We start from the raw sequence: 121,896 nt of genomic DNA on the forward strand, positions 1-121,896 counted from the left end.
TGTATCTTAACTGTACAATGTCAATATCCAGGTTGTAATATTGTATTACAATTTTGCAAGATGTTACCATTGGAAGAAACTGGGTAAAGAGTACATAGGATCTCTTTGCATCATTTCTTAAAACTGTATGTGAATCTATCACTATCTCAAAGCAAAAAGTTGCATCGAAACAAAACAAAACAAAAAGTAAATTTATGCTGAACATTTTTTCTCTTCACCATTTTCAAACTCTTCAGTTTATTCAGAGATCTTTTTAGAGTCACATCAAATAGCAATAGTAAATAAACAATGAGAGGTCTCTGAACACTTTGGACTTCATTGGAAAATATTAAAAAAAAAAAACTATTGACCTACTCTTCATTTCTTGATCATGATTTATCATGACTTATTTACCTTCGCAAGTTAATGTTACCACTTTTTGACTGATTTTTATAAGCCAATTTGCTGTGCTAAGCACTTTTTAATTTATATCAATCAAACTTAGAACAGCCCTCTGAGATAGATAATTACGCTTAATTTGCAAAGAAGAAATGATTCTTTCAGAGGAAAGTAATTGTCAACCCAAACCCAAGAAGTGATGGGCCAGAATGTGAACTCATGCTTTTCTCATTGCAATACGCTTTCCTCATAGCCACTACATCATGATGTTCCCTTTACCTGAAATGCTCCAGTTGTGCTCCTCTTGGAAAACTCCTATGCATTTTTTTGCCATCTAACACAATATAATTTCTTCTGGGTCTTTCTTGACAGTCAGGCAGAATTCATTACTCTCAGTTACTGTCCTGGATATTTTGTATATACATCTTTCAAAATACTTTTTGCACTCCTACAATTGCCTATCTGTCTCCTCTTGGAGACTCTGAGATTCTGTAGGACAGGTACCTGGTCTCTTTCATTTTATTGTATTCCTAATATCCAGAATAAATCAGATAGTGATTTTATAATATATAATATATAATATTTATAATTCAAATAAATCCAGAATACACTCAATAAAATCACGGTAAATATTTGTTATTTAAAAAAGTAGGGGTCAGCCTCATGGCTGAGTGGTTAAGTTCGCAAGCTCCACTTCGGAGGCCCAGGGTTTCGCTGGTTCGGATCCTGGGTGCAGACAAGGTACTGCTCATCAAGCCATGCTGAGGCGGCATCCCACATGCCGCAACTAGAAGGACCCACAACTAAAAATATACAACTATGTACCCGGGGCTTTGGGGAGAAAAAGGAAAAATAAAAATCTTTAAATAAATAAATAAATAAAAATTAAAAAATAAAAATAAAAAGTAAATGGTGAAAACTATTTTACAAATTAGATAGGACTGTATATGCATGAGGTATAAAATCAGAAGCATATGCATAAAGTATAAAATCAGAGAGAACACAGAATGAGTGTTAATTGGGCTGCATTGTTCAAGCAGAGTTCACCTCTCTAATGAAGCTGAAGAGTAATTTCCAGCTATGTTTCCAGCATTTAGAATGAAATGCAATTAAATATCTACTTGCCAACTCTATGTATTCTTGTGGGTGATGTTCCCAAAAATATTTGTTGGACACTCAACTTGGGTGTATTTAGTATGATGGTTTTGAGTGTTATATATATATATACATATATTAACATAAACCAAATTACCGATTAGTAGATAGAATCATATTATATCTGTATTCAAACATCATTTATAACCAAGACCATGAAGAAAGGGGACAAGTTGTACTCTTTAGTCTCACCTCCTTTGATGAGTCTAATGCAGCAAAAGTTTACCAGCCTAGGTGGCTGACATAGTAATGACTAGGGCACAGCTCTTCATTTCAAGGGTAGTGGGTGATAGAAACTCTTAGGAAAAAAGTTTGAGAGCAATGCTGAAGTGCTCACGTCCACATAAACAAAGGAGAACAGATGACTTGGAAAGGCTGCAGTATGATCACAAATAATATCATAGCTGGTCATTCCAAGGTCATGCCTGTCACATGCAGACCTCTCTGGAATTCAACAACCATTTACAAGGTTATTCTTTCAGCAAAAGTAAGCATATAAATAAATAAATAAGAAAATACAAGCATCACATGACTTTATATGGTGCTCGCATGTGGTAAGCACTCCCAAAAGGGTTGCTGTTGAATTAAAATATCCTCATTTCACCACTCTCTGACTGGTAGATGTGTGGAAAACTAGAAGGGTAGTGGCAGCATCAAGAGATGGCTTAATCACTGCTACCTCAAAGAAACATACTCTCTTGATAAAAAAGAATGCTTCCCAGCCACCTTCCATCAGGATCAGCATCCCTAATTTTATTTTATTTTATTTTTGGTAGAAATTTGGAGCCATGAATAACGCTAAGTGGCTTCTTAAGAGTGAACCTTGAAACATTTATTTTTGGCAGAATGTCAGACTGGATATTCTGAGGGACCCTTTCACTAGTAAACAAACACCTACATCCTGCATAAAACATCTTTCAGAGCCATAAATTTTACTCATATAAAACCAAAATTTCTCTTAGGACCAGATGCCAGTACAGCAGTCCAGAGCCAGCAGAGCTCACAGAAAGGTGAGTGGGACCCCCAGGACTACAATTCACCACAAAAGAGCTGAAGTGGTTTTAGGCCAGAAGTGCTCCCTGGCTCCAAGCAGAACAAAATGCATTTCCACTCTAAAGAAAAACATTTGAACCACTCAGGCTCTTCAACTGTTAAATTAAACCAGATACTTTTCCCATTAAAATGGTTGAATCTATAATCAAAGTTCTTTGCACACAGAGATGCTCAGAAATGCATCTAGTGAGAGATATCTAAAAATAATATGGAGAAAACTAAAAAACTGTATTGAAAGACAAGAAACAACACAACGGAAATGAAGGCATACTATGTTCATGGATAGGAAAACTCAATATCTTAAGCTCCAAGCAGTACACTCAACAGTATTCACTCTCCAAACTAATCTGGATTCAATCCAATCCAACCCAAATCCTACAGGTTCTATTTTTTCTTTTTTTGAGACACTTGACAATATGATTCTAAAATTAACATGGAGAAGCAAAATGAAAATAGACAAGACGCTGATGAAGGAGAATTAGAGAATCGTTACCAGAGATGAAGATGTATTGTAAAGCAATGGTTAATTAAGACAGTGTGGTACTGGCACTAGAATCAACAAACTGAGAAGAGGAACTGACTAAAGAGCCAGAAATAGACTAAGACATATACCAAAAATTGAAATAAGAAAGTGATGATGCCATTGCAGATCACTGAGAAAAGAATCAAGTTTTCAAAAGATAATGCTGGGACAATTCACTATCCATGTAGGGAAAAATTTTAACGCTTTTATCTACCTTAAGCCAAAATAACAGCCTGATGGATGAAAGACTTAAATGTGAAACAAACAACAGGTTTTTTTGGAAGAAAAATTAGGAAAATCATTTTATAAACAATAGAGAAGGAGGGTTTTTAATATGACCTAAAAATACTAATCATAAAAGAAGAGATTGCTAACTATAATTATATCAAATTATTTACTTAAGTACATCAAAAGAACATTATAAAGAACATGAAAAGACAACACGTTAGCTGAGAGAAGATCCATACAATACATATAACCAACAGAAGACTGATATTCAAAACGGCTACCTATCAAAAAAGAAGAAAGAAAGATAAGGAAGAAAAAACCCAATCAAATAGAATAGTGGGCAAAAGACATGCAGTTATTTCAAAGAGAAGGAAGCCAAATTACAAATAACCACAAAAGATTTACCCTTATTTGATTTCAAGGAAATACGTCCTGAGATCTCAATGAAGTACCATTTTATAAACATTAGGTTGGAAAAAATAAAGGTCTGATCATTCAAATTATTATAATAACTTTGGAAACCAACATGGCAATATCTCATGAATTTGAATACTTGCCTAGGAGACAAGCCTAAGAATGCCATGGCATCATCGTTCACAACAGAAAAAAAGTTGTCTACAACAAGAATATCACCGATAGAAAAATCATAAATACATTGAGGTATTTTGCATAGTAGAATATGTTTTAGCAGAAAACGAATTAACTCCTGTTACATGAAATAATTTGAAAGAATCTTGGAAATATAATATTGAATGAAAAGAGCAATTTTCTGAAGACAGCATACAGCCTAGAAAAAAATTTTATGTAACTTAAAACAAAACCAAATGTAATGTTAGAGAAACTCATAATTTTGTGACAAATTTTTTTTTAAGTTTCTATAAGAGATAATGGTAAGCATTAAAAAAGAGAAAGTAACGGGGCTGGCCCTGTGGCTGAGTGGTTAAGTTCGCGCGCTCCGCTGCAGGCGGCCCAGTGCTTCGTTGGTTCGAATCCTGGGCGCGGACATGGCACTGCTCATCAAACCACGCTGAGGCAGCATCCCACATGCCACAACTAGAAGGACCCACAACGAAGAATACACAACTGTGTACCGGGGGGCTTTGGGGAGAAAAAGGAAAAATAAAATCTTTAAAAAAAAAAAAGAGAAAGTAACACAATGAAAAAAACTCACACAGGTGGATTCAAAGTATTTTGGGGGATATAGTTGACAGGTGTTCATTTTATTATTATACTTCATAATAGGTAACATATAGCTTCTATGTTCTTTTGTCTGTATCAAATATTACACATCTTTAAAGAGGGAGTATTAAGACATTATTTCTTTAGATAAACAAATACTTTGAAGCAAGTGTTTTTAATAAGCATTTACTGTAACACATTGTTCCCGATACCGAACCTGAAGTGAGTTTGCTCACCCGTTGCGCAGCAAGCCAATCTCTGATACCGGGAGTGGTGGAAGAAAGTAGGAATTTTATTTTTGCACAGTGCTAAGCAAGGAGAGAGGGCAGCTAACACTGAAATCCAAACTCCCCAAAAAGCTAAAAGGAAGGATTTTTATTTGGCGTTTTAGGTAGGGGAGGGGGAGCATATGGCCTTGCTGGTCGGGGCTTTTGCACCAGCCTGTCTTTGGCCTTGCAGAGAGGAGAGAGCCCATGACCTTGCTGATCAGCAGCTTCCCCACCAGCCTGTATCTCTTTGTGGGGAGGAGATAATCCAGGTGCTTGTCCTTGGCGGTGTCTGTCTTCATGGAGGATAGTGGATTCTGGAACCAGGAAGCCAGAGAGTAAGCAGGGAATGAGTGTTTTGGTTTTAACCCCATATATGCTGGGTTTAATGTGGGGAAACTGATATCAGGGTCAGTATCATTCCCAAGTAATAACAGCAGGTAGAAAAATGCCGAGATTAGGAGTCAGGAGGTATGTGTTAAAATCCATTTCATCCACAGACTAGCTCTGTGAATTTGAATGAGTCATAAAATTTCTCTGGGTCCCTGTTTCCTATCTATCTAAAGATTAAAATCCTGTCCTGCCAATTTCATAAACCTATTAAGAAAAGGTAATATAATAGTGACTTGAAAATTGTTTAGTGTGAGGGAGCTATTATGATGTTAGTAAGTAAATGTCATTGCCCACATATTAGAGTAAAATTTTGATTTACAGTATTGTAAACATAGAGGGAACAGCAAATGGGAGCGACTCCTGCACAGAGGAGCAGCTGGAAATGCTCACCCATAAAAAGATGAGGATTATGGATCTTTGAGGAGACACTTCAAAAAGAAACAAATAATGTGTATAATTTCACGATTCATCAATGACCTCTGTTGATTTCATTAGAGTCAACCTATAATTTCATTTTTATTAAAATGGATCTGAAATAGATATACATATATAGGCATCTATTTTACTAGAATATTTATGAGGTAGTAAAATTTTACCTCTATCACTATGACAATAGTTGTTGAATGACAGCCCACTCAAACTCAGCACAGGAATTCAACAGATAACATTAAACTTCTATCCTTACCAATAAATCCCTTAATAAGACATAATTGGTATTATAGCTCAAAACCCCGCTGCCTCAAAATGAGGTTAAAAAAATAAGCTAAATATCACCAGTTTTGTTGCAGTGAATAAGCTCAAATAACACTTTCCTCTTTCCCATTTTCAGTATTGAAGAAAAGTAAGTAAGAATTACTTCTAAAGTGCCCAGAAACACTTGAGCTTCAGCCCAAGTGCTCAATAACCAGAGGTGACAGAATCCATTTCCAGACTCTTCACTGTGGTAGGCGCAGCATGAAAACCTGACTCCTTCACATTAGATGAAATGAGAAGTGAAAAGAACACCTTGAAAAATGATAGTGGTGCTTACTTTTCAACTTCTAGACTGAAAGCAATGACACCAGCCTTTCCAAATAAATCTGAAGTATTTTTAAAAACAATCTAAGATAAATTGTCATCGTGGGTGATAAGAGAGAACATGCAATTAGTAGTGTGGTTTGTCACTTAAAGGCCATCAGCCAGGATAGGCTAGGTGACGCCACATTAACAATCAACCCTCACATCTCCATGGCTTACAACTAAGAGTGAGTACAACATCCCCAGTGAGTCTGGGCAACACTGCAGCCCACTGTCTCCCATGTAATTTCCAGTGTGATTACCAACCCAAGCTTCCATATTTAAACTATCCCAAGTACCCCTCAATGTCCTTTATGACTCATTTTAATCTTCATAGGAACTGAAGCAATTATTATCATCACCATTTCCATTTCACGGAAACTGAGTCACAAAGTGGTTTGGTACCTTGACCAAAATAATGCGGTTAGTAAGTGGTAGAGCTGGGATCTGAATTCAGCCAGGCTCTCGAACCCTCACACTTTATATCCTCTCACACTGATTCTCCAGCAAAATGACTGGCAGTAAGGATTCGAGGAGTGCTTCATGCACTGTGTTTCTTTATTCCAACATAATAATGCCACCTGTGCTTTCCTTCCTTGGCAAATGTCTTCCCAACACTCACCACCTACCCCAGGTTCTCAGAGGGTGCTCCCTCACCCAGCAGCACCAGCAGCACCTGGGAAGCTGTCAGAAATGCAAATTCTTCAACCCCACCCCGGACCTGCCCAGTCAGAAACTCCAGGCACAGGCCCAGTAATCTGGGTTTAACAAACCTTCCAGGAGAGTCTGACCACCGCTGGCATATCCAAGGACAACTCACTTGATCTGTCTGAGACTTGGTGTCTGTGTTAGCAGCGCATGTTAAATTAGATATCTCTAAATTCTTTCCACTGCTAACCATTGATTCTATGGCTGGAGTCTATTATTATACGTCTGACAAACAACAGGAATGTATGATGTTGACTATGGTAGATACTGTGTTGCAGGGCCCACACCCTCCTTCAAAACTGAGGCAGTAATGTCCCCCAGCCACTGTGATGACTGATGATGGCTCAGAGCTCAGTTTCTCTTTGGGAATTGTCCTCAGCAGAGGGATCAGGCCAAGTTGATGCCTCCTTCTTTGGACAGGAGTGGGCAATAGTCTAGATCTGTTGTTTTAATCTGGGACAACTCCGCTGTCCCCAGAGCGCATGACGGGACTGGCTGAGTCTCTGTTGCAAATGCATTCATTGCAGCCTGACTTCTCATTCACGAGTGTTGATCCCCAAATCTCCCACATGCCAATCTCTATATTAGAATGTTGTACCTCGGGAAACTAGCCCCGTGTCTAAAATTAAATATTATTTTTGTGTAGAACTGATACACTGGGAACTGGGGTGAGATGGGGAACTGGAGCCCATGAAACATAAGCTTTGTCAAGTCAATCTTCTTCTATAACTATGATAAATAGGATTTGTTTATGAATGGTTTCAATATTTTAGCTTCAGATAGATGCACAGTTTCGGATAGTTGCACAGAACATAGCTGAATTATGTACCAAAGTTTTTCTTCCTAGTCTCATCTCTCCTCTTTGTCTGTCCCCCGCTCCCAGCCCCGACAGGCTCACACTGTTGAAGCATGATGCTCTGATCCCTGACTCACTTTACCCAGACTTGAAGCTGTGGTTTACGTTGGACAGTGGCCCCGCAGAAAACTTTTCTTTCCTTCCTCCCAACATCCTAAACTGACTTCTCTGGGGTGCGTTCCTCAGGGTCCTGCTGGGGACTCTCCAGGTTGATCTCAGGGCTGGACCACTGCAATGCTAGAGCCTTGGGTACAGTGGGACGACCGCCACTAGCTGACTCTGAGACCTTCCTAGGTTTGTGTTATTATAAGTATCGAACATTCTTGGTTTGAAACGTATTTCCTAAGTGCCCCAGGGGGTACTCAGAGGGCCTCTGTTCCAAAGAACATGCACGGGCTGGAGCTTCCCTCCCTGCCTAACGGTTCCATCTTCATCTCATTTTGATGGCGGGCTTCCATGTGGAATTTTTCTAAAAGAGAGTTTTTGCTGACAAAAAAAATAAATTTGAGAGACTAGCTATGGTTCCAAGAGTTCTGTGATTCTGAGAGATGATAAATGGACGTCTATGCTATCCTCTCTAGAAATAACTTACATCTTAATCAGAAGTTTTGCATCCTCTAACTCCACCTCACCCCACGGAGGTTTTAGATGGGAGTCTTTCCCTATTTCTCCAATCTCACCCCTCAGCTCTTTCAGTGTCAGCTTAGCTAGCAGGCCCAAGATCTTTGAGCACTAGCAAAGCAGGGACATTTTTCTTTTTAAAGAATTTTGTATTTGATGATTTTAAAATGCATTGAAATAGTGACCGTGGGAAAAAACTAGAAAATTATAGGACTTTGTTACACTCATAGGATGCTGTTAAACTTACTTTATGTTTGTCAGTGTATTACTATGGAATGAATTGTGTCCCCCTAAAATTCATATGCTGAAGCCCTAATGAGGTGGCATTTGGTGATGGGGCCTTTGGGAGATAATTAGGTTTAGATGAGGTCATGAGAGCGGGGTCCCCGTGATGGGACTAGCATCCTTATAAGGAGAGAAAGAGAGACCAGAGCTTGCTCTCTCTCTGCCACGTGAGGATGCAGCAAGAATGTGGCTGCCTGCAAACCTGGAAGGGAGCGCTCGTCAGAAACCAACCATATTGGCACCTTGATCTTGGCATTCCCAACCTCCAGAACTCCAAGAAATAAATTTCTGTTGTTTTAGCCACTCAGTCTATGGTATTTGGTTATGGTGGCCTGAGCTGACATACACACATATGCGTGTGTGTGTGTGCATCTCAAAATTACATACCTATAATTTAATTATATACATTTAATATATAATTATATACATATAACATATATTATAGCCCTGGCTACCATGAATGCACTTAATCACATGCTTTCTCTAGGTCAAAAATAGCTTTACTTTGCAAGGCCCAGTTCATTACATTGCAAACATCTGCAGTCAAGGAAGACTAGTGCACATAGATAGGATGGCATAACATTCATTAAGTCTCTAGAGCTGTGCTGTTCAGTACGGTACCCACTGGACACATGGGGTTTTTTCAACTTAAATTTTAGTTAAACTTTATTAAACTTCAGTTCCTCACTTGCATTAGTCACATTTCATGTGCTCAATAGCCACATGAGGCCAACAACTGCTGCATCAGACAGCACAGCTAAACACTGTGCTAGAAATATGTCCATCACTGCTGAAAGTTCTATTGACAATGCCACTCTATGATAATTAAAGCGATATTGTCTGAGATAAGAATGGGAGGATAGTCCTGAGAAAGCTTTGGAGGGCATCATGGAGGAGGGGTTAGGTGAGCCAGGCATAAAATATAAGCAGGTGGATATGGCTGTAAGAAGGATTAGAGGCGGGAGGAATGGCAAATGCTGTCACAGAGATTGAAGCAGTGTGACACTTAAGGAACAAAAGGTTTGAGTTCACTGGGGCATAAGAAACAACTGGATAAGAGTGGTGAGAGTGGGCACCCTTGTCTGATTCCTGTTCTCAGAGGGATGGCTTTCAGTTTTTCCCTGTTGAGTATGATGTTGGCTGTGGGTTGTCATATGTGGTCTTTATTATGTTGAGGTACTGTATTTCTTTACCCATTGTATTGAGAGTTTTTTTTAATCGTAAATAGATGTTGTAGATGTTGGAGTTTATCAAATGCTTTCTCTACATCTATTGAGATAATCATGTGATTTTTATTCCTCATTTCGTGAATGTGGTGTATCATGTCAATTGACCTGTGGATATTGAACCATCCCTGCATCCTTGGAATAAACCCCACTCAATCATGGTGTATGATCTTTTTAATGTACTGTTGTATTTAATTTGCTAATATTTTGTTGAGGATTTTTGCATCTAAGATCATCAGCAATATTGGCCTGTGGTTTTCCTTTTTTGTGTTGTCCTTGTCTAGTTTTGGTATCAGGATAATGTTGGCCTCATAGAATGAGTTAGGAAGCGTCCCATCTTCTTCCATATTTTGGAATAGTTTAAGAAGGATAAGTGCTACATCTTCTTTTAATGTTTGGTAGAATTCACCAGAGAAGCCTCTGGTCATGGACTTTTATTTTTTTGGAGGTTTTTGATTACAGTTTCAATGTCTTATTTGAGTCTTCTCTCTTTTTTCCTAGTGAGTCTGACTAAGGGCTTGTCAATTTTGTTTATATTGCCAAAGAATCAGCTCTTAGTTTCATCGAACCTTTCTACTGTTTTTTTAGTCTCTATTTCATTTATTCCTCCTCTGATTTTTATGATTTCCCTCCCTCTACTAACTTCAAGCTTTGTTTGTTCTTACTTTTCTAGTTCTTTTAGGTGTAGTTTAAGATTACTTATTTGAGATTTTTCTTGTTTGTTGAGGTGGGTCTGTATTGCTATAAATTTCCTTCTTAGTACCACTTTTGCTGCATCCCCTAAGAGTTGGTATGTTGTGTTTTCATTTTCATTTGTCTCCAGGTATTTTTTTATTTCTCCCTAGATTTCTTCATTGATCCAATGGTTGTTCAGTAGCGTGTGATTTAGCTCCACATATTTGTGACTTTCACAGTTTTTTTTCTTGTAGTTGATTTCTAGTTTCATAGCATTGTGGTCAGAAAAGTTGCTTGATATGATTTCAATCTTCTTAAATTTATTGAGACTTGCCTTGTTTCCCAACATATGGTGTATCTTTGAGAATATTCCATGTGCACTTGAGAAGAATGTGTATTCTGCTGTTTTAGGATGGAATGTTCTATTTATATCTATTAAGTTCATCACGAGACTGGAGGTTTTGACCAGAACAATTAGGCAAGAAAAAGAAATAAAAGGTATCCAAACTGGAAAGTAAGAGGTAAAACTCTCACTGTTTGTGGATGACATGATTCTATATATGGAAAACCTTAGAGAATCCACCAGAAAACTATTAGAAATAATCAACAACTACAGCAAAATTTCAGGGTACAAAAATCAACATACAAAAGTCAGTTGCATTTCTATACTCTAATATGGAACTGGCAGACAGAGAAGTCAAGAATACAATCCCACTTACAATTGCAACAAAAGGAATAAAATAGGAGTAAATTTAACCAAGGAAGTGAAAGACTTATACACTGAAAACTATAAGATATTATTGAAAGAAATCAAAGAAGACATAAAAAAATGGAAAGATAGCCCATGCTCATGGATTGGAAAAATAAGCATAGTTAAAATGTCCATATTACCTAAAGCAACCTACAGATTCAATGCAAACCCAATCAGAATCCCAATGACATTCTTCACAGAAATAGAACAAGGAATCTTATAATTTATATGGAAAAACAAAAGACTTTGAATAGCCAAAGCAATCTTGACGGAAAAAAAACAAAGCTAGAGATATCACAATCCCCGTTTTCAAAATATACTACAAAGCTATAGTAATCAAAACAGGATGGTACTGGCAAAAAACAGACATACACATCAATGAAACAGAAGTAAAAGCCCAGAAATAAAACCACACATCTATGGGGAGCTAATCTTCAACAAAGGTGCCAAAAACATACAATAGAGAAAGGAAAGCCTCTTCAATAAATGGTGTTGGGAAAACTGGACAGCCGCATGAAAAAGAATGAAAGCAGACCATCATCTTACACCATACACAAAAATTAACTCAAAATAGATTAAAGACTTGAATGTGAGACCCGAAACCACAAAAATTCTAGAAGAAAATAGAGGCAGCACACTCTTTGACATTGATATTAGCAGCATCTTTTCGAATACCATGTCTACTCAGGCCAGGGAAACAAAAGAAAAAATAAACAAATGGCAGTACATCAGACAAAAGAGCTTCTGCAAGGCAAAGGAAACCATGAACAAGATGAAAAGACAACCCACCAACTGGGAAAAAATATTTGCAAATCATATATCTGACACGGGGTTAATTTCCAAAATATATAAAGAATTCATACAACTCAACAACAACAAAAAAACAACCTGATCAAAAAATGAGCAGAAGATACGAACAGACATTTTTCCAAAGATATACAGATGGCCAACAAGTACATTGAAATATCTTCAACATCGCTAATTATTAGGGAAATACAAATGAAAACTACAGTGAAAGGTCACCTTACACCCATTAGAATGGCAAAAATAACCAAAACAAAAAGTAGCAAATGTTGGAGAGGTTGAGGAGAAAAAGGAACACTCATCCACTGCTGGTGGGAATGCCAAGTGGTGCAGCCACTATGGAAAACAGTATGGAGATTTCTCAAAAAATTAAAAATAGAAATACCAGGGGCTGGTCTTGTAGCTGAGTGATTCAAGTTCTGCATGCTCTGCTTCAGTAGCCCAGGTTTGCAGGCTCAGATCACAGGCACAGACATACTCCAATCATCAGCCATACTGTGGAGACATCCCACATACAAAGTGGAGGAAGACCGGCACAGATGTTAGCTCAGGGCTAATCTTCCTCAAGCCAAAAACAAACAAACAAACAAAAAAAGGAGGAGGATTAGCAATCGATGTTAGCCCAGGGCAAATCTTCCTCACCAAAAAAAAAAAAGAAAAAAGAAAAGAAATACCATATCATCTAGCTATCCCACTACTGGGTATTTATCTAAAAGACATGAAATCAACAATTCAGAAATTTATGCACCCCTTATGTTCATCACAGCATTATTCATAACAGCCAAGACACGAAAGCAGCCCAAGTACTCATCAACTGATGAGTGGATAAAGAAGATATGGTATATATATGCAATGAAATACTACTCAGGTGTAAAAAAGACAAAATTGTGCCGTTTGTGACAACATGGATGGACATTGAGGGCATTAGCTAAGTGAAATAAGCCAGACAGAGAAAGACAAACATGATATGATTTTACTCATATGTGGAAGATAAACAAACGCATGGATAAAGAGAACAGATTAGCGGTTACCAGAGCGGGGGGACGGTGAGGGCAAAAGGGATAAAGGGGCACATATGTATGGTGATGGATAAAAAACAGGCTATTGGTGGTAAAGACAATACAGTCTATATAGAAACTGATATATAGTAACATACACCTGAAATTTACACAATGTTATAAGCCAATATGACTTCAATAAAATAATTTTTAAAAAAGAAAATTCTAAATCTGTAGTTCAAGATCAATGCATAAAGTTGCTTTTCTGATTTAAGGGGAAAAAAGATGTTACTGGAGGCGATAGTGGGAGCAGGGGCTAAAGAGATGAGCAGGGAAGGAACTGTGAACACCTTATACATCATGCCAAGATACTTGGAAATGATCCTGAAGACCCATGGAGAATTATAATAAGAGGAAAAGTAAATCTGCATTTTGATGACCAAGGCAAAATGTGAAAAATGTGATAGAGACATGGTATTAGAAACCCAGAAACCGGTTGTGAGGCTGTTGCAATTTTCTAGGAGGGAGATAACAGTCCTTGTGTGATGGCTGGAGCAGTATTTAAGAAGATGGGGAAATGATTTGAAGAGATTTAGGGACACAGAAGTAATAAAAATTTACAAAGAATAAGATGTAAGGTTGAGGGAGAGAGAGGAGTTTTACTGACTGAGAACATATTTTCTCATTTCTCATTATGCTAATGGTGCTCAAAAGGCCTGATTATTTTCTGGACGCCATAAACAGACTGTAAAAGATCTTTGCATTTAATACTAAGGAGTTTGGAAATTATCCTGAAAGTCCATGAGGGTTTGCATTTTAAGTGATTTCTTTTTTTTTTTAAGATTTTAATTTTTCTTTTTGAAAGATTGGCCCTGAGCTAACATCTATTGCCAATCTTCCTCCTTTTTTTTTTCGTCCCCAAAGCCCTGCAGTACCTAGTTGTATATTCTAGTTGTAGGTCCTTCTAGTTGTACTCTGTGGGATGCCGCCTCAGCCTGGTCTGATGAGCAGAGTGTAGCTCCATGCCCAGGACCCAAACTGGGGAAACCCTGGCCCACCGAAGTGGAACGCATGAACTTAACCACTTGGCCATGGGGCTGGCCCCTATTAAATGATTTCCACAGAAAATCTAAAATATCTGTTGACACAGCTTCCTAGTTGATGTTATAAACTCATCTAAAGAAAACAGGCAAGGAACTCATAAAACAGAAACTAGAATGGGGGTCCCCAGGAACTGGGGTGTGGGGGATTTGGGGAGATGTTGGTCAAAGGGTACAAACCTGTAGTTAGAAGATGAATAAGTTCTGGGGATCTAATGCACAGCATTGTGATTATAGTCAGCAATACTGTATTATAAACTTCAAAGTTGCTAAGAAACTAGATCTTAAATGTTCTCAGCACAAACAAGAAGTGATAATTGTGGTACATGATGGAGGTGTTAGCTAGTGCTTTGGTAATAAGCACGTCACAATATATATCAAATCAACTTGTTGTACACCTTAAACTTACACAATGATATATGTCAATTATATCTCGATAAAAAGAAAAAGAAAAAAATAAAGGAGGCAAGTATTTACTGAAAAGTACACCAATGTTTACAACAGTTAGTATAAAATATGCACTGATGTAGTCCAGGTACCTAGAACAGCCACACTAGAGGGGATCAATAAATATTTGTTGAATGAGTGATGAGAGAATGAATGGCGCACCTATATTCTAGTATCATCCTACAACCAAGCTAGATGCCCCTGGAAACACCAGGTAAACTTTCAGTGGATGTGGAGGGAAGCAATGTGATTCCACTTTGTCTTATAATTATCTGTGATTTTTTTTCATTCTCTTAGCCACTTTCTTACTAAATAATAATCTTTCTTAGGAATGGGAGTTGTACTTTCCTTCATTATCGTTTTCCTCCCAGAACTCAGCATTATGCTTTGCACATAATAGGTATCATATACGAGGAAAAATACATTGAAAATGAAAGAACAGACTAACAAATAGGGTAATTAAATATTGAAATACTTTATTTTTACTTCTGCATTGGACCAGTTATGGAGAAGAGGATGTGACTGATGACCCCCAAGGACTCCAGGCCATCTGGAGAGAGACCTGTGTGATTGCAGCCCCTGCCGGACCCACCAGCATCACTGGAGCATGAAAGGCACTGCCCCATACAGGGCAGGGCAGGGTGGGACGGGAGTGGCTAAATGGGAGAGCCTGGAGAATACTCCACAAAGGAAATCAAATGGAAAGGTATTACCCGTGCAAAGAAAGTTCCTCCTGTGCTCCTCCTACAGACCTCATCTGAGCTGGACAACCATTTTTTCCAATAGAAAAGAAGCTGGTTTTATTCCATCATAAACAATATTGATAATGTTCTGTTTTGATGAATCAAAAATGAGGGAGTGGGAAGAGGATCTTTGCCTCCACAGATCAGCTCCTCTGCACCAGCAGGTGAGCTCGGGGGTGGGGGGTGGGGGGAGATCCGCGAGGGCTGGCAGTTTCCTGGGGTGGCCAGGTGGAGGCTGGAAGCAAGGAGAGTATAAGCAGCTGAGATCACCAGGCTCTTGCCAGCCCAGAGTGAATGTCCCACACATTCCCTCCAGCTCTGAATAAAAGTTTGAATTATTTAGCTCAATATCATGTTGTATTTTGCAGCAAAATCTAGTCAACACTGGCTTTAAATTGGATTTTCTCACTCCTTTGTTGGGATGGGAATTCACAGCACAATCTCATCCTGATCGGGTCACTGGCACTGCCAAAAACCAGAGTCCCCATCTCTGGGAATTGGCCTCTCCTTTCATCTCCTCGAGGTGTGGGTCATTATATCATCCTGTGCAAGCAAAGGAATACAGCCTCTTTTCTATGATAAACATCCATTTCTGCTACAGACATTTATCGTAAGTTAGAGTGATGGAAAAGAGGTGAATGGTACTCAAATGAGGCCCAAAATGAGAAAGGAAAGCAGACTAATGGGTATGACCTAATCTCTAAAATCAAAGTAAAGAAATAATTGAGGATACAATTAATTAGTGGTAGACTGCTAAGAAAAAGAACTTATTTTTAGTTTATGATGTCACTCTGCAAAATAATAATACTTGTAACCATTTATTTTAATCATTTAGGTTATTTACTTTTCATGGTAGCCACAAGGTGAGTATTATTAGGAGGAGAGTCAGTATAGTATAGTGTAGGGATCAGCAAACTTTTCCAGTGAAGCTCTAGATCTAAATATTTTAGGCCTTGTGAGCCATAGCGCTCATAGGTCAACTCTGCCATTGTAGTGAAAGCAGCCATAGGCAATATGTAAATGAACGGTATGGTTGTATTCCAATAAAACTTTATTTACAAAACAGGAAGCAGGTGAGAACTGGCCCAGAAGACATCACATGATGACTCCTTGTGTAGTGGGAAAAAAAGCACAGATTCATGGGGCAGAGACTATAGATTTGATTTTTCTAGTCTACCTTTTACTAACTCTTCTCATTCTTAACCTCTATTTGCCTCAGTTTTCTCATTTATAAAATTAATATAATAATAGTACTTACCTCATACAGTAAGTGCCTAGTATATTGTTAGTACCATATCAGTACTTGATATTCTATTTTCAATTAGAAATGGACATACTGAGATTCAGAGAAGTTAATACAAATCTAATGAAATCTCTTTGTAATGTTGCTCCAGAATCTTAATTATCATATAGAACAGAATTTCCCCCAAAGATAATAAGTATATTGAAAGGAAAATAAACACACCATTTTTAAAACACTAGATGGTAACGTGTTGGAAATCCTTCTTCATATGCCATTGGAATTGGTAGCTGGGTAGTCAAAAGGTCTATTAAAATGGAAACCAACTGAAATGTTCCTTGCACATCACAAACATTTTAGAGAACAAACTAAACAAAAGAAGCAACTTTATTATTATTACTAAAAATTATTAAATAAAAACTAGAGCAGAAATAAATGAAAGAGAGAATACAGAAACAAAAATAATCAATGGAAACATACATCATTTCTTTGAAAATATTAATAAAATCAACAAAACTTTAGTGAGACTCAGAAGAAAAAAAAGAAAAAGAGGACTCAAATTACTAAAGTCACATGAAAGAGGGGCCATCACTACTGACTTAAAGACAAAGAAAAGATTGTAATGGAACACTATGAACAATTGTACACCAACAGACCGAGTAACTTAGAAGAAAAGGACGAACTCCTGGAAAGATTTAAAGTACTGAAATTGACTCGAGAAATGGATAATCTAAATAGACCTATCACAAATTAAGAAATTGAATTAGTAGTTTTAAAACTTTGACAAAACCCAAAGCAATCTACATATTTAACGCAATCCTTTTCAAAATCCCAATGGCACTTTTCACAGAAATAGAATAAACAAACAAAATTCATTTGGAACCACAGAAGACCGCGAATAGACAAAGCAACCTTGAGAAAGAAGAACAAAGCTGGAGGCGTCACACTTCCTAATTCAAACTACGTTACAAAGCTATAATCAAAACAGTATGGTATTGGCATAAAAACAGACACATAGATCAGTGGAACAGAATAGAGAGCCCAGAAATAAACTCACATATATGGTTAATTAATTTTTGACAAAGGAGTCAAGAATATACAATGGAGATAGGACACAGTCTTCAATAAATGATGTTGGGAAAACTGGACAACCACATGCAAAAGAATGAAACTGGACACCTATCTTACACCATACAAAAAAAAACTCAACATGGGTTAAAGACTTAAACATGAAACCTAAACCCATAAAACAGGGGCGATAAGCTCTTTGACAACAATCTTGGCAATGATCTTTTGGATTTGACATCAAAAGCAAAGGCAACAAAAGCAAAAATAAACAAATGGAACCATGTCAAACTAAAAATCTCGGCACAGCAAAGGAAACCATCAACAAAATGAAAAGACAATCTACTGAATGGAAGAAAATATTTTCAAATCGTATACCTGATAAAGGGGGGGTTAATATCCAAAACATATAAAGAACTCATACAACTCAATAGAAAAAAAACAAGTAATCCAATTAGAAAATGGACAAAGGATCGGAATAGACATTTTTCCACAGAAAACATACAAATGGCCAACAGGTATAAGAAAAGCTGCTCAATATCACTAATAATCAGGGAAACACAAATGAAAACCATAATGAGATATCACCTCACACCTGTTAGAATGGCTATTATCAAAAAGACAAGAAAGAACAAGTTGGTGAGGATGTGGAGAAAAGGGAACACTTATGCATTGTTGGCAGGAATGTAAATTGGTGCAGCCATTATGGCAAACATTATGGTGGTTCCTCAAGAAATTAAAAATAGGACTACTTTATAATCCAGCAATTCCACTTATGGATATTTATCCACAGGAATGAAGACACTAATTGAAAAAGATACCTGCACCCACATATTAATTGCAGCATTATTTACGGTAGCCAAGACATGGAAACAACCTAAATGTTCATTGATAGATGAATAGATAAAGAAAATGTGGAATTTTATTCAGCCATAAAAAAAGAAGATAATCCTGCCATTTGTGACAACATGGATTGACTTCAAGGGCATTACACTAAATAAAATATCAGACAGAGAAAGATAAATATTATATGATCTCACTTATATGTGGATTCTAGAAAAAGACCAAAAACACCCAAGAAAACCCCACTAAACTCATATAGAGAACAGACTGGTGGTTGCCAGAGGCAGGGGTGGGAGCATGGGTCAAATGGGTGAAGGTGATCAAAAGGTACACACTTCCAGTTATAAAATAAATAGATCGTAGGGGTGTAATGTACAGCATGGAGACCGTAGTTCATAACACTGTATTGTATATTTGAAAGTTGCTAAGAGAATAGATCTTAAAAATTCTCATTACAAGAAAAAACTTGTAACTATAAGTAGTGATGGATGTTAACTAGACCCATTGTGGTGATCATTTCACAATACATACATTTATCGAATCACTATGTTGTACACCTGAAACTAATATAATATTATATGTCAATTTTGTCTCAATTAAAAACTACCAGTTTGACAGTTCCTCAAAATTTCAAACATACTGTTACCATATGACCCATCAATTTCACTACCAGCTATATACCCAAGAGAAAGAAAAACATATGTCCACACAAAAACTTGTACATGAATATTCATAGCAGCATTTTTCATAATAGCCAGAAAGTGGAAATAATCCAAAAGTCCACCTACTGATGAATGGATAAATCAAATGTATATCTATGTATTGAAATACTATTTAGCCATAAAAAAAGAATGAAGTGCTGATACGTACCACAACACGGATAAAACTTGAAAACATTATGCTAAGTGCATGAAGCCAGACACAAAAGATTACATATTGCACGATTCTATTTATATGAAATGTACAGAATAAACAAATCTCTAGGCATTGAAAGCAGGTTAGTGATTTAGCAATAGACGAGGAGGAGGGCAGAGGCGGGATGGTAGATGGTTGCTAATAGGTATGAGCTTTCTTTTTGGGAATGACGAAAATGTTCTAAAATTAGATTGACGGTTGCACTACTCTGTGAATATACAAAAACCACTGAACTGTACATTTTGATTGAGTGTATTTTGGAGCATGTGAATTATATCTCAATAAGTGTGTTCTTTTTTTTAAAGGAGTGCATACTAGCACCGATGATTTATCAACATGTCTGTCCACTGATGTTAACTTGCATCACCTTGCTGGTTCTGACACTGTACAATTACCTTTCCATGAGAGGACGAATATCTCCATAAGTTACCTGGAATTCCTCTGTAAGGGAGATTTTTGTATTCACGCAATAATTTATCAGTCTGAACTCATGGATATTCGTATTTTTTACTTTAGGATGTAATCCAATACTACATTATTCATTTTGTTGCTCAAATTGTTCCAGCTTTAGTCATGAGAATTCTTTCAGATTGAGGCACACATAATTGTGAGTAAATTACTTCTTTATAATAACAGGTGAAACTGACCTGAAGATGGAAAAAAACAGAGCCTATTTCAGAAGCTTCCATTCAACTGAAGAGGACAGAACCTCATGTGTGCACTAGAAAGTGGCCTTTAAGCCATGAGCATTTTGTGGGTGGCGGAATCAGCCAGCGTGTTTTTGTAGTAGCTGTAGATTTCACCAGTCATGGACCTTAACCCACTTCTCTTGTCCTGCCTAAACTCTAACCTTTGTGTTTGACCTAATTCTCTTGTTTTCTCGAAAGGTGCAGGTGTTCCTTTGTCTAACACCTTGGGGCCTTCAGCTTACATGGTTTTCAGCTATGTTCCAGGAATAAGCTCTAAGCAACAACTGCCTTGGACCCAGTAGCTCTGACATGGACCGGACCGGTCCAGATCACAACCACAAGACACGCTTGCACAGGTAGGCAGAGAGCTATACTAAAGTAACCTGCCCTCATAAACATCATAAATCCCCCTTCTCTGGGAGGGGAGAGGCAGCCATTTTTAGGTCATGTGATGTATGTAGAAGCATGATTTCAAACCACACAAGTGCAAGCTTATGCTCACCTCTACATGCAATGATGGAACTTCCCCTTTGAACATTCATCCCCTACCCCAAATAAAGATACCCACCTCCCTGTGCTCGGGGGGCCATAGCTTTGTGAAATTGTTCTCTATGGTCTCCATTTTTCTATGCTGCATGCTGCAAATAAAAATTCTACTTTGTGAAACAACTACTTCTGGTGCAGTTTGATTTAACTCCCAAGAAGGGACCCACATTTGCTCTGGTAACATGGGGAGTGTGGGCAGTGAATCTGAACTTCAGTTAAGAGCTTCAACTCAAATGTTAGCTCATACAGCTAAGTCTACCATGCATATGACAGGTGTGAATGCCCCCAAATGCAATTGTCTGATTTTTCCAGAGTCATTTTGTTAACACCCAGGCACAGAATCTTATGTTTTCAGACACCTACCCGCCTCCCTTTTTTTCTCTCTCTACTCTACAGGAGATGACTCAGCACTAAAATAATCTAAAAAATCTAATGAGGGATCCAAACTGGGTCAAACCTCTTTCTAGAGCTATAGAGACTGTTGCAGATGATGAGCACAGCCTGGGCTGCTCGGAGGGCATTGTTCCATTCTACTTTGTTTCAAAGTACATTTCAGACCCACCCCAAGCTTTACAGCAACTTTTTAAAGAACTAACTAAATGTCAACCTTTGGTTGACCTTTAATAGAATCTCTTTTGGAGACTAGAAGAATCTGTTCAGCTGTTTGTTTACCATATTAACAGCAGTGCTTTCATTTATGACAGATGTCTGTTCCCAGGGAGATGTTTCAGGGCAATTATCTTCTATTGCGGAAAATTACACAGAAACTTGAATTTTCAGTAACAAGCATGGGAAAACAGAAAAACATTGTGAATTAAAACGTTATGTTGCTCTGGTTTTATAAATAGATGTTTATGATAAATCAATAAGAAGCAATGGGCTTTCTGCTGATTCATTTACCCATTCATGTTTGCATTCATTCAACAAATAGATATTGAAAATCAGCTATATTTTAGAAGCACGAGAATATGATAGAGATGGCTGACGGCAGGGTTTAACTTAGTGAGGATGGACGAGAAAGGCCTCTCAATAGACACAGCATTTGAGCTGAGACTTATGAAAACGAGAAAGATCTATTCAGTGAAGAGCTGAGAATGGCACCATCTAGGCAGAGAAAAAAGTGCAAAATGCCTAAGAAACTTGCATTGGTGGAGAATGTTGAATGAGTGTGATTAGTAATGAGGTTAGTGAGAGACACGGGAGCAGATAACTTACGGCGTGAAGAGTCTTAGGGTTAAGAGTCTGAATTTAGATAAAAATCAGAGACCTAGAAGGGTTTAATCTAGAAGTCTATAATCTACTTTCCGTATTGAAAAGTTTGGCTTACTTGCAGAGAATGAATTGTAAGAAAGCAAAAAGAGACAGCAAGGACATCTTCGAGGAGACGCTCACGTTAGTTCAGTCAGGATGGAGGTGATGGCGGCTTGGCATTACTTGGCAGCAGCAAGGACGAGAAGTGGGCATATGTAATGTGTATTGAGTTGGAAGCAAAGACCTTGCTGATCGATTAGATGTGGAAAGAATTTCAGGGCTCCTGATTTCAGGGAATTGCTATGCACCTTGTAAGATTATAATTTATTTACCCAAGAATACAGAAAATGCCAGAAGTGGAGTGGCCACACAGACTGTAGGTGATGTAGGATATCTTAGCCCATACTTCCTAGGTCCCCAGGAGGTAAATCGGCAGTTAGGGCCTCATTTTGCCCCCAAAGTATGTGGCACTTAAGTAACTGCCCAGCAGGCACCTCTTACCAGAAGGGCATCATCTGGCCTCACTTTCTCAAGGCACCTATTTTTTTTATTCCATAGAAGGTGATTCTAGCTTAACGGTGTACTGGCTGAACTGGAAAGGCATTTCAAGCCCATTCCCACAATGTTCAGGCAGAGCAGAGGTCTCTAAGCAGGCTTTATGGGAGCCAGACAAAGACGGATAGTATCTGCAGATTTTCGGGGGCTCTGCACAGCTTGATCTCCCACAACACCTGTATCTCTCTGGTTAGCAGGGTTGAATTATAATTTTGTTGTGGGGTGCTCAAACTAAGACTGGACTCCAGTAACTTCTGAAAACTTGAGGAGTATACCTTGAAAACAGGCTACGGGGAGGCTGAGAAGGGAATGACATTTCAAGACGTCAAGAATTTCTCTTCTCTAGAGTTAGTCTTCAGTTCACAGAATAACTGCGCCCTCTGATGGGCGCATGTGGGAGCCATGACGATTCATACTGAGCCCTTTCAAGAGTGGCACCTAGACCTCTCTTCCCAAGACTTTCTTTCCACCAGTTTTACTTAGTTTTTTTCAAGTCCCTAGCCAGCTGGCCAATTTATTAGACACTATCCACAGGTCAAGGCAGATTTGTACCTCAGGGCTTTCTTCTGTCCACAAGAAGTGGACAAACCAAATACTGATGGAAGTTCTGCCCCTAAGAGGCTTTCTATGTCATAGTCACAAAATAGCATAAGCTTCAGGCCCCCAAAATGTGGTTGCCCCTGTGGTTGGAAAATGCTTCAGCTGGTACCTGCACACTAGGGGCCAGGGAAACACACAGCCAGCAGGGAAATTTCTACGGAGGATCTTGATCCATGGAGTCTCGGAGTGTTTGTATCTATATTCACCTGCCTCTGTGTGTGAGTGTGTGTGTGTGTGTGTGTGTTTTGGGGAAGGTGTATTTTTCTTTTCTTTTTTTTTCCTGTTATCCCCAAGCCTTCAGAATTCAAAGGTTTTTGCTTGTTTGCTTGTTTTAAATATTGCAACATGATCTTAAGAATATTCTGAGTAATCCGAGAAGGGATTCTGTTCACGTGTCCAGCAAAGCAGGTGTGGAGGAGGGGCAGAGAGTGACTGGAAGGTTGGGGGGTGTCAAAAAGTGCAGAAGGGTGGGCAGTGACAGTTTAAAGGAAACAACAAAGACATGGCCAGAAGTAGTCCTGCGCCATGTGACTCAGCAAGATGGCAAGTGACAATAGGGATGCTTTGGGAACGCAGGGAAGCACTCCCTCTGCAGCCCCAGAGGTGTCTGGGAGTGCACCGTGGTACACACTGGCACACTGCGCACACTGTTGGGGGCTCGCAGTGGTTAGTCACTAAAGGCAAGTGAAGATTGCAAAGCTGGGGGACTCTGGAGCATACGGTTTAAAGGAGAAACTACTATCCAGGAACTAGATATTTACAACAATTATATTTGAAAAAGTAAACGAATCTGAATTAAAGCCATTGATCTGGTTGGATGTTTCCAGATATTATATATACATAGAATTTGTTTAAACACATTACAAATTAAGCGCATTCTGTGCAGATGCTATGGTTTAAGATGTAGCAAAAAGAGGTTTCATGGTGCCATCTAGTGGAAAAATGGAGAATTGTTGAAAATATTTACAAGCTGATTCCTTCCTTGTTTTTCCTGTAAAAACAATAACATTATACTGTTAAAATGGGAATAAAACTACCTTATCCTACCTGGTGGTAATGAGGAGTTTGAGGTGTGACAAGGAATAAAGCTAATGGAGCACACAGCACGCACTCCGTAACATGTAGATATGGCCATGGTCTTACTTGTATTCTTTTTCTAATTCTTGTTAATCAAAATGATATTGCTATTATTATGAACAATACTAATCGCTGAGTGTTGGCCTGCTTTAGTTTTACGTCTGTGATATCCACTCAACAAGCTGTTCACTTAACTCCAGAGTGTCCACTTTAAGTCTTTTTGGGTAGAAGTAAATTATAATGACATGAATGGCATCCTTAGGGTCATGCCCTCTGTGGAGTTATTTCAAAGGCTGCTCAAGAAGCCCCTCATTCATTTCGACATCTGCTCTTCCCCAACATTGTACTGGAAGCTGCTGGAGTTGAGAGGAAATAAGGAGGAGAACATATGGATCCTGACTCTAAGAACTGTGGTTTACCTTCAATGTCAATGCCATGCATGTGGACCGACTAACAACTGGATGGGAAATGCCTTTAAGTAATAAGTGTGGTGTCTTGGAAACTTGTTTCTTTCCAATACGGGTCTGGACTTCATTTCTGTGGATATGATCCCTAAAGTCTCTTTCTCCTCTAAGAGTGTGTGGGCCCCCAATAGTGCATGTGCCAAATATCACCTTTCACGGGTCTCATCAAGGTGCAATAGCACTTTGGTCAAGGCCAAAAGTCAAAAGGAGTAGGCTGGCTAGAACCAGAGCAACTTTGAACTTGCCATTCTGATGCTCCAGAGTAACAGAGATTGCTCTCTTTACATGCGTTTTAATGCGCTGAGTAGCAGGAGGGAAAAGCCTGGAACCATAGATATAAATGTATAAGGCCTGCAGTTCAGCTAAATTACAAGGATGAGCGGATTCAGCACCTGAGCCTCTAATTTAGCTGTACGCTACTTTTTTTTTAAAAGATTGGTACCCGAGCTAACTGTTGCCAATCTTTTTTCTTTCCTTCTTTCTGCTTTTTCGCCCCAAATCCCCCCAGTACATAGTTGTGTATTTTAGTTGTGGGCCCTTCTAGTTGTGGGACATGGGAGGCCACCTCAGCATGGCCTGATGAGCGATGCCATGTCCGCGCCCAGGATCCGAACCTGCGAATCCCTGGGCCACTGGAGCGGAGCACGGGAACTTAACCACTCGGCCACAGGCCAGCCCCAGCTACACACTATTTTTTTTTTTTTTAAAGATTTTATTTCTTTCCTTTTTCTCCCCAAAGCCCCCCTGTACATAGTTGTATATTCTTCGTTGTGGGTCCTTCTAGTTGTGGCATGTGGGATGCTGCCTCAGCGTGGTTTGATGAGCAGTGCCATGTCCGCGCCCAGGATTCGAACCAACGAAACACTGGGCCGCCTGCAGCGGAGCGCGCGAACTTAACCACTCGGCCACGGGGCCAGCCCCCAGCTGCGCACTATTTTCATAGATTCCAGCACAGCCGTCCATATGCTGCTAAACCCATATATTGACTGTCGGGTGGACTGTTAAAGGCCACCCGTCATATCTCAGATTTCTCATTTCATTTCTCCTTTACAAATTAGAATCTGAATAAGGAAAAATTAACTTTCAGGTCTGAAAAATAGTCCCATCTTGAGGGCTGCCGTTTCACAAACACTTTGAAATAGATAGGATGCAGAAAAATCATTGTAAAATATCTTTATTAATCCTTCCCTCGACCCAGTGAAGTAATGATTTGAGGAATACATCCAGATCCACCGCTAGCCAGATATCGATTGTTCAATTATATAGATACTTCTGAGCAAGGAATTTTTGTCTTGATTTCTCTCGCGTGCTTCCCCATTCTCACAATGAGGATAATTGTTTTAAGCGGTGGCAGCAGAGACTTAACTGAAAAACCCTACCCTTCCGGTTGATCCTGTTCTCCATGTAATGACAATGGCTTGGTATTCTGCACACTTTGTTACGGTGTCTCCCAGCCAAGGCCATGAGTGTCGCCCCGAGTGTTCCTTTGACAATGTCCCAGCATTGGTATCATCCATAAATCCTCACAGGACATGGAAATTCCTGCCTCTGCACAGCACAGGGTCCTTTGAAAGCTTCTTGTGCTTACAAAGCATGCACACGTTCCTGGGGGTGTCAGGTGCAGTGGGACAAAAGATAAATGTTGGCCCCTCTTTAGGTAGAGCAAGTAAAACAAACGCAGACACACACGACTGTAATCTTCATCTGGGAATCCCACCGGGTACTGTTACATTTGTAATAAAATTACCTGATGCCGAGGACAAAAAGGAAGGAGCTCACTTATTGAAATTTATTTGGTGCCAGTCACTGTACGAGGCATTTTGAATAAAGTCCCTTCTCTACAATTTTGAATTCAATGGATAATGACAGTAAATGATATACTACATGAAGTATACACTTTACACAGTAGGTTGGCTCTTAACCCAGTATGACTGGCGCCCTTGTAAGAAGAGGGGACGAGACACAGGGGAGGGGGCGTGTGCAGATGGAGGCAGCGGTCAGAGTGAGGCTGCCACAAGCCAGGGACGCCTGAGGCCACCGGAAGCTGGCAGGGGCAGGGAAGGAGCCTCCAGTAGAAGCCTGCGAGAGACTGTGGCCCTTCTGACACCTTGATTTTAGGCTTCTAGCCTTCAGAACGGTGAGGGAATACATTTCTGTTGTTTCAAAACGCTCAGTTTGGGGTAATTTGCTATGGAAGCTCCAGAAAACCAAAACTGAATCTAAAGATGAGGAAGGATTGAAACCAGAGAGGCAGTGAAGTTGAAGAGAGTCATCAGTGTTTCAGCTATCAGAAATATTCATTTTGGGGGCCGGCCGGTGGCGGAGTGATTAAGTTCATGTGCTCCACTTCAATGGCCCAAGGTTTCACTGGTTGGGATCCCTGGCAAGGACCTAAGCACTGCTCATCAAGCCATGCTGTGGCAGGCATCCTACATACAAAATAGAAGAAGATGGGCACAGATGTTAGCTCAGGGCCAATCTTCCTCACGAAAAAAAAAAATATATATATATGTATATTCATTTTCATTCTCTCTTTCTCTCTCTCTCTCACACACACACACCCGTAGACAGAGGCACATTTCTAATTAAAAAATTGCTCTGAAGAGTTATCTTTAGTTTGTGAATGGCCTTGGAAATGGCAGAGATTTTCTCCCAAGAAGGAAGAAGAGAAGCTTGCACCACTCTGATTAATGAGTACTGTACACACAATGCGAGGGAAATGAGTGGGGTGTCGGGATAGAGCCCATGGACCGTGGCCAGGAAGCAGGCCCTGTGGCCCCCACCTCTTCCTGGCACCCAGAGAAACCCTCCCCTAACAGGTGGCTTCATCGACATCTTGTGAAAAGGCAAGCAGATAGAGGAAACTACTGAAACAATATACGACCGCCATTAACTGCTGCTGGAGCATCAGTGCCGTCGGCAAATTCTCTAAAAGTGACCTTTGGGACTTTAACCAGAATGTTGCAAATTTTCTCACACCAGGATAGGGAAAGGCCCATTCAGTCCCACACTGGTGTGGGATGAGGAAAAGTACATACCACAGAATATTAGAAGACAGTGTAGAAGCCAGAGGATGAAGGGAGAAGAGGGTCTGAACAGGACCAGATGGGGACACGCCTCTTCATCAAAATGGATCAGTTTCCCTGACTCTTTAATGGGGTAAGACAATAGCTAAGGCCATAAGTGGATCAAATACAATATAAAATGTATTATTTGTAAAGTCTTTCTTAAATAAATGCCTTAGTCATATATGACTCTCATTCCAAAGTTTGGGTTCACTCTTTAAAGTCTATGTTTATGGCAACCTACTGGTGCCCAAGGTGCCAGCCGTGAAAACCGCATTATGTGTGACCTCATTGTCGGCTGTTCAGAAAGAGACAGCTCTGTGGTGACTCATAAACAACCTTTCCTTGAATATTTAAAATCAAAATTATTCAAGAAAATACAGCTTTTCAAATTAGAATAAAAAAATAAGCTATGTTCCATAGAACAGTACAGTAGTAGGTGCCCAATAAAGGCAGGTTAAATTTAATTGAATCAGGGTATTAACAATACTTTGGGTCACTAAGTCCCAGTGCATCCCGAAGTTTCCATGGCAAGCAATAGAAGACCCAATTCGAACTGGTTTAAACACAAAAGGAGATTTATTGCTGTGAAACAGAGTTTGTTCAGGCCTCAGGTACTCTGTCTCCATGTCTCTGGGGGCCCTGGGCTGGCTTCTCAAGATTGCTGCCACCGCAACCAAGGTCAGTGCTTCCCGCCCCCAGTGGAGGGGAAAGAGAAAGCTATTCTCTTGACAATCAATCCAAAGTCTTAAACATGGTTCAGATTGACAGCTGAGCCAATCGCTGTGGCTGGGGCATGCCATGTGCCAGCTGCCTATACCTGCTCACCCATGATCTCATTCCCAGGGAAAGGAAGATAAGATTATGTCATTGGATGCACACAAATCAGGACCCACCCCTGGAACTGGAGATGAGGTCACTTCCGCCCCAAATTTACGTCTATAACACACAGGGAGAAAGGTAGGCACCCAGTAAGTTCAGCACACTGAGCTGCTATCCAGTTTGCACAATGTAAGTTCTAGAACTTTTTTTCACAAGAATTCTTACTATATTTTTAAGACTGCAAGGATCATACTCTATTTTTGTCTACATGGTAACTGCCAAATTACTATTTAATTAAAAATTAAGCAGTTAATAATTTGGTGACCTTACACATATGACGTTTAATGTCACTTATATTAAGAGAACTGCAAAATAAAACTACATTGAGATACCCTTTTCCACCTATTGGGCTGTCAAAAAATTCCTAAGTTTGATGTCATAATGTTACCCAAAGTGTGACCCTCTCTTACATTGCTAATGGGAGAGAATTGCTACAAATTTTTGAAGAGGAGTTTGACAATATTTATCAAAATTATGAAAGCATTGATCCTTGTTTTGTTTTCAGCAATTCTCCTTCTGGAATATATCCTACAAGTTTACCTGCATACATAAGAAAGAGTGAAAAACTGGAAACAACCTAAGTGTCCATCAGTAGGGGACTGGTTAAATACAACGTGGAATCTCTGTGATGGAATACCATCCTTCTGTAAAAACAGATCAAGGAAGCCCTCTCAATACCAATCAGAAATACTTTCAAGACAGAGCACTAAGTGAAAAAGAGAAAAATGCTGAAGGGTGTGTAGAGTGTGCCATCTTTTGGCATGGAGAATGGAATCTTATTGTATATTTTGTATCTTCTTATGGTGTTTTCATTTTTGAACCATGGGCATATATTAGCTATTCAAAAATTAAACATTATACAAAGCTAAATATTACAAAACTAAAATATGTGTTTTTCTCAAAAATTTCTTGGGAAAGACTTTATAGAAAGATTTTTTTAAAAAGGAATAACAAACGCTTATTCAGAAATAGATTAGTAACACATAGCCTCCTCTATCCCTTAATGCCTCTTCCTCTCCTTTTGAACAAAAGAGACACAGATGAGGAATGTAGAGGAAAGATCTTTTCTTATCAGGAATTACATCCTAATCTTTTTTTACGTGAAGTGTTGCATCCAGACTACTACGGTAATGAACAGACAATAAGACAAGAAAAATTATCATTGTTTGGTAATCTTAGTGGCACTCTACTTTTCAATTCCAGTGTTGTGTGAATCTACAAGCATTTTGGATCTGGCCCTTTTATGCCATTCCAGTCTTTTTTATTTTGGGAGTTTTTTGTTTGCTTTTGTTTTTGTTTTGTCCTCCTCAGAACAAATTCCTTTTGTCCCAATCTTTGAACCTGCCCCAAATGCTATTCTTCCTCTCCCTTTTCATAGAACCCTGTGCATCCCTCTCTTTTCCATTTTAAATGATATACTTTATACTTGTGTAATTATTTGATTTTTGCTGTTCATGCTGACTAGACTGGAAGCTTCATGAAGGAAGGGACATATCTATTTGCTCACATTGAAGCTGCACAGCTCAGTGTGCTCAAAAAATATTTTTCATCTTGGGTAAATTATATAGGTGTTGACACAAATTGAAAACTGGTGGAGACGATGCAAATTCTAAGTTATTACACTACACCAGAAACAACAACCAGGTAAATATTTGCACTGTAGGGAAAAGGAAAACTCCAGGACTTCAGAAACAGGGAGCTGCCTTGAAGATGCTTAAGACTCTCCTATAATCATCCATTTGTTCCCAAATTGTTTTCCTCTGTAGCATGGATGTACTTTATGTTGATTTCTGTCCAATACATTTATCTATAAATGTAGATTTTCAAACCCACACTGGCAGTGGCAGACTGTCCTAGAAAGGCTTTAGCTTGCTCTTTTCATCTCCATCAGCCTCCTCTACCCCAAAACCATGCCAAATAAACATACAATCTTTGCACAAATAGTTTTCTAGGCAAGTACATCTTTGAGATTCTAGTTCCCTGAAGGACCACGTCCAGATGAGTTGCTGCCTTTAATCTTCTCCCGTATAGAAATTCCGGAGTCCACATTCACACTCAGAGCTTGTATCTACTCAAACTAATCTGAAAAAAAATATTCAAAGTCGAAATGACAAGAATTCCTGATTATTCTGAAAACCTGTCATTGAATGCAGTCCCGTTCTTCTTTTCCTAGGAGATGTGTTCATACAGGCAGAGAGCAGATTCTCGCAAATTGGTGGTGACCGTCCTTGTCTCCGTTTTCTCCAGCTCCCATTTTTCATTTAGCAAATCTTTTTACGGTGGTTTCTTTCAGCAGTTCAACCTGATCCTTTGGTGCCACTGCTCGATTCTTCTCTGATGTATTTGGCTATATTTTAATCTTCAGAAGCATCACCTTATAGTGTTTCTTTGGCTCAGTAAAGGTGTGATCAAAAAGCAAGAGACTGGATGCTGAAAAGCAAACTATAAGGATCATGGAACAGCAGTTTTGAAAACAGTGGCTTGTTTTCTTTTGGCGTCTTGTTGCAAATGCCAAGCGCCTTCAACTTGGGTCTGTCTCAGTATTGTAACCTGTAGAGGAAAATGATGGCACAGTTGTCTTCTTCAGTGAAATCAAAACCCTCTCCCAGAGTAATCTGGTTGGTCCTTCAGGGAGACAGCTGACATCCGGGAACTCTTTCACGGTGCTTGGGTTTTCTCCAAAATCCAGTCCACATACTTGACCACGTTGGTGTAGACACCTGGCCGTTCCCTGTGAGCGCAGCCTTCACCCCAACTCGTGATGCCCACCAAGTGCCAGACCTCGTTGTGTTTACAGGACAGGGGGCCCCCTGAATCTCCCTAAGACGAGAGGAGAAAAGAAAAGGCACACAGATCAGTTCAGACGCTTCTCATCTTAAATACATTTTCCTCTGAGTGGTTTCGCTAAAATTCCGTCTTGGCCCTTTCATAAACTTCAGTTTGAAAACTAACACACTGTGTTCCTGCTCTTTGGCAGAAGACTGCTTTTTCAAATGCATTAAACATTCTAATTTAAATATATTCCGTTGGTTGAGAACACTCATACCTTACAAGCATCCTTCCCTCCTTCTTTATAGCCTGCACAGATCATCTTATCAGTAATTTTATGACTTCTGTATCTTCTCTGGCATTCTTCATTTGTCACCAAGGGTATCTCGGCTTTCTGGAGAGTATTTTGTATCTTGTCTGAAAAATTTTTTAGTTTGTTAATGGAATAACCATATATATAATAGAAATAGAAATAGATATTTAAATAGGAATATATGTATTTAAAATTAAAATCACACCTATATAAAAATCCAGGAAGAAAAAGTATTAGGTTTACCTCAGACCTTTTATAATTACAGAGTATAAAGAAGACATTATGCCCATTATTGTGAATACCATTTTGTTAATGTTATTTAAGTTCAAAATTAATTATAGCTCTAACTGGAATGGCTTCCTAGAGAAAATAATTGAATAACAGGCTAGGGCATTGACTGAAAAGTTCTAGGTTTCACATTAAACTTCATTAAAAATAATTAATCTTTAAAGAGATCGTCACATTTAAAATTTCCAATCAAACAGACACAATATTATCCTCATCTGGGTAATTTTTTCTTTCCATCTTTATCAATACACTTTCTGCAATTGAATAATGTTATTATTTTACTTACATTTTAGATGTATGACTTGACATAGCAAAAAAGGTTATGGTTAAACTGTGTTCTTTAGGATGAAGCATATAAAGAAACATCATCTTTTACCTCTTAATTTCCTGTACCCCCATCCAGTCACCCAGCAATCACTATATATTACGTTTGTATCTCCTTTGGAAGGTAGGCATATGGGTCGTTGAGAATCTAAATTGTAAAAACCATAATTTAGTTATCAGAAACGAAACATGTCTTCTTTCCTAGGAGACTCTCTTCTTTCACTTTGCATTATTTACTGTATTCTCTATTTATATTCGGTTTTGCCTCATTGTCAAACATTTTCATCCCTGATGTTCAGCATTATATGTTCAACAGATATACGTTCAACACATTCCCGGATGAGGGCACAAGAGCGAGACCAGCCGCAGCCTTTCCCACTAACTCCATCTCTCTAGCCAGGTCTGGGACCGTGTAAGAGTTGCTTAATTGCTGTGACCTGCAATCCTTTTGTCCCTAAAAGGGAGGTATAAATCCTCTTTAATATTCCAATGTGTTACAAAAATTATGTCATTCTGTTCATCTGATGAAGCCTGGAGAAAACTTGTCATTTCATCCAGAGCCCAAAATAGGGTTCAATAATCAGCAAAGAAAGTCAGTCTTAGATTGAAAGACTAGCTTTGCAAACCCTCCCCTTCCATGATATCAACCATGGAGCAATGGCCAGGGTCAGGCCGTGAATCTGGCAGTGTTAAACATTACGTCTAGGTCATCACTGTAGAAAACTTTCCATTTAAAATTCTACATACCCGTGTAATTCATTGTTGTTCCCAGTTTCAACAAGGCGATATCATACCCACTTTCTGCTATTTCATATTGATCGTGAATTATTATTTCTTGAACCGCAAAGAAAGATGTATCCTCTTTTATTTCTGATTGATTTAAAATGCCACTATAGACACGCAAAATTTTAGGTGACTCTACCCTAAGGAGTAAACAATAGAAGAAAAGAAATTTCCTTTACCAAATAATTCCTAAACATTAGAGCTAGACTGTTATTGAACTGGCTATACTAGCTAATATTTTCTGCCAGTGATGGACTTTTAGGTGGAAGAAGGTGATTTCATGCCAAGATTTTTCAGTCATATATTTCTCCTATATAGAAGAGCCTGGGCTAGCGTTTACCTTATAGTTAAACACAAAAATGAATAAATGCTCTATCCACTCTCCAACACATACACACACACTCACACACACACACACGAAGAGTTCTGGGTTTTAGTCTCAACTCTGCCATTGATTGGCCGTGACCCTGAGAAATTCACCTAGACTTTCTGGTACTCCATTTTCCCATATGTAAAAGGCAAAGGAGACTATTGACTTCAAATGTATCTTCGAGTTATAATGTGAGTATGCTGCATACTGATAAAAAATGTATATACACACAACAAAACTGTATCTGGAAACAACTCAGAGGATACTGAAGTGCAAAGAGGAAGTTTGGCCAACTAAAATTCCCTAGGGTACATATACTCTCCCCATGGAGCTTTGATGTTTGGCCAATATTAAAGTTGACCTAAGTAGGGAATACAATTTGAGGATGCGTAATGAACTCTTCCTTCTGTGTGTGGAAACGGTGAAAGAGAGAGAGAGAAAGGGAGAGACAGAATGGGAAATTAGATTCAGGGAATGAAAAATTCTCTTTGAGTTTAGTTCTGGACCCAATGCCCAGGACAATGCACAGAAGACGGTGTTCTCTCATAGGAAGTAACAAGAACTCCCCTGGGGATCTATATACATTTAAATGAGAAAGTGGAATTGTATGCAGTCAGCCATGTTCCTGCACCCGTTCGGATGCTAGTAGACCACGAGCGGCTCTTCCCTTTTTGTTTTTTTTCATTAAAGATAGAAAATTAATTTAGCCAATAGAATAATGTACATTTAAAAAATGTTACCAAAATACTAGTGATAGATTTAATCTATATGTGAGCATGGTGAACGAGCAAAAACAGTACTAGTACTGACTCGTCGAAACAATGAGCAGCTGTTAATATCCACTGGTTTCCAATGATGGAGCCTCCACACAGGTGTTTCTGGGTGGGTGAGATGATGTGCAAAGTTATCTGCCATGGCCACTCACCAGGAACAGACGCCCTTCCTCCAACAACTCTGGGCTTGATTTTGGTTGTACAAGCTGCAACAAAAGGATTGCAATGAGTAGCTTCCTAAATCTTCTTTTGCAATCAGTAGTTGTGTTCCTTCAGGCACAACGGGAAGAAAACCTTCCCTTGACTCAATCATTTCCCATGACCTTGACTGGAAGAAACTTTATAATCAAGTTGACAAAGCAAAACATGTACATGAAAATTGAATGAGTAAGTCACCTTGAAATCACATGCCCCCAAATAATGCCTCATCTGGTCCTAGGAGGCAGTCTTATCCCCCCTGGAACAATAACCCTGATGGTCCTTTTAAAGCAGGGGTTGTCAAGTGTGGCCCTCAGACCAACAGCAACAAGTGGAAATTGGTTAGAAATACAAACTGTTGAGCCCTTCCTCAGACCCAGTGAATGGGAACCTCTGGCTGTAGAGTCTAGCGATTTCAGTTGTAATCAGCCCTGCTAAAGGTTGAGAACCACTGTTATAAAGAAAAGTTGAGCGTCTTCCACTCAGTTTGTAGCCGTTGTCCAATTCTCCCCTATCCCCTCCCACTCAGACCAACCTTTGGTCCCAGTCCCTCCTGCTCCACCAGCATCCAAACCTGGCCTGCTCTTCTGTTTGTGAACTGCTTTTGCCCTTTGGTCTTGTTGACAGTGTGGGGTTCTTTGGCTCAAAGCTTGATGCTTTCCAAGGACTTTGATGCAGACTTACCCCTTTGTTTCTTTCTGTCTTGGCTGACCTGATGGGATAGTCCATTCTATCTCTACTTCCTGGAATGGCAAACACAAGAACCCACCCTCCTGGTTGGAAGCCTTGGCCAAATTTGCCCAAGTAGCCTAGCTAGAATGGGAGTGAGGTGTTCATAGACAACAGTATTCCAGAGAAGTGCTTCTCATATTTTAATGTGCATATGGATCACCTGGTTATTTTTTAAAATGCAGATTTTGATTCAGTCTGGGGCAGGGCCTGAAATTCTTTCTAGCAAACTCAGTGTAAGTGACCAAAAGTGAGGCCATCTTGTTACACTAAACGGCCGCAGTCCCTCCTCTGTGTGACTACCCGCTGCTCTGCAAGTACTCTAAAAAATTCACATGCTCTCCTGATTTATGGCCTCTGCTTATGTATGTACTCCCTGATAGCTTGATAAATTAAAACTTTGTTCTATGAGTTTCTCTCCAGAAACAGGCTGACCACAGGTGGTAAACACATCTACAAAGTATCCATCACAGCTGACACAAGAACCGAACAATAGAAAACCTTGAAGTCCGTCATGCCTGGAGGAAACGCCCTCCTAACTGTCCATTTTCCCTATATAACTACCTCAAGATTCTGTAATCTTCAGAAGATGGGGGTTTTTTGAGACATTAGTCTGTCATCTTCCCAATTATGCCGGCTAATCGAATTAAAACCTCCTTTCTTGATCTCTAATTTGTTGTGATTAATTGGCTCAGAGCATGGCAAGCAGAGCATTGCTTGGTATCACCAGGTGATGCCAATGTGCTATACCCAGATCACACTTAGGATAGCAATGCTCAGGGGATCAAGGAAGCTTCAGGTCCTTTGCTAGAGGAGGAGTGTGAAGTTACCAGAAGATTCACTGCTCAAAAGCCACGTCCTAGAGTCATTCACTAGTTTTGTAGATGTCAACAACCTCTCTAAGTCTTTCTTTCCTCAACGGGAAATGACTGTGTAACACTGAGGCAGATTCAAATAGAAGGAAAGGACAGGGAAAGGAGATTTGAAGGAAACACCAGCTGGTGGAAAGCTGAGGTAGGAACAAGCATGATGTATTTATGAAAACCTAGATATGCTGAGAAGAGAGCTCTTACTTTAGAGTGGATCAGATGGAGATTAGTTTTAGAGGATCCTTTTGAAGATTTTGACTCTTTTCTGGAATTACTGGGAAGCTCTTGTAATTGCAAGCTTGGAAGTGGCATAATGGCAAAGTTTAGGAAAATTAATAGGGAAGCAATAACTAAAATACGTTATGAACAACTCAATAATGAGTCATTGGTCTGGATGTTCATTTTATTTGGTTTCCCAGTTCAAACAAAATATTGAAAATATGTACGTCTAGCACTACGTTTTGTGTTAAGGCATGTTTCTTTTGACGGCAATTGCTCTGTATCTTAAGAAACTTAAATTATATTGTAGACCAATGACAGTGCAAGACATGATAAACATCTCAGTTAGATGTTTCCTTTCCTAGTGGGGTATTATTTCATCTAATATAGTACAGCCAAACCTAATTATCTAGTTTCATTTAATTCAGAAGCTTCACTAAAAAGGTAGAAGATTTCATTTTCCCTTATATTTTCTGCCTCAACTATCAATCTATACCTGATGTATTCTGCAATCTTTATAGAGTCTATAAATTCAACTGAGAAGAGCATAACGAAGGAAGGAGAGTGGAGAATGGATTCTGCAATTTAAGGCCTAAGTGCTGGTTCTTATTTTTTAAACTATGTCAACATCGTTAACAACAAAACTTGCTGTGTCCCTCTAATGCTTAGTAGAACTAAGACAGCAGAATTAGTGTAAACACTCGTTCTTGCCTAGGTAAATTTATTGTGAGAAAAACATAGAATGTATGAGACACAATTTAATTGATTGACGTTTTAAAGAAGATTGAACCACCCAAAGATTTCCATCAGAGCCCCCTCTAAACTCTAGGAAGGCATAGTTTCCTAGTTAGGATATTAGTATTGAACACAATATAATATTATAAGTTCTACAAAACAAGTTTTCACAAATTAAGGATTTCTTCAACTTCCCAGCAGAGCAAATAATTCTGACACAAAAAATTTTCATACTTCGAAACTATTACAAAGCATAATTACCACTTCTATTTTATTCATCAAATCTCAGTTGCATCTTAATTTATATTGCATTATAATGTCAGACATTAAGCAATAAAAGTCTAAAAACGTGCAGTTTTATGTAAATCAAGAAATACTAAAGTCATAACAGGGCATGATGGTAATTTAGGGAGGAGGGTGTGGAAAGTTCTTTCCTGTTGGGGATGCCATCCCTTAGACGATTCCACTCACCTGCAAACCATTTCTGGCTACTAAGCCCAGAAACTGGCCAGAGGTGAAAATACTACTGATCTGATTTTTATTGTAATTTTTAAGTTATTACAGGTCTTGTTTAATCTGGATAATCTACTTATTTCCACTGCACCACACTCATTGTTACAAAGTAATAAGGTTTTACCGTAATTTTTGTGGTATTCATAAGTATGTAGAACACTTGCAGGGAATCTGAAAGAATGAAGACCCCTGAGAAGTAGCTACTCGAGTATTTCTTGAATAGAGACATAATTGTCAAACACATGATGATTATTTATGTTTCAACTAAAGATCAAGTAATGGCCGATGGAAAGGAAATGAATAATTTGATTAACTAAGATGCTGGTTGATATTTCAGTTATAAAGGATGATAAGAAAGACAGTGGGCCTTGATAGCAAGACATAAAAGTGTTGGCTGAGCCTGAGTCTCACCATGAAATACCAGATGTATGAATGTGTAAAATTAAAATACATCTTCAGTTAATACTAGGCAATGCAGAGTTTAGTCAAGGCCCAATATTTACCTTTAAAACCTGATCATCCTGGGTGATAGGAGTGAAAATAACAGAAAATTGCATCAAAGTTCATTATTTCACTAATTTTGTCCCCTCTGTGGCTATTATTGGCTTTCTTGTCGTGACGTATTCAGCATAGAATAACTCCTTCAGATGTATTTTTTCAAGTAACATTAAACTCACCGTTATCCATTTTACACAACCGTAATGTATATCCAGAGATGCCTCCTCTCCCATAAAGAATTTTAGTTGGAGATCCATTTGAAGAAAGTTTTAAGTAACATTTACCCCTGCAGGTTGGAAACAAAATGGTATAAACATAATGCCCTTCAAAAGAGATGGGACAGGAGCATCTGTATAACCCTTTATGTCTTACTTCCCTCCGTTGCAAGATTCATGAGGCGGAGAATAGGTAAAAAACTGGCAGCGGCTGGTGTCGGTACACATTTTCTGGCAGGCTTCGTGCCCTTTCATATCAACAATGTCCAGTTCTTCTCCCAAGAAATCAGTGTCATGATAAAATGAAGGATGACAGAACACTACACAGCAAATCACATATCGGATATGAGACACAACACCTTAGAACTCATCAATCTCCTTGATCTCTTGATATTAATCAGAAGAAATGCTCTCATTGCTTACCTGGGACGCTGTGCCTGCAGCTCTGTAGGCTGAACCCAGACAGAGCTTTGTTCTTTTTAATGCGTGTACTTGGTAATCCACTCACAGATGTTTTAAGGAGACAAAGATTTCTAACAGTAAAAAAAGGGCAACATAAATAATATCATATAAAACATATCAAAGAAAAACAACATTTTTTACGGCACATACAGAAGTCAGCTCATGTTGGCATTTCATAGTGAAGATTTTCTCATTTTGAAAGTTCTCTTCATAAATCAGAGTCAGACCCAACGATCCATAGGTGGTAGACAAATTTTCAAAACTAAAGCACCTACCTCCATAAAAATTTTCTGAACTTGCTCTGTTGTCAGTGTTCCTAGCATCTTCCTTCTTTATTTCCTTCCTTTCAACACTCTCAGCCTATCTCAAAGATTCTAGAATTTTCATGCTACCTAGAAATCTGCTTTCCAGAATTGCAGCAGGCTTAGACAGGGACAAGTGAAACCCATCGCACGCCCCACAGCCGGGCAGCATCGTCCTGGCAGGAAGTAGTTTTTCCCAATGAGCACCAAATCACAGTCTAGAGTAGTGCTGTCCAACAGAATTTTCTGCAGTGATGGAAACATTCCATTGCCTATGCCTTCCAACACAATAGCCGCTAGCCACCTGCAGCTGTTAAGCACTTGAAATGTGGCCGATACAGCTGAGGAAATGAATATTCAGTTTTATTTAATTTTAATTAATTTAAATTTAAAAAGCCAAGTCTTTGCTTTTAGAATTTATGTTCTTCTCTCACTCTATATTGAGGATAAAATGTGTTACCCCTCCTATAGGTAGGGATTGGGAATCTTATAAAAGGAATAAAAAAGAAAAAGAGCAGTCCTTAACACAAAATAACACATCACAAAGGCATCTTTATAACTTTTCCAATTTATAATGCCTCAAGTCTCAATCTTTGAACTTTCTTTCTTCTCTGACTGCATTCAAACTTGTGATGATCTCACCAATTTCAGTGCCTTTAATGACCAGCTGCATGCTGGTGACACCCAGGCATAGATATGGTATGTAAATCTCTTCTTAATTCGAGACTTTTCTTTTCAATTGCCAATTCAACATTTCTCTCTGGATGTCTACTAGGCATCTCTTCCCTTATGAAATCTTCCACATCTCAGTCACTGGCATTTCCTTCCTTTCAATTCCTTGGGCCAAAAATCTTGGTACTATCCCCGACTCTTTCCTTCACAGCTGGTATCCAGTGGATCCGCAAATCTTATTGGCTCTACACTGACAATATATCCCAATCTGATTGCATCTCTATCACTTCCACTCTGGTCCAAGTAAGGCAGGGTTTTTATCTATTTAGTTCACTAATGATACCCCCAGTGTTTAGAACAGTGCCTCATTAGTAGGCACCAAATAAGTTATATTAAATTTGTTGAGAAAATGAAAGTAACAGATATATTTTCATGCGACAGACCTAGTGCTTCTGAAATTACAGCCTCAGTCGATGGAAAATCAGGCTTGCTGATGGACAAGGAGCTCAGGGCTTCCCTTGGCTGGATTGTTCTGGGGGACATTCTCCCAATAATGGGCAGCCAAGTCAAGCAAATGCCAAGGACCTTGAGAATTCTGATTCAGATAATATATACCATCCAGATTTCGAAGGAGACTGAATCTTAAGATTTTTTTTTTCCTAGTGAACCTTGTCAATGAGGGGCAGCAGCCCCAGCAAATGTCCCTTTTATGATCAGAGAAATTTCCCACACTTTATTAAGGTTTCCTGAGTTAATATCCATCCGTAGGGAAACAGGGTCTCAATTCTCAAACCTCACTCCACTATCACCCACAATTCTATTGATGTGGGTCTTCAGTTCAACTTCTTTCCACTTTGGATTTCATATATCACTGGTATTTCCAGCTCTTTCTGTTCCAGGTTCAATTATCATTTTTTTTGTTCAGGTTGTTTGGTTGGTTATTTTTTTTGGTAAGGAAGACTGGCCCTGAGCTAACATCTGTTGCCGATCTTCCTCTATTTTTTATGTAGGACGCTGCCACAGCATGGCTGGATGAACCATGTATAAATCTGCACCCGGGATCTGAACCTGCAAACCCCAGGCCACCAAAGTGGAACATGTGAACTTTACCACTAGGCCACTGGGCAAGCCCCTAGGTTCAATTATCTTAAACCAGGCATTACACTAAGTTGCCTCTCAAAGACCATCTCTTCTCTTCCTTTCATTCAGAACCAGGCAACTCTCCCTTTGCTGAAGGGAGAGACCTCCTTAAGCGAAAGAAAACCAAGAGTCCTTGGTAACATTGCATTTGTGGTCTGTAGGTGGGGAATGGAAACAGAGAAGGGGGGAATTCTTCGCAACTTTTATCTATCCTATACAGACATTTAGATTAAACTTGTAGTTGCTCGTAAGTTTTAATGATGGATTTTGATCAGTTTTAAAAGATAACACATTACTCTTAATCTTAACTCCTTACCTTTCGGACTCTTTAGGCCACTCTTGAGAAAAGAAGGTAAAAAACAAACAGTTGGGATGGTGAGTACAAATGCGGCGACAGACAAAGACATCTGGAGCCACGACACTGTCAATGTTACTGTCTGCAAACACCGTACTAGGGAAAATGTCCCTAATACAAGCTGGACAACAGAAGAAACAATGTTTAGGAAATCAATTCACAAACAGTAAGATCCCAGTCATGGTATTTGTAAATTCCATACAAAGAAGTTTATTGGGGGGTGAAGGAGGGATGAATAGGCAGGGCAAACAGGACTTTTAAGGCAATGAAAATACTCTGTATGGTATTACAATGACGGACACATGTCATTACACATTTGCCCAAACCCATAGAGCGTGCAACCCAAGAGTGAATCATAACGTAAACTACAGACTTTGGGTGATTACGATGTATCAACGTAAGTTCATCAGTTGTAACAAATGTCCCACTCCGGTGGGGGAGGTTGATAATGGGGGATGCTATGCATGTGTGGGGGCAGGGGGCATATGGGAAATCTCTGTACCTTCCCTTCAGTCTTGCTATGAACCTAAAACTACTCTCAAGAAATAAAGTCCTAATAATAAAAAATAAAAAGTTTGCTTACTCCAAGATCTTAAAAAAAATTTTTTGTAATTTAGAAAAACAGAAGTGATTATTTTAAACTTTTAATTCAAATACAAGCTCTAATTATGCAGGACACAATGGAATTTTTCACGCAAAGACAGTAAAAGACTGTTGGGTTCATTTCATCAGTGAGCATAATTGGTATGCTAAGGTAGGCCCATCGTACATATCATCAGCACCTATTATTTAATGGTTAAACTACCTCCTTAAGAAAATAATAGTTACCTAGATTAGAAAGGGCACAGGATTTCAGTGAAAAGCCAGACACCACTTCGCTGAGCTTCGTTATTCTGGTTGGTGTCCCTGTTTGGGTATACTTCAGCAGACAAATGTTACTGAATAAAAATAAAAATGGAAAAATACATTATTCTTCCAAAGACAAGTAGGAAAAAGCATAAGTTGATGAGAAATACCCATTGAGAGACTGCTTGGGCATGATAGCTAAGGAATTACTCTGACAAGAGTTGATCTGAGAGGCTAGATAGCTGGATTTGACTCTGCCAGGACCTCATGGTCCTGTGAATTTTGTAAGTTTATTTTTCATCAGTAAAATGACAGTTTAAGAGGGATGGTGACATGAGGAGTAGGGGTGCAGGAATTAATGACTTCTCAAGCCCCTCTCAATTTTAGCATTCTAACTTTTTTGTATTGCATAACAACGCCCAATCTCCTGGCTTCTTGTGCACATCGCATTAAGTCTTAGACATAAAATATTTAAAAAGATGTGGTTTGAGCTGAGCTAAAGACTAAAAAGCTTGAAAACTAAGCATAAAATTTTAATTATTGATTTGAGAGTTTGTTTTATCATGGTTGTTTTTGAAATAAATATTTGATGCTTTATTTTCTTTCCACTCATCTCCTTTCTGTGACTGTGGAGAGCAGAACATTAAAATCCAAAGTGAAAATCCAAATACTAGTCGTTTGAACTTATTTCTCTTTTTTCATTCCAGATAACTGTAGTTTACCATACAAATCTAGAATATCTCTAACAATTTCTAAATATAAAAGTTAATGATATTTTTCCCTAAAAAAATTTTTTTAAAGAGAACATGTTAACCATTGTAGATCAGATCATTTTTTAATTCTTATACAATAGATTTACCCCTGGAATATTTCAAAATCTGGTATGGGAGAGACTAAAACACTTCACATAAACTTCCGTTATTTTGTCTTAGGTAAGGAAAAATTTTGGGGAGATATCTGAGCAGGTTTTTCTTTTTGATCTAGAGTCAGATTGTAACATCATTTAGGCTGGGAACGGCACAGTCAGACCAATTGCATGTGTCTCAAAATAGCCAATTTAAAAATTTGGCACTTTTTAAATTAGCTAGGAGATGGGTTAAGCATATACATATTTTTTTATAACTGTCACTAAAAGACAAACTCCTTACCGTAAATGATATGCATCCAAATTGGGCTTTAAATGCAATTTCCATCAAGAAAACTGTAAATATTTATTACAGAAATGTCTTGTAGGGGTTAAAAATAAACTTTGGCATCAAGTTGCTGAAAAAGACTTTAATGAACCTCCATTTTGTTCTCCATCAGATAGTCTAACGTCTTTGGGCTCAGTCTACAGCTCACTTACCGATGCTCTACACTTGGAAACCACCTCGTTGCATATGTAAAAAAGTGACAGTGCATGTCATTCGTGCATCTCTCCTGGCATTCCTGAGCATTCTTGGCAATAGAGCTATTATAGTTCAAGCCCTTCATGTCTACATCCACATAAATATTTTTGTTGCAAGCTGGAAATAAAAGTGGAAAATTTGGTTATCTTCCAGACTCCATGAGCAACTGCAAGAGTCCTACCTTAGCAACCATCCCTCCTGACTTACTTTTCCACTCTTTTACACGCTTTCCCTTGGAAGCCTTTTATTTTTATTTTAATCTGCTTAATTCCTACTCTCACGTGTAAGGAGTAAGAGAATGTCAATATCTTTCGTATACTGCAACAATAGTAGACCTGTAAATTCCTGTTTCAATTTCCTGGCCTGGCCTCTCTTGTCTCCTTACCTCCCCCGATTGATCGATTCGTTAATTAACCTACTCAAGTGCCTCTTTCACTATTAAGACAAGCATCATCTCAACTTTTAGAGATGCTTCCTTTGAGTTATCATGTTCAAGGACTTTCATATAAAACTTTAAGCTGAGAAAGAGAAAGGAAATAAATAAATGATGAGAAGTGATGTAGTAAGATATGTCCTTCTATGAGATAAATTTTAATGAACTACATGAAAAATGCTACTTCTGACTGTAAACTGAAAGAACTTCATTGAGACGATTTCCATATAGCAGGATTTTGTTTTATAGCCATAAAACTATATCTGATGTAACTATATGTATACATCACAATAACTAGTATCTATTAACTCTAGCAAGACATCTTACCACTTATTTGGTGCGAACATTGCTTGAAAGAATATCCAGAAATTGCTCCTGTCATATTCACCATTGGCAGTGTTTCTGTAACACTGTCTTTCAGGATACAAGTAAACCTGTTTTTGAAAAAATAACATTACTGGGTGGGAATTTATGTTTTAAAATTACAGGTCTTAAAAGTCAGAACACAGAAAATCAAAAAGAATGAAATGAACTACTATATCTTACGCCAAAACAAATATTTTCTTGGCAAGACTGTGAGTTTATTTTTCATCCCAACATCGCTATGTTTAAAAGATCACATATAATACTCCCTCCTAAAGGGAAATAGGACTGGGCAAACTATGGCTTATTGCTCACATGCAGCCCTCTGCCTGTTTTTGGTTAGCTCATGAGCTAAGAATTGTTTCTATATTTTTAAATGGTTACATAAGTACTCATATAACATCCTTGATTTTGCCTTTGGACCCATAAAGCCTAAAATATTTACTCTCTTCCTTGTTAAGAAAAAGTTTGCCAATCTCTGTTGTAGATTCTAGAGTAGTAAATTTTATAAGTTCAAGGTACTACGTAAATATCTATAAATGCAGCAATAATACACAAAGATGTTGATAGCTTAATTGTATAGTAAAGCTTTATTATTAAATTTTCAAGCTTTTTATGGAAACAAAAGTGGTGGGTGGAATGTTCTTGAATTTTTTTAAAAATATGACTATAGAGACAAAACCACCACAGGCAATTTGTGAATCTTCACAAGATTCTGCTTAGTAGCTATAAATTACATTTGGGGACAATTGAGATGATCTAAAGGGATTCTTCAAAAATTTTGAAAGTCTCTTGTGTAGGATAACGTATGTTGAAATATGTAGGGGTGAAGCATTATGATGTTTTCAAATTATTTCAAATGGTTAAACACATACACATACAGTCAGGCGCCACATAACGACGTTTTGGTCAACGACAGACCACATATAGGATGGTGGTCCCATAAGATTAGCATCATGTGGCCTACGTGTTTCGTAGGCTAAACCAGTTAGGTTTGTGTAAGTACACACTATGATGTTCAAACAACAACGAAATCGCCTCACAACACATTTCTTAGAATGTATCCCTGTCATTAGGGGACGTGTGACTGTATATAGATACGCAAGGTACAAATGGCAAAAGTTCTTGGGGTTGACAGGGGATCATTGTATTATTCTTTCAAATTATCTTTAAAAACATTTAAATTTGTCTAATAAAATAGTTGAGGGAAAAACACCAGTGTAAATAATATCAACAATCAACCAAAAAGCAAAGATTAAGAGGCATAAAAGTAGCAAGAAATAAGAGATAAGTGTACAATTAATAACAAGACCACAAGAGAGGAAGTCCTCACTGAGAGGCATGTCTGTTTCTCCCTGACCTGCCTACATACCATCTTTTTTCTGTAATATTTAATATTTCAATTGAAGGACAATATATTTTCCAATTGTTAACATTACATTTTATAAAACAGAGATGGAAATTGATTAGTAGGTAATCATCACACAGCATCTATTTCTTTTATGTAGAAATGCGAATATTTACCATTTGGTAGGATCTTCAGGTGATGATTCTGCTATAAAAGTGAAGAGCAAACACCTTGGGTGGTGCGTGCAGACAACTTGGCAGTGCTTGGCGCTTGGCGTGAAAACAGTAGTAATGTCTCCTCCTTGAAAGTAGATATCTTTGAACAGCTTAGTCACACATTCTGTGATGTAATGCACAGCACGCATTATTTTGGATTTTAGCAGGCATGTCTAACTAGGTAATAATCTCACAAAAGCGAGAGAAGTAGGTCTGCTTAACAGAAAATACGCGTGAACTTGCAAATCAGAGCAATCCATACTTCACTATTAGTTTATTGGATAAGCAGCCTCAAAGAGAAAAGAAAATCACAAAATGGCGCATGTACCTCGATGGCACTGCTTATGAGTGATTCTCTTGGAAATCACTGCTCTTGGAAAAACACTGCTTTGTGGGGAATTGAATCATTCCTCAGATCTTTATTGGCAAAAGAGGCTCTTTGGGATCCCATCCAAGTCCAGAACAGACTTCCTGCTTTTCCTTTTCGCCTTTGCTCCTTTGTCCAGACTCTATGTTCACATGAAACAAAGGCTTCACAGTGATCATTTTCCAGTAGCATTCAGTGGCCCTGGATGTGGTAATGTACATCACCTCATTATTTAAAATGGGCGGTTTAGTCACAGAAACTTTAGGATCTCAGAAAAATAACTGAATCTCCTTCACCTGAAACCATATATAAGTTAAAACTAAAAGCATGAAATCTTTTCTGTTTCTAAAAAGAGATATCTAATATTCCAGATTTGGCCATTATTTGGGTCATTATTATTTAGTCATTGAATAAAAGGCTGTAGTTTTTCATCTTGGTATATTCTCATTGAGAAGTACTACTATATAGCCTTTGATCCTCTTAATATTAAATATACATATATACAACAAAAAATACATATGCTTGTATATATATATAAATATGTATACATAACATAAATGAAAATACTTTGGGCAGAATAAAATACAACTCAAATATTTATTGTAGTAACCACCAGCATACCAATAAATGGGTGGGAACATATGTAGGTACAAAGCAGTCAAAACTGTCAGTAGAGGCTTATAGGATTTAGGTAGTCCGTGGAGTGGACGGTGGAAAATTTTACCTTTATTTTCACTAACCTCTAACGGAAATATGGCATTACCTTCTATTGTTAATGTAAGCAACCAACCACATTCACGTTTATAGTATCTGTGACGTGGTCTTTAAAAAATCACAGATTTAAAAAGAAAACTCTACAGGTGCAGATATCTCAAAATATCATTATCCCTCATTACTGGTTTGGTGGCAATTATTACTATTTAGCTTTAGGCCCACCACTAAATCTTGTTGCATAGTATGTTAATAAGAAGTGCACCTATTTTTATATCACTTTTTTTTCACATTTTAACTAACTATATTTCAATATGATTGATTTCCTTGGTAATTCCACGTATTTTTACATTATGCCTTTAAAAATATTCATCAGTTGGAGTCCAGAGTATTCACTAAACTGCCAAAGGGATTCATGGGAGAAGAGAGAGTCAAGGATCTTGCCAAAGACTAGCCTCAAAAATTCACCATATATGCCTACTAAGCTACCCAACTATCACCTCCATATGTCATGGGATTTTCTCCCAAATTGGCAGCTAACCGCCAAGAATGACTGAGAACATAAAAAACTGCCTCATCTCCCCAAGTTCTGTGTTGCTTCCAACAGACCGCATGGCAGCCTCCCATTGATGGAGAGTCTGTTCTCACCTCAAAATATTCCCTTTGCGAGGCAACGAAAGACCCTGAATAGCTAAAGCAATCCTGAGAAAAAAGAACAAAGCTGGAGGCATCACAATCTCTGACTTCAAAACATACTACAAAGCTATAGTAATCAAAACAGCACGATACTTGTACAAAAAAAAAAAAGACACACAGATCAATGGAACAGAAGTGAAAGCCTAGAAATAAAGCCACACAGCTACAGACAGTTAATCTTCAACAAAGGAGCCAAGAACATATACAATGGAGAAGGGAAAGTCTCTTCAATAAATGGTTTTGGGAAAACTGGACAGCCACATGCAAGAAAATGAAATTAGAAAATTATGTTACACCATGCACAAAAATTAACTCAAAGTGGATCAAAGACTTGAAGGTAAGACCTGAAACCATAAAACTCCTAAATGAAAATACAGGCAGTACACTCTTTGACATCAGTCTTAGAAGGATCTTTTCAAATACTATGTCTACTAGGTCAAGGAAAACAAAATAAAAAATAAAAAAGTGGGACTTTATCAGACAAAGAGCTTCTGCAAGGCAAAGGAAACCAGGAACAAAATGAAAAGAGAACACACCAACTGGGAGAAAATATTTGCAAATCATGTATCTGACAAGGGGTTAATCTCCAAAATATATAAAGAACTTACACAACTGAACGACAACAACAAAAAATGGGCAGAGTATATGAACAGATGTTTTTCCAAAGAAGATATACAGATAGCCAATAGGCACATGAAAAGATGTTCAGCATCACTAATCATCAAGAAATGCAAATCAAAACTACAATGAGATATCACCTTATGCTCATTAGAATGGCTATAACCACCAAGACAAAAGATAACACATGTTGGAGAGGGTGTGGAGAAAAGGGAACCCTCATACGCTGCTAGTGGGAATGCAAACTGGTGCAGCTACTATGGAAAACAGCATGGAGATGTCTCAAAAAATTAAAAGTAGAAATACCATACAACCCAGCTATCCCACTACTGAGTATCTATCTAGAGAACTTGAAATCAACAATTCAAGGAGACTTATGCACCCCTATGTTCATTGCAGCATTATTCACAATAGCCAAGACGTGGAAGCAACCCAAGTGCCCATGGACTGATGATTGGATAAAGATGTGGTATATATACACAATGGAATACTACTCAGCCATAAAAAAGACACAATGACCCCATTTGCAACAACATGGATGGACCTTCAGGGTATTATGTTAAGCGAAATAAGCCACGCAGAGAAAGATAAACACTGTATATGTGCAAAATATATGTGCACTATATGTGCAAAATAAACAAACACATGGACAAAGAGAACAGAGGGGAAGGAGATTGAGGAATGGGCATAAGGGGTAAAGGGACACATTTATATGGTGATGGGCAAATAATAATGTACAACTGATGGGGCCACCCCATGGCTGGGTGGTTAAGTTCGCGCACTCCGCTCCAGCAGTCCAGGGTTTCGGCGGTTCGGATCCTGGACACGGACATAGCACCACTCATTAGGCCACGCTGAGGCAGCATCCCACATAGCACAACCAGAAGGACCCACAATTAGAATATACAACTATGTACTAGGGACTTTGGGGAGAAGAAGAAGAAAGAAAGTAAAAAAAGAGAAGATTGGCAGCAGATGTTAGCTCAGATGCCAATCTTTAAAAAAAAGAAAAAAGACCCCTAATTAAAAAAAAAAATCCAAATACAGCTTCTTAGCACCAGTAAAAACTGATTAATCTGTTCTCTGTAAACTAACAAATGCTTGTTTTTGTATTTGACTTTGTATTCCAGACTTCTTGCTAACGTAATTTATTGGCTCAAATAACTTACATGTTGGTTATTTTGGATTTTTCTAGGTACACAATCATATCATCTGTGAACCATAAAAGTTATTCAGGTATTTCCTTCTAGTCTTTTACTTTTTATTTCTTTTTCTTTCTTTACCTCACTGACTAGGACCTCCAATATCATGTTTAATGCAAGCAATGGTGGGAATTCTTGTCTTATTCTCAATATCTAGAGAAAATTTCCAATAATACTTCACTATTGAGTATTAGGTCTCTTGAAGATTTTTGCTTTGGATTTTTGTTTGTCTGTTTATTTTAAGATATTCTTTAACAGATTTTTGAGATATTCTTTAACAGATTCTTTAACAAGATTTTTGCTTTGGATTTTTGTTTGTCTGTTTATTTTAAGATATTCTTTAACAGATGAGGAAAGTTCCCTTCCATTTCCAGTTTGCTAAGAGTTTTTATCATGAATGAAATTTTTATCAAAAATTTTTTCTGCATTATTAATTTTTAAAATTATTTTATTTTTTATTGTAGTACATATACATCTCCAGAACTTTTTCATCTTCCCCAACTAAGTCTCTACCCATTAAACATAACTCCTGGTCTCTCTTGCCCCCAACCAGTGGCAACCACCATCCTACTTTCTATCTATGATATTGACTACTCTACGTACTTATATAAGGGAAATCATACAGTATTTGTTCTTTTGTGACTGGTTTATTTCGCTTAGCTTGATATCTTCAAAGTTAGTCCATGTCATAGTATGTGTCAGCATTTCCTTCCTTTCTAAGGCTAATACTTCACTTTACGTATATTCACATTTTGTTTATCCGTTCATCTGTTGATGGGCACTTGGGTTGCTTCCACCTTTTGGCTATTGCAAATAATGCTCTCATGAATATACCTGTTAGAGTCTTTTCTTTCATTTCTTTTGGGTGCATCTATTGATTTGTGAATGTTAAACTAACTTTTCACTCCTGGAAACCCAGTTTTGTGGCAATGTAATCATCTTTTTTATTTTTATTTTTTCTAACATACTGCTGGATTGTTTGCTAATATTTTATTTATGATGTTTGCATCTATGTTTATGAAGAAAAAAGGCCTGTGGCTTGTCATAATGTCATAATGTCAGGTTTTGGTATCAAGCTTACACTGACCCTATAAAATGGGTTGGAGAGTGTGACTGTGTTGAACTTGTCTAGTATATATTTGTTTTACATTAAATTAACTTCTGTAATTTTCTTTATCTTCCTTCTAGTTTATTTTTCATTTAATTTGCTATTCTCTTTCTGTCTTCTTGATCTGGATTCTTATACCATTAATTTTTACCTTTTCTGTATCCTGATGTATGCCTGTAAGTCTATATATTTTATCTCAGCACTGATTCGGCTACATACAAAAGCTTTGATATGTTGTATTTTCTTTTTTCTTTTTTTTTTTTTTTGAGGAAGATTAGCCCTGAGCTAACTACTGCCAGTCCCCCTCTTTTTGCTGAGGAAGCCTGGCTCTGGGCTAACATCTGTGCCCATCTTCCTCTACTTTATATGTGGGATGCCTACCATAGCACGGTATGACAAGCAGTGCCATGTCCACACCCAGGATCCGAACCAGCGAACCCCAGGCCACCGAGAAGTGGAACATGCGAACTTAACTGCTGCGCCACCAGGCCAACCCCAATATGCTGTATTTTCATTATCATTCAGTTCAATATATTTTCTGGCTTTCATTGTGATCTCTTTTTGACTTATATTTATTTAAAAGGATGTTACTTAATTTTCAAACACTTGAGCATTTTCCAGTGGTCTTACTGTTATTTTTCAGCTTAATTCCACCGTGACTGGATAACATGCTTTGTATAATTTCAATCTTTTAAAATTTGTTGAGACTTGCTTAGGGCCTTGAATGTGCTCAATTTTTGTAAATGTTCCATATATACATGTAAAGATTATATATTCGGTCCTGGGTACAGTGTTTAAAATATGTCCATTGAGGGGCTGGCCTGGTGGCATAGTGATTAAGTTTGTGCACTCCACTTCAGCAGCCCAGGATCAGAGGTTCAGATCCTGGAAGCAGACCTACACACCACTCATCAAGCCATGCTGTGGCAGTGTCCCACATACAAAATAGAGGAAGATTGGCACAGATGTTAGCTCAGTTACAATCTTCCTCGAGCAAAAAGAGGAAGATTGGCAACAGATAATAGCTCAAGGCTAATCTTCTTCACCAAAAAAAAGAGAGAAAAGTCTGCTGAGTTATCACTGATCTTTTTTATCAAGAAAATAACAATACTATTTCAAAATGATGACAATGGAGGAATGCAATGAGCTGGATAACAGCCTTGTTACAAAGAAAAAAGAAATTATGAACTGTATAGTTTAACACATTAACTGGAATTTATTTTATTTTAAATCTCTTTACCTAGATTTGTCATTCTTCACATTTGCCAGAAAAATTTTACTGTGTATAAAACACTAGCAACAGTAGCAGAAATTAAGTGTAATACATCTAAGTTACTTTTTAAAGGAATGCTTAAGCTCTCATTTTAAATAAAAAACAAGCATAGGGGCTAAAATTACTTGTACTGATGTGTTCTTCTGAATATCGGTTAAGTAAGTTATAAACAAATGTGGTGGATGTGATGTAGAATGAAGAATTAAAATTAAATTATTGAAATGCATAAACTATGTGTGAATATTCACGTAACATTTTTCAGTCCAAAGTTGCTAGTGTCTGTGTGTGTCTGTGTGTGTTGCATTAAACTGACTGCTTTACAGAAAAGGGACTCTGTGAAGGGAGTCAAGACTTCTGCTTTTAAATATCATTTAAATATGTGATGAAGATATAGATACAAACAAATAGGGATATACATATAGACATAGATTCCCATTATTAAGAATAATGCCTTCACCTCAATTTCCTTTTCTGCTCTGAAAACACCTGGAGCCTTAAGCAAAAAATAAAACCATTTTATTTCCCTCCCTGGAGTGGATGGCGTGGGAATCGTTCTCCCACATGGGGGACTGTAACGTGATTTCTCTCTCTGGGCTTATGCTCTCTTTTTTTCTAAAGTACAAGTGAGAGAACCAAGCTATTTCCAGTCCATACTGAAGATAAAGCTCTACTTACCACCAGAAACTGAGGCAAATAAAATGAAATGTACCATTTGATATAATAAAATCATCCTACAAAAAGAAAAATGTGCATGTGTTTAGAACATAAAATGTGAATTTATAATTAGTTTACTGACAGCAGGGTTTACAAGAAATAAGGAGGGAGAGAAGTAGTTAATTCAATAGTGTTCACAGAGCTCCTATCCTAATGCTGGATTTTATCTTCCCCAAATCCTAGAACATTCCTCAGCGCGACTGTGTGTGTGGTGTCCAACACCTTCATAGTTCTGAAGAACCCAGGACTGACAGGAGAGAGTTTTCTTCCTCCCCTTTCTCTCCTCTGGCTCCAGCTTACTATTAATCAGGTATTTCTCATCTGACCCCTCCCACTCCCAGTATTTTTCCATTTTTGTCTTCTCTTGCAATTTATTTCCTTTCTTTCCATTTTTGAAGTCTCTGTATATCTATCAAAGAGCACTAAATGATTTTCTACTCGTGAAGTTTTCACCTTTTAAAATTCTTCTGAAAATATATTACTTGGTTGTCCTGGTTACCTGTAAATATACTTATCTCCATGAAGTATTAAACTGCTCTATGAAAAACCAACTATCAATGAGACAAACCAAGACTTCTGATTTTTTAATATTGCTCTTGAATATCTTTTTAATTTGTAAAATCCTTGTTATTGAGCACAGACTATTACTCTTCTTTCATTCTGCATCTCCTCTCAAATTGGCTACGGATATTAACTAAAAACTGCTAAAATGTTCACTCAGACAAATTTTAAAAACTAATCATTCTCTTTGTAAAACTTTTTAAACCCCCCCCCCCCCGCCCCCACCTCCATGATGGAAAAAGGCACTTCGAGGAATAATTGCCTGAGAGAAATCTTAAATAATAATTTTTGAAATCATACCTGAAAACACCTTGTTTGCTGAAATTCTTAGTAAGAGTGTTTTTCTTCTTCCAAAATGGTCTTCATCCTCTAAGCGAGCTTGTGCAGGTAATGTTCCCTTAACTTTAATATTTACTTTTACTGGTTCCCAATGTTGTGTAACCTTGTCTCTTTGTACAGCATGTCTGTGAAAGTCCTTAAAACCTTTGCATGTCAAAAATATACCCTGGTAGAGTAGATTGCTTTGTCAATACATTAAATTTTTTCCTCTTATTTTACTATATATTCAAACAAGTGACTAGAGAACTTGAATCTGCCTGTGCACCTTAGCGCTTGGGCAAAGTCACATTTAGTGTGCTGTGAGTCAGAGCTGCTCTTAACCACACTCTCAAACATCAGCTGTTAACCATTAATTCCAGCCTAACTTCAGTCTCACAGTCTAAAAAGAAAACAAGGGACGTCTGATGAACTTACTTACTGACGCGCGGGATGACGGGAGGATGGAACTTTGGCCATTTGGGGCTGGGGTGGTGAGTGGAAAGTAAAGGGCGGACCGTAGGCGCTCTGCTGTGCTAGATTCACAGCTTCCCTTTGTACCTCTTCAGAGGTTCATGCCGATGTAGCTAGTTCTAAGGAGCCAAGCTCCTTTTTATCCCACTTGAACACTGAAAGTCTAAATTAAATTTTCGAAAAATTATAGGTCTTTCATAGCTTTCTTTAGATTTCGGTGAAACTGAGACACAAATGAGTTAGGAAGTGACACGTCCAGCTGTGGGATGGATGACAAGCAATCATAAAGCAAGACGTTAATTTCCTTTGTCCTGGAGGGCGCCCCCTAGTGTTGCAGTTCATACAGAGGAAAGCTTGTGAAATATTTTTCTGGATCTCACCTAATTAGATTGCTGTTATGAGCCTCCCCGTTGACCTTGAAGGGCTAAAAGTTCTAGGGAACGCATGATGATGGGTGTCCTCCGTTACCAGATCTATTCATTGGTTTACTAGTCCTGTAACTTGAGCAGAAACTAGCCTCCTACACTATAAACGGCTACCTGTGAGTCCTTGGCCAACTTGCTTTATCTCTCTGGGCATCAGGTTCCTCACTGATACCGTTAGACACTAACTAGCCCTAAGGATTTCTTCGTGGTCCCCTGGAAACCTAAAAGAAAGAAAAACTAAAAGAACACGCGGTATGTTTTAATGTGTCTAATTTAAATACATTTTAGAGAAAGATAATTTTATGGTTCAGAGAAGGACCCTAATTTTCCATAGAAAAGAAAAAATAAGATCTTTGTTTAAAAATGGAATCATAAGTTTAAAAAATATTCTGAAGACAAAAGGAGGAATAAAATTGCATTTGTCCCGCCACGAGATGTTGCTGAAGCTAGAGCTCCCAAGGGAAAGATTGTACTTGGTGGAGGGAGAATGTGCTAACATGAGTGTCATCATCCAAACCTAGAAAATGTCCCCAGTTTACTTGAGGATTTCACTATTTGGAGACAGTGGTGATAATCTTAATGTCTATCCTAATAATGTTGCCGTTATCTGAATAGTTTCTGAAGGTGTGGAATACTCAGTCTCTGGTGGCCAGATGCCTATGGAGAAAGATGATGGAAGATTAGGAACGCTGGACAGCCCTTTCAAATCTCACACAGAAAGGGAAATATGGGGAAAAAGAGAGACCTTACTGAAGGAGGCAGTGCATAAAAGTAAATTTGAGGCTTAGCCCGCTATAAACTAATTGAAGAATTTTTGAGAAGAGAGAAGCCAGCTTTTTGTTCCACAGAACAGAAAAGCAAGGGGGCTTTGAACTTAGAAAAGGTCTTTATGCAAAGTGCTAAGGAACTATTGTGACATTCTATCTGGAAGGCAGCTATTCAAATATTTTTATTTAATCTATTGCCAGTATCATAACCTATTTGGCATAAAGAGTCTTTAGTTGCTTTCTTGAGTTTTCCCATTAAAATCAAGCACATTCCAGTACACACAAAGCACATATTTATGATGAACTCCTTTTTATGAAGCTCAAAGGTAGAAGGGCAAATTTATGCCAAGACAGGGTTTCATGGAAAACTGATATGTGAAATTATATAAGGTCTTTACATCCCTGTATTGTTTCTCCATGAAACCCCATCTCTATCCTAAAGCCCCAATAAGAAGACTATAATGACAACTCTCTAACCCTATTGACAGAAACAGAAAGACTCCAACGAGAGAAATACTTTCTTGGGAAACCAAATAATATTTTCCCAAGTTTGGTTTAGCTAGCTAATGAAATCTCTAAAGCCTTTGAAATAATATGAGGATTCCAAAACATTGTTGTCTATTCAAATACAAGTAGAATAAGAGTCTTAACGGCATAGAAACTCTTTGAGATTAAACAGACCTTCCTTTCAAACTGATGGCATTCTAAAAACGCTTTTCAACTAATGCCATCACAGTTTAGAATTCTGATGTCAACTACTTCTGTCTTAAAGGTAAAGTTTTTTTTTTTCCCCAGTGAAATAAAATGCTTTTGAAACCTAATAAAAATGGAAAATTACTAGCCAAAAATCTCAGGAAGAATCCAGAATTTAGTCTACAGAGACCCAAGTGCAAGCCAGTAATTAGGAGCATTGGTGACCCAAAATCTTTCTGGGACAGGGAAAACCACATAGGCGTACTGGTGGTGGAGACCCCTTTCTCAGTCACAGCCACAGTCCACTGTCTCTTGGAAACTTCTCTCTCATCAAGGCTTGCTTTGAAAACGTGCACAGCCTCCCACGTCCTACAACCCCTTTCTTGCTGTTCCTGAAATATCTCCCTTTTCACAGTAAGGTGTTAATGCTGGCTTTAGATGAGAGTCTTTCGACCCTGGCATTATTTAGGCCAGATAATTTTTTGTTGTGGGGGCTGTCCTGTGCACTGTAGGATGTTTAACATCCCTGCTGTCTCCCCACTAGATGGCCGGCAGCACTCCTTCACCAAGGTACAACAACCCAAAATGTCTCTAGATGTTGCAAATGTCCCCTGGATGGGGATCAAGGGTAAAATTGTCTCCAGTTGAGAACCAGTGCCTTAGATGTCATCTTTTCTCCTTCTCATAATATGAGGCAACATGATATAGGCTATAATCTGGGCTATGAGTGCTAAATTTAGTCCCGGCTCTATCCTTGCCAGTGACCTCAAGCTAATCTTTTACCTCTTTGAGCCTCCATTGCCTCCACTTAAGAATAAAGATGTAGTCAGTATCAGGCATTTACTGAATGCCCATTTATAAGCCATATGAATAAAAGAGAGTCTCCTTTGTGGGCTGGCCCCGTGGCCAAGTTGTTAAGTTTGTGCGTTCTGCTTTGGCGGCCTGGGGTTCACCTGTTCAGATCCTGGGCGCAGACCTACATACTGCTCATCAAGCCATGCTGTGGCAGCATCCCACATAGAAGAACTAGGATGACTTTCAACTGGGATGCACAACTATGTAGGGGGCAGGGGGGCGAGGGGAGGAAGAATATTGGCAACAGATGTTAGCTTAGGGCCAATCTTCCTCACCAAAAAATAAAGAGAGAGAGAGAGAGAAAGTCTCCTTCAAAGTGGCTCACAGTTTAGTGAGCAAAGAGATAAATAATAATTAAAGTAAAACGTTTAATTGATATTAGGGGTTTCCCACACCTTGGCAATAAATGAGACAGATGTTGGAGCCCTTGGCTAACTCGAATCAGATGTGTAGACGTGCTGTGCATGCCACAGGAACATGAGCTGTGGTCACAGGGAAGAGCAGTGCCAGCTTCCAAGCTTGGTACTGCCACCAGCCTGTCTTGGATGCCGCTACGGGAGACCCCTGCCTCTTCCTCGTGACGGTGAAGTCATTCCAGCTCTTTCCTTATTAGCCTCTTACATGGTCCTCAGTCCTACGAGGCTCTCCCTGTGTGAAGGGCCCCTCAGTTCATTCCTCTACCCGAAGACATGGAGAGTAATAAAGAGACCATTCCAGTACCACTAGCTCCAGTTGGCGACTTTAAAATGACCATTCCATACCCCAGGGGAATTCCACATTTCAAAACTCTCTTCTCGGTTTTGCCCAAACCAGGTCATTTCCCGATCAACGAAAGCCCGAGGGTTACCCTGCAAACACTCCAAAGTCCTGTTCAAACACCCTTTCAAATTATCAACACTAAAAGCTGGAGATAAAAGATTTTCACTGCAAAACACTTTTTTCCTTTTAAATATAAAACAACACCCACACAGAACAAAGACCAATATCTTTATTGCATGCAAAAGTAAAAGTTGAAATTGTGTTTACTTTTAATCATTTCATGGAATCCAGCCAGATTTTACAAAATCTGGAGAATTTACTTCTGGAATAAACTCTTAACTCTTCAGTTTCCTATTGTGTGGTCTGTGAATAACCCAGGCCTCATGGTCTTCCTTCAGCTCACTCCATCTTTAGCCCCTTCTGCCACTCAGTGTGTCTTTGAATACGGAAGGAAAAACTCAATCTCTTTTAGAAACTTCTCTTTTCTGTTTTTCTACTTAATTTACACAATATTTTGTAAATGGTCACTTCTGTGTAAATGTTAAGTCAGCATGACTGAACCAAATCCAACCACCGGGTATCAGTTGTGAAAATCACCGTCAAGTTTGGAATTTGTGTCGTATAAGGATTTATATCATTCATTTCAGGGCTTCGTCCTACTGCCATGAATTTACAAGACTGGATTTTAGGAACTACTTTACACCTACCAACGCTCCTTGAATTACTACTGCAGAGCCCACCATGCACTGAAGCCCCTTGTCCCCCCAAGAAGCCTGTGGGATGAGCCACAATCAGACGACCTCAGCCCCAGAGGCCTCCGCTGCATGGCCAGCCTGGAGCCCTGCAGCTCCGCCAGGGCAACCGAGGTGGGAGGCCAAAATGAAGAGTCACACTGCTATTCCTCCAGGTTCAGGTAAGCCGTCTCTTTCTTGGAAATGTGAATGTTACATAGGTGTCTTCCCTTCCACTTGGCAGAACAAAACCCAAGCGTATTGGCTCTTCCCCCCAAGTGAGGCAGGCAGTAGGAAGTTTTAATGAGCATGCAAGTAAGGCACAGAGAAGAAATTATTCTCTCTGAGATATACCAAGTTCCAGAGGAAGAAGTAAGATTAGAATGATCCCATGCACAGGATCTGGAGTCACTTATCTTCCATCCTGTTTTACAATCAGAAGAGAACACTTTTTAATCACACTCTTTATTTCACAACAAACAATTGTGAAGATGTGCAGTTGCTATCTCCCATGATTAGCATCGTTACCGAAGGCTGACAGCATGCCTTTGCAAGACGTTGCCCTCAGCAGCTTTGGATGCATGATCTCATTCTACCCTTATGACAAGGATGCGAGGGACATACCACTCTCCACGTTTTTACAGATGAGGATCCCAAGGTTCAGTATTTGAATTGAACCCAGTTTGCAAAACTTAGGCTACCAACTGAGCTCTTCCCCACGTCTATACAGCTTCTTCATGCTCGTGACTTCAAAGACTGTCCATCCTGGCTCTGTGTTTTCTCTAAAATCCAGTCCCTGTATTCAGCAACTTTAGTGTAGACCCCTGGTTGTTCTCTGCGGGCACAGCCTTCACCCCAACTCGTGACGCCCACCAGGTGCCATATGCCGTTGTGTTTACAGACTAAAGGACCACCTGAATCCCCCTGTGTCAGAACGGGTGGAAAAACAAAATGATAGAAAGTTACAACAGATATGCCTTTAAAATTCTATAGTCACGCTACACACGCCATGCACACCACACACATACAATTTCTTATAGTTCTTCAGGTGTCTTGTGTTTAATTAGCTGTTGGATATGGTGAAACCGATTTAATTCAATAGCGTACGGTTGTATTTTTTGTTTATTCCAACAAAAAAATTTTGACATCATCATCCCCATGTCAAATAAATCTAATGCTCTTATATTTTAGTACAATTATTGTATGTACAATTGTCCCCCCTTAAATGTAGCATACCCCTGCACAGATTGTGACATATGTATCTAATATATATTCAATTTGTTAAAGGTTACTTGTAAAATTATCAGATCATTTGGCTTAAATTTTTTTTAAAACTATAATGAAATATACAATGGAAAATATGTTTCGAAATTAATTTTCTCAAGTAGCTAATTGTGTAGGTTTTTTCATAATTGAGTGCGTTACCTTACAGGCATCCTTTCCTCCTTCTTTATAGCCAGCACAGATCATCTGCTTGGTTATTTCATGATCTCTGTACCTTTTTTGACATTCTTCATTTGTTACCAAAGGAAGATTTGCCTTTTGCAGGGTATTTTGAATTTCACCTATGAGGTAACCAATATATAACTTCAGAAATAGGAAATACAATAAATATGGAAATAAGATTAAAGTCTTAAAGTAAATCAGAATGATGAACTTTTCAATAAGGTCAATTATTTGGATAAAAATAATAACAGTGAGAAGATAGAGATATACACACAAACACAGAGAAAGAGAGAGAGAGCCCTGTGTTGGCCCCTGGTGCGCTGTTAGGACAGCCCCAGCACCCCAGGCTAACCCGAGATTTTACTTCCATATTCTCTGCCATCCTCTCATCTCAATAGAAGTCTCTGAAAATCCCTCTTACTACCTGCAATCCAAAAGCCGGGAAGTTCTTACCTTTCAGTTTTTGTTTAATATATTTAAAATGATAATTTAAAAAAATACGAGTTTTTGAGGGAAAAACCCCCAAACCTCTGGCAACAGAGGAGTATTTTGTCCTTTGAGTGCATGCAAGTGGGTATTTTCCATAAAGAACAATTTATTTACAAATAGTTTAACTTCCACCAGTGTCCAGGTTCCCCTTGGATAGAGGTTAGGAGCTTTTTTTTATTTAGTTAAGGTTACTTTTAGTTTCTTCCTGCCTCAAGATACTAGGCCAAAATTCAAAAATTTTGAATTAGTTGAATAAAGGACTGAAACAGGAAAGATGGAGAGAGCTTGCAAGCTATCTCCTTTTGCAAAGAATTATGCAAATATGATTTCCTATAGTGTCAATAAAGAATGTAATTTTGGAAAGAATAGTCTATTTCCTGAAAATCTCAAGGGCACCTGAAATAGCTCAAGTATACATAAACAGGGGCTCTTCACAGAAAGAATTCACATGGTCTATAAACTTGGATAGGAGAAAAATGCATTTTTATTTTCACCAACCTCCAACTCAAGTCCAAGACTTCCTTTAATTGTGAATGTAGGCAAACACAGGACTTTTAGCCATACCTATGACTCTGCCATCAATATAAGTCACAGATATTTTCCAATCACCCTACAGTTGTGGCAGGTCACTGAAAATATCATTTGTGCTCATCACAAGTTCAAATTTATGGTACTTATTAGAACAACTTGCTACTTAATATATTAATAAAGAGCACATGGATTACTATATCATATCTTTTTAAAAGTGTTTTGATAACTGTACTGCAATTTCATTGGTTTCATTTATAATTCTATATGTTTCATTTAAACATTTAAAAGCATCTTTAGAGAAGTGCTTCACAGGCTTTATCAGACTGCAGGAAGGATGCATGAAAAAAAAAAGATTAAAAGCCTGCCATAAAGAGAAATGGTGTGCTGGCTTGTATTCCTGGTCATTAATACCAGGCGAGAACAATGGCATTGAGGGATGGGAACACTATTAATACTGAGGACACGAGGGGCTTGAGTGGGCTTGTTAGCCCTAGATGAGACCAATCCTTTATGTGAAGTCAAACGAATGACCTTTATTATAAAGTAAGATGCTTAAAAATTTACCTTACAAATGTTTCAAAGCCCAAGCAAAAATACATCTTCTCAAGAATCACTGAATAAAATATTTGAAAATGAATAGATTGGAAAGATCGGGAGTTTGGATATAATTTTAGACAGAGGCAAATTCAACTGATCCTCTCCACGTACTTTAACATATAAGACTTGCTTTAGGAATAATATTTAAAATGTCGTCTCTACCTTTTTCCTTTGTGTAGCCCCATCCAGTTACCCAACAGTTGGTATAAATTGTATTTGCATCATCTTTGAAAGGTAGGCAGATTGGTTTTTGGGATTCTGAAAGGTAATTTTTACATTAGAGTTTAGTTAGATAAAGGTGGGGATCTTGACTTTAAAAATCCATACTTTCCTTTTCCCATATTCTCTTTCTATAGAATAGCACCAAGAGGAATAACCCTTTTGCATTCTGCTCAACTTCTGAGGTCAATGATTCAACGAAATTCTTCACCATCAGAGTCATTTTCACTTGACATTTTTGGCGTTAAATTTTCTGGATTAAATTTTAATTTAATAGTAATAGCAGAGTATCTACACTGTTCCAGGCACTATTTTAAATGCTTTAACCTATTGACTTACTTAATTATTATAAGAAACCAATGAGCTGATTACTATACCCATTTTACAGATGAGAAAATTAAAGGTGCAAAGAGGTAAAAACTTTCTCGAGGTCACAGAATTGTTAATGGACACAGCAGGCATTCAGCAACTGTGCAGCATTGTCCTTCCAAAGGCACCACCTCCAACCACAGTTTGCTGTCTTCCCAGATCCTCCTTCTGATCAACGTCTTCTCTACTCAAGTCAGACTTGGAAATTTATATCTGGCCCCACTTGACCTCATGCATTCCTAACACAGTCTTGCATCACTTAATGACGGGGATACGTTCTGATAAATGCATCGTTAGGCAATTTCGTCTTTGTACGAGCATCATAGAGTGTATGGACGCAAACCTAGATGGTAGAACCTCCTACACATCTAGGCTGTATGGTACTAATCTTATGGGACCAGCGTGATACATGCAGTCCATCGTTGACCGAAATGTCATTATGTGGCGCATGACTGTATGCCAATGCCCAAAACAATGGTAATTCTGCTACTCTTGTCAAAAGAAGCCATGCTTTCCCGATGGCAAAGACATTTCCCATGTCTATTATTTCAATAATGTATATGCACTTGTATTCCTACCCAGAGGAACTAATTAACATTTCTTGGCCCTTAAGTAGAAGAGATTTTATGTCGAGTCACAGGTTTTATCTTCCTCGGCAATCCTCGCCTTTAGCCTAACCCCACCAACCAGAAAATAAAGACAATCTGCCCAGATTCTGCCCTCTTATTCAAGTTGATGTGAAAGCTTAAATGAATGCAATTCAGCTGTACAGCTTGTCCTTAAATATACTACGTACCAGTATAATTCAGAGGAACCTCAAGTTTTATTAAGGCAATATCATGACCATTTTCTGAGATTTTATAATTTGGGTGAATAATAATCTCTTTTATTTGTGAGAAAGGCGTTTCTTTTGTTATCTCTGACAGATGTAAAATGCCACCATAAATGCGCCAAACAGCCGACAAGCGGAGCCTAGGAGGGAAAAATAAATATCTATTTGAAACCAGAAAGACTGGCCTTTGATATTGGTCCTTTTTCCTTTCACTTTACCTTTCACAAAAGAACTGGGAAGAAAATACTACATGTGACATATTTTTGCTTACCTAATTTCTCCTGGCAATTTGTCATCACCAGCAGCAGCAGCACTGAATCTCTGAAGATTTAGTTAAAAACATTGAAAAGGTACATTTATGTAATTATTTGATGTTTACTGTAAGTAAAAATACAAGAATGTTACTGTCCCATTCTGAGAGAAACTGCGGGCAGGAAAGACTCTAGTAGTTTATCACGGGAAAATCTTGCTCATTTCACCAAACCTGAAAGCAATTACTTCCATGAAATTCAGAACTGTCGAGAAGTTAGAGTGATTTTACACAAGTCTCTCTAATGGGGCAAATTAGAGGGACTTCAGTGTTATTTAAAATACGTCTATATTTTGGGAAGTATGAAAATTTAAATTAACTCCTTAAAATATGAATATACACAAAGTAAATACAAAATTATAAGCTAAAATAAAGCCTCATTTTGTGTAAAGATCCAGAAATTCTTATCATCATTAAGTGAATGATGAGCAAGACAGACTTGCTCAGAGAAAACTCTAGTGGAAATAATGGAAATATCAGGTACAAAGTGGCTTTCTTTCAATTAGATCACAGTATTTCCAAGTATATTGTCTCTTGTAAACTCATAACACGGAGCCTTCAAGAATTAAAATTCTTGGGGCCAGCCCCGTGGCCGAGTGGTTAACTTTGCGTGCTCAGGGTTTGGTGGCCCAGGGTTTCTCCAGTTCGGATCCTGGGCACAGACCAAGCACTGCTCATCAAGCCACACTGAGGTGGCGTCCCACATAGCACAACCAGAGGCACGCACAACTAGAATATGCAACTATGTACTGGGGGGCTTTGGGGAGAAGAAGAAGGGGGAGGAGGAGGAGAAGATGGAGAAGCAGAAGAAGCAGAAGAAGCAGAAGGAGAAGAAGAAGAAAAAAAGAAGACTGGCAACAGATGTTAGCTCAGGTATGAATCTTTAAAAAAAAAAAAGAATGAAAATTCTTAACACAAATTGGTGCAGCCACTATGGAAAACAGCATGGAGGTTCTTCAAAAAATTAAAAATATAACTACCATATGATACAACAATCCCACTCTGGGTGTATATCTGAAAGAAACGAAATCACTGTCTCAAAGAGATGTCCGCACTTCCATGTTCACAGCAGCATTTTTTATAATAGCCAACACGTGGAAACTTAGGTTGTGTCAAGTGACAGATGACTGGAATAAAGAAGTTGTGGTATATGTGCGCAATGGAATATTATTAAACCATAAAAAAAGAAGGAAATCCTGCCATTTCTGACAACATGGATGGACCTCGAGGGTATTACACTAAGTAAAATAAGTCAGAAAAAAGCAAATACTGTATGATCTCATTTATGTGTGGAATCTAAAAAACCAAACTCAGAGAAACAGAACAGATTGGGGGCCATCCCCCAGGGTGGAGGTGATGGGGTGAGAAATGGATGAAGGTGGTCAAAGGGTACACACTTCTAGTTGTAAGACGAGTAAGTTCTGGGGATTTAATGTACAGCCTGGTGACTACAGTTAATACTGTGTTGTATATTTGAAAGTTGCTAAGAGAGTACATCTTAAAAGTTCTCACCACACTCACACAAAAAAATTGCAAATATGTGAGGTGATGGATATATTAACTAAGCTTACTGTGGCAATCATTTCAGAATGTAAACATATATCACATCATTACACTGTGCACTTTAAACCTACACAATGTTGTATGTCAATTACATCTCAATGATGCTGGGAAAAAAAAAAGAAGAAAATTCTTGGTTCCAAATTGGGGTGCATTTAGTAAAAAGGGGATCTACTATTTCCCTTCACAGAGTCTTTCCTTCCAGATCAACAGCCTTCTCTTTAACAACGTCATCTGCAGCACAGCCTCTAACTGGAGCCCAGGCTGCCATGTGGCAACCAGGGAGGAGCCCTGCCCTGTCCAACTGTGCCACTGACTCTGTTATATTTCGAAAGCAGCATCCTCAGTCCTGGAACACAGTAGCCCAGGCTCTGCCCTTTCAGACAGGGGAGGAGGGGAATTTTAGGGAAAAAAGAATATTTTTTGGAAGTGATCAAGAGTCTTTTATGTTAGGGCTCTTAGTATCTCTTTTCCCTATTGACATGCTTTCTGCATTTTTACATTTCTTATTTAATCATAGCTTATATTTTTTGAGTAATTTTTTTTTCCCAAGGAAGATTAGCCCTGAGCTAACATCTGCTGCCAATCCTCCTCTTTTTTCTGAGGAAGCCTGGCCCTGAGCTAACATCTGTGCCCATCTTCCTCTGCCTTATATGTAGGACGCCTACCACAGCATGGCGTGCCAAGCAGTGCCATGTCCGCACCTGGGATCTGAACCAGTGAACCCCAGGCTGCAGAAAGGGAATGTGCGTGCTTAACCTCTGCGCCACTGGGTTGGCCCTTTTTTGAGTAATTTTTATGTTCCAGATATAGTGCTAAGCATTTTAAGCATGTCACTTAATCCTTCCAATAACCTTACAAATTAGATACTATGATTATTCACATTTTCCAGATAGGGAAATAAGGCTAGAAGAGATTTACAAATCGCCCAAGGCCATTCATTCCTTTAATAAGTGGGAGAGCTGTGCCTCAAACCCCTTTCTGCCTAACTACAAATTCTAAGTGTTCTAAAACCCTGCCATATGTACTATTTGCCTGATAAAGTAGAAATATTATATCAGATTATATTTATTGAAATATACATGGTAATTAACTATCACATTTCTGTTTTACTATTAATATTACCAGTGCATGTGTGAATCAAAAAGCTGCAGGTAAAATTTCTATGGGCCTGAAAGAGAAGTCTTTAAAGAATACTTTTGAGGAGTGCTGGATGGAGGTGGCAACAATTGGGAACAATTTTTTAGTTATTCTTTAAAGCAAGAGTGATATCCCCAGAGAGCATCAGTCCTGTCAACACAGCACACTCTGTTCTGACGGATCAGATCATTCAGTGCTCAGACCCTAGTTCAACATTCAGAATACCATCCCTGCTTTAAAATATCTTTTATTAAAAAAAATAACTTTCTATCAATAAACTGACTTGATGATTAAGAAATTGACTATAGATTCTTCAAAACAACAAGGTAAGATAAGACTCTGGCTAAGACATGTCCAAAACTTACCCATCAAAGCAATGGGCAGCAGTTAGGACCCACTGGTGTCCAATGATTGACCCTCCACACAGGTGGTTCTGAGTTGTCAGCATCGTTTGCAGGCTCACCTGCCAGGGCCATTCCCCCCAAGTAGAGTTGGTTCCTCCAACCACACGTAGGTTTGTTTTTGTTCCGCAGGCTAGAAAGAGAGTGTTGAAGGGAACGGTTGGAATTAGAGGTGAATCAGAGGCCTCTACAGCCGAGAAAAGCAAAATCCGTAATTCCACTATCTGAGACTAAGCAAGCTATCAGAACAACACAGACATCTTTTTACAGTTTTATAGAAAAGCAAAGCGTACTCACCAGAGTTGTCCTCATTTTTACACAACCTCAAGGAGTAACCAGAGCTCGCTTGTCTCCCGTGTGTAATTCTAGTTGGGGAGCCATCCAAGGACAGTCGTGAGGAACACTTACACCTAGACAAAATGACCAGTGTAAAGATGAAAGCTTCACAGAGGAGCAAAGTTCATGAAATTGTCTTGCTAACTGTCTTGGAAAAATAAATTTGCACTAACTTCTCTCCTCTACAGTCTTCTGGGAGTAAAGAATACGTAAAAAACTGACAGCGAACCATCTTTGTACAAGTCTCCTGGCAGGCATTCGCTCCTTTAACGAAGGTCACGTTCAATTCTTCCCCTTGGAAATCAACTCCTGAGTAAATTTTGGAATGGCAAGGCTCTGTGCCAATTATAAACATAAAAAAATATAAAATGAAAACAGCAATACACCACGTTTACATCAGCTTCTGGTACATTGAGGATTATTTCATCACTATGGCTCGTTAGAAGACCATAAAATTTATATTTTAGGTAATATTACTATCAAATCACATTACCAGGCAAAGTTCGTTTGCAGGTTAAAAGACTGTATCCAGATATGGTGTTTTCCCGAGGGGTAGGGGAACTCGGTGTCCCACTTTGGGAAGTCTTAAGGAAACAAACATTTCTATTAAAAAAAGGGGAGAGAGAGAAAGAAAACTGCATTAAAGGCAAATACGAAAATACCACACAAAAAAAGCATCCTGAAAATTTTATTCTCCTGAGAAGTACATCAGAGTAAGAAGTAAATCCCAGACTACAGGACTCTCATAAATTACAGAGATTAAATGTAAATCAAGCCACATCTCCCACTGAAGAAAATTGATAGGCACAGATAACCTGAAAAGAGGAGAATGGTCAAGTTCCCCGTTGTAATTGAAAAAAAAAAAAAAAGAGTAAAGAACAAATTCTGGGGATTTATGCAGCTGATGCTATTTTGTAACCATATACCCTTCTCTTAGCTCCAGCTTGTTTATAAAGCAAAGGGTGAGTTATCTGAGGGTGAGGAGGTCCAATCAGAGTCTTGATCAGGAAAAACAGAGCTCCAGTTTCTGAGACAGAGGAATTAGAACCAACGAGCTTAAAGGATGTGCTGCCAGCGAGCGGTTCATACTTCAAGCTAACACAAAACACTAAGATCAGTAAGAAAGGCATCAGACCCTTCCTTTTCTATAGCTGTTGTTTCATGAGTTTGGTGGTAGGTTTAAGTAAGAGAAGGTAGGTAGAAAAATCTGCTAATCTCTTAACTAATCTGTACCTGGCAGAAAAGTACCCACTTAATCTGTGGGTTCAAGTGTTTTGACAGGAATGCACTAAACTTTTAAAAAACTCAAACGAGGAAGATCCAAGATGGCGCTGTGAGTAGTCCTCTTTGTCTCTCCCCCTTCAAGTCTACAATTATTTGGACACTTATCGCTTGACAAAGGATATCCAGACAGCATCTCAGGACGTCTGAGATACCCACGCGACTATACATTGGAAGGTGGATGGACTTTCCTCCGGGAGGATGTGGAAATAGGTGAAAACTCTCTGACCCCGACCGAGCAGCCTAGTACCCGCAAGCGGCTTTCTTCCAACGGACGCCCCCAGAGGATCTACACACATCTAGGGCAGGAGCGAGCACACAACAGAGGAGCGACGGTGGAAACAGGTGACCAGAACCCTACCTAAACCCCCCGCAATTACTCCTAAATGCAGAGGGAAACTTTGGAGTTGCACACCTGAACCCGCGGGGAGAGTCTCTCCCCGCCATTGGCGGGGAGACCCCGCCTGGTGTTCGCGGCGCCCGGAGGGTCCCAGAGAGAGTTGCTGAGGGTACGGAGGTCTCCAGCTGCTGTTGCCCGCCCCGTGGGAGTAGGGATTGCCGGAGATCTCGGAGAGGACCGGGGCTGGGGGAAGTTTCAAAGGCCGGCTCTGCGACCCGGAGGGGAAGCTCCGGAGTTCCGCCCGGGCAGCAGACAAAACTCTCTGTCTGCCATTAGCAGAGGGGCCACACCCAGCATTCACGGCTCCGGGAGAGGCCCAGAGAGAATCCCAGAGGGCGGGGCGACCCCCAGCTGCCATTGCCCGCCACTTGGGACTAGGGATAGCCGGAGATCTCGGAGAGGACTGGGGCTGGGGGGAGTTCCAGAGACCCAGCTCCGTAGTCTAGGGGGAAACCCTACAGGCTCACAGCAGCCTTAGGGAAAGCCTCTGCACAGCACCAGTAGAAGGCACCCAGCCAGCAGCCACAAGGCTGGAAGACCCCAGGGCAAAAGCAGCATAGCTAGGTGAACTAACCACAGACTGTAGAAGATGCCAATAGCTCTCCTGCGACCCATAGAGGACAAGTGAGATTTTGTGGGTGCCGACAGCAACGGAGCGACAAATATAAGTGATCCCACCCCTGGCCGCTGGAAAAGCCCATAACACCATTGCAGACCCCAAGGAGGGAGCACATCTAGGTGGGCTGCAACAGTAGGCACCAGCAGCCTGAAGCCCCCCTGTGACAGCCCCCATGGCAGAGGAGGGAATCCAAAGGACCACTGTGGCTACCAGGAAGGGCCCAGGCCCAGTTAGCAACTGCGGACAGGGTTCCTGGTTGGTGCAGTATAAACAGCTGCTCCCCCACCACAGCAGCTGAAACAAGTGAAAGGAGCAACTAAACTCTATCTCCATGCGGAGGCACAAATCAACAACATCAAGCAATATGAAAAAATACGTTAAATCTCCAGAACAGAAAGAAAGTAACAAATACACGGAAAACAATCCCAAAGAAAATGAGATATATAACCTAAATGATGATGACTTCAAAACAGCCATCATTAAAATACTCAATGAGTTAAGAGAGAATTCTGACCGACAACTCAACGAGTTCAGGAGCTATGTCACAAAAGAGTTTGATATGATAAAGAAGAACCAAACAGAAATATTGGAAATGAAGAACACAATAGAGGAGATTAAGAAAAATCTAGATGCTCTGAACAGTAGGGCCGATAATATGGAGGAAAGAATTAGCAATTTGGAAGATGGCAATATAGAATTGCTGCAGGCAGAGGAGGAGAGAGAAGCAAGACTAAAAAGAAATGAAGAAACTCTCCGAGAATTATCAGACACAATTAGGAGATGCAACGTAAAGATTATAGGTATACCAGAGGGAGAAGAGAAGGAGAAAGGGGCAGAAAGCCTATTCAAAGAAATAATGGCTAAGAACTTCCCAAATCTGGTGAGAGAGATGGATCTTCAGGTGACAGAAGCCAATAGATCTCCAAACTTCATCAATGCAAGAAGACCAACTCCACAGCATATAGTAGTGAAGCTAGCAAAAGTCAACGACAAGGAGAAAATACTAAGGACAGCCAGGCAAAAGAAACTAACCTACAAAGGAACCCCCATCAGGCTATCAGCAGATTTCTCAGCAGAAACTTTACAGGCTAGAAGAGAGTGGAATGATATATTCAAAAATCTGAAGGACAAAAATCTACAGCTGAGAATTCTCTACCCAGCGAAAATATCCTTCAAATACGATGGAGAAATAAAAACTTTCCCAGATAAACAAAAATTAAGGGAGTTCATTGCCACCAAACCTCCTCTTCAGGAAATCCTCAGGAAAACCCTCATTCCTGAAAAATCCAAAAAAGGAAAGGGGCTACAAAACCAAGAGCAGAGGAGATAAGTAGAAGGACAACAACAGAGAGTAGCAGCTCTACATCAGAACAGATTAAACCATGGGACGAGAAACAAAGGAAATTGAAGAAAACCGGAAAACAAGACACAAAATGGTAGTGGTAGGCCCCCACATCTCAATAATCACTCTAAATGTAAATGGATTGAACTCTCCAATCAAAAGACACAGAGTGGCAGGATGGATCAAAGAACAAGATCCAACAATATGCTGCCTCCAGGAAACACACCTCAGCCCCAAAGACAAACACAGACTCAGAGTGAAGGGATGGAGAACAATACTCCAAGCTAATAATGAACAAAAGAAAGCAGGGTTCACTATACTAATATCAGACAAGGTAGATTTCAAAGCAAAACAGATAAAGAAAGATAAAGAGGGACAGTATATAATGATAAAAGGGACTCTCCACCAAGAAGACATAACACTTATAAATATATACGCACCCAACACAGGAGCACCAAAATTTGTAAAGCAACTCTTAATAGAACTAAAAGAAGACATCAACAACAATACAATAATAGTAGGGGACGTCAACACACCATTAACACCAATGGACAGAACATCCAGACAGAAAATCAACAAGGAAATAATAGAATTAAATGAAAAATTAGACCAGATGGACTTAATAGATATATATAGAACACTTCATCCAAAAACAGCAGGTTACACATTCTTCTCAAGTGCACATGGAACATTCTCAAGGATTGACCATATTTTGGGAACCAAAGCAAACATCAATAAATACAAGAGAGTTGAAATAATATCAAGCATCTTTTCTGATCATAATGCTATGAAGCTAGAAATCAACTACAAGAAAAAAGCAGAGAAAGGTGCAAAAATGTGGAGACTAAACAACACGCTTCTCAACAAACAATGGATCATTGAAGAAATTAAAGAAGAAATCAAATGAGGGAAATTCATCGCAATACAGGCTCACCTCACTAAACAAGAAAAAGCTCACATAAGCAACCTCAAACGACACCAATCAGAACTAGAAAAAGAAGAACAAACAAAGCCCAGAGTCAGTAGAAGGAGGGAAATAATAAAAATAAGAGCAGAAATAAACGATATTGAAACAAAAAAGACAATAGAAAGGATCAATGAAACAAAGAGTTGGTTCTTTGAAAGAATTAACAAAATTGACAAACCCCTGGCCAGACTCACCAAGAAAAGAAGAGAGAAATCGCAAATTAATAAAATTAGGGATGACAGAGGAGAAATCACAACAGATACCAATGAAATACAAGAGATCATAAGAGAATACTATGAAAAACTATATGGCAACAAATTGAACAACCTGGAAGAAATGGACAAATTCCTAGACTTCTACAATCTCCCCAAACTGAATCAGGAAGAAATGGAGAATCTGAATAGGCCAATCACAAGTAAGGAAATAGAAACGGTAATCAAAAACCTCCCCAAAAATAAGAGTCCAGGACCAGACGGCTTCTCTGGAGAATTCTACCAAACATTCAAAGAAGACTTAATACCTATTCTCCTCAAACTGTTCCAGAAAATTGAGAAAGATGGAGAACTCCCTAACACATTCTATGAAGCCAACATCACTCTGATCCCCAAACCTGACAAGGACGACACAAAGAAGGAGAACTACAGGCCGATATCACTGATGAACATAGATGCAAAAATCCTCAACAAAATTTTGGCAAACCGAATACAGCAATACATCAAAAAGATTATACACCATGATCAAGTGGGATTTATACCAGGGACACAGGGATGGTTCAACATCCGCAAGTCAATCAACGTGATACACTACATCAACAAAATGAAAAACAAAAACCACATGATCATCTCAATAGATGCAGAGAAAGCATTCGACAAGATCCAACACCCATTTATGATAAAAACCCTCAGTAAAATGGGTATAGAAGGAAAGTACCTCAACATAATAAAGGCCATATATGATAGACCCACAGCCAACATCATACTCAATGGACAAAAACTGAAAGCCATCCCTCTGAGGACAGGAACAAGACAAGGGTGCCCACTTTCACCAATCCTATTCAACATAGTACTGGAGGTGCTGGCCAGAGCAATTCGGCAGGAAAAAGAAATAAAAGGAATCCAAATAGGTAATGAAGAAGTAAAACTCTCGCTGTTTGCAGACGACATGATCTTATATATAGAAAACCCCAAAGAATCCACAGAAAAACTATTAGAAATAATCAACAACGACAGCAAAGTAGCAGGGTATAAAATTAACGTGCATAAATCAGTAGCATTTCTATACACTAACAATGAACTAACAGAAAAAGAACTCAAGAACTCAATCCCATTCACAATCACAACGAAAAGAATAAAATACCTTGGGATAAACTTAACCAAGGAAGTGAAGGATCTATACAATGAAAACTACAAGACTTTCTTGAAAGAAATTGATGATGACATAAAGAGATGGAAAGACATTCCATGCACATGGATTGGAAGAATAAACATAGTTAAAATGTCCATACTACCTAAAGCAATATGCAGATTCAATGCTATCCCAATCAGAATCCCAAGAACATTCTTCACAGAAATTGAACAAACAATCCTAAAAATCCTATGGGGCAACAAAAGACCGTGAATTGCTAAAGCAATCCTGAGCAAAAACAAAGCCGGTGGAATCACAATCCCCGATTTCAAAACATACTACAAAGCTACAGTGATCAAAACAGCATGGTACTGGTACAAAAACAGGTCCATAGATCAATGGAACAGAATTGAAAGCCCAGAGATAAAACCACACATCTGTGGACAGCTAATCTTCGACAAAGGAGCAGAGGGCCTACAATGGAGAAAAGAAAGTCTCTTCAACAAATGGTGCTGGGAAAACTGGACAGCCACATGCAAAAGATTGAAAATTGACCATTCTTTTTCACCACACACCAAAATAAACTCAAAATGGATCAAAGACCTAAAGATTAGGCCTGAGACAATAAGTCTTTTGGAAGAGAATATAGGCAGTGCACTCTTTGACATCAGTTTCAAAAGAATCTTTTCGGACACTGTAACTCCTCAGTTGAGGGAAACAATAGAAAGAATAAACAAATGGGACTTCATCAGACTAAAGAGCTTCTTCAAAGCAAGGGAAAACAGGATTGAAACAAAAAAACAGCTCACTAATTGGGAAAAAATATTTACAAGCCACTTATCCAACAAAGGGTTAATCTCCATAATATGCAAAGAACTCACACTGGTTAGCAACAAAAAAACAAACAACCCGATCAAAAAATGGGCAGAGGACATGAACAGACATTTCTCAAAAGAAGATATGAATATGGCCAATAGACACATGAAAAGATGTTCATCATCGCTAATCATCAGGGAAATGCAAATCAAAACTACACTAAGATATCACCTTATACCAGTTAGATTGGCAAAAACATCCAAAACCAAGAGTGACAAATGTTGGAGAGGATGTGGAGAAAGAGGAACCCTCATACACTGTTGGTGGGAATGCAAACTGGTACAGCCACTATGGCAAACAGTATGGAGATTTCTCAAAAAGCTAACAATAGAAATACCCTATGACCCAGCCATCCCATTACTGGGTATCTATCCTAAGAACCTGAAATCAGAAATCTCAAGAGTCCGTTGCACCACTATGTTCATCGCAGCACTATTTACAATAGCCAAGACGTGGAACCAGCCTACATGTCCAGAAACTGATGATTGGATAAAGAAGATGTGGTATATATACACAATGGAATACTACTCAGCCATAAAAAAAGACAAAATTGGCCCATTCACAACAACGTGGATGGACCTCGAGGGTATTATGTTAAGCGAAATAAGCCAGTCAGAGAAAGACGAACTCTATATGACTCCACTCATAGGTGGAAGTTAGTATATTGATAAGGAGATCTGATCGGTGGTTACCAGGGAAAAGGGGGGGTTGGGGGAGGGCACAGAGGGGGAAGTGGTGTACCCACAACATGACTAACAAAAATGTACAACTGAAATCTCACAAGGTTGTAATCTATCATAACATTAATTAAAAAAAAAAAAAAAAACCTCAAACGATAAAATTAAAGTCTGGACGATAAAATTTAAGTCTTGACAGGACAGCAGCACACGTTACACATTTGTACTGACCTTTGTGATTCTATATTCCATGCATTTGTGTAGAACGTGAAGAAGAGGCAGTTGGGATTATAGGTGCAAATGGTTTGACACACAAAAGCATCCGGAGTGGTAACTCTGGCCACATCCACGTCTGAGAACGCGAGATGTTGGAACATGTCCATGTGGCAACCTGTGAACTCACAGAGCGAAGTTGTTCCTCAGTAAATGACATGATGTGAAATGTGCCTGTAATTTGTCATCATAACTAATAATAATAAGAAGAAATTATGACTATTTTTCATAACACTCAACATCCTAGGTGAAAAAACTGTCTGTTAAAATATCCCCAAACTTGTTGTTTGCCATTTAGAAGAGGGAAAAATTGATCTAACTTTGATAAAAGACAGGTTTATATGTCAGAGAAATAAAATAGGTCAATCTATGCCCCTACCTCCCCTTGCCAATGAGTGCAAAATGTTTAGGTTCTCCAGCATGTGTTCATATTCTGTTTACATTACCTTGACCCTGAATGCCAGGTCTGAGGAACACGAAGTTTTGTGTTAATGTTTTTCTGAATATTATGAAAAAGATTTTAATGAAAAGAATTTTAAAAAGTATCAAGTAGCTGACAAAAATGCCATGTGCCCACTGAAATTAGAATAGGAGAAAATCCACGTTCATCCTCCTTATATAATCATGTTTCATAATTCCATTTTTATTTGTGTTTATATTGTTTCCTGAGGTTACTCAATTTGATAACACATGAATTCTATTAAAATTATGGAAGCTTAAGGAATAGCGATAGCAATTATGGGAAGGACAAAAAGAATCCTAATTTAAATGAACGTCGCTGGATCAAGAGAGAGGACCCACTATAACATAATATTTCATATGGGCAGTCTAGGAAATTAGGACACAAGTAATTAAACCTTTTTTAAAAAACATAGACTCTTGAAACTGGAAGAGAACTTAGGGGTCATCCATGCCAACCTACAACTACATCCTCTCAAGGACATCCCTGACAAGTTGCTCAACTTCTACTTAGACATTTACAGTGATAAAGAGCTTGCTACCTCATGACAGGGCCTAATTCTTTTCTGGACCATTCTAGGCATTAGGAATTTTTTTCTTATTTTCTTCATAGTAGCCTCTACCTGGATCTGCCTTATGTAACCACACAGATTAGTCAAATCCCTTTCCCAACGACAGACCTTAAAAAACCAAAAAGGAAGAGAGTCCTCCTGACTCTTTTTCAGGTTAAACGTCTTTAACTTGCCCCTTTAACCATTTTTTATTTTACGTTAAGTCTACGTATCTTTCCATCCTGGTTACCATCTTTTGCAATAAATGTTCCAACTCTCCATTGCTCCATTCAAAATGTGGAACGCAACGTTTCAGCCACAGTGTGACCTGTCCAGATGACAAAAGGACAGGAGCCACCTTGTTCTGAGACCATTTTCTTTTTTAAAGCTAGTTTGTTTGTTTTGTTTTGTTTATCAAAAGCACCACAGGATGTTTGTAGGAATGGCAGAAGCCCCGAAAATCCTTTCCTCAGTAAAAGAAATGAGAGCACTGGCAAAATTGCCAAATTCAACGTTTTCAGAACTCTAGAAATTAACCAGAGGTTAATTACAGTCCAGGAAATGTTAATTCAAGAAAAACAACTGAATCTCAGTAAGAATAGTGAGTTTCGTGGCATTTTACCTTGCCCTATTCCCATCCCCCTCTCCCAGCTCCAGGAAAGCTTCGAAAACAGCCCCGCAATCATGGTGACAACCAGCAGTCTTTGAGGAGCAGCCTCTAGAGGGGGCAGAATGGGGTTGAGCTACGCCAAAGCCCCATTCCCAGTTAGTGGTCATTATTTGATCTGTCTGGAAGTTCTCAGGAAAATCCCACTCACAAGGACTGAGTTTACCTGACATGACTCAGAACTTTCTCAATGTTAACGGCCTTTTCCTTGGAAGTGTTTGTCAAAAAAAAAAAAAACATTGTGGCAATTGTGTAACATGGCAGCTGCCTAAGGCAGCAATAACAGTGGGGAAAGAGCAAACCAATAAAAATCTTACATGGAAAGCCAAGAGAAAGAGATTTCCATGGTGGGGGCGGGGGGAACGTGTGAATCTCTGAATTCCTGGGAATCTAGAAGGTCATGTGCATGTATGGGTTGTGTATGTGACCAGGGCTGTGTACATGCCCATGAAAGATCTGAGAAAACCTTAAGCTCTCACTGCTGGCTGACACCAAGCTCTGTGAGTTCTGTGTTAGCAGAAAGTAAAGGTCAAGGCGAAGTTGTAAGATGCCTACCGAAACACTGAAAGCATGCCCTAACACTCACAAAAACCCCTTGTCAAAGGCTGGGAGAGTTATTGGTTCCAGGCGTTGAAGGAAATTTCTGTCCAGTCATTGGCTAACTACTAAGAAAACCACACAGAGACATCAGTGGCCACATACAACATAGCCTAAATGCTTTACAGAACGAGCTCAGGAAAGCCACCAAACAAACAGCAACAGTGACAAAAAGCAGTAACAAGAGCAAAGTCTGGGGAAGGAGGGCATCTGATTTCCAGAATTGCCACGTGCTATTATTTCAGAGGTCTAATTTTTTTTACTTAAAATTGTAAGCCATGCAAAGAAACAACAAAGGATGACTCATACACAGAAAAAAGGCAGTCAGTATAAACCACTGCTGAGGAAGCACTAACGTTGGATTTACTAGCCAAAAAAGACTTGAAGTCAGCTATTCTAAATATGTGCAAAGAACTAAAGGAAACCATGTCTACAGAACTGAAGAGAAGTGCGGAAATGACGTCTCGCCAAATGGAGAACGTGAAGAAAGAGAGAGGAAATATGTTTAAAAATCAAGCATGAATATGAAAAATTAAATAATCAGTAAATTTGAACCAATAAATCTGGTACACACCATGGGGAGTGTGCTGGGAGAGAGAGGGAACAAACAGGAAAAGAGATGCATTGTTGCCGACTCTCCAGTCATCCACAGAGGGGTCCTAGCCCAGCTTCTAGAAGCCACCTGCAAGGACCTTTTCTCCATCTCCAAAGCCAGCAGTGTAACATCTTCAAATCTCACTCGCTCTCTGACTAACGCTTCTGTCTTCCTTTTTCTTTTAAGGACGCTTGTGGCTACACTGAGACCATTCACATAATCCAGAATAATCTCCCATCTCGAAATCCTTAACAATCACATCTACAAAGCCCCTTTTGCTGTGTAAGGTAAGGTGTTCACAGGTTCCAGAAATTATGATGTGGAGATCATTGGAGATTCTTATTCTGCCTACTACCCTCACATAGTGAAATAGGAGGCATGTAATTACCAATTTGTGAGAGTGCACAGGGCTTCAGTGAGAATCCAGATGCCACATTAGCCAGCACCTTTATACTGGTGGGTGTTCCTCCTGGACTGTGTTTTAATAGACAGTTGTTCCTGAATGTGAAGAAAAGAGGTTACTTTGCTTCCTAAACTGCAAGGTGCATGCAGCTGTCCCTTTCCCGTTGAAATGATCCATGGTCAGTGGAAAATAAACAAAGCAATCAGAACAATGACTTTCACAATGAGTGGGTTAGGAGTTTGTATTACTAACCAAATAGACATCTTTCCCCTCTGCAGAGGGATGGTTAGGGCAAGAATGAGGTGGGAGACATTATTCTACTAAGCCCTCAATTCACAAGCATAGCCTGCCTGTGGTCCAAATGGAAATTATTCTCTTCAAGAAAAATGACACCAAAATTGAGTAAGTAAGGAGAGGTGTTAGGTTTAAATGCCCTGATTGGTTTTCAGTACGACAAAAAGGAAAAGAGATCATAAAGAACACAATTAAATCCTAAAAGTACCATCAGAATGAACACATAAATTTTACTCACCGGTGCTCCACACTGGCGAATGTTTGCGTGGCATATGTGAAAAATTGGCAGTGAATGCTATCAGTGCACCTTTTTTGGCATTCTTCAACACTATTAACCTTAGATACATTAAAATTGACTCCTCTCATATCAATTCCTTTATAAATGTCTTGGTGGCAAGCTGTACAAATAAAACAGTAGGACAAATTCAGTCAGTTTCCCTTCCAGAAGTACATCATCAATTTGAGCAGGACAGTTTTGAAGGACAATATTTTGATTGGGGCAACTTCCCTGTTTATTAGGGGATATAGAAGTTTTATTACATTACTAAATTATCAAACTCTGCTTGAAATAAATACATTCCAATATGTTTCAGGGCACTAGCATGGAAAAGGGATTATTTTGTTTCCAAAACTGCAAGGCGCCTGGGGCCCGCCCAGTGTCATAGTGGTTAGGTTTGCACACAGTTTTGCCAGCCAAGGTTCATGGGTTTGGATCCCTGGTATGGACCTACGCACTGCTCATCAAGCCATGCTGCGGCGGCATCCCACATACAAGAAATGGAAGATTGGCACAGATGTTAGCTCAGTGACAATCTTCTTCAAGCAAAAAAGAGGAAGATTGGCAACAGATGTAGCTCAGGGACAGTATTCCTCACCAAAAGAAAAAAGAAAAAAAACCCTGCAAGGTGTGTGCAGCAGTACAGGTAATATTTCACACTGAAATTATCAATGAGCCATGGAAGATAAGGCATTAATGAGGACCCTGATGGTGAGCGCCAGGGATTTGCATTATTAAACAAGCTGACGCCCTTTCGACCTCTTGCCTTGACTGAAGGAGCTTCTCATCTCCTTGCTTATTTCTCAGCTGTCAACTACACCTGTCTGATTGCGAATTGCATCTGTAAGACCAGTCATTGACAACTGTGTGTCAAATCATTACCATAAAATGTAGAGTTTTTGTGGAGGAAGCCATTTCCACTCTTGCTTTAAATTTTTATTAAATTCCACTTAAGCACCATTTTAATTGAAATTTATCTTATATTAAAAAAATATAGATAATTCTTCTAACAGACAGTGAACCAAATTTATGAGTTAGGCTCTTTCTTAAAGACTCCAGTTTGTTAGTTAGTCCCTTGGCTAAGGAAACCAGCAGTATAAACCATAATCTATTGTATGTAATTTTCCACTCCTAAGAGGTATAGTTGAAGGAGTTGTAAAACTAAATTTAATGATGAGGATGACAGAAAATATACCAACTAGTAGGAAAACAATATATTGAGATGGGCAGGGCAGTGGATTATTCACTGTGGTTCATGCTCACAGGAGTTTGCAGATCATAGAAATGGAATCTCTTTCCCATTCTGCAACACGTGAGAAAAAGAAACAGACTGAAAATCAGGCTGGGATACTTACAAACTAAAACTTTTCTTTCTGGTTAGTTAAAAGCTATAAACCTACCTCTAAATGTTTTAAACCAAAATTTGTCCTGAGTCAAGAGACTTTACATGCCTCGGAGCAATATTTCACTTTAATGTAAGATATTTGGGGAAAGTTGGAAGAGAACATTAAAGCAAGCTCTGTGAGTAGACCAAGTTTTGGGGGGAAAAATAACTAGGCATATTGAGAAAGGCACAATATTATTTTTTCTTTAAATTTTACTATGATGCCACAATTGAAAATAATGCTTAATTGAGTAATTTACACTAAATTGTATTAAGATATAAATTTGATCTTATAAAATAGGAAATATACTCCTTCCCTAGTAAACTGCATGTCAGCTAAGCCAGGCCCCCATGTTTATAACCAAGGACCAGTTGCTATACAAACTGCAGGCACAAAGTGTGTGTGTATTGTGTGGTGGTGTTAATGGGAAAGGAAAGGATTAAAAATTTTAAAAACACCTGAAATTTGAACCTACAAAATTAACTGTATATAGTAAAGGTGAAATAGCCAAGATGTACAGTCACAACACGGTTATTGAAGGTTCCGACAACCCATCAGTTGAGAGAATCTTTTCAGTACTTTTTGCTTTCCTATCAGTCATGTTAGAGAAATAGTTCTATTCGCAAACTTAAATTTATTAGGATAAGGTTGGAAATTGTTTCCCAAGACATTAATACCAATAAGCATCAGAATTAAGTTTCCTGACCTCCTAGTCCTCACATTTTTTCTAAGTATTATTGTTAGTAAGATTTACAGAGCCCAGTCCTTCGATATGGCAGGTTAACAGGGTTTCTGAACCTCAGACTACTGACATTTGGGACTAGGAAATCTTTGTCGTGGGGACTTCCCTGTGCCTTGTGGAACGTTTAGCAGCATCTCTGACCTCTATCCACTCAATGCCAGTAGCATCCCCCCAAGTTGTGACAATCAAAAATGTCTCCAGACAACGCCAAATGCCCCCTAGTGGAAGGACAAAACCACCCCTGTTTGAGAACCACTGAGAAAGAACCACTCGTGTACAAATTACCTTCATGTGAAACAGAGAGAGAGAGCTCTGTGTGCTCTTTAAGATTCGTGTCTGGAATCAAGGGGACGCTACTGTTTAGATGTGTATTACCCTGCTGAAAATCTTACCTGTAGTGCTAACCTCATAAATCAAAGGCTCGTTAAGCATGTGTTGAACTGAATGTTGCCCCATCTCTGCTATCTTTCTGAACACTCCCTTCCAAAAGTCCACAGCAGTACAGACTTTGAGCAGAAGCTTTTCTAAGGTGGACCCATCATTCATTCAAATTTAGCTAAGAAATCCACACCTTACCGCTTATTTGATGACCACATTGCTTTAAGGAATGTCCAGAAATTGCACTTCTCCGTGACACTCTCGGTAGCGTTCCTGTAACACTGTCTTTCAAAAAGCAACCAAACCTGCATTCGAAAGTAGCTTCACTTAGGAAGTCAAATAATAAACACACATGGAGAAAATGTATAGTGTTTTTTATACACTAATGACTATAGGCAGGAATAAGGAAAATAGTACAGCTTCCCTGACACTTGCTGGAAAGAACGTTCTTAGAGTCTATTCCATAATATCTAACAGTCTTTGTGATACCTAACTTCAGCACTGTTTTCCTTTACATTCACATTTTTAAGTACAGGAGGTCAACCACATTAAAGAGTTAGTGATTTCTCTTGTGTTCCTAAACTTTTGGGGAAACTACGTTCCTACCTGGTGATTGTTTTTATAAATACTTTCATTTACTTGAGAAATTAAATCAGTCATGAGAGTTGGATCTATATATGATGTCCATCTCTTTCACTAACTCTTTCTAGTCCACACCTAATGGAAGACTTCTTTCTGTCTTTCATGTCAACTTTAATCGCAATTTCATTATTCACAAGGATCCTAGAGCCTGACTCAACTCTTTATTTTAAAAGTTGGTGCCTCTCACATACAGTCTGGGTTTTCTGTACAAGTTTATCATGTAGAATCAAGGGGTAATCGTCTAACTCCTAGTTTTTAAATTCAAATAGAGTGAAGATAAGACAAAAGAATTACGGATATAGAAATGGAACAATGAAGAAACATTCATTCTGGATATTGATCAAAATTAAAGAAAATGAATCTATGGCTGTACTTAGGCAACTTTATGAGATAATAAGATTTTTAATTGCCAACTCTTTTTCCAGTGCTCCTACTTTTCCAAATTGCCAGTTACTAACATATATTCACAGACACACAAACACACACACACACACACACCATGCAAATCATAGGTGCTCCAATCGGCTCCCTCTGGGCACCATTCACACCTGCCTTCTTTCAAGGTCATAAGCTCTGGATCTTACTCGATTACATTCTCAACAAAATGCTTGCCTTCTGTTATACTTTCTTAGGACTGTGCTGTCCACAAATGTGATCATGAGTCAGACAGCAAGTATGTTTCCTTGTTCAGGTGAAATAGTCACCCGTTTTTAGACTCTTTCTTGAGACAATCTCTTAACCCAATGATTCTCAAGTGTTTTCCTTGAGGCCTTGGATAGAAAATAACTAGCTTCTACTACTTTAAGTGAATGCAGCAATTGTTTAAAATGCAGATTTCCAGGCCCAAGAGTCATTGGTTCAGTAGGTCTGGGCTTCAGCCTAAGAACCTGCTTATGCTAAGAACCACTCCAGGTGATTCTGATGAAGCTGGTCCTTGAACCCCATTTGCAAAACAAGCCTGTGATATGCTACACTTTTTTGCACACGACTAATTCCAGTTTGAAAAATGATTAATTGCTCCAATAACGAAATGTCAACTTTTACCTTTTGTCTATGTCATTGGCTGAATTTTCAGGAAGAAAACTAAACAGCAAACACCTAGGATGGAACGTACACATCATCTGACAGTGTTGGGCGCTTGGGGTGTACATGGCGGTTACATCCCCACCTCTGAAGAAGATATTTTTATACAGTTGAGTCAGGCATCCTGTGATGTCATCGTTGAAAAAAATAACATTAATTTGGAATGAATGTAAATAATAATTGTAATAGAAATATATGTGTTCTGAACCTTTTTGTTTCCTCCAAGGAATATCCAAAGATCTTTATCACATGACTTTAATTGTAGAGGCAGAATGACACATATTAAGGTGACTATTTGAAGAATATATGATGTTAAAGTCATCTTATGGGTACTTCTATATAAAAAACCTTGGTTGGGCCAGCCCCAGTGGCCTAGTGGTTAAGTTCAGTGCCTTCCACTTGGGCAGCCTGGGTTCTCTTCCTGGGTTGGGACCTACACCACTCGTCTCTTGCAGCCTTGCTGTGGTGGCGGTTCACATATGAAAAAAGAGGAACATTGGCAGTGGATGTTGGCTCAGGGCAAATCTTCCTCAGCAAAACACAAACAAGAAACACTTGGTTGATTTTTATTAAATCACACAATAATTTGTACATAAATTATTCCCCCCCAAATGCAATCCTAGCTTGGTTTCTCCTTGTCACCTAACATGCAATGAAAATATCATGCCTTAAAAATAATGATGTATGGGGACTGGCCTGGTGGCACAGAGGTTAAGTTCACACATACCTCTTCAGCGGCCCAGGGTCCACTGGTTCAGAGCCTGGGTATGGACATGGCACCACTTGGCACACTATGCTGTGGTAGGCATCCCACATTTAAAGTAGAGGAAAATGGGCATGGATGTTAGCTCAGGGCCAGTCTTCCTCAGCAAAAAGAGGAGGATTGGCAGCAGATGTTAGCTCAGGGCTGATCTTCCTCAAAAAAAAAATAATAATAATGATGTATGATCTCTTTTTCATAATGAACACCCCCACTGGATTCTCACAACAGCTCTGTAAGGGAAGCTAGAGACAGTCTTTATCATAAGCATCTGACTTTTTTTTATTTTAGGAAACAAGTTAAGTAACTGAGTCCCAGGGCAATACAGACTTGCCCAAGACCCACATGGCTAATGAATGTCCTGGAACATAAACCCAGCTCTTCTGACTCCCCTTTTTGTTCCCTTTTCTAGCGTGCAACGTTAAATGTTGTTCCTCATCTCAGTTTAATTCAAGCAAACTAACAGTTATTGGCATGTATTACTTTAGGAATGAGTGCAGAGAAGAAAGTATTTGCTCAATTTCTACAAGCTCATCTTTTAGACAGCTTAAGCAAATGCACGCACGTGCCATATTGAAGATACATTTTCAATTATGTATTTGCTGTTTGGAATTGTTCACAGCTCTAAAGTACCCTGCATCCCACACATTATTAGAGTATTACATGTTACCTTTACTCTTATACTGAATTTGAGTTTACCTTGAAAGATCCACTCCAAAGTGTGCTTAATAAGCTTTTCCAACTCAGGTAACATATTCGCTTTAGTCGGTCATCTGTCCATTAACCACAGGATATTCCAGTGACAACCTTGCCCATCCCCTAGGGCAGTAGCCACCCTTCAATTTTAATAACATCTATTTTTGTATTGCCTTTAAGGAGATGGGCTGCGTAGCCGCATGTATTTCATTAAGCACTGAAGATTAAAATTTCCTCTGCACCATCCCACCCCCTGGGGATTCTGGCTCTTAGCCCTATTATGAGGACTCAGTCCAGCAAGTTCAGCTCTTCTCCACTCAGACGTGTGGCTAAGATGACTAGCCCTTGGGTAAGGTTTATATTTGGAAAGAGCAGAGATCTCTTCATGTGGAAGCTTCTGGGAATACAAGTTGCCAAGTGTACAGGTCTACATTTCGTAAACACATGTAACACTGAGTAACTGACCCCATGATGAGGCTAGCTGCAAAATGCCCTGTGTTTTAGACATTTGGTGTTTATGGCTGATTCATAATTATCAAGCAACTATCCTTCCCATCCCAACACACAAACTAGGGCACAAACAATGGCTGGTGCTAGTCTGGGAGTTCCCATTCTGCAGGAGAAACTTTGTGAATTGCTGTGTGACTCAGCCAATGAAAGGGAGCAACTAAAAGTACACCAACTTTGGAGAAGACTGGAAAGAAAGTTCTAACAGGTGTTCTTGCTTATTCTCTTAAGTTGGTGATGATGATGATGATGATGATGATAGGCTTGTTTGTATTGTATTCTAGAGTGCATGGAAAACACTGTAACATGAGTTATTCCATAACATGAAATATTATGTTATATTATGTCACACCGACCCCTGCGTCCATGGACCTTGGGCAAGTTATTCAGGCTTGTTAAAAAAATCATATAATCAATAAGGAGAAGAAAATGACTCTCATTTTTTTAAATTGGCAAAGGATATGAAAAGGTAATTTCCAAAAGAAATATAAGCAACTAATAAATATACAAAAAATGATAAGAATCATAAATATAGGCGAGTTAAAATTTAAAATTATTTAAGTTACCAGTGTTGATGTACTGATTTTGGTTGAAAATGATAAAAAAAGACCTAGTTCAAAGTGACTTGAGTACAAATGACATGTATTGGTTCACAGCCAAAGAGCCCTTGTTGGATCCAACTTCAGGAATAACTGGACACAGCACTCAGCTGATCCCATCAAGACACAAACGTTTTCTTCAAACATTTGCTCTGTTCCATGGTGTTGCCTTTGCTCTTCAGTTCCACATAGTGGGAAGATAGTGCCAGAAACTCAGGTCTCAGCATTCTGTCATAGTTCAAATCCAAGTGAAAAAAAAAACGAGTCTTATTTCTGGAAGTGTAAGCAAAAGTCTTATTGCAAAGCTTTGGCTTTGATCAGGGCAATGGAGCCAGCAGGATGTGTGCCTCACCTACTGGTTCAGGCCTGACTGGGTCACAACCGCATGGACCAAAACTGGGAGGCAGTGGTTTCCCAGAAATAAATTGAGACATTGTTTCCAGAAAGGTCAATATATGCCAGGCCACAAAACAATACCTGATGGTTAGAGTTGGCCTAAGTCGGGTAAATGATCACTCTCACCCACTGGTAGAAAAAGTCAACTTGAGAATAACCTTTCTGGCAGATAATGGTCATGATGCATTTCATAAAACCTTAAAAAATATTCACATCTTTGTATCTAATATTTTTATTTCCAATATTTATTCCACAGAAATAATTGAATATGTGTGTAAGAATGTGCAAGCAAAAATACCATGAACAGAGGAGAATACTAAGCTCCAAAAAATATGATATATATTTATTTGCATGAAGAGATTGCTTTAAATAGAAAACATGTTAAAAAAGTATCTGTAATTAATAACATCTTTGTTAAATGTGTAAATGTGTGTAGAAAAATATTTGAATTACTAAATGAAAGATTTTTAACAGTGGCCATTTCTGTACTATAGGACTACAGAAAATATGTAGTTTCTCATTTTCCACTTATTTGTACCTCTAATATTTCTAGCATGATCATGAATTTTTTTTTTTTTTTTTGGCCAAAAAATAAAATTGAAATGGCTATGGTCCACAGCATCTCTGGCTTGTACTCCTCAGTATTCAGTGGATTTGTAAATGGTAATGATTATGGCTCAGAAGAGCAATTAAGAATGAGGGGCCACATGGAAGGGAGTTGTGGTTTAGGGAAAAAAAAGGCTTCTTCCTGAAGAAATTATATCTGTTTAAAATGTAACCCTTACCCAAGAAGTGTTTCTCCTAGCCATGCATCTGAGAGGTAGGTAAGCAATATTAAGCCAACATGGACTCAGAACCCACTCATAATGACGACACAGAGAAAACTCCACTCTACAAAGATTAATGAAAAAAAGTGTCCAGGATCATCCTTATTCTCTGAAAATTTGATGGAAAAGATAGAGAGAGAAATAAGGTCAAAACTTGGTGTTGAAACAAGAACTGTTCAAAGAGATGGTTTACTAAATTAAATTGAAATCTGGTACTTTCATTTCTGAAATGGTTCCCTGTGGCCTAAAAGAATAAAAATATGTACCCTGTACTTCTTACAATACTTGGGTTAGACCCAGACAATATAAAATGCCTAGCACTCTTTTACATATTCAGATAAAGCTGATTTTTAAAACATGTTTATAGGGGGCCAGCCCAGTGGTGCAGTGGTTGAGTTCGCACATTCCACTTCAGCTGCCCGGGGTTCACCGTTCAGATCCCAGGTGTGGACCTATGCACTGCTTGGCAAGCCATGCTGTGGCAGGCCTCCCACATATAAAGTAGAGGAAGATGCGGACGGATGTTAGCTCAGGGTTCCTCAGCAAAAAGAGGAGGATTGACAGCAGATGTTAGCTCAGGGCTAATCTTCCTCCCCCCCAAAAAAAAAAGTTTATGAAAAAAATGAGTGCTGATTGTTTCAGGATCTGCCTTGTAGATAGTCATTTCCAAACACAAGTTTCTGTTGACACATGCCGGAAGGCATTCTCCCCTCCCCACGATTGTCTTAGAGAGATACATCCGAGAAGTGGTAGTTGCCTCCCAACATTAAAAGGATGTGTAACTTATTAGGGCCTGCCTCCTTCCCAATGCTGTGTGTTCGATAGCCTTCTCCAGGGGTAGCATGTCTTGCTTAATTCTCTCCCACACACCCTTAACTTTATGTTTTGTAGATAAGCCACTCACCGCAGGAAACTGTAGCAAATAAGCAAATGAAATAAGCTGCTTGCCTGAATGAAATCATCCTAAAAGAGAAAGCAATGCATGCAAAACTCTGACGGTTATAGATCATATTTAGCACGAACTTTAATTTAAGGTGATAGAGATTTTCTTATAAAAGTCTGACTTGAAAAATCTAAGCACACAATTAGCAATACAAAGAACAAGGGTTTCCTGTACATTTTGTGCCCAGGGACTTGGCACAAGCTGTAAATTGAGATCTCTAAAGTACTATCACGTTTATTGTTCATTTGCCACCTGTGCTGTTGGTAATTATGGAAACAGAATTGGTCGAGAGGAATTAAACAGTTGGGAAACCTCTAGATTTGAGCAAAAGAAAATTATTGTAAATAATGCCAGTGACATCGGTCCAGAATCCCTAAGTAAAAAAAAAGCTTTGAAAATATTCAAGCCTATTTTTCATTTTTAAATCAGTCAACATTCTCTTTGCTTTGAAAATATCTTACACTTAAATATTTCCACATATAAGAACATCAGTTTTTTCTATACTCTCTCAATATGCAAGCAATTAGAACATAAACTAATAGCTTCTTTGTAAAGTAAAAACTATAATTTTTTAAAAAATACGTTATTTGGAATCAATCGGAATAATAGAAATTGTCTACCTGAGAGCACAATTGTTTCCGTGGTTCTGGACAAGAGGGTCTCTGGCCACTTAAAAATGGACGGTCTTCAAGCTTTCCCAATGCAGCCCCGCAGGCAGTGTTTGTTTGACTCTGATATTGACTTTGGTTTTCTGCCAACAGTTTCAACTTTTTGTCCTGTCAACATATTCTATGAACATCCCATCCCTGTGTTCAGCTATTTAATATATTAACTATTTCATGTTAGGGCCACACAAGTCATGCACAGGTTTCCCTCTTTTTAAAGGTTCATAATATTCCCGGTTATTTAGGGTCATGCAGCTTAAATCTCATCTCACTGGACTTTTTCCATTATAATCACCTAGATGCACAACTGAATAAAGGGTGGGTGTGGATAGCTTGTCTTGGCAGCATCTTCTGGTGAATGGTATCTATGCCCTCCTATACCATAGGCAAAGAATCTTGTAACATTGAAATTTTAAGTATGGAAGGGAGTTGATTGATGTTTAGGTCCTCCTCCCACCCAATTCAGGAAATATGATACAGCAGGGGTTGACAAGCACAGTTCACAGACAAAATCTGGCCCAGCGCCTGTTTTTGTAAAGTTTTACCAGAATACAGCCATGCCCATTCATTCATGTATTATCTATGCTTGTTTTCACCTACAACTACAGACATTAAGTAGTTGTGACAGAGACACTATGGCCTGCAAAGCTGAGAAGATTTACCATCTGGCCCTTTTCAGACACAGTAGGCTGAAATCTGCTATATAGCGCTCCTGGCACAGATAGTTCGAATGGAAAGAAACATGCTGATTTTCCTGGGAGCGTGTTCCAGTTGAGGGTGTTCCATTTTATTTTTAAGAAAAAGCCTTCCTATATGTTGAAATATGCCTCCTTGCAACTTCTATCCTTCAATCCTAGATTAATTTACTAGATCCACACAAAATAATTTATTCTCTTTTGTTTGAGCTCTTTCAAATATTTAGAGACCATAATCACTTGCCCACTAAATCTCCTTTGTTTTCTCACTATTCTTCAAAATGGCGGTACACTGTTCTGGCTAGGGAATTAGATTTTTAGGGAGTTGATTTTTAAATAAAGATTTAATGCATATTATTGCACTGCAGAACGGTGTTTATTAAAAATGTAGGATAACGTCAATAAAATATTTTCTGGCTGTAATGAAGTAACATATTTCAAATACGCATGCTGTACTGCCTTTTAGATTCAGAGCATCAACTGGCACCCCAGCAATCAATAAAAGGCAGTCCTGTGCCCTGTGAGGTACATGAAATATTAAATTTTGGATCTCATCTGCTACCAGCCTCAACAGGAGAAAAGATGGCTGGGATGAAAGGATTCTGCCTCCAAATCATGGCAGAAACCCTCAGAGATTGTTTCCCTAAAAGGTGAGATTACAGATTTTAACCTATTTAAATATACTTCTGTGTTTTGTTTGGATTTTTCTTACAGCGAAACCATAAGTTACGTTTCAGTAAGACAATAAAGCTAAAAATTTCCTTGTGGATTCAGAAGAACTAACTCAGAATGAAACTGAAAAGAGGCAGTAATAGACAGATTTCTAAAGTGTTCCCCAAGATTTCCCACTCTAATCCAGGGGACTGAACAAAATGAGATACCATGTCTTTCTGTGACTAGGTTATGTTACCTGACAAAGCAGTTTTGCAGGTGTAATTAAGGTTACTAAGTCAACTTTGAGCTAATCAAAATGGAGATTATCCCGGTGGATCTGGTTTCATCACACGGGCCCCTTAAAAACAGAGTTTTCTTCTGCTGTTACATAAGAAATCAGAGATATTCAAAGTGTGAGAGGGATTTCACAGGAGGCTCTCCACTGCTGGCTTTGAGATGGATGGGGCCTGGGACAAGAACCTGACAGTGGTCTCTGGGGCAGAGAGAAGTCTCTGGACAGGAGCCAGAAAGAAAATGGAGAATTCAGTCCTACAGCCACAAGGAACCAACAACTTCCAACCAACTGAATGCACTTAGAAGAGGATTCTTCCCCAGAACCTCCACACCTTGATTTTGGGCTTGCGAGATACTAGACAGAGAACCTAGCTCAGCCCACCTACTGACCTACAGAACTGTGAAATAATAAATTAGTGTTGTTTTAAACTGCTAAGATTGTAGTAATTTGTTAGGCAGCAAAAAAACGCTAATATGGAAGGTTATCTTTACCTGAAGTGACAGTGTCCTGGAGAGAGGGGGTTTGGTGCTGGACTGTTTTGAGGTGAGGGAATGAAGAATAGTTCCCTAATGGAGCTTGAGAGCTTGGATGGGAGGAGGTGCCAGAGGCTGAGAGGTGGTCTGCCTTGGGAGCTTTAAGAGAACCTGTGGTTTTCAAAAAAAGAAAAAGGCCCTGATTCTCTGGTGAAGCTGCTGTGTGGCCAGGACATGGGCCCACAGGAAAGAAACAGATGAGCAAAAGCTTTATTGTGCCGCCCATGAAGAAAAGAATGTCATGGCTATTGTCAAGACTTGGAAGCAACCTAGGTGTCTATCAAGGTGATACCGACCCTGATATCAGTTTCCCTACATTAAACCTGGTATATGTGGGGTTAAAACGAAAACACTCATTCCCTGCTTGCTCTCTGGCTTCCTGGCTCCAGAATCCACTATCCTCCATGGAGACAGACACCGCCAAGGACAAGCACCTGTATTTATTATCTCCTCCCTGCAAAGAGATACAGGCTGGTAGGAAAGCCGCTGACCAGCAAGGTCATGGGCTCCCTCCTCTCTGCAAGTGTCTCAAGGCCAAAGACAGGCTGGTGGGAAAGCTCCAACCAGCAAGGCCATATGCTCCCCCTCCCCTACCTAAAACTCCAAGTAAAAAACCCTTCTTTTTAGCTTTTTGGGGAGTTTGGGATTTCAGCGTTAGCTGCCCTCTCTCCTTGCTCAGTGCTGTGTAATAATAAAATTCCTACTTTCTTCCACTACACCTGGTGTCAGAGATTGGCTTGCTGTGCAACGGGTGAGTGAACTCACTTCAGGTTCAATATCAAAGGGACAAATGGCTAAGAAGATGTGGTATATATACACAATGGAATACTACCCAGCCATAAGAAATGATGAAATCCGGCCATTCGTGACAACATGGATGGACCTTGATGGTATTATGCTAAGTGAAATAAGTCAGAGGGAGAAGGTCAAATACCATATGATCTCACTCATAAGTAGAAGATAAAAACAACGACAAGCAAACACATGGCAACAGAGATTGGATTGGTGGTTACCATAGGGGAGGGGGGGGGGAAGGAGGGCAAAAGGGGTGATAAGGCAGATGTGTGTGGAGATGGATTGTAATTAGTTTTTGGGTGGTGAACATGATGAAATCTACACAGAAATTGAAATATACTATGATGTACACCTGAAAGTTACATAATGTTATAAACCAATGTTACTGCAATAAAAAAATTAATTCATTAAAATTAATTTTAAAAAAAGAAAAGAATGTCAGTTCACTGAGAAAGGTCTTTGGTGGTGCCTTTTTGACTCATGAATGATTTCTGTTGTTTGTGTCTCTAGATCATTAAATGTCCCTAAGAAGGGTAACACTTTAGGCTGTGCTCTTCCCAATGCACCTCAGTGAGAATCACAGAATTATATCTATAATCCCACTAAAATTAGGTTATCTACATTTTTTCAAACTGATATGCATTCTTAGAATAAAAGTAGCACCCATATTGAAAATATAATTTATTTTTCTTCAGATACCTCTTTCAAGCAGGTGTAGGACAGGTAATAGACACAAACAGGTACTTGATCATCCTCTTATTTAAAAAAAAAAATCAACATTTGCCTTTTGTTACTACAGATCATGATATAATTTCTCAATTCCAACTCTTGACATGGTTGAAGTGAACTTCCAATTAAACCATGAATAACCAATGATTCTGGTGCTAAGTGAAAATCTTAGGCCAAAAGGTAACATTAAGCAACGTTTTGTTTTAAATTTAATTTCAAATTTAGTGTAGGGTCACTTAAAAAAAAACAGGCACAGTTTAAATGTAAGTGCATAAAATTGAGAAATAATACTGATTTCCATGAATAAAACGTTAATTGTCCAAAGTCATCTGAGAACAAGATTTTCTACATATCTCCACTTTCTAGATAACAAGATTATCCACGTGACAGGAATTTTTTCAGTTGTATCATACGCTTCTTTGACTTTTTCTTCTCAACTTAGGGCCTGGGTTGTCTACACTGGGGCTCTTTGGGACAGTAAAGTGGGTTACCTACTGACCCTGCCCTAAATGCCTCAGCCTGTAGTGTTTTCCAAATGGCTTTGGTTTTGTAACCTCTTCCTTTGATAGCCACTGAAGAATATATATTCCATCCTCTTCATTTGTTGCTTCTATCTGTTATTGCCTTGGGAAAATTGAAGGAACAATCTTATTAAAATTATCAAAAGAATTTTTTAACGTCACTGAGTGAGGGAGTAGAGAAATTGTGGATGGAATTAAAATTCAGGACAGTGTGTCAGTTATCAGCTTGGTAGGTATGCTCTAGAGGATTAAATTTACTGGGTTACTGAGTATAAATGAACGACTTCTCTTTTCCTTTAATGATGGAATAATTCTAGAAGAAATACACCAAAGTCAGAGGCAGAGCATCTGTGTTCTAATGACACAGCTAGTGATAGACCCGAGCTCCATAAAGCAATAGCATACTATAACAGAAGTCTATCATATTGGGAGGGGAGACATTAGAGTATAGACCGCTAATTATTTCCAGCCCTGTCACCCCCTAGTGGCACGACTTTGGACAGAAATTTGCCTTCTCATTGATCTCATTCCCTTACTTCTAACAAAAGGGAGTATAACTAGATAAGCTCCAGGGTCGCTCCAGCTCCAAAAGTCTATGAGGCACCGTGAGGGACTGGACATTACCAAGAGGAGTCTCGCCCCATAATTCATGACATATAAAGGCAACTGTGATGCTGTGAGGAATAAAACGAAGACCACAAGTACACAGTCAAAAGGGAAACAGACAGAACCTGAGTCAACTCATAAGCGACCCACTCTAGGGGATAAAATCTGAAAAGCACCATAATAATTACTCTCATAACTGATGGAACTGATGTAATTTTAAAAACTTAACCTCCTTAAGTCTAAGTCCTTAATTACACTCTTCAAATTAGGTCTATATGGATATATGCATATATATGTTCTTGAGTCAACAAGAATACCTTACAAAAATTCTGGAACCTCAATTAAATCATATCCTTCCGGTTTGTTGATTGACATTGAATTGGCCTGTGGATTCCACTTTTGAGAACTTGTTAGACGTTTATTTGGGTGCTGTCATCAGTTGACTGTACTTTTGGGACCAGGGGTAAGATCTATGGTGGTGATGAAAATATAAAAACTCTCTCCTTGGTAGACTTGATCCCAAGGTAAGTGGTGACAAGAGAAAATTAGGTCTAAGGATTAAGAGTGTTGAACTCATGATCTCTAAATTACAAATTCGAAGTTTCCCTTAAAGAAAGACCTCCTTCATGATAAGGGCACGGTCCAATAATATAGCTAGGATTCCTCTGTGTTTCTCCTCTTCAACTTGATCCAGATGCCATTACTTGGACGAAGAATCAGCTCTCCTGCCAGGCCAAGTTCTTCTCTTTTCTGGTTGGATTCTACCCAAAAATGCCTCAGGATGCAGGAAAGAATGATCTTTTCTTCCATCACAGCAAATTTCTGACCTTCAAATTAATGCAAATACCATCAATTTAATTATAGACGTATCTCAAAAGTGAGAAAGAACAGGTTCTATTAGAGGAAGCAAGCAATTTTGTATTTTTACAGTAGGTCCTGGAAGAATCAGAATCACTTGGGATGCTTGTTAAAAATGAAGATTCTTGGAGCCAGGCCCTGTGGCCTAGTGGTTAAGTTCTGCATGCTCCACTTCGGTGGCCTGGGTTTGGTTCCTGGGACCAGACCTATACCACCTGTTGGTGGCCATGCTGTGGCAGCAACATACAAAATAGAGGGAGATTGGCAAAGATGTTAGTTCAAGGTGAATCTTCCTCAGCAAAAAAAAGAAGAAGAAGAAGATTCTAGAGTGCACTTCCCCACTCCCACACAATGCATCTGAATGGCTGGGGTGGGCCAAGAATCTGTATTTTATCCGTACTCTAGATGAATCCTGGGCTCCTTGAAGCATGAGAATCACTACTCTGGATTGCTTTCTTATTGGGCCTTTAATTTAATGTGCTATAGAGTCACTAAATATGCTTCAGATTCATTCATTTAAATGTGACGTCATTTTACTAATGCCTGCATTTACCTAAATCATAAAATGCTAAAGATTCTAAAGTCAAAAGTGTTTATAATGCATGGTGGTGTGCATTCATTTTGTTTGAATACTTCAGCTGGCCACATGGTAAGCATGCTTTGTTTTAGTTTTGCAAAATGCAATATGTAAAAGCAACAAACACAGAAATTAGGTTAAATATAACTAATCATTATAAATAAGTTTTCTACTATATAAAATATATTCTACTTTAATCCAAAATCTATAACATTTTTAAACTCTACCAGAAACTGATTATGCCTTATGCGATGGGTTCAGCTGTGTGTCCCAAAATTCGTATGTCAAATCCTAAACTCCGGTACCTCAAAACGTGACTGTATTTGGAGACAGAGCCTCTAAAGAGGTGATTAAATTAAAATGTGCTCATGCGGATGGGCCCTAATCTAATCTGACTGGTGTCCTCATAAAAAGAAGAGATTAGGACACAGAGACACACGGAGGAAAGACCATGTGAGATACAGGGAGAAGATGACCATCCAGAAGCCAAGGAGAGAGGCCCCAGGAGAAACCAACTCTGCCAACACCTTGATCGCGGACTTCCAGCCTCCAGAACTGTGAGAAAACAAATTTCTGCTGTTTAAGCCACCCCGTCTGTAGTACTTTGTTAACACACTTTGTGACGGTCATATGTGAAACAAAAATGTATAGTGGAGGAAATTATATAATAGAGAGTAGAGGAAAATGGAAACCAGTTTTTCAAATGACGGTTGCGTATGGGACACTACATCTTAAAGAAATTATTGTGAGAAACCCACTCCCATTTGACCCTGAAAGGTCAAACCAATTCTGATGGATACAAACCTATACAGTTTCTGGGTCCAGCAGAGAAGGGCACATAGGCGTATGGATGGCGTCCTTGCGAATTCTCGGGAAAGAACCGTTCTGGCTTGAATTCCTCAGGATTTGGGAAGTATCTTGAATCTCTATGCAGAGCATAGGAAACGATGATGGCTTGGGATCCTTTCACAATTTTGTAACCCGCTGTCAGGAAGGAGTCAAGATGCCATGTGAACGGAGCAAGACAGACACTCAAAAATCCATTCTCTCTATTCTTCTTAATATGGAATTTTATAGAATTCTTACCGACTTCACAATCTTCATTAAGATTACGGGCAAATAAGGGAACAGAAGGAAAAAGGCGAAGGGTCTCCTTCATAACACATTCCAGATATTTAAGTTTCTTCAGGTCTTCCAAGGTGGCAGGACGATCAGATTTCCCTGATTAAAGTAAATGTGTGAGGTGATAATGAAGGAACCATTTGGGCTTGGGGAGTGGGACATCAAAGAGGAATACACTAATCAAAACACTGAATGTTAAATACCTAAGCTAAAGTAGAATTTCTAATAATATACACCATCAAAATAAAATGAGACCATACGCTAAGGAAAAGAAAGCAGCTACAAAAGGTCACAGAGTGGATGCTTCCATTTATAGGAAGTACTCAGAACAGATAAATCCCTAGAGACAGAAAGTAAATTAGGGGTTGCCAGGGGCTGGGGAAAGAGGGAATGGGGAGTGGTTGCTTAATGGTACAAGGTTTCTTTTTGGAGTGAAAATATTTTGGAATTGGATAGAGGTAACAGTGGCACAATGTTGTGAATGTACTAAATTGTATAATTTGAAGTGGTGAATTTTGAATTCCTAGAGCTTCTTCCAGACGTGCAAGATACTCTTGGGTCAGATTCTTGGGCTTTCCCCACAGCATGGCCCCCCAACGCCCTTCGCTCCCACCTCAAGCAAAGAAACCAACGCCGCCTCTTGCCTGCAGGCCGGAGGGGACATCCACCTCTCTGGACTTGCCAAAGGGAGAAAAAGAACGGCAAGAAGTAGCAGGAAACAATGATGAAATACAAAATGAAACAGACAGACTTACTGAACAGGCCAGTGAGGAGATTTTGAAAGTAGAACAGAAATATAACAAACTCCATCAACCATTTTTTCACAAGAGGTCAGAATTAATTGCCAAAATCCCATATTATGGCGTAACAACCTTTGTCAGCCACCCGCAAGTCTGCACTGCTTGGGGAGGAGGATGAAGAGGTGGTGCATTATTCGACCACAGTTGAAGCGACAGAATTTGAAGGTGTAAAATCGGGTTACAGAATAGATTTTCATCTTGATGAAAATGTTCACTTCAAAAAATAAAGTTATCTCCCAAGAATTTTATCTGAATGAGAGTGACGGTCCATCTTCAAAGCCCACTGAAATCAAAAGGAAATCTGAAAAGGATCTGATGGAATATTCAAGTCAAATGCAGAAGAAAGCCAACAGGAAGTAGCAGCAGGGGGCACCAGAGAGCTTCTCTCCCCGGTTTACTGACCCTTCTGATGTAGGTGCAGATGCTTTAGGAGAGGTCATCAAAGATGGTATTTGGCCAAATTCACTACGGTACTACTTGGTTCCTGACATGTAGAGAAGGAATAAAGGCAAGGCGAAGATAATGGTGCTGAGGCTGAAGAAGAAAAATTGGAAGATGTTGATGACAAGGGGGAGGAGGATGAAGAGGAAGAAGAGAATGAGGGGAGGGAAGAGAGCAGCATGAAGGAGAAAATGACTAATGTCTTCCAGGCTTTGGGAGCAAGTTGTAGTCTTTTTTTCCCCCCTCTTGTGCTCAGTTACCCTGTCCTTGAAGTCTCTTTTCTCTCCTTTACACCACAGTTCTCAACTTATTTGGGGGGGCAATACCTTCAGCAAAATACAGTGGGAAACAGATCTCTGCATCTTTCCGTTCCAAACTCATTTTTATCCCTTCCTGTCTCAACAAAAACTTTATGGGATGAACACCACCATGCTCCCCGGGAAGAAAGAAAAATCTTCTGATCCCTTAGCTCTGCTGGAGGCTGGGAGGTGCTTGGTCCCTGAGTAGTAGCACTGAGAATTCTAGTTTTTTTCTTCTTTCCCTCAATACTGGGCTCAGAGATTATACTGTGTCTCTATGTGAATATGGACAGTTAGCATTCACCAATATACATTTGTCCACTTTCTTTTGTTAAAAATTTTTTTAGTTAAAAAAAAGTTTTATAGAAGGTCAGCGAAAGGTGGGTTTGAGATGTTTGGGTGGGTTAAGTGGGCATTTTGACAACAATGGCTTGTCCTACGGCATATTTAATTGTCATGTTTAATGGACATCCTTGCAGTTTAAGCAACACTCTTAAAATAAAATTCTCTCCTAATGATGACTTGAGCCCAGCCACTCAATATTGGGAGGTAGAAAAAAAAAGTGAGGCACAATTAGCAGAAAACAGGAGAAGCAATAAAATAAAAATTACAGTAATAATTACTAATTATGCGAGATCAAAAAGCATTTGTGAGACCAGCAACGAACTAGAAATGGTAGAGGATACGAAAAGGTGGATGCATTCCAGAGCAACCTGTGAGCTTTTAGAAGACCGAATTTACCCACCAGAGGCAATATGACATTAAAATTGATACAGAAAAAATAAAAAGACTACAGAAACGGAGCCAAGAAGTTCAGATTGTCTCCTTCTACAAAATAGTCTTCCCTCTTGATGTGAAATTTAAGTTCTCATACAATATGGACACGAAACTTCTTTTCCAATGTCATCTCTTAATACATTCTACCAAATGTTCTGATTTCTAGCTGTCCCTCATTATTCACTATTGCCCTCCAAACTTTTCCACTTCTGTGCCATTGTTCATCCGCTTCCATCCTTGTAGAATGCTCTTCCTCTCCTCCTTTTTTCCTTTATTTTTCCTTCCCCACTTCTTTACTCTCTGAAATGGCATCAGATACCACTTCATTGGTTGGCTGACCCAACCTTTCTCCTTTTCTCCTTCCAGCTTTAGGGAGCCATGTGACATGTGATTAAACAAAGGGTGGCACAATGCATAGCCCCTTTGTGGTAGGCTGATAATAGCCCCCAAATATATCGGGTCCTAATTCCTGGAAACTGTGAATGTTACCTTTTTTGGAAAAAAGATATCTTTACAGATTTGATTAAGTTAGTGGTCTTAAAATGGGGAGATTATCCTGAATTATCCAGGAAGGTTCTGAATGCCATCACAAATGTCTTCATAAGAGAGAGGCAGAGGGAGATCTGACACACACACAGGAGGTGGTGTGAAGACAGAGGCAGAGACTTGAGTGATGTGGCCATAAGCCAAGGAATGCTGGTAGCCACCATAAGTGGCCAGAAACAAATTCTCCCCTAGGGCTTCCAGAAGGAGTACAGCCCTGCCAACACATTGATTTAGCTCAGTGATATGATTTTGGACTTCTGGTTTCCAGAGCTGTAAGAGAATAAATTTATGTTGGTTTAGACCACCCAGTTTGTAGAATTTATTGCAGCAGCCACAGAAAACTAATGCATCTTTCATTGCACCACGCCCCCCCCCCCCATTTCTCCTTGCCTTAAAGATAAACATGAGACTTGGAAGAACAATCAAGAAAACAAAGGCCATGCTGGTAAAGATGACAGAGAGGAAAAAGAGCAAGCCTGGGACTCTGATGGCATCCCTACTGGCATCAGCCTAGGACTCCTTACCTGCCAATTGCTGGTTGTATGATAGAAATTTGCATCCTATCAGCTTAACCCATCTTTTCTCTCATTTGTGGCCAGATGCAATCCTAAATTAAAAGCTTTCTTTGACCTCTCTAACTAGCATCATCTGCTCCTCTCTGCTCCCAACTATCTTCTCCATAGCACTCAAGCACACAGCCCCAATGACTCACTGCTTTACATACAATGTCTGTTCCATCTATTAACCGGGAAAATCCTTGAGGACAGTAACATTCATCTGTGCATCCCCGGCATCTAGCCCAGCGCGGTCCATGCCAGGCGATTAGCAAACACTTGTAAGTGAACAGATGAGGTCTTGTGTAATGGAAAGGAGACCAGTACTGGAAGGGAGCCAATTTGGGAGACTTTCTGCTTATTACAGTATATATATATATTTTTTTAGAAGTGGTAATCAATTTATTAAAATTGTTGATTTAAGCCTCTGCAATGGTGACTTCAACCTTGACTCCTGGCTCAGTACTGATGGAAGTGACCTGTTTAACAATCTCAGAAGGACTGTGCAAGTCAACTACCATCCAACACCGTACACATATGCCCTGTCACCTCTTTTGCCCTCCTCCCACCCTCTTTCCCTCTGGGAACCACCAATCTAATCTCTGTCTCTATGTGTTTGTTCGTTGTTCTTGTTGTAGTTTTTATCTTTTGTTTATCAGTGAGATCATACCATATTTGACTTTCTCCATCAGGCTTATTTCACTTAGCATAATACTCTCAAGATTACAGTATCTTTAGAACAGTCCTATACACATCCTTAAGGAGCAAGAATGACATCTGCTTCTATGGACTTGGGACCCACAGTGTAACTAGCAAGGGGCCCAAACATACCAAACACTTCCTCCAGCTCACTGTCCACTTTTTTCTGGACTTCTGGATAGCAGCCCAATAGATATAAGGACCAGTTTATTGCAGCTGCTGTGGTGTCATGGCCCTGCAAATGTAAGAACAACAATAGCTTGGAAAGCACGGCTTTACAAAGATTAGTAATGGTAACTCTATTATGAATTATTCCTGGATTTGACAGCTGCAATGTAACTCAGGAACATAAGAAATTAATTCCGTACAGCATCTCATCTTGGTGAGAAACAAACAAACAAGCAAAACAACCCTTCAAAGTGGAGGTTCATGTTTAGAGAGACGATTCAATGCCATATGGAGCTGCACACTTGGGGAGAAGTGGCTGGGCTGTGCTCATGAGAGGGCATGCCAAGGGAACAAGGCGTGCTGGACCACTTCTAAGGGAAAGAGTCTGACTTTTGAGAGCCAATGACCAGATCTGTACTTCTCTACCTTGTAAGGCAGCCTTTGCCTGTCAATACTGGACACCACGGGTATACGTGTGGTTCTGAGTAATATTCTCCACAACAAGAAGTTGACAAATAGCCTCACTGAATACTTGCTGAGTTTTCAGCAAAATACTAAGTACTTTGCAGCAACCAATGATCTATCTCCTCTATGGAAGATCTTACTTTTTCCTATGTGACACAAAAGATTATTGTCATTTTTCATTCTTGGAGCAGAAATCTCCCAGCTGTTTTGTAAAACAGTGCCTAAGTTGAACTGTTTGAGGCTTACTCTGCAATTTTTTAAAATATCGATTTTACGAGTCTCTGATATTGGTGTGTCATTGCACTTTCTCGCACTTGCAATTCCTTTACAGAGACTCCTCTGAACTCCGGACAAGGTCTGCTCCATTTCACTCAGCTGTTTACTAAAGTCACAGAAGGAAGTGCTCTTGGTCAATAATTGTTAATAGCTTTTCTTGAATTTATGGGTGGAAACCCGATTCAAATGTGTAAAAAAAGTCTGCTGAACTTCCTGTTTCATTTTGTCTGCTACCCGAAGAAAGCAGGATGAAGCAAAACGTGAAGCAGAGTTGACAGAAGTTCACTAGTGGAATAGGGCACAAGCAAAAACGTTAATATCTAACGGCTGCCATGGGGGACATGAAAGGCATGGAGGTAATAGCCTGCATCCACCTTAGGGAGGAGGTCACGATACTGTAATTATATGTGGCACACCTCCTATTTGATGCGAAGCAGAAAAAAATTAGAATTTCAAAGAATGTTGGAGCTGGAAGAAAGAGATCACTAGTCTGATCGTTTTCCTGAAAGTGAGAGGTTACTGGTGGGAGATGGATGTGTGTGTGCGTGTCCACATGTATGTGTATGCAGGAGAGTGCATACATGTGTGTGTGCGTATGGGTGCATGCATGTATGGGTGCATGTGTGTCTGTGTGTATGCCCACATGTATGTGTGGGTGTATGTAGGAGGGTGCATGCAAGTGTGTGTGCATGTGTGTGCATGGATGCATGTACGTATGTGTGTAGCTGCATGTATGAGAGTGCATATATGTATATGTGTGTTTGTGTGTGTGTGCAGGGGTGTGCATGGATGCATGTACGTATGTGTGTAGCTGCATGTATGAGAGTGCATATATGTATATGTGTGTTTGTGTGTGTGTGCAGGGGTGTGCATGGATGCATGTACGTATGTGTGTAGCTGTATGTATGAGAGTGCATATATGTATATGCGTGTTTGTGTGTGTGTGCATGGATGCATGTACGTATGTGTGTAGCTGTATGTATGAGAGTGCATATATGTATATGCGTGTTTGTGTGTGTGCATGTGTGTGCATGGATGCATGTACGTATGTGTGTAGCTGTATGTATGAGAGTGCATATATGTATCTGCGTGTTTGTGTGTGTGTGCAGGGGTGTGCATGGATGCATGTACATATGTGTGTAGCTGTATGTATGAGAGTGCATATATGTATATGCGTGTTTGTGTGTGTGTGCAGGGGTGTGTGCAGGGGTGCATGCAAAGTGGAGCTGTGAGACGGTCTCTCCACTTCAATATCAAATAAAAATAGCCAATATCTGCTGCATGCTTCTTATATGCCAGGTACAATTCACCGTGCACTTTAAAAAATCCTTAATCTAATCCTCATCACTATTCTTGCTATGCCGTGAGGACACTGAAGCTCAGAAAGGCTAGTGAGGTCCCCGAGGTCACACTTCTGGCATAGGTTAGAGCCGGGATTGGGCCTCAGAGCCCACACACTTAACACCTCTCCACTTTTTAGCTAATTAGGTGTCCATTTTCTGCATAAAATTTCTTTTCAATATGGTACTCTGCTTATAAAAGAACTTTAAAGCCACTGATCTCGTCCACCTCTCTATTTGACATGTACGGAAATTGTGATCGGGATCTGGGGTGACTGGAAGCATCTCACGTGGCTAGTCAGCACAGAGGAAAACGGGAACTCAGGTCTACAGCCCCTGAACACACCTTGCTGTCTGCTGGGGTGCAGAGGCCTCCTGCCCGGGCGGACGCACGGGCACTGGCGCTGTATCCACAGGGCTGTGGGCAGGGCAGCAAAACCAAGGTCGAGCCTGCAGGGAGCCATCGAAAACAACTGATGCCTTGCCCCTTCCTCCACTTCCAAAATATGGCCATATGATGCTTTTTAAAACCACTTCTTTATCTTTACTTGGCAATCTGCATATTGAGATATTTCCTCTTTGTAATATTTAATATAGTTAGAATCATCTTTGTAAAAACTGCATCTTTTTTATTATTGTTTGAAGACCAGAAATCTCCTTAGCATCACAAACTGGTTAAGCTCTCTACCAAAAGGCTCTTATTAACTTCTTTAGCTTAAAGCAGCCCACAGCAGTAGCTGAGCGCTCATTTGCTAAGAGCGAATGCAGGAGGAGGCGGTAAAGCAACAGACTTGTGGGTTTCGGAGATTAAAAGGAAGTGTGAAGCAATACGAGAACTGAGAGCTATTTCTGGCTGCTTTTCTGTTTGGAAAAGTCTGACGGGCTTTAGGCTTTCTAGAGAACAAAATGTGTCTACTGCTCTACCCACCAAAAGCTTTTTCAGAAGAAGGAAGTTGATCTGGTACTTTATCAGGTTCTTAAATTTTGTAATTTCCAATGACAATATAACGACTCTTCCTCAGTTATACTAAGCGACTTTAAAATTTGGTTAAACTTTTAAAAATCTTTAAAATGCTAAAGATTCTAAAAACTAGCAGCCAGCCCCATGACTTAGTTGTTAAGTTCAGCTCACTCTGCTTCAGTGGGCTGGGTTTGGTTCCTGGGGGTGGAGGGGACCTACATCACTTGTCCGCAGCCCACAAACAAAAGAGAGGAAGACTGGCACAGACATTAACTCAGGGACCTCAAGCAAAAAGAGGAAGACTGGCAACAGATGTTAGCTCTGGGCCAATCTTCCTCAGCAAAAAAAAGAAAAAGAAAAATTAGATAAAAACTGACTAGATTTTGTTGGACAATACCTGAAACTAACATGACAATATAAAATACCTCAAACATGAAGGTGTCAACTTCTTGTCGAATATCTTCATGACTTAGCTTGTTCCCTTCATCATCAGTCACATTTAACAGCAAGTCAAGAAAAGCCCTGCGTTTATTTTTGGAGGGGGCAGAACACCCATCATCACTTCTACTACGTTCTTCATCTTTCTTCATTTCACTGGCCCGCTCAACAATGACCTGTATGATTTAAACAATCACGTGCTTTTGTTTAGAATTTGATATAGCCTAATAATACATTTTCCTAGGACAATATACTGGCTTCTTTAACTTATTTTTTCTAAACCTTTCCTGTTCTTACTGTCTCAACAATAACTTGGGCTCTTGTGAAAATACAGTAAAGCTTTCTGTGAACATTTTATGGCAATTTTTTGCTAAGACTTGGAAAAACAAATTTAATGTCGGACAAATTTAGAATTTTCAAGTACTATTTTTGCAGTCTCTCCAACATGGGAATAGAGTAATCTACTAGCTAGTACTCCAGAGACTGAATGGGCTAATGAGAAAGTTTAGATGGTGAAGCAAGCACAATCATTATATAATAGACTAATTATACATGGCTCTAATACATGCTGTGTTGGAGAAAAGAAATAGCAAGCTGATTAGTCAGTTTACCCTGTATGTTCCTTCTACCTAGAATGTTCTTTCTTCAGGTGCCAGCAAAGCTGCCTCCCTCCATTCTTTCGGATCTCTGCTAATTGTCACACTATCACAAAGACCTTCCCGGATCACTGCCACCCTAGTCCCTAGCCCTCACTACATTCCTAACCCCACTTTATTTTCTTCCATTTCACTTACTACCTGATACTATAGTATACTTGCTATTTAGTGTCTTTCTCCTCCAACTCGAAGGTACCATCCATGTGCAGCAAATTTGTCTTCATTCATTGATATATTTCCAACCTCTAGGACAATGCCTGGCATTTTGAGAATGCTCATTAGGTATGTGTTGAATGAGCAAAAGAATTAAAGCCTATAAACCTGATTTGGTTACACATTTCAACTTTCTTCCCCTATCAGGCAGTTGGCCAAAGCTGCTACTACATGGTTTGAATGAACAGATCCCAAGTTATTTGGGGCCAAATACCATGTCTTCTGTTATTCTTGGTGGAACCCCTGGTGCCTAACACTGAGTATACAATTTGCAATATTTATTAAATGAATAATATTCTCTATCCAGTTTGGAATTCATTAATTATTGATATTGACATTAACACATGAAATTTGAGGAAAAATGTAATTATATCCATAAAATACAAACTATTGGCCATTCTCCTACTGACAGCTGGTTAACCACTCCACAGCGGCCAACTCTGTCCAACATCTCAGTCATCTAACTTCACTGACGTGTCAAACGCTTCATCTGCTGGTGGTAGGATGGACCTCAGGGTAAGGAGCTAATTCCCACATATTTTAAACCAAAATTTACAGCAAAGAGAGAATATATTTAAATAGGCACGTTTATCAGTACATTTAAATGTATATTTCAATTAAATCCTGCTTTTTCATAAACACATCTTTAACACACATTGACATCCTATATCCAAAACAACATCATTATCTCTTTGCTCTTTTTGAATTGGAAATAAAATGGTAATATCTAGTTATTTTAATCTTTTCCGAGTTGAGATATTGCTATAAATGCCCTTTGCTTTTGAAAACTACTACCTAATCCATACATTTTCCAGAAGATTCTTACAACACAGATCCTTGCCCATTTATTCTTTTAACATAGCACTCTGCTTGTTAATAAACGTTCATAATTCATATTACATTTTGTAATTTTTTTATAGACAACTTCCCCTAGTAGCCTTACTTCTTTTAGGTTAAGGAACATGCATGTCTTACTCATTTCTATATTTCTAACACTTGGTACAGTATACCTCTAACAAGTGTTTAATAAATATTTGGTGAATACATAATTTAAATGTAATCATGCTATCTACTTTTTCCCATTATTCAATTCAACTTTTATTTTATGAGACATAAACTCTATGGTCCTACACTGGGTATGTTAAGAAAATATGAAAACCATGGACTTATAAAAGTTCTGGAAATGGAGAGTGGTGATGGTTGCACAACATTCTGAATGCACTTAATGTCACCAAATTGTACACTTAAAATGGCTATAGTGGCAAATTTCATGTTATATATATTTCACCACAATAGAAAAAAAAAAATCAAGGACTCACATTGTTGGTAAAATTATGTAGGATCTTCAGGAGCCTTCTGTGTTCCCGTCCTTCTTTAAACATAAGGAAGAAAATGTCAAGCCAGAGCCAGGGCATCTTCATTCTTCGATGTATCATATCACTCATCCTATAAATAGGATAAAAACGCATCCGCTGATTTCTTGGAAATGTGTGTTTCTCGAGCACCTGTTTGGTGCCTGGTCTCAGTGAGGGTAATTTGTGGGAAGGTCGATGATTCATCCTACAGGCTACAAAGAGTTCCATGCTTTATGCTAACAAGGAATGTGTGGGCTATTACACCTCCAACGAAGCTTAACAACGTCATGGGCTCTTTAGAAGAAGGAAGGATCTGTTATAAATCATCCTTACTAGATGGCCATCTGCTGTCTGCTTCTGTTTCTCCAAGGAGGGCCGAAATCTACCTCTTGTCAGTGTCCACTCATTTGCTCGATCACTCCTCTGGAGGGACAGAGAACAAGGGCTGCCGTCTTCTAAAGAAAAGCGCTCATTAAAAGCCCATCTGTCACACAGCTGTGCTGAGCACCTCTCTCATCATTTCCGGTGATGGAGCAGAAAGACATTCAGATAATCTTCCCCTTCATGATGCTTAGATGCCAGTTCTTCAGAGGCCTTACCTGGCCGCTCAATCTGTAGGGCATATTCCTGTTTTCCTCTCTCATATCAACTTGGTCTTCTCTTTCTAAGCAATTATTATAATTTATAAGTTGATATTGATTTGTTTCAATGCCTATTTCCCATGCTATTCTGGCTATCCTGTCTGTTTTGTGTCCTACTACATAATAAATCAGAATCTTGTACAACTATGGCAGATTATAGATGTTCAATAAATACTTACTAAAATGAAGTGAAATGAGCCGTGGACTTAAAGATAGCTATATCAAATCAAATCCTGGCTCTGCTTCTTAATAGCTGAACAATCACAAGCAATTTTTTATTTTTTTGAGGAAGACTAACCATGAGCTAACATCCACCACCAGTCTCCCTCTCTTTGCTGAGGAAGATTGGCCCTGAACTAACATCTGTGCTCATCTTCCTCTATTTTACATGTGGGAGGCCTGCCACAGCATAGCTTGATAAGTAGTGGGTAGGTTTGCTGGCCCCTGAACAACCACAAGCAATTTTTAAAGTAAAATTGATTATTTCAATTAAAAAACAATACATACTCAGTGCAGAAAATGGGAAAGGAGAATGACTAACAACCAAAACAAAACACGGTAACAAAGAGAAGCACAGACACAAAACAATAATAACCACAGCTAATATTTTGGTATACTATCTTCTAGTTTTTTCTTTCTATGAATAATTTTTTATATCTGGTGGTTATACTAAAAAAATTGTTTTTAATTTTCTTTTATCACTTATCACAACATAATCTCTCGATATATTATAAAATAATCATTATAAATTCTGCATAATCTGGGTGTGCCATTATTTACACAACCATTCCTCTACTGTTAAAATATGCTAAATGATTGGGTTAATTTTTAGTATAATGTTTCATTTTGAAACAATGAAAAGATACAACACAGACAGAAATTATTAGCAATAATTTTTTAAAGTCCTAATCAATAACAATTTAAAAATAATTGAAAGGACTCTGTTTACCTGTAGACTGCACGGACATACTCAGAATCATTATTTCTCTGAGCACCAATATTCTTCCCCATAGCTGTTTCTGTAAAATATGGGTGAGAAGCGGCCATTCAATTCATGCATGTATCTTGTCTTTATTTTCCAGTGGCAGACAATTGAAAAAAGACATAAGTTTCTATATATTTTAGAATTGTTCTTTCCCCCTTTTCCTTCTTCTCTAGTACCTTCCGCTTCCTACTCCCTATTCCTGCTCTTTCTTCCTTCTGACCTTCCTTGCATTGTTGACTCTGTGACTGCTCTATTCAAAGCCCTAAGAGTGGCTGCTACTTCTCAGGTGGCTAATTTAGCACTAGGATCACCCTGAAGAATCCAATATCTTTTCCATTCCCTCATTTGCCTTCTCAGGGGAATGCTATTTTCTACTCGGGCCATTGAATCTTTACACCACAACTTTAGAAACAAATCAAGGAGACTTACCACAGATTATATCTAAGGCACAAAGAGTGATGTACAAAAAGCAGTTAAATGCTTCTTGGTTAACATGTTTTTCAAGCTTATTAACCAATATATTTGCTTGTTCATTCATGACATCTAAGAAATCTTCCAGATTTGTAAAATGGAAAGTGGGTGTTAACATTTTTCTCCTAGAGCGCCATTTGTTTCCAGTACTAGAAATACAATACATGGTTACAAATGAAAAACAAGCAGCATCCAAAACAAATAAGGTATAAATATAGTCAAGTCAACAAAACTCTCCTGAAATAGCTTAATCTATAGATTCTCAAAGCTTAGACCAGAATGACAAAGAAAGGTCCAAATACAGTTACAGAATGTGGATATTTCAGATATTGCTTTATGTTACTGATGCTTAAAAGAATATTCATAAAAATTGAAAAAATTAAAAATTTTTCTGAATTTCTGAGTTTCTAGGAACAAGAATTTTTTTCTCTCCCCTCTATCAATGTCTTAGTCCTCAAATGATCCACATGCTCTGTGATCCTACTTTGATCTCTGCTCTCTTTGAATTCTCCGAAGTCCCCACAAGGGTCCTCCCATTCTCTTGCTAGGCCCTCTCTTAGAGGATGGAGTCATAGTTCTGGATGCCAGCTCAGGGGTTGAGGTTACTGCGCTCCACATACTTCTCTGGAGCTGACTGCCTTTTTCACTGGATTTTCAATTTCCCTGCTCCAAACTCTCTGCTGCTTTATTTCATTCAACCCTCAGGATCTCCTAATTCTTCTTGGAACACTGGTGACCCTTGTTATTGAGTACGGTGGCTGGAGATTAAACTCTGCACTCCCGTCTGTCTGAGGCCCACTGTTCACCCAACCTTTCCATCCAGCTTCTCTCCTGCATCTTGATGGCTCACTCTTGCTACAGGAAGACTACCTGGTGTCAATTCCTGACGTACCAAGTTAACTACAGAAGCAAGTGTTTCTATGAGACAGCTTTACCAATTTATACCAACATACCTTGTAAGAAGTCCTAGGCCAAGCCAGGGTTTTAGGAACTTGTACATATAGGATTTGTCAATTTGCCTTGAACTAGTTAAAATTACCTTAGAAAGAGAAAAAAATATTTGAGAGATAGACATCAAAATAATCTCAATTATGAGACTACCTGGCTAGAACACAACTACCTTCTAAAGTAACATTTCATAACCATTACTTCTCTGCGATTCATTCCTGTGCCTCAAAGAAATTCCATTAGACTTTAGAATATATAACTGTCATTCAATCTTGGGAACTAAATGGAGTTGAGAGAAAGGAAGATGTCTAAGACGATTCTGTGGTTCCTGCCATGAACTAGAAACAAAGTGGAGGCATTTATTGAGGGCAGGGGGAGGGGAGAGAGGAGGAAGGTGAATCCAAGGATGACCACGTCTAGGGAGATGAAAATCACAAGTTTATTATGTTTTCTTGGACGGATTCAAGTTGCTATGGTCTGAAAGCAGGTGGAAAGCTCAGGATAAAGGCTTAAGCTAGAGGTACACATTTGAGTGGCTCCAGCATATAAGCAACATTGGAAGCCATGGGTGGGATCCGGTCACCTGGAGTCAAAATGAAGGAGAAAGGATGAGCACTTAGGACTGAGCACAAAATGCTCCCCAGGAGTCTTGCTTGAGTACCCTACTCTGGATGGATCTCTACCCACATAGACCAAACCCACTTATCCGAAGACAGCCGTGGCTGAAATCCTACGCCTAGTCCCCTCACTACTACCCTGAACCAGGTTTCTAGAGTGTGTTACATGAGAAACTCCAACATTTTCACCATAGTAACTAAAAGACATATCCCAGCGCTATGCCCTGGGAACTGTTTTAATTTTGTTCCATGAAGTGAAACTATGTTTATCCCATTTTCACGCCCTGATGCAAATCCTTTTCTCACCAAACCACAAGATAATTTCGCCAGTGTCACAATAATAAGTAAAAAGTATGCAATCCTTCTGAGGAGTAATTTCAATAGCATGGATTAACATTAGCTGCCCTATCAATATCAGATGAGTATTCTCTTTCAGGAAAACTAACTTGGAATAATAAGTATATAATGGATAAAGCACCTTGAGGGAAACACTCATATTTTATTGGTCTTATATTTTTGGAATCTTAGTGCCTGGTAGACAGCATGTGCTCACCTTGTGGAATAATCTATTGATGGTTGTAGAAAACAATATCCTTTTACAGACTTTCCAAATAATGGAATAAATATATTGGGACCTGATAACAAATGGGTACAGACATCCGGAGACTGCTCCTCTCCCAGGATTTGAACAACACCTGGAAAGCACTAAAGGGCACCTACACAGCCTAAAATATTTAATGGAACGCTCAACATACTGAATTCAATTAAACACAAGGACGCATTTACGATATTTACTCTGATGTGATTCTCACCCCACCAAACATACAGTGCAATATTGATCGTGCTTGCCACACACTCACCTCCACATTTTCTGCATTATAAAAGATCACGACCGGCACAGGGCCAAGCCAGAGTTTCAGCAGAGGCAGGTGTCGGTTTTCCTCAGTGTAATAAATTAGCTGCTGAAAAAAATCTGAGAGAGAATATTTAATTTTAAATTCAATCAAGACAAACATTTCATAGTAAGTTTCTTGCTGTGTCTTGGGGGTTTTATTTATTTGTTTCTTAACTTTTTGGGCAAGTCACTTAATACCTCCTGGGTCTCCCATATCTTGAAGGTAAACCACATGGTCACTATGAAATGATTTAATGACTGAATTACAAGGATAATTTAAAATCATTGTGAGTGAGAGAACATATACGAAAACAACCTGGTTAAGTGTGAAATGCCAAACTTCCAGGATGCTTGTGAGAGGGGATGCATGCGGCCAGCCTTATCATGTGCATTTTCCAAGAACCCTGAGGCTGCTAGGCTTCTCCAGGCCTTGCCTCAGGCTGCCTCTCCAGCCCTGGGAAACGCTTCCCTTCCTCTCTCTATAAACTCTCCTGTCCTTCACCTTGTGAAAGCTCGCAGAGCCTTTCCAGAACCTCTTCTCTTTCCAGGAAACTCTCTTCCTACTGCTTTTTGTCTACTAACACTTACTTGTTCTTCAACTGTCATCTTAAATGGGATTTCCCTGAGAAGTCTTCTCTGATACTCCGAACCAGATTTCTGCTAATATGACCTCTCAGGTCAGCCCCCTGTCCTTGGCTGTCCTTGGCACCCAAATCCCACTTTCTAAATGCTGTTCTCCAATAAAATGAACCAATGACCCTCGGAGAAGGGACTGATATCAGAGCTGAGGCAGGAAAAATACAAGATGAGTGGAATATATGGAGGTGCCAGAAAATAAGGAAGTGCTCAAAAAACGATGGGGTCATGTTGAAAAGTCAAAAGGTAACTTGAAAGAGCTCCTAATAGCCCAAACTGGAACAATTTGAGCAACAGAATAAATAATGATAGTATTGGATTGTGACACATGGAATAAAATTAAATGCACATGAGTTTGTGCTAATATACATACATAAATGCTAAGGGACCACTCTTCTTTTTTTTTTTTTTTTTGAGGAAGATTAGCCCTGAGCTAACATCTGCCGCCAATCCTCCTCTTTTTGCAGAGGAAGACTGGCCCTGAGCTAACATTCGTGCCCATCTTCCTCTATTTCATATGTGAGATGCCTGCCACAGCATGGCTTGCCAAGTGGTGCATGGGTCTACACCAGGATCTGAACTGGCGAACCCCTGGTCACATAAGCTGAACGTGTGAACTTAACCGCTGCACCACCAGGCGGGCCCCGGGACAATTCTTTTTCATAGAAGAATTCTAAGTAACGTATGTGGAAGAAATGAAGGAAATACAAAATTCCCATTAGGTAAACATAGTAACAATTGTTGCAGGCAAGATCCACCAATGGATGTAAAAATCAGTGGGTGCTGAAAGTTTGAGGAGAAACAGGGTATTTGCATAGTCACAAAGTATCACTAATTATTTACATTTATGATATTTATCTATAATATTTATAAATTACAAAGGGAAAAATAGTAACTTTAGAGTGAAATAACCTGGCATACACCACTTTAACCAAGCAATCAAGGTTAACAACACCAATAACAACATATTGTCATCATGTACACCGTGATATGATGAACTCTGAAGGACGCGACATCACTTCTTTGATATTCTTTTTTTTAATTGAGAAATAATTGTCGTATAATATTCTATTAGCTTCAGGCGTACAGCACAATGATTCGACATTTGTATATACTGTGAAATGATCGCCACAGTTTAAGTCTATTTAATATCCATCACCACACAAAGTTACAATTTTTTTCCTTGGGATAAGAACTTTTAAGATCTACTCTCTAAGTGACTGTCAAGTATAAAGTTCAACATTATTAACCACGGTCACCATGCTGTACATTACATCCCCAGGACTTATTTATTTTATAACTGGAAGTTTGTATCTTTTGATCTTCTTCGCCCATTTTGTCCACCTTCCACCCCCTGCCTCTGGCAACCACCGATCTGTTCTCTCTATCTATGAGTTTGGGTTTTTGTTTTTGCTGTTGTTTTAGATTACACATATAAGGGAGCTATCCAGTATTGGTCTATCTCTGACTTATTTCACTTAGCATGGTGCCCTCAAGGTTAATCCACGTTGCAGCAAATGGCAGGATTTCCTTCTTTTTTACGGCCAAATAAGATTCCATTATGTATATACACACCACAACGTCTTTACCCATTCACCCATCAGTGGACACTTAGGTTGCTTCCATGTCTGGTCTATTATAAATAATGCTACAATGAACATGGGAGTACATATATATATATATATCTTTTTGAGTTAGTGTTTTCATTTCCTTACAATAGATAACCAGAAGGGGAATTGTTGGATTTTTTTTTTATTGAGGTCATAGTAGTTTACAACATTGTGAAATTTCAGTTGTACATTATTATTTGTCAGTCACCATATAAATGTGCCCCTTTACCCCTTATGCCCACCCCCAACCCCCTTCCCCTCTGGTAACCACTAAACTGTTCTCTTTGTCTACATGTTTGTTTATCTTCCATATATGACTGAAATCATACCATGTTTGTCTTTCTCTGTCCGGCTTATTTAGTTTAACATAATACCCTCAAGGTCCATCCATGTTGTTGCAAATGGGATGATTTTGTCTTTTTTATAGCTGAGTAGTATTCCATTGTATATATATATACCACATCTTCTTTATCCAATCATCAGTTGATGAGCACTTGGGTTGCTTCCATGTCTTGGCTATCATGAATAATGCCGCAATGAACAAAGGGATGTGTAAGTCTCTGAATTATTGATTTCAAGTTCTTTGGATAAATACCCAGTAGTGGGATAGCTGGGTCATATGGTAGCTCTATTTTTAACTTTTTTTTAGGAACTTCCAAACTGTTTGCCATAGTGGCTGCACCAATTTTCATTACCACCAACAGTATACAAGGGTTCTGTTTTCTCCACATCCTCACCAACATTTGTTATCTCTTGTCTCTTTCATAATACCCATTCTAACAGATGTGAGGTGATATCTCACCGTGGGCTTGATTTGCATTTCCCTGATGATTAGTAATGTGGAGCACCTTTTGATCTGTCTGTTAGCCATCTGTATGGCTTGTTTGGAGAAATGTCTATTCAGATTCTCTGCCCATTTTTCAATCAGATTATTTGCTTTCTGTTATTGAGTTGTATGAGTTCTTTACACATTTTGGATATTAATCCCTTATCAGATATATGATTTGCAAATATTTTCTCCCATTCAGTAGGTTGCCTTTTCATTTTGTTGATGTTTTCCTTTGCTGTGCAGAAGCTTTTTAGTTTGACGTAGTCCCATTTGTTTATTTTTGCTTTTGTTGTCTTTGCTTATGGTGTCAAATCCAAAAAATTATCATGTAGACCAATGTCAAGGAGCTTACCAGCTATATGTTTTCTTCTTGGAGTTTTATGGTTTCAAGTGTTATATTCAAGTTTTTAGTCCATTTTGAGTTAATTTTTGTGTACAGTGTGAGATAGTGGTCCAGTTTTCCCAACACCATTTATTGAACACTCTATCCTTTCCCCATTATATATTCTTGACTCTTTAGTGGTAAATTAATTGACCATATTTGCATGGGTTTATTTCTGGGCTCTCTATTCTGTTCCATTGATCTATGTGTCTTTTTTAATGCTAATACCATATTGTTTTCATTATTATAACTCTGTAAGAGAGTTCGAAATCAGGAATTGTGATGCCTCCAGCTTTGTTCTTCTTTCTCAAGATTGCTTTAGCTATTTGGGGTCTTTTGTGGTTCTATACAAATTTTAGGATTGTTTGTTCTATTTTTGTGAAAATGCCATTGGAATTTTGGTAGAGATTGCATTAAATCTGTAGACTTCTTCAGGTAGTTTGGACATTTTAACAATATCAATTCCCCCAATCCATGAGCATGGAGTATCTTTCCATTTATTTGTGTCTTCTTCAGTTTATTTCATCAATGTCTTATAGTTTTCAGTGTACAAGTCTTTAACCACCTTGGTTAAATTTATTCCTAGGTATTTCATTCTTTTTGATGCAATTGTAAATGGGATTATTTTCTTAATTTCTCTTTATGATAGTTCATTATTAATGTATAGAAATGCAACTGATTTTTGTATATTGATTTTGTATCTTGCAACTTTACTGAATGTTTTTTGGTTCTAACAGTTTTTGGGTTGAGTCTAAAAGGTTTTCTATATGTAATATCCTGGCATCTGCAAATGCTGACAGTTTTGCTTCTTTCTTTTTTCTGAGGAAGATTCACCCTGAGCTAACATCTGTTGCCAAACTTCCTCTTTTTGCTTGAGGAAGATTTGCCCTGAGCTGAAAACTGTACCAATCTTCCTCTACTTTGTATAGGGGTCACCGCCATAGCACAGCTGCCAACAAGTGGTATAGGTCCACGCCCAGGAACTGAACCCAGGTTCCCAAAGTGGAGTGTGCTGAACTTAACAAGTAAGCCATGGGGTCAACCTTTACTTCTTCCTTTCTGATAATGGATGCCTTTTATTTCTTTTTCTTGCCTAAATGCTCTGGCTAAGATTTCCAATATTATGTTGACTAAAAGTAGTCAGAGTAGGCACCCTTGTCTTGTTCCTGATCTTAGTGGAAAAGCTTTCAACATCACTTCTATGGTACTCTTCCCAAAATTCATAACGTCAACCTAATTATGAGAAAACAATAGGCAAATCCAAACTGAGAGACATTCTACAAAATACCTGACCAGGACGCAGCAAAAGTGTCAAGGTCACGGATTAGGAAAGTCTAATGTCAGAGAACACAACACAGGAAACCTAGCAACTAAATGCCCTGTGAGATCTTGGGCTGAGTCCCGGAACAGAAAAAGGACATTACTGGGAAGAGTCATGAAATTCAAATAAAGGCTGCAGTTTCGTTAATAATGTTGTACAAATGCTAATTTTCTAGTTTTGATAATTCTACTAATTGTCTAAGATGTCACCATTAGAGGAAGCTGGGTAGAGAGCATATGTGAGCTCTCTGTACTATCTTCACAACTTTCCTGAAGGTCTCAAATTATTTCAAAATAAACAAAATTTTAAAACGAAAAGGGGAGGGGCTGGCCCCGTGGCCGAGTGGTTAAGTTCACGCGCTCCGCTGCAGGTGGCCCACTGTTTCGTTGGTTTGAATCCTGGGCGCGGACATGGCACTGCTCATCAAACCACGCTGAGGCAGCGTCCCACATGCCACAACTAGAAGGACCCACAACGAAAAATATACAACTATGTACTGGGGAGCTTTGGGGAGAAAAAGGAAAAAAATAAAATCTTCAAAAAAAAAGAAAAGGGGAGTTTTATTTTTCTGAAGTGGAGAATAAGAAGTAAGCTGGAGGAAGATTGAAAAAAAGTTTTCTTAGTGGGAGAGGAACATATACACACAAATATACAAATAATTGGCTTGTGTCTCTATTTTCTTTAATATCTGGAAGAAGTTTATACATTAAGAGTCCAGGTGGGAGACCTGGGCTTGGAAATGCGACAAAAATGTGGAAGAGCTGTCATAACAAATTTAAGAAAGCATCATTGAGCTAAAAAGAATTACTGAGCAGCATTGAAAACAATGTAAGGAATAGACAATCCCTACATTGGGAATTTTGTAGTCAATCAAATCAGTTTCCTACTATATGTCTAGTAATGAGAATGAATATGATAGAAGTACCTTAATTCTCCCTGGAAATACAACACGCTCACACATGCATTCCGCATGCAAGGAGTGTGCGCCTCCAAAGGACCCACCCCTACGCTCAAGGAACTTCTAATCCTGGGAGATAGTCACTTCTATAGTAATCACAATACCAGAGAGAATGAAATGGGCACTAAAATCAAAATTAAAATCTGAGGAGTTATTGATTCTCATTGAGAGGACTGGAGAAATTTCATGAAAGAGATGGCATTTGAGCATCAAAGAATGAGTTGGATTTTTAATGGCGGGAAAAGGGAAGTGGGTTGGGAGAAGAGTATGTAAAGCAAGCATAGAAACAGCAGAGCAGAAGCAGGGAGGTCTGAAAGTTCCCTGCAGGTTCATCCAAAGCCAAGGATGGGGGGTGATAACATTGGGAGATGAGACTGGACCATTGGAGAGCCATGGAAGTTTGACTTTCTTTTATAGGCTCTAGGGAGTAACTGAAAGCTTCTAAAGAGGACTAGCATGACTGGAGTTGTATTTTGGGACAATGACACTAATGTGTGCGAGATTTGCGAATAACTTGAGTACGCTGGGACCACAAGAAGCTTTGGGGGTGGGACAAAAGGCTGGGATTTGATGCAGCCAGAGTTAGGGGCAACAACCTTGCCTTCTGGCTGGCCCTTTTGTTGGGCGCAGGAAAATGGTGACCATCAATCCCAACTATAGCAGCAAAGTACTGAGGAAAACTTGGGAGTCAACACTTTCTGCCCTGATACTCATGAGACCTGACTTGACAATTCCAACCCCACTGCGAGGCGACTAATATGGTATTTGAGATTTTGACAGGGCTGTTTTGACAGGGGAATTTGGGCACCAGGGACAAATTGACATGGCACACACACACAAAAAACTTAAATCTTTCAGCTCTTTCTCAATGCCAATAAATGTGCACATGCTCAGCTCATCCCTGCTCCTTATCCATCCCTAACCTTCACCCACCCCTGGGCTTCAGGGCAAGCTGCTCAAAGGGCAGTGGGAAAGGGGCCAAAGCTCAGGGATGTTCATTGCATATAATACTAAATAAACAGCAATGATTTTTTAAAAAGTGTTTGCACATGTGGACCCATCACAACCTAATAATAATTATCCGTAAAGAGCTAACGTTCATTATGTCATATGTGTTTGCTGTGGCAGGTTATTATGTGTCAGATCTAGTGCTCAGGGTTTTAAATGCGTCATATCTTCTATCATTGGTTAGATCAGAAGCATTCTTATTACTGCCATTAAACAGTTTAGGAAATTGTGCACAATTAAGTAACTTGCCCAATATCACAGAGCTAGTAAATGGTGGAAACCGGCTTTGTACCCAAGGCAGTAAGACCCCGGAATGTGCCATCTTAACCATTACACCATCCTGCTTCACAAGGTCTCCCAGTCAAAACCGTTGTCAAAATTGCTGGGAAAAGAGCTAAGTCAAATCAACAGTGTCAAACTATTGTTCTTACTGCTAATATATTGCTGGCCTTGGTCTGGTCTGGCAGAGGAGACAGGGAAGTCTAAATCTGTGGTTTGAAGGTACCAGGTCCAATATCAGGGAGCAGCTGGGGACAGCGGGTGTTGACATAATGGACTGGAAAAGCAAGAGATTAGAGTTCCAGAGGCTAGTCGGAAGTCAACTGCAATACTCCAGTGAGATTACTGAGGCCAGAATTTGGACAGTAGCTGCAAAATGAAAGGTACAGTCTCTTATGTAACAGATAAGGTCACTGAGAACAGGGAATGTATCTTAGAATATCCCCAGTTTTGCTAAGCTCAATGCTGGGCACAAAGCAGGCCTCCACTAAATGCTTCACTGACAAAGAATTTATTCTAACCAAATTCAAGACAATGATCTACAAACAGCATGCGTTAAATTTAATCTACTCTATGATATAGTTACTTTTACAAGTAAAGGGTAAAAACCTCTAACTTAGAGAGTTTTAAACACCTTCTCAAAGTGAAACAACTTGGAAGCAAAGCTGGAAATTGAGCAAGGGTTTGCCCGATGCCAAAATCCAGTACTTGTTGATGCATTAAAAAGTCCCCTTGTAGGGCCAGCCAGGTGGCCCAGCGGTTAAATTCACATGTTCCACTTCTCAGTGGCCCGCGGTTCCGCTTGGCAAAAGCCATGCTGTTGCAGGCATCCCATGTATAAAGTTAAGGAAGATGGGCATGGATGTTAGCTCAGGGCCAGTCTTCCTCAGTAAAAGGAGGAGGTTTGGCAGTAGTTAGCTCAGGGCTAATCTTCCTCAAAAAAAAAAAGTCCCCTTGTAAAAGACAGTATAGTCATTCTCTTCACTCAAAAAATAACTCAGGGGCTGGCCAGGTGGCACAGGAGTTAAGTGCTTCGGCGGCCCGGGGTTCGCTGGTTCAGATCCTGGGTGTGGACATGGCACTACTTGGCAAGCCATGCTGTGGTAGGCGTCCCATGTATAAAGTAGAGGAAGATGGGCACAGATGTTAGCTCAGGGCCAGTCTTCCTCAGCAAAAAGAGGAGGATTGGCAGTAGTTAGCTCAGGGCTAATTTTCTTCTTCTTCAAAAAAGTAACTCAAAGGGGAATTACTTTAAATACTTCAATCAACTCACAGTTTGTTTTAAAACAGGTCTTACTCTAAGATTTTAATTCTTAGAAAAACTCCCCAAGAGAATATGAGATTTCTTAAGTATACTGTTTCTTGTTGGGGAGTGAGGGGGTCTATATTTCTCCACAATCATTTTCTTTAATATTTATAAAGCTTAAGGTAGAAGGGGGAGGTTAGCTCTGCTTTTAATATTAACCAAGATGATTTTTACAAATGTGGTTTTTGTATATCTAAATGTGTTGTTGGATCACTTGTAACAGCCACATTAATGTTTAGTTGGTGAAAAGTTTACTTGAATTTCTTCTGCCAGAAAACATTTTCAATATTGTGGTAAATGCTCTCCCAAGAGACCTCACTGTATTCCTGTGAAGTTGAAACGATATTATTTTTATTTGGGGAAACAGAAGTGGGAAAGAAACAACCCTTCGAGTTTTGTAGTTAGTGTTCAGCCTATAAGACTACTATTAACAATTAATCTCAGGGGTATTGGGTTCTCGTCCTGGGCTCATCTTAAAATATGTCATTTTGGTCGAATCTTTTCAGCTTTGGGTATCACAACTTATACAGCCATGAAAATGAAATGCTAAAATCTAATTCAACCTCCCTTGTCCCGGACTGTAAATATCAGGTACTTTTGAGAGCTTTCTAACCTAAAGAGATGTTTGGGGTATTTTTCCCATCAACGAAACACAATACAAATCTATCTCTTCAAAAAGCTCATTTCAATAAAAAGCATTCACTCTAATGACTTTTGAAACTTGCAGTATGAATTTGCTGAAGGCTCTGCCATCATAGTTTACTGTATTTATGTAACCTCCTTAAAAGGGCTAAAATATGAAGGTCAAGGAGCGAAGTTGTGGACAAGTCTCCTGATGTCTGGGGCGGGGAGGGACTTCAAATGAACCTCTGGTCCCTTATTTTCCAGAGAGAGAGAGAGAACAGAGGAGGGTGATTCTAAGTTTTAACATATTTACCCTGTTCCAGGGAAGTTTCTGCCCGTAAAGCTTTCACAGCCAAGACCCAAGAAAAGACGGGCAGTGTTTTGAGATGGAGCAGCTACAAGGTGGGAAAAGGAGAAAAAGCAAAAAGACAGGAGTTTAGAAATACTGCATGCCATGCTCTACATAAGGAAAAAGCTCCTATGGAACGGAGGGCACTAGCAATTTTGTCAGGGGTCCTAGGGAAAACTGGATAGACTTGGGAATCCATTCTCCAGAGGTGATAGAGGCTTCTCTCTCCTAACAGCCAGCGCCTAAGTGACTGTGTTCCCTGCCGATAAGAAGGCGGGCTGTGCGGGCCGGACCCCGGGCTCAGGCTCCGGGGCAGCTCCTGGGCGCTCGCGCCTCCTGCCAGGCGGGCCGCGCGGGCCACCAGCCCTTGGTGGGGAGGCGGCCGGCCCAGGTGCGGTCCCTTACCTCTCGCGTCCGGCTTCAGCTTCAGCGCGTGGCCCACGAAAGGGTAGGCGCCGGGTAACGTCGGGACGGCCCTCATCTGCTGCCATGTCCACGCGTAGCTCGCCACCATCCGCAGGACTTTCAGGATTAGGGTGGCGCCGGCCAGGGAGACGGCGCTCAACGCGCCCCAGAGTAGCAGCTCCTGCCCGATGTGCACCGGCCACAGCGCCATCATCGCGCCAGCGGTCCGCTCCGCACAGGGACTGAGGCTGCCAGGACTGGGGCGGGGTGCTTGGGACCGCCGGCCTGCTGCAGCTCCTGGAGGTCAAGTGCGCTGCGCCCGGGAGGAGTTCCGGCCCGCAGGGATGCGGGCGCGTCCGCGGGTGGGAAAGGTGGCGCCGGGCCCGCTCACTTCTTCCTCCTCCGGCCAGGGGTAGGCACAGGCCTGGCCGGGGTGAAGCGGGGACCCCAAGATGGGGACTTCCGGCTGCAGGGGCCGCCCGAGCCCTCGGGACTAGGTTGGAGCCTCCCAGGCTGGGAGGAAAACACCAAGGAGGGGTTGTCACTGTGCAGAGCAAAAGCCTACGTCATGCACACGGGCCTCTTTGTTTGGTTCAAGTAGAAAACGAAAGACCAGAAAACAGCTTCAGGGCTCCACAGAGTGTGCGGAATGTAAATGAAGGCACTTGAGTGGGCAGGAAAAAGGAGGTGAAATTTAAGTTTCGCGCTGGAGAGGCTCCCTGGGGCCAGGGTGGGCTGAGCTTGGGGTTATGGGACCCCACTGCTGGGCATGGGAGACTTCCGGCTAGAGTCAGAGGTATGTTTTAAATTGAAATAAAGAGGCATCTGGTTTGAAATTCAACCTTTGGAGCTTACATTTTCTCAGCTGGGCATCTAACCTCGTTTCCTTGCGCAACCGGCAGTGTTCCAAGCTGCTAGGACCGGCTGCCTCCCGGGAGGTAGATTGCATCCCGGCTTCTGCATCAGGATCCTTCTGAGCAGCTGCCTGCTTTGATCTAGGATAGACTTGGGGGCACCACTTAACAGTTTGCATCGGGTGACTGAGACACGGGAGAGCTGAGTTAGGTGGTGGTGATCCAAATGTTTTCCAAAATGTCCTCAGGACCTGGAAAAGCCAGCACCTAAGAGAAAAAGATAGGGGCGCGTAGGAGAGGATGAAGGCCAAGGTCTCTGCAAGCGGAGGAGGTGAGGGATGCTGGGAGACGGGTTTGTTAAGGAGACAGTGGTTATGGAGCACTCTCAGAAGGGAAGGAAGACAAACCACTGAGCCCGCGGAAGGACAACGGAAGGACAGTTCTCAGCAAGGGCTGTGTTCCCGGACTACCAGTTTCTCTCTTTTCTCCAGGCAGCCGGTACCCCAATCCTGACTCAGGTTCCCCTGTCTACACTTGATCCTTCTTACAAAGGGTCTTGGCTAGGAGTGTCCTTCTAGCAACAGTTTTCTAAGCTATAGGAAAAGTGCCCAGGAAGATGACATTGAGAAATGCCCTTGATTCCTACTTTGCTTAATGAGATTAGTTTTACTTGCAAGCATCGTAGAGGTTTCCCACAGCCACTTGCTGGACCTCTTTGGGACATGCAATGCCATTTTTGAAAGAAAAAGTTTCTCTCCAGCTAGGCTAGTGTCTGGGAAAAAAATAGTGATCAACTCTATGGAGTGTGAATGGAGAGGAAGAACTTACACTTTTTATTTTATTTACTTCTTGTTGATGCAAAATAACTAATAACCATTCCACAGAGAACAGAAATAAGGTGGGTTTTACTTGAGTCAGAGTGAGGATTATAACCTGGGAAGGTCTTTTCCAGAAAGGAAGAAAGTGCTCCGGAGAAGTGCGTGGTTTTCGGTACAGTCTTGGATCTTTTTAGAACAAAGAACATACATTAAACACACCCAGGATACATACTCATCAAGGTTTCAAATAGGCATTCAGTTGCAAATTAGCAGGTCAACATGATCTTGATATCGGGAAAGGGATTAATCCAGGCTTTACCAGTAGGGCATAGGAGAGGAAGGGTGCATTCTTAGTTTAAGAGAGTGCATTCTTTACTTTAATGGTTAATTAAAGCAGATGTACACTGTCTGTTTGATAGGCCAAAGTCAGGCTTTTTTTAGTTCAAGCCGAGTCAGTTTTGAATCAGAATAGTTACCCGATATATTCCAAACTGTGAAAATCTCTTGTCATGCTACAGTGTTTCATCAATTTAAGACTTTCAAAAAATGTATTTATTTCCTATCTTTACATATGTCTCATGGGCTTTAATTTGCTTCTCTCTAAAGGCTAGAGGGTGAACCATGAGGTCAATTGCTGCTGTAAAAGCACAGGACTTGTCTATAGTATCTGACTCTGCTAATCTCTGTGGACAAAACAAGGAATATAACAGACAACTGCTGCCCTCAAGAAGCCGAGAGGGCGCGGAGGGGGGAGCGGGGGTCGGGTAGGGAAAGAGGGGTGGGGGGGAGGTGCTCCAGGCAGTAAACTCGAGCATAGACATACTCCAAAGCAGAGAAGGATATGATGAGTTCAAGACGCAGTGTAGGGGGCCGTGCCTGGAACACAGGTGGCTCCTGGTGACCAGAGCAAGATAATGTTGATAGGTAGCTTGGAGCAAGCTTAAATAGACCTTGACTGCCAGGCTTAGAAATTTTATCTTCATTTCAAAGGCAATTTGTGGATGCGGAAGAGGGCACTGAAGACTTTTTGAAAAGGGACAACAAAATAAAAGCCCTGTCTCTTTGCTTCGTCGTCTCTCCCATGTT

General features: G+C 39.4%; 3 protein-coding genes and 1 pseudogene across 17 annotated transcripts; 1 reads left to right on the plus strand and 3 right to left on the minus strand.

Moving 5' to 3' along the window:
- Window positions 1-25,848: 25,848 nt before the first annotated feature.
- F11 (coagulation factor XI) lies at window positions 25,849-54,102 on the minus strand. Of its 3 annotated transcripts, none has more exons than XM_070598091.1 (15): window positions 53,308-54,102; window positions 52,408-52,463; window positions 45,719-45,881; window positions 44,159-44,265; window positions 43,356-43,515; window positions 41,993-42,102; window positions 41,126-41,285; window positions 38,657-38,766; window positions 38,391-38,553; window positions 38,198-38,304; window positions 34,410-34,463; window positions 33,079-33,249; window positions 32,384-32,479; window positions 31,684-31,823; window positions 25,849-31,457 (listed from the first exon to the last, which is right to left on the minus strand). In XM_070598091.1, the coding sequence occupies exons 2-15, from the start codon at window positions 52,460-52,462 to the stop codon at window positions 31,296-31,298; spliced, it is 1,758 nt and encodes a 585-aa protein (XP_070454192.1). In that variant the 5' UTR covers window position 52,463; window positions 53,308-54,102; the 3' UTR covers window positions 25,849-31,295. The 3 variants fall into 3 exon arrangements, with proteins under 3 accessions (XP_070454192.1, XP_008508352.1, XP_070454193.1); XM_008510130.2 differs by having other exon boundaries at window positions 33,079-33,254; window positions 34,295-34,463; XM_070598092.1 differs by lacking the exon at window positions 52,408-52,463 and having other exon boundaries at window positions 33,079-33,254; window positions 34,295-34,463; window positions 53,308-53,727.
- A 3,404-nt stretch (window positions 54,103-57,506) lies between these two features.
- On the minus strand, window positions 57,507-87,629 carry KLKB1 (kallikrein B1). 12 transcript variants are annotated; one of them, XM_070598973.1, is made up of 17 exons: window positions 87,457-87,546; window positions 86,798-86,856; window positions 82,836-82,904; window positions 82,317-82,633; window positions 82,070-82,195; window positions 80,582-80,688; window positions 77,840-77,999; window positions 77,293-77,402; window positions 73,994-74,153; window positions 66,750-66,859; window positions 66,430-66,592; window positions 66,218-66,330; window positions 65,885-66,053; window positions 62,474-62,649; window positions 61,252-61,347; window positions 59,452-59,591; window positions 57,507-58,950 (listed from the first exon to the last, which is right to left on the minus strand). In XM_070598973.1, the coding sequence occupies exons 5-17, from the start codon at window positions 82,174-82,176 to the stop codon at window positions 58,762-58,764; spliced, it is 1,800 nt and encodes a 599-aa protein (XP_070455074.1). In that variant the 5' UTR covers window positions 82,177-82,195; window positions 82,317-82,633; window positions 82,836-82,904; window positions 86,798-86,856; window positions 87,457-87,546; the 3' UTR covers window positions 57,507-58,761. The 12 variants fall into 12 exon arrangements, with proteins under 12 accessions (XP_070455074.1, XP_070455073.1, XP_070455075.1 ...); XM_070598972.1 differs by having other exon boundaries at window positions 82,836-83,020; window positions 87,457-87,517; XM_070598974.1 differs by having other exon boundaries at window positions 82,317-82,568; window positions 82,836-83,020; window positions 87,457-87,503.
- A 3,510-nt stretch (window positions 87,630-91,139) lies between these two features.
- CYP4V2 (cytochrome P450 family 4 subfamily V member 2) lies at window positions 91,140-120,310 on the minus strand. Of its 2 annotated transcripts, XM_070598980.1 has the most exons (11): window positions 119,139-120,310; window positions 109,397-109,509; window positions 107,925-108,010; window positions 106,930-107,120; window positions 106,465-106,534; window positions 104,839-104,965; window positions 102,638-102,826; window positions 99,135-99,237; window positions 94,851-94,985; window positions 94,569-94,748; window positions 91,140-93,156 (listed from the first exon to the last, which is right to left on the minus strand). In XM_070598980.1, exons 1-11 carry the CDS (start codon window positions 119,350-119,352, stop codon window positions 92,984-92,986), a joined length of 1,581 nt encoding a protein of 526 aa, XP_070455081.1. In that variant the 5' UTR covers window positions 119,353-120,310; the 3' UTR covers window positions 91,140-92,983. The 2 variants fall into 2 exon arrangements, with proteins under 2 accessions (XP_070455081.1, XP_070455082.1); XM_070598981.1 differs by lacking the exon at window positions 102,638-102,826 and having other exon boundaries at window positions 119,139-119,667.
- Window positions 95,472-96,326, plus strand: LOC139080141 (protein SET-like; annotated as a pseudogene).
- Window positions 120,311-121,896: the final 1,586 nt, after the last annotated feature.

This window comes from Equus przewalskii, chromosome 28, assembly GCF_037783145.1.
Source record: "Equus przewalskii isolate Varuska chromosome 28, EquPr2, whole genome shotgun sequence".
In the NCBI taxonomy this organism is placed as follows: Eukaryota; Metazoa; Chordata; class Mammalia; order Perissodactyla; family Equidae; genus Equus; species Equus przewalskii.

Bases quoted from the DNA above. Each gene is read 5' to 3' on its own strand.
- F11 (XM_008510130.2), bottom strand. From the start codon at position 52,462: ATGATTTTATTATATCAAATGGTACATTTCATTTTATTTGCCTCAGTT. The intron at 45,882-52,407 runs GTAAGTAGAGCT...ATTACATCACAG, and splicing joins ATTTGCCTCAGTTTCTGGTG to AATGTGTGACTAAGCTGTTC. The intron at 44,266-45,718 runs GTAAATATTCGC...TTTCAAAAACAG, and splicing joins CCTGAAGATCCTACCAAATG to GTTTACTTGTATCCTGAAAG.
- KLKB1 (XM_070598969.1), bottom strand. From the start codon at position 86,855: ATGATTTCATTCAGGCAAGCAGCTTATTTCATTTGCTTATTTGCTACA. The intron at 80,689-82,069 runs GTAAAAGTTGAC...TTTCGAATGCAG, and splicing joins GCCAATGACATAGACAAAAG to GTTTGGTTGCTTTTTGAAAG. The intron at 61,348-62,473 runs GTACGTAGTATA...ATTACCTTTCAG, and splicing joins GGTTCCTCTGAATTATACTG to AATCCCAAAAACCAATCTGC.
- CYP4V2 (XM_070598980.1), bottom strand. From the start codon at position 119,352: ATGATGGCGCTGTGGCCGGTGCACATCGGGCAGGAGCTGCTACTCTGG. The intron at 102,827-104,838 runs GTGAGTCCTTGA...TAAATCATACAG, and splicing joins TACATAATTTTACCAACAAT to GTCATTGTTGAGCGGGCCAG. The intron at 93,157-94,568 runs GTTTGTATCCAT...ATTAATTTGAAG, and splicing joins TGGACCCAGAAACTGTATAG to GTCAGAAATTTGCTGTGATG.